The sequence below is a fragment of the Rana temporaria genome, chromosome 5, assembly GCF_905171775.1.
Source record: "Rana temporaria chromosome 5, aRanTem1.1, whole genome shotgun sequence".
Lineage (NCBI taxonomy): Eukaryota > Metazoa > Chordata > Amphibia > Anura > Ranidae > Rana > Rana temporaria.
Genome location: NC_053493.1, coordinates 100,882,770 through 101,026,948, shown reverse-complemented (window position 1 = coordinate 101,026,948; position 144,179 = coordinate 100,882,770). Strand labels below are relative to the sequence as shown.

Below are 144,179 nucleotides of genomic sequence, written 5' to 3'. Positions count from 1 at the left end.
CTTTGAATTAGGCGGGCTTACGCCAGAAAATTTACGTTACGCCGGCGCAACGTTGCGAGCGAGTGCTTTGTGAATACTGTTCTTGCCTCTCAATGTTACGTCGGCGTAGCGCATATGAGATGCGCTACGCCCCCACAAATATACATGAATCCGGGCCATCGTGGTTATATGAACTGCTTTCACGAAACACAAAATGTACCGTCTTGTTGTCTGCACTATTGATTGAATACTATAATGCTGCGTACACACGGTTGTTTTTTGTGATGAAAAAAAACTAAATTTTTAAAAACGTCATTTAAAATGACCGTGTGTGGGGAAAACGTCGTTTTATGTCTTCTGAAAAACGTCAAAAAAAAATTCGAACATGCTTCAATTTTTTATGTCGTTTTTCAAAACGTCGTTTTTTGTGTCATAAAAAACGACCGTGTGTACGCGGCATAAGAACACTGTATGGTGTATTGTGCACATTGCACTTTATTGCTACTTATTTTGGCATTTTATGGCAATTTTCTTAAAATATTTTGGATATTTTGACTGGTATTTTCTTTGGTATATAGATAGAGATTATTGCACTTTATATTTATATTTACATTGGATATTTATGATGTTCCCTTAGCGCTGCACTTATTTATTTTGTTACTTGTATTATAACATACTCAGGAAGTGTGGGGAGTGCCGGAAGATTTTTCCTGGATTGGTATAGCAGCTCGTTTGCATCATATGAAGGAAGGTATAGCCATATCCAGAAATAAATATTATCGTACCTGGAATTCTTAGTTTGCCTGCTGTGAGCGCAGTTTAATCGCAGAGATTACGATGTACCCTGCATTCTGGCCTTCCTACATGCAAGTCTTGACCAGAATCTCACACTTGGTACCCTGAAAGGGCAAATGTTTGTCTTATCCTTCCATTTTCAAAAGGCCTGTATCTTCACATTTCCTCATATGAACCTTTATTCAAGGTGTTTCTCTTATTAGGGCCCTTTCACACCGTTTTTGGATGAAATACGGACATACATGTATCCCTATGGGATAGCTGGTGTCAGCAGATGAACATTCGCTGACACCGATCTCATCGGTCCCCGCTATGGTCCGATTTTGCAGAAGGAGGATATCGTATTTTTCCATCCGTCTGCGGATCGGATCGGTTGAACACAGACAGACGGTCTGTGTTCATCCGATCCCCCCATAGGAGAGAGCGGAGATCTGACAGGACGGTCCCTGCACAGTGTGCAGGGACCACCCTGTCATCTGCCGGCTCAGCAGGGATCAACGGAGCGATCCCTGCTGAGCAAGTGGATGAGACATGTACGAATCCTCACGGGATCCGTTCATGTGAAAGGGGCCTTAAGCACATCTTGCAGCACCCTTTGTTCCCTGGGTCCTCAAAATGTTTGTAACCCTAAAAATTGATCCTGTTCTCTTAAACATAATTAAAGCCAAAACGTTTTATTTTAGTTTTGGATAGAGTGAAGAGGGATTAAGACACCTGTCCCCGTTAGGGAGGTTCACCCTCTCTTTTTCTCTTGTTTACCATTATCATTGAAAGTGAAAGTAAAACAAAATCCCTAATTTTGTGTTGTCCCCTGAAAAGTACCGTATATACTCGAGTATAAGCCAAGTTTTTCAGCACATTTTATATGCTGAAAAAGCCCCCCTCGACTTATACTGGAGTGAGGGTCTTCCGCTGTGTCATGCATCTTAACTGTTCGGCGGCGGTCCACTGTAACAAAGTCCCGCCTCCTCCTCATCCGTGATAGACGGAACACTGATAACAATGCTGGGAAACTGAATCAATGTTCCGTCTAACACGGACGAGGAGGAGGCGGGTCTTTGGACATTGTTGACCCTCTTTTCCACTTACAGTAGATTCTGCATTTCCCACCCTAGGCTTATACTCGAGTCAATACGTTTTCCCATTTTTTTGTGGTAAAATTAGGTGCCTCGGCTTATATTCGGGTCGACTTATACTCAAATATATATGGTAATAAAGGGCAAATCTTACACTATTTCTGGTGACCTGGGGGTCCCCAATGAATTCCCTTAATTTTCAGGGATTTCCTCTCACTTCCTGCTTGGCTATGGGACAGAAAGTGAGGGCAAATCTCCACAATGTGACACAGATGGCGAAAAAATTATCTTAGAGGTGTTTTAAAAAGTTTTAAAGTGTTGCCTATAGTTCTACTTTAAAGCATGTTACAAAGCACAGTGCCTGTGCTGTGTAATTTGGCCCCCTGTATAACCTAAAAAACCTGGCTGAACCTGCTTGGTTCTGCCCTCCCCCTGTAAACCGACCATGGTTTACCATGGTTGCTGAGCCCTGACACTATGGTCAGTTTACGTGCCTCTGTCATCCATAGCTCTCCTCTCCCCCTCCCTCCCTGCTTGTCAGCTGTGTGAGTGCCAATGTGCCCCCCTCCTGCTGCTATCAAACCGCAAGGATATTCCTTTGTCCTGCACTATATGATTAAGATGAGAGGAATTTTGACTTATCTATAAAATGGTTACAAAACAGAGGGCTTACAGAATGGGGTAGGGTTGTAGGGGAGATGTATTCTCAAGAGATTTCCAGTGCCAATCACCTGATGGTACAAAACTATAACCAATGGTGTATGCACATGTTGCATGTTTCCTGTACTGTACGCCATTATATGGAACTTACGGGAAAGTCAAAATTCCTCTTTTTCTCCCACTCTTGAAAAACAAGATTTTGTTTTATTATGTATGCATGCTTTCTATTGCAAAAAATTGTTTGCATTGTATAACGCTACTGCCAGGGACACCAAAGATAAGTAAAAATGTAGGCACAGAACCTCATACTGGTCTTTGAATGGAAAGCAAACATATGTTTTATTGCTGTTTGCTAATTTCTTTTCCAGTGTTTATCAATGTGTTAATTGGTGCTTGTTGGTACACATTTTGCTGCATCTTTTTTTTAAATCTGAAACCACTTTATATATATATATATATATATATATATATATATATATATATATATATATATATATATATATATATATATATATATATATATAATCATTTTTATAGAACTTTATATATGTTTCCTCTCCCCCCCCCCTGGTTCCCCCCACCCCCTCATTTTCCCTCCCCCTTTCCTTTCCCTTCCCTCCCCTTCTTTTTCTGCTCTGATTCTTAACAACCTTGTCTCTAATTTTAAATGTTTATATTTGTATCTCCTGAGGAAGCAAGCAGTCCCACGAAATGCGTAGAGAAATTTATCATATACATTTACACCTTGAACTGTCAGTTATACCTTGATTTATATAACTATGGAAACCCATGCATATGTGTATGTACTTATATCTAGCAGAATTATTTTTAATTGTATGTTGTATGTGTAAAAAATTGTGTATATTTTATACCCTGTGGTCTTTGTCTCACCAATTCCCTTGGCATCCTTCTTATATATATATATATATATATATATATATATATATATATATATATAGATATATATATATATAGATATAGATATAGATATATATATAGATATATATAAAAGGTGCAAACGTGAGCGGCCTAAGAATGCACTTCCGGCGCCAAGGAAACTAAATGGCTCAACCCGAGTGTATTGGAGGTGGAGATAAACAGATGTGTATAGTAAAAGCAAAGTATGCTGTGAAGAAGGTTATGCCAGAAGTGGTCAAATGGCACAGACTTTGTGAGCAGCTATTTTTAAAAAGGGGGGTAAAGCCCTTTCAAGTATATGACAAGTAGAATCAATAAGCGTGAACAGGTGTTCAAATTGATAAAAACAGCGCTAATAAGTGGATAATCATCCAAATAAATAAATAAAATGGTGAAACCTGAATGATACTGATGGTGTGGAAGGTGATCTATAGCTGGTATAAGTGCACCTGGCACCAGATAATGCACCAAAAATGTGGATAAATCCCAAAGATAATGGGATGTGTGCTTACCACAAAAGAACAAACCTTCAGATCAGACTGGTACTGTATGAGTTAATACTCAAGCAGGGTCATATGTGGAGACAAAAACAATAACATAATCATGTTATTGTTTTTGTCTCCACATATGACCCTGCTTGAGTATTAACCCATACAGTACCAGTCTGATCTGAAGGTTTGTTCTTTTGTGGTAAGCACACATCCCATTATCTTTGGGATTTATCCACATTTTTGGTGCATTATCTGGTGCCAGGTGCACTTATACCAGCTATAGATCACCTTCCACACCATCAGTATCATTCAGGTTTCACCATTTTATTTATTTATTTGGATGATTATCCACTTATTAGCGCTGTTTTTATCAATTTGAACACCTGTTCACGCTTATTGATTCTACTTGTCATAGATATAGATATATATACTTTATATATCTCACTCTCTAAACACCAATACAACCAATTTTGTTGAGCTATATGTTAAACGTTCATACAGATATTTCAGGCGTATATCGGTGTTCCATAAAAGTACCAAAAAGTAATGGCCTTAAGGTATAGCTATTGATCTTTGCCCTATTTGCTTTACAGTCTTGAGTTAATAACTATCAGTGCTTGACTATGTGAGCCCTAAGCATTGTGATTGTTGGGTGTTTCAATGACTGTTAAAAAGGTATCTATTCTGTGCATTATCCATTTAAAGATAAATAATTGATTCACATTCCACCAAGATGCTTTTAACATCACTGTCAAGACTGTGTGGAGATTGAAGGTAAATTAGGGTAACCTCATAAAGCACACATGTCACCCTGCCCAGTGCCTACCAATGTGTTCTGGAAACCTGCCAGATGATCACTCAGTTAATACCATCATTCATTTTTCAATGTCATGAGCTTGTTAAATTGGTAACAGTGAATTAGAGCAACTACAGTAAAGGAATTTCAAAATGCAAAGCTGCTCAGCTGTCAGGTGGTCCTCTAAGATTATATAAAAAAGTCACTTTCCTGCGCTCAAATGGTAAACTGAGAGGTGTAGGAATTCCTCCTTTGTGCTGGCGGCCTTGCTGCCCCCTCGTGACGATTGGTATCTATATGGACTGCAAAAACAACGAGAGAAGGGCACACTGACTTAGCGCATTACCACAATAATTTTTATTTCAAAACAAATACAACAATTGCTATACTCATAAACACATAGGGCTAGATTTAGTAAGAAGTTACGTCGGCGTATCTGTTGATACGCCGCGTAACTTCTATGATGCGCCGGCGTATCTTTTTTCTGTATTCAGAAAGCAAGATATGCCAGAATATTGCTAAGATACGACCGACGTAAGCCTCTTACGCCGTCGTATCTTAGGGTGCATATTTACGCTGGCCGCTAGGTGGCGCTTTTGTTGATTTCGGGGTAGAATATGCAAATGAGCAAGATACGCCAATTCAGAAACATACGTGCGCCCGGCGGATTTTTTTACGCAAGACTTTTTCCGGCGTAAGGTTACTCCTGCTATATGAGGCGTATCCAATGTTAAGTATGGACGTCGGGACAATGTCAAATTTTGCGTCGTTTACGTCGTTTCCGTAAGTCGTTTGCGAATAGGGCTTTGCGTAAATTACATTCACGTCGAAAGCATTGACTATTTGCGACGTTATTAGGAGCATGCGCACTGGGATACGTTCACGGACGTCGCATGCGCCGTTCGTTAGAGACGTCATTTACGTGGGGTCATGTTTTATTTACATAAAACACGCCCACCTCTCCACAATTTTAATTCGGCACGCTTACGCCGGCAGATTTACGCTACGCCGTCGTAACTTAGAGCGCAGGTTCTTTGTGAATCCAGCCCCTGCCTCACTAAGGGCCAGATTCACAAAGGAGATACGACGGAGTATCTCAGATACTCCGTCGTATCCCTCAGAGTATCTATGCGACTGATTCATAGAACCAGTTACGCATAGATATCCCTAAGGGTATGCAAATTAGGAGTTACGGCGATCCACGACGGATTTTCGCGTTCGCTACGTCGTCGGTAGTCTAGTTTCCCGTCGCAATTTTAGTCGTCTTTTTTGGTGCCCTAACCTTAGTCAGCAAACGTATTGCTGTCTAAAGTATGGCCGTCGTTCCCGCGTCGAAATTTTAAAATGAACGTCGTTTGCGTAAGCCGTCCGGGAATACGGAATTACGCTACGTGCGTCGCCGTTCGAAAAAATGACGTCACGGTGCGCAAAGCATGATGGGAATTGCGCAACTGAGCATGCGCAGTAGGTCCGGCGCGGGAGCGCGCCTAATTTAAATGGCACACGCCCATTTGAATTGTCCCGCCTTGCGCCGGAGGCCGCCGGCGTAGTTTTCATCGCAAGTGCTCTGTGAATCAGGCACTTGGGATGAAAACTTGCGGCGGGGGAAAACGTATCTAAGATACGTTATGCCGCCGCTCACCTACGTGAATCTGGCCCATAGTTACGGCGGCGTAGCGTATCTGAGATACGCTACGCCAGCACAAAGTTACGGCGGGCTATCCAAATCTAGCCCATAATATATGTCATAGCAAGTGGAACCAGTCACCTGCAATCAGGTCTACTGCAATTGTACAAATAGTGTGGGAAGAACAGGAGGCGTCTGTGGTGGCTGACGCATTTCAAAGGGGGGAACCCTCTTCATCAGAGCCAAAATTTATATCCAACAATCCATCTCAGTGCACACATTTACACATGTACAGCAATAGAGACTCCACCCCCCTCAGTTGATTAGGGGGTGGGGTCAAACTTGTATAAACACGATTCCTGCTGAACCGGTCGATTTTCAGCATGTGTGTACCCATCATAAGATGTATACATTGTGTGAAATACAAGCTGATTCACAGGCGCCACTGATCTTTACTGATTAAAGGAGTTGTAAAATCTCTAGGTTTTTCACCTTGAATGTCCCTAAGAAAGAGCGAGAGACACCCTATGATTTTGTTTGTGTGGGGAGACGCTTCGAAGATTGCCTCAGAGCCTGGAGTTGGGGCCGTCATATTTACAGCGATCGGGTCGTGCTGAAGTCGCCTGGAAGAAAAGACCAGGTGTTTTCAACCACCACGACCATTGCCGATGGCACCATCATTATTCTGCCAGACCCACGCTTTTATAAGTGAGCTGTATGTCTGCATTATTTGGCATGAACACTTTAAAGAAGTTCTGGACAAGGGTTTTTGCCCCCACTCATGTTGTTTCTCCAAGTTTCTCTTTTATTTTTCCTATACAGGTTGTTTTGGACCCACCTACTATCAACACTGCGGAGAATGGGCAGCATAGATAGGGTTGTGTATGTGTGTATTGTCATATGTTATTTAAATTGCTAATATTGTAACTTAATGTTTTAAATGATGTTCTTTTTCTTCTTTCCTACTTTTCTATCCTGTTTAGCAGGTATCAGGCCGGCATTCAGGCTTGAATGCCTTAGGACACTGGGGACAGTGTCATTTCAAGTGGGGGGAGTGTTTAGCACCCCCTTACTTTCAGTATGGGCACTACGCTAAAGTTAGTGGGAATGGGAGAGTTATTTTGCTCCCATTCATAATTTGTTAAATTTGGGCTGCTGTCATTCCTGAACTGTCCTGTAGGTCAGTCTGCGCTCCAGGGGTGCCGACCCCACCCCTGGGCGACAGTTGGCACTAGAGGGGTTCTGGCAGAGCCGCTTTTCCCCAGCAGCCAATGAGAGGAGTTTTCCCTCGTGGGGCATGCTGGGGGAGAGTATATCTGTGGCAGACGCCATTTTTGTTGGTTCTTCGCGGGTTCCAGGTGCGGCACCCACCTTTAGGGTGTGCGCATCCAACGGACCCCGGCGATATGGCCTACCAGGCCAGGGTCACATGCTACGCGGAGCTCCATGTTGCTGAAAGGGGCCCCAGTGACTCGCTGGGTCCCCGGCTCTATTGAAGAGATCCCGAACTATGTGCTGAACGGTGGGGGATTGGCTCAAGGAGAACCCAGAGACGGGTTATCTGAGGGGCTTGGATGAACCATCGGGGATCTGGTGACCGGGACATTGACAGGTATGCTTCAACTGTCACCCGGTGACCCTAATCCAATTTACTGGGAGGATTCGCTCAATCCATTTAGCTCATTCAAGTACTAGGCCTGTGGCAGAGGTCCCTAGAGCCAGGCCTGTAGCAGAGGTCTGTTCCTCCCAGGAATATATGTGTGTGTGTGTGTGTGTGTGTATATATATATATATATATATATATATATATATATATATATATATATATATATATATATATATATATATATATATATACACACACACATATAATAAAATATTTTTACAAACTTACAACACTGTAAACATTGGTAACATGCTCATAGTAGATAGATGATGGACAGGAAATGATAAACACAGACCCTGTAGCAGGGACAACTTTACCTTCCAAAATGATTTACTTGTTACCTAAACATCAGTTTTTGATGGCGTCTTTACCCAGCCTACAATTGAAACTTTTTAGTACATGCGGTAACATTTCTAGGAAAGCAGAACATGCCAGTACTTTTTGCACATTATTTCTATTTTAAGGGGAAAGATTTATCCTGGCTATTATACCATGGATATCAGTTGTAGACCCATGCAGAAATCACATAGCAGTTAATGATTGGCTCAGTAAATTTGCATCTTAGTATTGAGAGAGGTGGGCTACCCCCCAATAAAGACCATTAAAGCTTTTCGTATTGCATTAGTTCTGTGATTGCACATGTTTCTACTGTGCGTTATAGTATTTCTAATTTAAATGATCTTTGTATGTACTTAAGAGGAGCAATGCATTGGGTGACTTACTTTTATGAATTATCAGAGCTCCTCCCCATAGAGAAGTATTCCAAATTGAACAGTCTCCAGTTGACTAATCATGTTGGAATGTCAAGTTCCTCTTCTAAGTAGAGGATAACAGCTGAAGCTAATCCAGCTTCGTTTTGGTATTTTCCAGCGATCTACACACAGGGTTGCACATTATGTTGTTATTTATAATAGTATTTATTACATTCATAATCTTCTAACAAGTCCAAGTGGAAAATCGGCTTATAGCTGCTCAATCCACTAAGTATTGAATGGATGGACTTCTAATCACCTGGCTAAAGAATAAAAGCTAAAATTGGAGGTCTGTCCCTAACAACCAATAACACATCAGCTGCATTCTCTTTAATGTTAAGAAATAAAAGTTAATGTTAGATTGATTGCTATTGAGAATGGAGCCTCTTTTATCTTTGGGAACAAAAAGTGTTAGGAAACCTCTCGTGTCGGGATACAGACGGTATTAAGGCCCGTACACACGTCGGACTTTTTGCCAACAAACTTCAAAATGAGCAAGTTTTCAAAATAGTACGACCGTGTGTACGCTCCATCGGACAAACTTTTTCAGGTTTCATTGGACAAAAAGTTCGGTCTGCAAATGGACAAACTTTACGTCAACAAGAGTCTGATGGTGCCTAGTGCGACCGTGTGTACAGCAAGCAATAGGACTTTTGTACAAAGTACAAACGCGCATGTTCAGAAGCAAAGACCAGCCGGAAGCATTCTGTCCAGTACAACTAGCGTTCGTATTTGAAAGAGCACATTCGTGACGTGGCAAGTTCTGAAATCAAGAAAAGCAGCGCACATTCTCTTCTTCTTTATAATGTGATAATACTAAAAGCTGCTTTGCTGGTGGTACTGACGGAGTAAAAATAAATGTCTTTACTTTGGATTAGTGTATTTTAGTTATACGATTCAAACATATTTCTATATTTTTTTGTGGGTCAAGTTAGCACAACCCCATTGCGCAACAAGTCTGATTGACGAACGGAAATTCAGAAACGAACAAAATTGCAGGAAACTGAAAATCGCGAATGCACACAGACGAAACCTCTACTAACTCTGGATTAGCAGAAGGAGCCCATAGGGTGACGTCGGAGAATTGAACTTCCTGTCACGTACCTGGTTATAGAGCCCAACGTGCAGGGAGCGGCCTCTCGTAAGCCTCCGACCCAAGACCTACTGGTAGAATGGACAGAGGGTCAAGGGTCCGGAGGGACACAAGTGCCTGGTGGTAAAGCTGAGTAGTGGTCCAGGAATGGTAGCCGGTAGGTATGCTGGTTCAGGCAGGGCACTTAAACAGCAGACAAGACGGTAGTATGGCACTTGTAGGTACAGAGATCAGGCAGGTAAGTAAGCCGGTCGGGTCACCGGTAAGTGGTTCAGGTAACAAGGAAAGTCCAGAGAATCGTGGTAGTCCAAGCCGGGTCAGTAATACGGGCGGGCAGCGACAAGCCAGGGATTGAGCAGAGCCGTGGTCAGGAGAAGCCGGGGTCAAAGGCGGGTTGCAGACAAGGAAGGTCAAGGAAAGCCGGGTCAGGTAAACAGGTGAATCAATAGGTAGCAGATGCAGGTTCTCAGGTAAACGCTGTAGACTGGTCAGCAAGATGGTGAGGGACTGACCAGTTTAAATAGCGTTTCCTTGGCGCCAAACGCCGTCAGCGGGCGCGCGCACTCCCGCGCCGCGCGCACTCCCGCGCTGCGCGCCGCGCACACTGACGCTCGCATGCGCGCGCAAACGCGCGCCAATGCGCACGCGCTGGGGCTGAATTCCCCTGACATTGACAGGACTGCGGAATCTCCTTTCGTGACATTGCCCCCCCTCTACGGGCAGCCTCCGGATGCCCAACTGGGCCAATCTTCTTGGGTGTGCCCTTTTATAAGCTTGGATCAGTCTCTGGGCATGAATGTTGGCTTCTGGTTCCCAGGAATTTTCTTCCGGACCATAACCCTTCCATTTCACTAGGTATTGTACTAGGTTACGTCTCTTCCGACAATCTAGGATGGATTCCACCTCAAATTCCTCCTCGCCGTCGATAAGTACCGGCTCGGGGGGACCGACATTCCGGTCGGTGAAGGGATCCGGGATCGCAGGCTTGAGAAGTGCCACATGGAAAACTGGATGGATCCGGAAAGAAGCAGGTAGTTTTAACTCGTAGGCCACTTCGTTAATCCTCCTGAGAATCTGGAAAGGCCCCACAAACTTGGGACCAAGTTTCTTGGACGGGCAGGCTAGTTTTAGATTCAAAGTGGACAGCCAAACTTGGTCTCCTGGAGCCAGATCAAGTTCCCCCCTTCTCCTCCTGTCGAATACCTCTTTATTATGTTCTTGGGCCTTTGCCATTGTCTCTTGGAGTAATTTGTTATTAGTGGCGAAAAAATCCAAGGTTTCTTGGGCAGCTGGTACTGAGCATTCCGGGATAGTGTTGGATAGGAAGAGAGGGTGGAAGCCATAATTAGCAAAAAATGGAGATTGGTTGGTGGCCGAATGGACCGAGTTGTTGTAGGCGAACTCTGCCAGAGGCAATAGAGAGGCCCAATCGTCCTGTGAAAAACTGGAGAAGCATCGCAGATATTGCTCGAGCGTCTGATTGGTGCGCTCCGTTTGGCCATTGGTCTGCGGGTGGTACGCAGAAGAAAAGGAAAGGTCAATCTTCAATGCCCCGCACAGAGCCTTCCAAAACCTTGAGGTGAATTGCACCCCGCGGTCCGATACAATATTAGCAGGTATGCCATGAAGTCTCACAATCTCTCTTATGAAAATTTTTGCTGTTTCAGCCGCAGAAGGTGTCCCCAGCATTGGTAAGAAGTGCGCCATCTTTGAAAGCCTGTCCACCACCACAAAGATAGTGGTATATTCTTCCGAAGGGGGTAGCTCAACAATGAAGTCCATTGAAATCCTTCTCCACGGTTTCTCTGGAACAGGCAGTGGTTTGAGTAAACCCCAAGCTTTGGTTCTGCTACCCTTATGCTGAATACAGGTAATACAGGATTCCACGTAATTTTTACAGTCCTGAAGTAGTTGGGGCCACCAGAAGGTGCGCTGGAGGAGCTCAGCCGTCTTATGTATCCCAAAATGACCAGCTAGCTCATGGTCATGGCAGGACTTAAGAGCTGCTACCCGTAGCTGTTGAGGGACGAAAATCTTGTCCTTGTTCCAGAGTAAGCCGTCCCTTAACTGTAGAGTAGGATCTGGGGCTAAGGAACTTCCTGAAGAAGCCTGCTTGATTTGAGAGAGAAGGTCTCCTTGTAACATGAGAAAATTTCCAGGAGTAAGGATGGTGTCTGAAGATGAAGGGACTTCAAGACCACTGAACATCCGGGAGAGGGCGTCGGGCTTGGTGTTTTTCGACCCAGGTCTGTAGGTTATATGGAACGAAAAACGGGTGAAGAACAATGCCCACCTGGCCTGGCGTGGCTTCAGTCTTTTGGCAACCTTTAAATACTCTAAGTTTTTATGATCCGTGAAGATCAGAATAGGGTGTGCAGCACCCTCCAGAAGATAGCGCCATTCTTCGAGGGCTGCTTTGATTGCCAAAAGCTCCCTGTCCCCAACATCATAATTCCTCTCGGCTTCTGAAAGTTTGCGGGAAAAAAAAGCGACTGGATGTAGGAGAGATTTGGACCCCTGTCTCTGAGAGAGCACTGCCCCGACCGCCACTTCAAAAAGGCATCCACCTCAAATGTATAGGGTAGGACCGGATCAGGATGCTTCAGGATAGAGGCTGAAATAAACCGATCCTTCAAGGTGACAAAAGCAGCTTGTGCCTCGTGAGACCACTGAAAACGGGTGCCCTGTTTGGTTAGACTTGTGATAGGGGCGATTATTGAAGAGAAGCCCTTGATGAACTTACGATAAAAATTCGCAAATCCCACGAAGCGTTGGACTGCTTTTTTATCGGTGGGAGCAGGCCACTCTGTGATAGCAGTGACCTTTTGAGGATCCATCCTGACACCTTCGATTGAGATTATAAGACCCAGAAACTGAATACTTTCTTGTTCAAACTCGCATTTCTCGGCTTTAGCGTATAGGCTATGTTGACGGAGCCGAGCTAGAACTCTTTGGACATGCTTCCGATGATCTGGCAGGGAGGAAGAGAAGACCAGGATGTCGTCCAGATAGATAATGACGAATAGATCAAGGTAGTCTCTAAATATATCATTTACGAAATGTTGGAAGGTGGCTGGGGCGTTGCACAAACCGAAGGGCATAACTAAATATTCAAAGTGCCCGAATCTGGTGCGGAATGCTGTCTTCCACTCGTCTCCGTCTCTAATACGGACAAGGTTGTAGGCCCCGCGGAGATCGAGTTTGGTAAAGATGACGGCTGCTCCTAGTCTCTGGAATAATTCGGGGACAAGAGGAAGGGGATATCTGTTTTTAATTGTGATCTTGTTCAAATCCCGATAGTCTACGCAGGGGCGTAGAGAATGGTCTTTCTTCTCCACAAAGAATATGCCGGCTCCCGCGGGGGATGTGGAAGGGCGTATGAAGCCTTTTTCAAGGTTTTCGTCAATATAGGATCTTAACGTGCCCAATTCCAGTTCTGTCAAGGGGAATATCCTACCAAACGGGATTTCTGCACCAGGTAAAAGTTCAATTGGGCAGTCGTAGGACCTGTGTGGAGGTAAGGTTTCTGCCCCTTTTTTACTAAAAACATCCAGGAAACCATGATACGCCTCCGGAACCAGTTGACGGTTTCCAACTTCAGAGTCTAGACACATTAAGGGAGATGAGGAAGCTGCAGACTCCTGGAGGCAACGTTGGCGGCAGTAAGAGGAAAGGAAGTTGATCTCCCCGGACTCCCAGTCAATCTGGGGATTATGAGTCTTTAACCAGGGCATTCCCAAAATAACGGGAAAGATAGGTGACACAATGATATCAAAACAAAGAACTTCCCGATGGTTGTTAGCAATGAGCGTGTGTAAGGGGGCAGTTTCCTGAGTGACAGGGCCGGATCTGATGGCTGATCCGTCGGCTAAATGAACGGTGAGTTCCGAGCGTCTAGGTCGAAGAGGAACTCCATGTCGGGCGGCAAAGGAAGCATCCATGAAGCCGCTGCAAGCGCCGGAATCAATAATCACGGGTACTTGGACGTCCCCTCCTGGGAGCTGCAGAGAGATTAAAATTACCAGGTGAGTATCATTATTACATAAAGTGGATGAAAGGGTAGAAGGCAAGACTGAACACTTACGGAACTTGACAGGGCAGGTGTTTACATAGTGCCCGGATCCTCCGCAATACAGACAGAGATTATTGCGTCGGCGCCGCTGGCGCTCTTCCAGTGTTAGAGAGGGCCGCAGTAGGCCTAGTTGCATTGGTTCTGGGGCATCGGCAAAGGTCGATACAGCACTTGGAAGAGGTATATGCGGAGAGCTTGGTACCCGTGGCATCATCCATGTGGGTCGTGCGGGACCGGATGTACGTTCAGCACGCCGTTCCCTTAAACGTCTGTCGATTTGTACAGAGAGGAGGATGAGGGCGTCAAGCGTTGCGGGAATGCCCACTCGAGCCAGTTCGTCCTTTAATGAGTCCGAGAGGCCCGCACGGAACTGGTGACGCAGGGCAACATCGTTCCAGTTGGTGTCGGAACTCCACTGTCTGAATTCAGCTACATAGTCCTCTACTGCCCTGCGCCCCTGTTGGAGTACACATAACGCTGCTTCAGCAGTTGCCGCTAAATGAGTATCCTCATAAATAAGGTCCATGGCTTGAAAAAAGGCAACAAGATGGTTAAGGCATTCTTCCTTGCGTTCCAACAGGCGATGTGCCCAGGTTTGGGGTTCGCCGGATAACAGCGAGATGACGAAGCCCACTTTTGTAGCTTCGAGCGAAAAAGTTCTAGGTTGTAGCGCAAAGAAAAGTTTGCAGGCGTTGCGGAAGGCTCTGTATTTGCTGCGGTCACCAGAAAATCTTTCAGGTGTGGGCACACAGGGTTCCGGTGGCAACATCACTACAGAAGGGGTGGCTGAAGTTCCGGATGCCGCAGGAGCGGTTGTAGCCAAAGTTTGGACGCGCTCCTCCAAACGGGTATAACCCTCTTGTAGGTTCCTTACAGCCGTAGTAAGACCATCCAGATGGCGGCATAAGTCCTCCATAGGAGACGCTCCCTGCGTGGGCTTGGTCATGGCTGACCAGTACTGTCACGTACCTGGTTATAGAGCCCAACGTGCAGGGAGCGGCCTCTCGTAAGCCTCCGACCCAAGACCTACTGGTAGAATGGACAGAGGGTCAAGGGTCCGGAGGGACACAAGTGCCTGGTGGTAAAGCTGAGTAGTGGTCCAGGAATGGTAGCCGGTAGGTATGCTGGTTCAGGCAGGGCACTTAAACAGCAGACAAGACGGTAGTATGGCACTTGTAGGTACAGAGATCAGGCAGGTAAGTAAGCCGGTCGGGTCACCGGTAAGTGGTTCAGGTAACAAGGAAAGTCCAGAGAATCGTGGTAGTCCAAGCCGGGTCAGTAATACGGGCGGGCAGCGACAAGCCAGGGATTGAGCAGAGCCGTGGTCAGGAGAAGCCGGGGTCAAAGGCGGGTTGCAGACAAGGAAGGTCAAGGAAAGCCGGGTCAGGTAAACAGGTGAATCAATAGGTAGCAGATGCAGGTTCTCAGGTAAACGCTGTAGACTGGTCAGCAAGATGGTGAGGGACTGACCAGTTTAAATAGCGTTTCCTTGGCGCCAAACGCCGTCAGCGGGCGCGCGCACTCCTGCGACGCGCGACGCGCACACTGACGCGCGCATGCGCGCGCAAACGCGCGCCATTGCGCACGCGCTGGGGCTGAATTCCCCTGACATTGACAGGACTGCGGAATCTCCTTTCGTGACACTTCCTCTTTTAAACTCTAGTCAGTACGTTGAAACGTCACTATGTTCGTGTTTGTTGCCGAAAAAGTCTAGCGTGTGTATGCTATGAGTGTGACCGGAACAACCAAGGGAAAGTTGTGTACGAGGCTTTAGATTGCAAGAACTCAGATTAGGGTAAACTGACTGAAGTTTATGGGGCAAATCCACAAAGAAAGTACGCCGGCGTATCTATTGATACGCTGGCGTAATTTCAAAATTCCCGCGTCGTATCTTTGTTTTGAATCCTCAAAACAAGATACGACGGCATCTGGGTTAGATCCGACAGGCGTACGTCTTCGTACGCCTTCGGATCTTAGATGCAATTTTTCGGCGTCCGCTAGGTGGCGTTCCCGTCGTAATCCGCGTCGAGTATGCAAATGAGCTATTTCCGACGATCCACGAACGTACGAGCGGCCGTTGCATTTGTTTACGTCGTTTCCGTTTGGCTTTTTCCGGCATATAGTTAAAGCTGCTATCTGGTGGCGTACTCAATGTTAAGTATGGCCGTCGTTCCCGCGTATAATTTTGAAAATTTTACGTCATTTGCGTAAGTCGTCCATGAATGGGGCTGGACGCCATTTACGTTCACGTCGAAAACAATGACGTCCTTGCGACGTCATTTGGAGCAATGCACCCTGGGAGTTTTGACGGACGGGGCATGCGCAGTTCGTTCGGCGCGGTTACGCGCTTCATTTAAATGAAACATGCCCCCTACTCACCGCATTTGAATTCCACGCCCTTACGCCGCGAGAGATACACTACGCCGCTGTAACTTACGGCGCAAATTCTTTCAGGATTCAAAGAATAGCAAAGTAAGTTACAGCGGCGTAGCGTATGTGGATCTGCCCCTATGATTTTAGTACAGCTGAAGTTTGTTAGATGGCATTAGCTGATCACTGATTCTTTAAAAATACCTAAAACCCTTCCAAAATTTAAATACCAACATAATCTGGAAAAAAACCCCAATGAATATTACAAATTAAATCACTGTAACATAGTCCTGTATATAATACAATAATCATCATTCAAGCCCTTTAATGTTTTGCATTAACACAGTTATTCATGGTTCCCTGCATTAGTATTATAAAAAGGATATTTTATAAAGAATATTTATAATGAAACTTCACATGACTCTCTGTGCATGTATTTAAAGGCCCTTTGTTTAAAATGTGTTACTTAATGCTGACTCATGAATAGCATTCCCAGTTGCTTGGTTTTGGTTTTGGAAATTTTGCAGGAAAGCACTGTCCTTTTGTATTTTTTAATAATGTGATGTTGTCTAGTCCAGCTTATATTTAACTTCCCATTCTGTAATTCTTAGCCAGCGGTTTTTATGATTAAACAGAAATAGACCACACTGACTCATATCTGGTCCATTATAGAAAACCACTGTCTGCTTTCTGTAAAATAACTTTTTTAGCTTCTCATCAAAATACTTGCAGAATAAAAATGTCCATATGAACTCTACGGCCTCGTACACACGACAGAGTTTCTCGGCAGAATTCGGCGAGAAACTCGGTCAGAGCCTGATTCTGCCGAGAAACTCTGTCGTGTGTACACTTTCGGCCCGATGGAGCCGCCGAGGAACTCGTCGAGAAAATAGAGAACATGTTCTCTATTTTCTCGTTGTTCTATGGGAGCTCTTGGCCCGCGAGCTCCTCGGCGGCTTCAGGGCTGAACTGGCCGAGGAACTCGATGTGTTTGGCACGTCGAGTTCCTCGGCCGTGTGTACGGGACCTACTACCGGTAATTGTCACTTTCCCAGGCTGGCCAGAGTCAAGAAATATTGACATCTTATTGGGAGTCAGCAACCTGTTATCACGTTTGCAAATCAAGCCATTCTGAAATACAGCCAAATTGTTTGCAGCTTGGCGTGTGAAGATGGGCATGGATATTATTATCTTTGACCAGGCTGCAGTGATGTCGAAAATAATGCACCAAATAACAAAGCACTACAACATGCTGGGCTCGTATTGCACAATATTAGAATTTTTAGAACTGTAATATTTCAGCCAGATGCATAAGGAATTCTAAATCCATATAGAAATATTATTTACATAGCCCTACGTAGTCTGAGCGTGTAATTAGTCCTGTCACTTTTCTAACGTATCAGTTTTTTTCTGCATTAAAAAAGGTAAGTATAATTTTTCCCCTCTGGTGGATGTAACTTTCACTATGTTCCTAAGTTACAGAGGCTGCTAAAATTTCCCCAATCTGATACTTGATACTTCCAGGTGTGTCAGATGCCTCTGTGGCTCACCGCTGCCCATTGTTTTTGCTTCCCCAACTACTACATTACTAGCGTGTCCGTGCAGCTCTCATGCTGTGCTGGGATCTTCAAAGGTACACTAGTTTTTTTTTTGTTTTGTTTTTTAAAAGCCTATGGCGTGTGAACACACCCAAAAAACTCCACCCAGTGCAGAAAACATTTGCACACACATAAAGAGTGTTCACAAAAACGTGCAGACGGGTGCAACGTCAAGTGGTCCTCCTGTGAAGAAAGGACCCAAAACCCTGATCCCCGGGGCGTTAGGCTCCATACGGGGACTGAGGTACTGTGGTCCGAGCAACCGAAGCCGACACGGACCCAACTTCCTCGGAGGGACTGCCGAAACAGAACCCTCCCAGTACTAGGTGGGGCTCCCCCGAAGAGAGACCCCATGAGAGCAGGCGAACTAAGCCAGAAGGCCATGTCCACCTACTCCCAAGACGTTCAGGGCTGGCCCGAGGACCGGCACCCTACTGATCACACAGTGTCACAAAACGTGCACAACAAAAAAAGACAAAAAGTGACAAACATAGGCCATAAATAAAATAAAGTGGGGGAAGGGATAGTGGAGAGGAGAGTGAAAGAAGTGGCCATTGTGATGAAACAATGACCAGGCCCTCCGGCCAGGAATAAAAAAATTCCTCCGGTCCTAGCCAAAAGGCCCGACCCAGGAGGCAGGTGCTAAAAAAAGCGTGTATCTGGTGCAGTGACCGTGGTATCTTAAATCAATGTGTCCCTCACACACAGTGATCTTCAGATACCCCTGGACTGCCACTCCAGGGGCACATGCACCATAGGCTTTTCGTTCCATATCCGACCCCCCGACCGGCCAGTGCAGCCCTCCACCCCTGCCAGCTAGAGAGCCCTTCAAGGTTTTCTTGGGGAGGACTGCCGCTCAGGTAGCAGCCTCCACCAATACTAGCCCCTCCAGACCCTCCGTCAACCCGGCGGATTTGCATGGTCCTGCCCCGTCCTACCACAGGGCATTACCAGCTCCTCCAACCGGATCGCTGACAGAGATAGCACTTACACCAGCCAGCCAGAAGGCCAGACTAGAACTCGGCAAAAAGACCAAGACCAAGCGCAGCACCCATCCTCACCAGGAGCACTCTTCCAGATGGCTCAGACTCAACCATGGGCCGGCCCCCAGTATCTGTCGGGCAGCACAGCGTAGTCCCTGCTGAAACCATCCTTCCAGGTGCAATGACGTCATTGGATTGCATCCACCCTCCCCATGTAGGAGGTGCTTCAGCGCTCCGCTGACAACTGATAAGAACAGATACCACACCTAGTCCTAGCCAAAAGGCCGAGAAGCGACAGGGAAGACACCACGATCAGCACGGCCTAGAGTGCAATGGCCGAGCCTCGCCCTGGGAGAACCACCTTCATGATCATGGTGTCTCCCCTGCCAGGTAAGTATTCAAAGGTACACTAGTATTGTGGTGGCTGGTGTGGGGCATCAGTGGGAAGAGGAAAAACAAAAAGTATATATACCCTGGTTGCCTAACATCTCCCATCCCTCACCTTAAAGTGATTGTAAGTTTTTTTTTTTAAATAACAAACATGTCATACTTACCTCCACTGTGCAGCTTGTTTTGCACAGAGTGGCCCCGAACGCTGTCTTCTGGGGTCCCTCCGCGGCTCTCGCGGCTCCTCCCTGCATCAGATAACCCCCTTAGGAGAAGCGTTCTCCCTGGGGGTTACCTTGCTGGCGCGCTCCCAAATGCAGCATTTGGATCTATAGACAGGAATGCCAGATTTGGCCCCCGCCCCCTGGTGCTTGCGTCATTGGATTTGATTGACAGCAGCGGGAGCCAATGGCTGCGCTGCTATCAATCTATCCAATCAAGAGCTGGGACCCTGTGTAGAGAGGACAAGCGTGTCTCCGCCGACAGAAATACGGGGCTCAGGTAAGTAAAACGAGAGGCTGGGGGGTTTACAACCCCTTTAACTAAAGCTGGCCTTACACCTTTAGAATTTTGTTCAAATGATAAAGTAGGAAAATCACTTAGCTGACCATTCGATGGTGCCTTCATAGACTCAACTAATTTCTGTTTCAATATTTTTATCAAAGTATTTTCACAAAAGAGAATACAAAAGTTACGACAAAGAATGCAAATCTTCCATATGTAAAATACATACAGAATGGGTAGTAGTCTGGACTTGACTAATTTCATCTTTTATTTGAGTTGCTCTTTTCAATGGGACATGAAGCACAGGGGATCTTCTCCGGCCACCATCTTGGTTACTGGCGTGCCCTTACAATAAGACTAGTTTTTATTTTAATAGTTTCATTTTTCTCATCCAGGAGTCAATTCAGTGATTAGAAATTAGTTTGTTCCCATTATAGTAAACACAGATTTTCTGTCCTTTGATTTTTTTTTTACTTGCTGAGGTTGAAACCGATTGTCAAATCGTCCCTTTTAACACTTAGATAACCAAACAAACATTCTGGGGCAGATCCAAAAAAGGATTACGCCGGTGTATCTATTGATACGCCGGCGTAATTTTAAATTTCCCGCATCATATCTTTGTTTTGTATCCACAAAACAAGATACAACGGCATCTGGGATCGATCCGACAGGCATACGTCTTAGTACGCCGTTGGAGCTTAGATGCAATTTTTCGGCAGCCGCTAGGTGGTGTTTCCGTCGAAATCCGTGTCAAGTATGCAAATTAGCTATTTACGGTGATCCACGAACGTACGTCCGGCCGACGCATTTTTTTACGTCGTTTTCGTTCGGCTTTTTCCGGCGTATAGTTAAAGGTGCTGTTATGAGGCGTACTCAATGTTAAGTATGGCCGTCGTTCCCGCGTACAATTTAAATTTTTTTACGTCGTTTGCGTAAGTCGTTCGCGAATAGGGATTTGCGTAGAATGACGTCACCATCGTAAACATTGGCTTGTTCCGGTTTAATTTCAAGCATGCGCACTGGGATACCCCCACGGATGGCGCATGCGCAGTTAAAAAAAAACGTTGTTTACGTCGGGTCACGACGTATTAACATAAAACACGCCCCCATTACATCCATTTGAATTCCGCGCCCTTACGCCGCCAGAGATGCACTACGCCGCCGTAAGTTACGGCGCGAATTCTTTGTGGATTCGAAAAAGTTGCGGCGGCATAGTGTATCTTAGATACGATGCGCCCAGCATATTAATGCGCCCAGGTACGTGGATCTACCCCTCTGAATACAAACTTCTACAGGGGTAAGGCCAGCTTCTCTGTCCAGATGAATGCTTACTGACCTCTTGCAGCTGCAGTCAGCCTGGATCTTTTTCCTGTTGTCTGCCACTGCTTAGTAGTTCCCCATAAATGTGTCCACATTTTTACAAAAATCAGACAACCGTCATACCAGATTGCATGTCTAAGGCCCCTTTCACACACATATGTCCATTTTCACGGACTTCGGTTGCTCAGTGGAGATCCCTCCTTTGATCCCCGAAGAGCCGGCTGATGACAGGTCTATCTCTGCTCACTGTGCAGGGACGGAACTGTCAGAGCTCCCCCCTCCTCTATGAGGGATCGGATAAAAACAGATCCGCCTGTCCGTTTTCATCCGAACCGCCAGGCGGATGGAAAATATGATTTCCACCCATTTGGATTCAGCGGATCGGATGTCAGTGGACATGTCACGGCTGACATCTGTCACTTCATAGACCTGCATGCAGGGCCGTTTGAAGGAATTTGGGGGCCCCAAGCAAATTGGACATGGAGGCCCCCCAACCCTCCCCGCACGCAAAGCCTACAAGAACCACAGCATAGATACTAAGCGGTCACAAATATGTCATCTGCCTGCTCTTCTCTGGACCAATGTGAAAGGGGCTTAAGGCTTCATTCACATGTGCCTTAAGCCCCCTGGTAAAGCCAGGCCCTTGAGCCTGCTAGTCTGTCCGCTCAGAGCTGTACCAATGCCATGGCAAAAATTAAATAGCATGTCACATTAGGTGGGCGTTACCAACCAATGCAAGTCTAAGGGGGAGTGCCGCAACTGCCCCACAACCGAATGCAATGCATGTGATTGCAGCACACTAGTGCGGCATTTACGGGGTTAAATCAAGCAGTGAGAAAGTGACATAACACCTCGTCACCTGCCAAATGCACTATGAAGTATGATTCAAAGTGGATTGCTTTTCACGGGATACTGCACATGCGAATGAGCCCCTAGAGGGGAATTTCCCTTACTTTATGAGTTCCTTTCACTTCCTGTTGCATCCTTGTGACAGGAAGTAAATGGAAATGTTCCCAACAGTACACAGACTAAGGATGAGCTCTGGCGTGTTCGCATTGAACACGCACAGAGCCCGCTAGGAAGTGTGCACGGCGCTGCTCTAATAACAGCCAGGAAGACATTTCACGATCCCTGCAGCCGAGCATTGGGACAATGTCTCCCTGGCTGTGATAAGCGCAGCGCCGTGCACACTTCCTGGCGGGCTCTGCACGTGTTCTATGCGAACACGCCGGAGCTCATCCTTAACACAGACATATCCTGTCTATAGCCAATTGTACTTGCGCTCTGCACATGTGCCTATCAGCCCCATAACATAACCAGCACTGTGTCCTAATGTTCTGCCATAGAGACAGAGACCAGCGCTGTCAATTACAGGGGTAGGACCGAAACCCTGATTGTTCAGCCATTGGTGAAAAGTGGGAGAATTCTCCCATCCACTTGGAGGGAACTGGATCATATATATATTTTTACTGGTGTACTGATTAAAAAAAAAAAAAAAAAATCAAAACAACAAGTATTTGCTGCATAAAAGTTCTAAATGGAACAACAAGGGGGGTGATAGATAGAGGAGGGAAGGAGATAGGGACAGTTCACTAAACAAAGTGTAAATGTGTAAATGCAGAGTGTAAAGTACAGTTCACTGAACAAAGTGTAAATGCCAGTGTAAAGTGTAAATGCAGAGCTCACTCATTGGATGGACGAGGCTGGAAGCTGGTGGCTCAGACATCATACACACAGCTTGGAATGTGTAGCAGTCAGGTCTCTGCAGTTCTTCATATCTCCCGCGCACATCTCCCCCTCTCTCTCCTGCACACAGCTGTACATCGTGATAGGTGAGACAGGAGGAGAAAGGAGGAGACAGGAGGAGGAGGAGCTGTGGTGTCTCATGTTCAATGCAGGGAGGGGGGGAGTGAACTCGCTGGGCTGTGTGAGAGGAATGTCAGAGACACTCACTCCACTCAGCTGCAGCCACTGGCCCGTAATGTGCAGACTGATTCTCCTGTCCTGCGGATGGGAGAATCAGTCTGTTCTCTCGATCTGTCAGTGACCGGTGACTTGTCCTGAATGTTCCCCTATGGGGGAAGTTCCTCCACTGACTGCGCAGGCGCAAACTTCCCGACGGAAATCCCCGAACCTCGCCCGGCATCCAGGCTCAATCTTTAACATCCCCGTGGATTGGAGGATGTTAAAAAAAGAGCCAGGAGGCCGAGCGAGCGAAGCGAGCCGTCCGAGCGCAGCGAGGACGTGAGGCCGACTGGCCACTTACCTCACTATCCACGTCGCCCTGGATGCCGGCCGCCGTTCGGGGATTTCCGTCAGCAAGTTTGCACCTGCGCAGTGCTTGAAGGAACTTTCCCGATGGCTGGAACCATCTCAGCGCATCAGTTCGCGCATGCGCTGGAACTTCCACGATAGCTGGAACCAGCATGTCAGATCACCGGACTTCCCCGACCCTGCAAAGTGGGGACAAACTTCCTCCGGGGACGTCTGGTCAGCCTAACGCTACAGGCTGCAGCACTTATAGCAAGTGGCTGCTGGGGGCCCCTGGCCAGCTCGGGGGCCCCCAGCAGTTGCTTGCTTTGCCTGTCCTGTTCCGACGGGCCTGCCTGCATGGAGCGTCTGTTCAGGTTCACCTAAAAAACTGATGGGGCCTTAAGCCGCGTACACACAACCGTTTTTCATGACGTGAAAAATTATATTTTTTTAAATGGTCATTAAAAATGATTGTGTGTGGGCTCCAGAGCATTTTTCATGACGTAAAAAATGGGCATTAAAAATTTAGAACGGTTGTGTGTAGGCTTTAACGACGTGAAAAAAAACGTGCATGCTCAGAAGCAAGTTATGAGACGGGAGCGCTCGTTCTGGTAAAACTAGCGTTCGTAATGGAGATAGCACATTCGTCACGCTGTAATAGACTGAAAAGCACGAAGACTGAAAAGCGCAAATTGTCTCTCACCAAACGTTTACTAACACAAAATCAGCAAAAGCAGCCCCAAGGGTGGCGCCATCCGAATGGAACTTCCCCTTTATCGTGCTGTCGTACGTGTTGTACATCACCGCGCTTTGCTCAAGCATTTATTTTTCACGATCGTGTGTAGGCAAGGTAGGCTTGACAAGAATCACATCGAAAAAAACGTTGTTTTTTCTAGACCATTAAAAATGGTCATGTGTACGCAGCATTAGACTTAGCTTTCAATTTCTGCAGTCATAGTTGTATTGCTAATGTCAATTTAAACGTATTAATTATTGTACACGGACCTGCTGAATCACATAAAGGTCTCTGATCAGCCCTAATTTCTGTACCTTTACACCTCAGCACAAATACATGCACCCTTAACCACTTAACCCCCGGACCATATTGCTGCCCAAAGACCAGAGCACTTTTTGCGTTTCGGGACTGTGCCGCTTTAACTGACAATTGCGCGGTCGTGCGACGTGGCTCCCAAACAAAATTGGCGTCCTTTTTTTCCCACAAATAGAGCTTTCTTTTGGTGGTATTTGATCACCTCTGCGGTTTTTATTTTTTGCGCTATAAACAAAAAAAGAGCGAAATTTTGAAAAAAATGAATATTTTTTACTTTTTGCTGTAATAAATATCCCCCAAAAATATATAAAAAAACAATTTTTTTCCTCAGTTTAGGCCGATACGTATTCTTCTACATATTTTTCGTAAAAAAAAATCCCAATAAGCGTTTATTGATTGGTTTGCGCAAAAGTTATAGCGTTTACAAAATAGGGGGTATTTTTATGGCATTTTTATTAATATATTTTTTTTTACTAGTAATGGCGGCGATCAGCGATTTTTTTTTTTGGTACTGCGACTTTATGGCGGACACTTCAAACACTTTTGACACATTTTTGGGACCATTGGCATTTTTATAGCGATCAGTGCTATAAAAATGCATTGGATTAATATAAAAATGCCACTGGCAGTGAAGGGGTTAACATTAGGGGGCGGGGAAGGGGTTAAGTATGTCCCTGGGTGTGTTCTTACTGTGGGGGGGGGGGGTGGCCTCACTAGGGGAAACACTTATCCTCTGTTCATACATGTTCATACATTGAACCGAAGATCAGCATTTCCCCCGCTGACAGGACCGAGAGCTGTGTGTTTACACACACAGCTCCCGGTTCCCGCTCTGTAACGAGCGATCGCGGGTGCCCGGCGGCACACGCACGGGAGTCGGGAGCCGCCGTATAGCTACGGGCTCTCGCCCAGGAGAGCCGACCTGCCGCCGTATAATGGTGGCTGGTCGGCTAGTAGTTAAAGGAGTTGTGAAGGCAGAAGTTTTTTTATCTTAATGCATTCTGTGCATTCTGCAGTGGTGAGAAAATTCAAAGTATTTTTTTCGAACGTATGAATTTCTAATGGCGTATGTTGTTTTTGTTCCCTAAAGTCCATTCATTCCAAAATTAAATGTTATTAGCAAAATAAATCTTTAACTACTTTTGAACAACATTTGAATGTACTGAGGATATTTGCGCAAATTTTCATAAGAATTCATAAGTACATATAAACGCAGCTCTAACACACACTTTTACCAACCCCCCAACCACAAGCCTTCATGTTCTGCTGTGCAAAACTGTCCATATCCCTTTAGAAGCATTTAACCCTTAGGAAGAATCTCATCAAAAATGTATTTTATGTTGCAGAGGATGCCTAAAATCTGACTTATCTTAATGCAGACTTCTTGGAAATTCAGTGAGCCAATCGCACAAGCAGGAAATGACCAACGGTGTACAAAATGTCTCCAGGCTGCCATATTGCATTGAATTTAAAGAAAATTACAGAGCTTTGTAGATTGGAGCGGAAAGGTCTTTTTTGCTAACATTAAATTGAATTGTAGATTTTATATGCTATATTTTTTCCCCACAAAAGTAATGTTACCCTTTAAGGCTGATGACACACAGGCAACAAATCACCAGCAGCAGGTTTGCTAAAAAGGCTGCCTGTGTGTCCTGATTCAGTTGCTACTTCTGTAGTCACACAGTGAGATATTTATCTGTCACTGTGGAGAACGCTACTGAATCCCGATTGCTTTTCATGGGAGCGATCAGCTACATCAGCTAGAGAGGGAGTCATTCCATAGGAACAAAACAAGTGTCATCTTAGGCCCCGTTCACACTAAGACCCCTTTCACACTGAGGCGGCTTTCAGGCGTTTTAGTGCTAGAAATAGCGCCTGAAATCCGCCTCCAATTCATTTCAGTGTGACTTTTCACACTGGGGTGGTGCACTTGCGGGAAAAGTCCTGCAAGCAGCATCTTTCGGCGGTCTGGGAGCATTGTATACAGTGCTCCCAATACGCCCTGTCCATTGAAATGAATGGGTAACGCTTCCGAAGCACCTGAAAAGCTCTTTGGAAGCGCTGTAACACAGGCACTTTTAACCCTTTGACAGGGTTTAAAGCTCCTCGCTAGCAGTCGAAAGTGCCGCTTAAACAGTGGTCTGCTTCCTGATGACGTAATCCCTTACCAAACGTACGTCGAGGCGCACACTGGTCACGCTGACGCACGCTACTTCCGGGTCCTGCTGGTGAAGTTGGAACGCACGCTAACAAGGAGACACACAGAGACCCGCTCTCTGTATTCGTTACCACGCGCAGTAGCCTCAGTGCCGGGACTTTGGCACCTGATCAAGTAAGGAGCCATTTGGCTGTCCTGTTATTTTATTGCTTTTAATAAACGGTGTTATACTATTGCGTCTTTTCTTTTACATTTTCGATGGGATGTGAGATCCGATACCAGGCTTATGATCGCTGATTGGGACCTCTTTATCTGCACACACCATGGTTACCTTGTGTAACAAAGCTGATTTGACCTCTTTTTAGTTAAAGGGTCCACTCTAGTTGGTAAGGAGCCAATTTATTTACTCACGTCGGGTGAATGTCATTTATCTGGTGGAGGCTTCACTGCTTATTCAAGATACAGATCTTTCTTCACAAGAACTATTTATACAAAAGGACTTTTTGATCACTTTTCTATTCTAAAAATTAGCACATGATTGGACTATTTTATTGCTTCATATATGTACATAGCAACCTAAATTAATATTTTGTATATTGTATTATATATATTCACTAGGTCTAGCGCCCCCTCCCTCACCATTTTCATATATTCTTCAGTCACCTGAATTTGGGGAGCAGCTCATTTTATTTTATTCATTTATATATATATTTTTCACATTTACTGGTTCCACTTTGAGGAATTCCAGCCGTGGCGCATAGATTTTTTCCATACCACTAGCTTAAAGGAACCAATTTAGAAAATAAAAGACAAACCTTTACAACCCCTTTAATTTCATCAAACACTGCCCCCCAGTATAACACCACCGAGGGGCATTCCCACATATGCACATAGGTACCAGGGTGGAGACTACAATGGGGACAGAAGGGATCGCAGCCCGGGAACATTCGATATTATTAATTAAGTTTAATTGAACAAGCACCCGATTTTGCACTCTCCAAATCAACCCACTGCGTTATAGTGTGAACATGACACACCAAAAACTATTAGGGCTCTTTCACACGTCCGTTCAGTTTTTCAGATCAGTTTTTTTTTCATCAGTTGATCCGTTTTTCCATCAGTTTTTCGTCAGTTTTTCGTCAGTTTTTCATCAGTTTTTGCATCAGTTTTTGCATCAGTTTTTCCATCCGTTTTTTCATCCGTTTTATTTTTTTATTTTTTGGGGCTTTTTACATAGAAAAACGGATGTTAGCGGAACGGATGATAAACGGATCATCCGTTAACGTCCGTTTTTCGTCCGTTCCGTTTTTTAGACGGAAGAAAAATAGTGTTTTCTTCCGTCCAAAAACGGAACTGAACGCAGACGGATGCTAACGGACGTTAGCAGATGCTCATCCGCTAACGGACGCTAGCCCATAGGGAAGCATTGCGGTCCGTTAACGGACGTCCAAAAAACGGACGAACGGAACGGACGTGTGAAAGAGCCCTTATTTTCTGTGTGTCAATGCAGTTACCTGCGTTTTTCCATGAGGAAAATTCACGATACTGCACATAGTGTGAATGGGCCCTTAGTGATCCTACCGCTGAGGATTTTGACAAATTGTCAGTCACAGGATCGCTAATGGCAGAGTTGCCCGTGTCTCATCTGCCTCTAACAAGAGTTTTATATGAAAGATAAATATTTATCACAGAGGGAAATGGTTGCTTTGTATCACCTAGAGGTGACAGCCTGAGGTAAAAATATATGAATGTAATAGTCAGTGGAAAGGGTCCCCTTTCTGAGCCATAACTCAATACACCAGCAGGCTTTTCACACAGCCTGAGTTAAATATATCAGTGAGGAGCAGGTTGAGGGAAAGCTGTGTGCAGACATTCCTCCCTATGGACACACACACAGGAGGGTCACACTGACAGGCTGTGAAAGAAGGGAAGGAACGAAGGAGGACACAAACTGCACAATCCTGATCTACACTGTATAAGAGAAGTAAACACAATCCAGAGAAGACACACTGATAGGCTCAAGGTGGCAGACACACAAGCCTGTAGTCTGATACACACCCACTGGCTGGGTGGAGGAAGCAGGGTGCATACAGACACTGGCACACACACACATACAGATTCCACTCAGCCTGAGCTCACTTTCTACACAAGGGGCTTTTTCCTGCAGGGGCTGCCAGCATGGTTGCAGTCAGACTAATTGCAATTGGATTATACCTCCAGCTTTTTTTCTGTTATGTCCTCTCCCAGACTTCCTTCATGGACAGTATCTTCCCAATACCTGCAGGTAATTAACACTTTGGATATATTTTCCCAAGCATCCCATTCATAGGTATTTGATTTGCCATTTCAGCTGCAGGCTGCATGCATGTGATATATCTGCAGTCATCTTTTCATTGACTCTTCATACATATTGTCCTGTTACTCAGTTCTGTAGATTGTTCTTGACCTGCAGCTTATTTGTCTGCATGCTGACTTCTATTTCGGTCTGGGATAACCGGTGTAGAATTGAGGCAAGGGCAAGAAAGGCACTGACCACCGTATGTAGGAATAGAGACATTACCAGTCTCCTTTTAGCTTGTGCAGTGAAATATTCATAAGGTCGTTGATTTTGTAACTTCTAAACCTGCAAAGCACCATGCATGAGGATGCTTGTCATGCTATATCAGCTGGAAAACAGATGTGCTTTCTAATAAATCATTTAAGAATGTAGCTTCAAACTCCAGAGCTCTATATTGCATTAGGACAGATTTTTTTTTTTTTTTACCATGGGGGAACCTTTGACATTTTGTTTCAGGTCCCATACGTGGTGCATTAGTGTGATCAGGAGGTTGTAGAGATTAATGTACTGAATGATTAGCAATGATCTGAAAAGAACATTTTAATGATCCCTTACATTAGTGATTACTATAGACATGACCTCTTACACTGGTAGTCAGTGTAGAAGGGAACCCCTTAAATTGTTGGCTAGGGTAAAAGTCACACTGTACACTGGTGGTTGGTGTAGAAGTGACCCTTTGAATTGGTGGTTGGAGTAAAAGTAGCACCTTATATTGGTGGTCAGTGTAAAAATGATCCCCTACATTAGTGGTCGGTGTAGATGTGACCCCCTTGGATTGGTGGTTAGTAAAGAAGTGTCCCTTTACATTAGTGGTCATTGTAGAAGTGACCCCTTACATTGGTGGCCAGTGTAGACATGACCCCCTACAATGGTAATCCATGTAGAAGTAACCCCATTAGATCGGTGGTTCGTGTTGAAGTCACCCCTTATATTGGTGATTGGTTTAAAAGCGACCCCTTAGATTTGGGATCAGTGTAGATTAATCAGTAAAGGATTGACCCCTTACATTGGTGGTCCATGTAGAAGTGAGCACTTACATTGGTGGTATGGGGATGTGACACCTTACATTGGTGGTCCGTGTAGAAGTGAGCTCTTACATTGGTGGTCTGGGGATGTGACACCTTACAATGGTGGTCGGTGTAGAAGTGAGCTCTTACAATGGTGGTCTGGGGATGTGACACCTTACATTGGTGGTCCGTGTAGAAGTGAGCTCTTACATTGGTGGTCTGGGGATGTGACACCTTACATTGGTGGTCCGTGTAGAAGTGAACTCTTACATTGGTGGTCTGGGGATGTGACACCTTACATTGGTGGTCCGTGTAGGCAGGAGATGACTCTGCCACAGCTCTCTTCACAAGAAACCCTTAGCAACCTCTGGAAGAACCCCTGAGAGGTTTCGCCAAATCACTAAACCCTGGTTGAGAAAAGCTGCATTAGGACCTGCACAGCATGTATGCATTTGATAATATATCAGGTTGTAAAACCTACTAAATTGTATTATTTTCAACATTGCAATATAGCTTTCAAGATCTTGTTATTTTGCATGATTTTATATATTACTCTATGAATATGCTTTATATAATATTTAATAGATAGCCTTTTCATTTAACTGATATACAGTAGGGGTTAAAACACAATACAAAGCATTATTTGTCCATTTTGATGCACGTTATACAGTACTAACCTTCTATTCCATATTGCATTTACAAAGGGCTAATTCAAAGTAATGTTTGCTCTGTACATAAAAAGAATGCAAGGAATTTCCTAGTCTGGGGCACTTGCCTTTTTGTAAAAAGAAAGGGAAAAGTGAGGAAAATGTTATCAATATGGTAAACGTAGAGGAGATTGTATATTACAAAATTCATTTTCTGTGTAAAAAAAATAGCTTTTAGTTCTCTGTGTGTTGATCTTTTTCACTCCTTGGAATGTAAAGGTGAGTATCCTTTGATAAAAACAGAGTCAATTTTAAAAAGCGACAAATACACAAAGCAAAACACAAAATAATACATTGAAATGTGAGTAATGCTTCCTCTTGCTCCCCATCATTTAAGAGAATTTTTTAAATGTACAGGGATATTGAAGGAAACAAGAGGAGGCTCACTTATCTTGTGGAAATGATATCCGTTTTGGTACATTAGTCTCACATTTTCTGTATACAGTATTATCTTATAAAGGTTGTATCATTTATTTTTTCATATACTTTAAAACTGCCAGACCCACTCCATTTGTTGTGCTCGATTACACAACCAAAAAATCAATAATGCAGTAAAATGACATTACATACCACAGTGATTGAATAGAAGGTATTCAGTTTAATGACATGAACAAATGTATCATTGATGATATGTATCACTTACTATCCAAGTCTTATAACAACATGTTGCTTTAAAAACAGCGCTGGAATATAAATTGACTTAAGTCATGTTGTTATAAGACTTGGATAGTAAGTGATACATATCATCAATAATACATTTGTTCATTTCATTAAACTAAATACCTTATATATTTAGGTTTATTTTTGCTTTAATGCAACCATAAATTAACATCTATATGAAATGATTTCACCTTTGTACCTGCAGGGATTATATTTTGTAACCTCCATCTCCTTTAGAGTGATCCTTTTTCCTGCATTTAAAGCATTAAAATACAGTGGAGAGGTAATTTAAAGATCCTGGCTTGATAATGTAACTCTTCTTGGTTTTCTGTGGATAACATTTAATTGTAAAGGATAAAACTAACATGTTCCTCTGCAAAATCTCTAAAATCTGCAGTGACCTGTGTGTGAATGAGTAAAATCCTGCCAAGAGCAGCAGTAAAGGGATTGAAATCTAGAATTGTACTGCATTGGAAGTCCGTGCCAGATACTTTGGCCCTGAGTGCTAAGATTTTCTTGTCCTGAGTCTGAAGCCTCGTACACAAGACCGAGTTTCTCGGCAAAAACCAGAAGGAAACTTGCTGGGAGATATTTTTTTGCCGAGGAAACCGGTCGTGTGTACATTTTCGTCGAGGAAACTGTCGAGAAACTCGACAAGCCAAAAAGAGAGCATGTTCTCTATTTCCTTGACGGGAATGGAGAAAATTGGCTTGTCGAGTTTCTCGACAGCCTAACAACAAACTCGACGAGGAAAACTATGTGTTTCGCCCGTCGAGTTCCTCGGTCGTGTGTACGAGGCTTAATACACATCTTAATGAGAATGACTTTTGAAAGTGGGTCTAGGAAGGGAAAGTGAGGATTTGATTCACATTCTTAGGCGTTAACTATCAATATACTGTATATTCATATTTAACTGGACTTGTTCCGTAATGTTAAAGACTTTTCCTAGCTTCTCAAATTCAAACATAGAAACATAGAAGGGTGGTGGCAGAAAAAAAGACCAAGTGGTCCATGGAGTCCACCCCGTTGTTTTAGAAATGTACATATATAATTTATTTTTATTTTATATACTTGTCTTTTTGAGTATACAGTACGTCTATGTTTGACCACTTCTCCAAAGCGGACCTTCAGTCATTTTTTTCAACTTTCCATCTATTGAATCTTCTGCCCATTTTTTTTTTCTGCCAGTAAAAACCTTCCTTTTTCTTGTCTGGTAAAAAGCCTAGGCTTATGACACCTTGCACAGCTCTCCCTCTCGCTCTCGTGATAGTTTGCCAGGAAGGGAGAGCGGGGATGAGTCATAAGAGGGACAGTGAGAGCTGCAGAGCTAGAGGTGTGCCTCTGTGTAAATCCAGGTAGTGAACCGGCAGCAGCCTCAGCTGCCCACAGTTAAAATGGTTGCAGCCAAATTCAGTGGAGGGAGATTTCTGCAGCATATTTGGCAAGTACAGAATCACAGTATATATAAAATAATATTCAAAGTGGCTGGAGGGATTGCATCCGGTCGGTCACTACCATTTCGATCCCCATGACTGTGGAGGTATGTTTGTTACTTTTGGTTGAACCCCTAGCTACGACTAGGGCTATAAGGACTCTTCTCATTCTTGTGCTCTTCTATGCTAAGAAAATAATTATTCTTTCTTGTAAAAGTTCCTCTGCTCCGACGGTGACAGCCTGGAAGGTATTAGTCAACAAAGCCATCCCATTCTACAAAGCCACATACTTGAGTAGAGGGGCATTGACCAAGTTCGATAAGGTATGGGGGGGTTGGATGGCCTCCACAGATACGGTGTCAGACTAAGCTACTTTGATGGCGGAGTTTAGTGTCTAGCAGCTACAGTGGTCAGGCAATCCTGTAGGAGGGAATTGTGGAGAAATATGATCTACACGCATAGGGGTGACTGTTCAATTTTGTGGAGGATCTTGTGGTAATCTATTGTTATGGATGGGCTCCTTAAGAGGAAATGGGGCCATACGTCATTTGGTTTAGCACTGGAGCTGGGTGTAGGCGGAAGAGTCTTATGTATATTGTGTGGGGGGGATCGGTTGTGCTCTGACCCCCATCTCATTTCTATTCATCCTAGTCTGTTCAGCGAACGTTGACGGTGTTTAATGCGAGCATTTCTGTCCCCCCATTCCTTCCCCCCCTTTTTTTTTTACGTTTTGTCATGTTCTGGTTTTGTACACCAGTCTCTGTGTTTTAACCGGTCAATGTTGGTCACGTATGTGGCCTGTTATTGTATACGTGTTTTGAAAATTCAATACAAATAATTTTACAAAAAAAAAAGTGGCTGGAGGGAAGCTTCAGATGTTTTTATTACAAATTATGTGAGCAGACTTCGGTTCCTCTTTAATTACCCCGCAGCAGACAAAATAAAAAAAACTGCTGAAACTGGATTGTTTGCATAGTCAGCGCATGCATTTTTTCCTATAATAATTTAATTGGTTGCATTGTTGTTATCACACACAATCCTTTTCTATAATTTAAATTCACCAAGGTGTATATTACCTGTAGTGCTACCCCTGAAGGAGCTGCTGGTTTATTTTGGGCGACATGTTACCTCTATTTCTCCGCCGTACTGGATGAGAGCTGAAACAAAGTCAATGTCCACACGTTGCGTTCCTTTTTCTCTGCTTTATTTACCGAACGTGGTAAAAGAACGAACAATAGATTGAAGAGGTGAAATAGGGTATAGGTAGTGGGCCCAGGTATAGAATTTGATCAGAAGCACTCCTGCTTCCAGACATAAACTCTCGTTGCCACTCTAGCCAGAGTGGGTAGTGTGCCCCTGGATAGGTCTCTCTCACTAGTCCTAGCAGCCAGGGCGCCACACGGAACTTTGGTACAGTCTCTGCCACTGACCTTCCCAAAGGTGGAGATATGTATGTCTTCTTAAAGTAATTACTTGTAAAATCAGGAAACTGACAAGCGACCACTGCTCAGCCTTTCAGTATTAGTGTGTCCTTAAATGAAGTTCAGGCCTCCCTGAGTGTACCAGCCTCGTGCTTGGTGCTCTCAAGAATAGGTACTTAATTCGGTGGCTTCCTCCCTCTAGGACGGATAGCGCAGGACAACTTTGTCAATGCAGACCCATTCTGACTACTGGGCCTGCCCGGCAAAAAACGACTCCAGACCAACGTGGTCCCTGAGCCAGGAACTCTGAACACGCACCCCTGGCCAGGAGGGCCACACACAGGGGTGGTGGGACGACTGCCCAGGGTGGATGACGACGACCCAGAACCCGAGACGTCTGTCCCTTAAATACTCTCCCCCAGCATGCACAGCGAGGCGATCAACCCCCACTGATTGGCCGCTGAGAAAGAACACCCAATACACCTTGATCTGACTGCTGCCACCCTTGGCCTGGGGTGGAACCGACACCACAGACAACAACAGTAACCACCTGCAGCACAGCACGGCTGGAACAGAGGCCCAAATTTTAAAACAAATAGGTCAGAGGTAACTATTCCTCTGACTACCCTCTAAATTTAAAGCAGGGCCAGCAGAGAAAAACAGCTGCCCGCTACATACCTATATTTGCTAGTACAACATTTTTTCCACATCAAACCGTACTCACATTTTGTGGCCTTTTTATTATGTGAAAGGTATTATTTTTCTCATTATAATATATATTGTTTTCCGCGATTAGGTGTAAATGTGGCTGCTGCCTCCCCCGAGAACTCCACAAGGTGAAGTAAAGTAAGTGTGTAAATATATTGGGGTGGGTGGCGCTGCCAAAAACTCAAAGGTGCAGTCACTACAATCAATCAAAGCAAGAATCCTCCTATATGTTCATGTGCATGAATCTTCATATAAATCATGTGCTGACAAAAAAAAGAGCTTTAGTGTGCCACAAAAATAACAAATTAGTTCATAAATAAAGTGCAATGCAAAAAAAATATATATTTTTTGCTGCCGCTATATATATATATTTTGCATAGCACTTTATTTATGAACTAATTCATTGTTTTTGTGGCACACACAAGTGCTTTTCGACTTTTTTGTCAGCACATGATTTATATGAAGGTTCATGCACATGAACATATAGGAGGATTCTTGCTTTGTATTCATTGTAGTCACTGCACCTTTGAGTTTTTGGCAGCGCCACCCACCCCTATATACTTACACTCTTCTTTCTCCTTTTGCTAAGTAAATTATGACTGATCTGAGCAGAAGCTCCTTCAAATCTCATGTAACAGAAGCACTTAGCACTCAGAATGCTACATTTTAATAAATTGGGGCCGTTGATTTAAATGGGCTGTGACATATGTGGCTTATGGGACAGGTTGGCGTTTGGTGTGTTGCGTGTTGTTTGCAGCATTTGCCACTCGTTTTTTCACATGGCAAAATGTGTGTTTGCTTCTGTGTTTGGTATTGTTAACAATTAATGGCACTGAAAGCGCAACTAGTAATTTTAGGTGTATAAAGGTGGCCATACACTATGCAATGCCTGCCTGATTGGATATGGAGTGATTGGCTAGATAGGTGTTTCCTCCTATTATATAAATTTGATAAATCTAAAGGAGATTGTACAATCAGATTGTTCAGTGTATGGCCACCTTTATACACCTAAAATTACTAATTGCGCTTTCAGTGCCATTAATTGTTAACAACACACCAAACACAGAAGCAAACACACATTTTGCCATGTTAAAAAAAAACAAGTGGCAAATGCTGCAAAACACACAGTAAAAAATATGCAACCCACAATATGCCAAAATGTCCCATAAGCCACATATAGCACAGCCCATTGAAATCAACGGGCTGCCCTATGCGTGCCACAGCAAAAACGAGCCACAAAACATTCGCTCCCTCTATGCTAGATGTGAATAGGGCCTGAAAGTGAAATTGTTGCGATAACACAAGAACAATGAGGCTCCATTCACATTGGTGCGTTTCCTTGCATTTCAGAAATTCACCACTCCACAAATCGCAATAAAAAAATGCACTAATCTCCACTCCGAAAAAAAGTTCTGAAGCTTCTTTGGGGCGATTTCTGTGTGTAGGGCAGCCCATTCAGGTGGATGAGCTGCCCTATGTGGGATGAGTGAAAATGCTCTAAAACACCTCCCCACCCTCGCTTAAATAAATAAAATGCATGTGGGAATGCGAGTTCCCGCTATGCAGAGTTATGAACGGCGGCTTGACAGCTGAGTGTTTCTGTCCACGCCCTCCTATGTACTTGTATAAAGATGGTCATACACTATGCAATCTGATTGTATATTGTGTATTTAGTGAGAAGGGTGATCACTGATTGATTGCATCTCATTTAAAAAAACATGCAGCTGGGAGTGGGAGGGTCGATAATGGGTGTGTGCTAATGAGATCAGCTGGTCAACTGCTTCCTGTGTCATGACCTAAAGTAAGTAAGGGAGTAAGACAGAAGCAATAGATATGTTTGGAAACATGGATGGAGGACAGTAAGGTACGTGTCTGTAGATTTTATGGAAAGCGTTGATATTTTTGCAAAAAATGTACATGAATGCTATATGGGTACATAGGGGAGCTGGAATTTAGAAAAAGAAAAAAGGTGAACAAAGGTGAACTTATCCTTTTAATTCTCTCAAACTCCAGCCCTGCTATACACCGACTGCAAAGGGCTGATATTAAGTGAAATTCAGTTACTTACACTACTTGCAAAAAGACATTTAGCCTAGGTTCACACTGACGTGCGGGGTGAAATCAGGCGAGTTCAGCTGAGTCAGTCCCCCCTTCGGGGGCGATTTCAGAGACATCTGTGTGGGTTTCTGAACCGATGTCTATTGCAATCGCCCCCGAAGTCGCCAAAAGTACTTTTGTGAATCAGTGCGGCGCCGCAAATGCGGCTGGTGCCATTGCTGGCAATAGCCGGCGATTTGACATGCCAAATCGCTGCAATGTGAACCAGGGCTTAATGATGCATAAATGATTACAGAGCTGCCTAGAGTACAGCTTTAAAGCTGACTCTGGTCAGCTTACAAAAATCACATTTTGCTAACCCAGTCCCCTGATCGGAGTTCAGATTTAAATTTGAGCAAAACATCCAGGGCACTATTATTTTCCAAAGAGAAGGTCAGAAATGGCAGCTTCCATATCTCCTTTCAGTATAGATTTCCTCTAAAGAAATCGCTAACATGAAACACTCAATCTGAAAGCCCTATTCACAGGATGCTTGACACTGGGATTTCCAGTATATTAAAACTTGAGCTTAGTGTCACATGAGATTGTTGCTCAAAAAGTACATGAGCTTCTTCTAGGCCAGAGTCTCGTGTTTGGCCCCCGATACACTTCAATTGGTGCGATTGGAAAGGGGTGTAATGCATTTTTTATTTGTTTTTTCGCCTAGTAACTTATTTCCATTGGCAAAAACAGAAACAAGCCTGAAATGCCTGTAAAAATGCTCATAAATTGCCAGAAAAAAAGACCAAAGATGCTCAGCCCAAGTGTGAATGGGGCCACAAATTCTGATGTTTTAGCTTGTCACATTTATGAGCTTGTTTACATTACAAGCATATCTTTGTCCTAGCACTTTTTTATTTTAGACTATAAAAAAATATTTGCAAAACAGTCACAAAGTACTAAGATGCTCATTATAGGTCTTTTTTGTGCCTCAAACCTCAGCAATGTGCTTCAAAATACAAAATGTGAAACTCTTGTAAAACACTAAGAGCCGGTTCACACTGGGGCGACTCGTCAGGTGACTCAGCCGCCTGACAAGTCGCGCCCCATTCTATTCAATAGAACCGTTCTAATAGGGGCGTCGCAAGTCGCTCCGACTTAGAAAAAGGTTCTTGTACGACTTTGGGGGCGACTTGGGGCGACTTGCATTGACAAAAGTCATTTTGCAATTCGCCTCTGAAGTCGTCTTCAGGACGCCTTGCCGAGTCACCCCCGAAGTCGTGCCGCCCCAGTGTGAACCGGCTCTAACAAGCACGTTGTAGATTTTCCTCACTATGAATCGCGTTGTTTTTTTCCCTGCAGTTTTCCTATGGGAAACACTGCAAGGGAGCATACACACGGCCAGTTTTCCCGACCAAAGTTCTCCTGGCAGTTTTCCTGTCGGGAAAGCCAGCCGTGTGTACAGGGGAAAAGAAACCAAGCTGGTTCCCGGTTTTTCACTTGGTTTAACTGATCGTGTATACTAGGCATTAGTCTTGATTAGAGGTCGACCGATATGGGTTTTTCTCTGGCCGATGCCGATATTTAGAAATTGGGGCGGCCGATGGCCGATATTTTAGGCCGATTTTTTTTTTCATCATCTCAAAAAATCTTTGGTGGGGAGGAGCTTGTTGTTTAGGGTGGAGAGGTGGAGTGCAATCTATCCCCTATTTTGTAGGCGCTATTACTTTTGCGCAAACCAATCAATATACGCTTATTGCGATTTTTTTTAACAAATATATGTAGAAGAATACGTTTTGGCCTAAACCGAGGAAAAAAATATAAAAAAATAAATAAAATTGGGATATTATTATAACAAAAAGTAAAAAAATTGGGGTTTTTTTTCAAAATTTTTCTTTTTTTGTAAATAGCGCAAAAAATAAAAACTGCAGAGGTGATCAAATACCACCAAAAGAAATCTCTATTTGTGGGAAAAAAAACGATAAAAATATAATTTGGGTAGAGTGTTGTATGGCCGCGCAATTGTCATTCAAAAAGCGTCAGTGCTGAAAGCAGAAAATTGGTCTGGGCACGAAGGGGGTTTAAGTGCCCAGTAATGAAGTGGTTAAATTGCTGCATTTGTACATTTTAAAAGCCAGTATAAAGGAATAGTAGTGGTAAAAAAAAAAAGCCCTTGTGGATTTAATTAACCTTTTTTTTTGGTTAATTCTCCTTTAAGAGGGTGTGGCAGGGGGCATGTCCAATGCCGACATACATTTCCTAGTAGGTGTCCCTCATTCACATCGCAAAATGTTGGGAGGAATGGTGTTGTCACTGTAGGCTGCTCCCTCCTCATTACGTTCGGCTACATAACACCTGCTCCTCTCCTAATCTCCAAACATTCAGGGAGGGGGGGATTCTGTAAATTCAGATACTGAACAAACTGGGCAGGGCTGATAATAGTGCTTTGGATTTCACTGTGCTGTCAGCTCACTGCAAGAAGGTAAATGTTTATTTCTGGCAGGATTACTGGGTATCCTTGCACTTATTAAAAAATAAAACAGACCAAAAGGGAGCAAATAAGAAAAATCCATTGTTAGGTTTTTATCCCGAAAAAATGCATTTTTGTGCTTAACTTTGATCCCTTCTGTATTGAATTGTATTGTAACTGTACTGTCTTCCCTGATGTTGTAAAGCACTGCGCAAACTGTTGGCGCTATATAAATCCTGTATAATAATAATAATAATAATAATAATAACTATAAATACACTTAAAGCGGTGGTTCCCCTAAAAATAAAATTTTAACAGTGCTTTTCCCAAATAAATTACGATTAGAATCGGCCGGTTTTATAAAAAAAAAAGGTCCGTACATACCGTTTGTTATTTTCGTTCCCACCGCCACTTCCGGGTACGATGCTGGCGGTGGGCGTTCCTAATTGATGGACAGGCATCCGACCGACGCATACATCGCGTCACGAGATGCCGAAAGAAGCCGAACGTCGGTGTGGCTCTATACGGCACACGACCCCCTAATTTTACTTTTTTTTTAAGATTTTTTGCCTGTACTCACCGTATAAGACGACCCCCCTTCCAAGGCTTCCGACGCTTCATATTTCTTCCTTCTGGAGCCTAATTCTTCTTCATTCTTGCTGGAGCCAATCATGACAAGCGATGTATTCTATTAATGAATAAAAAGCCTGCTTGGATTGTAACATCATCAGCCCACGCTCGGATTGGCAGAGGTTGTTACTTCAATCCGAGCAGGCTCTGTATTCATTTAAATACATCGCTCAAAGGGATTGGCTAAGTGGTATATACTGTATGTAGCTGAAGCTACATAGAGTATTACTGCACATGCAGCAGGCTTCCGAGCAGCTGACCTGGCGTATAGGACGACCCCTGCTTTTTGGCCAGTTTTTTTAAGTGTAAAAGGTAGTCTTATACGCCAGCAAATACAGTACCTACAATGCTCAGTTTACCAATCCGCTCAAATTTTATATTTGCCCACTAATGTCAATTACTGGGTTCATAAATTACAATGAGTATAATACATTAGCTTCAGAAATATATCACATTAGAGAAGGCTACTCTGTAGCATTGGTAGAATACATGGAAACATACCTGATAATTTCATCCTACATTTGTGGCAGCAACCACTATGCTAGGTAATAGACATCTGCATGAACAGACACAGTACAGCGCCTCTCTGTTTGTCAAACAAGCAATTTTGTGGAGTCATTAAAATCATTTACCCAGTGGAAGCAGTATTATGAAGGCTAACAATATTACAAATTAAGATAGCAAAAGTGAGAGGATGAAGAAGCAAGAGAAAATACAAAGATCATCTCTTTTATTGCACTATGCTACATGCTGAGATGGAAAGTAGTATTTCTAGGCATTGCTTTAAAGTGAACAGTAAAAAAGCCTACCTAGGAGCAGACACCACAACAACAAAAAATCACTAGTCTTTATCTCTGTGGAGCAGGTTTCTCCTGAGGCCTCATCACACACGTCCGAGAATCTCATCAGGAAAAACCCGTCATTTTCCCTGACGAGATTCTTGGCAAGAAACTCTTGCCGCTGGAGTGTACTGTCTTTCATTTCAAAAGAACCGTGGTTCTCTTGAAAGAAAAGAATGCGGTGACGTCATCGCGTATGACGAGCATGCGCTCGTCACATTCGATGCCGTCGCTGCAATCTTGATTCACCCTACCTATGCCGTGGAAGCTACAGCGCATGCGTCAAAGTCATTTCGAGCATGCGCGGGTTTCCACGGCGACGGTTGAGTATACACACTCTTGGGTTTCTCGTCGGGAAACAGGCCGACAAAAATCTCGACGAGAAAAAAGAGAGCAGGTTCTCCTCTTTTCTCGTCGAGATTCTGGCCAGATTTCCAGACGAGAAACCTGAATGCCTCGTACACACGAACGGGAATCTCGGCAAGAATCAGTTTTCTTGCTGGAAACCCGGTCGTGTGTATGAGGCCTTACACTAGAAGCTCCACTTCCCACACCTAAGGAAGAATTTCAGGTGTTGGTGCAGGATGGAGGAGCTCAGCAAAGAAGCTCCTGCAGTGAGAGATGTGAGGGAGAAGCAGAGTGCTTTGCACAAGTGATAAATGGAATATGCTAGATGTTCCTGTATAGTGTTTATCCTGTGCCCCCCCCCCCCCCCTTTTATTACCAGTCACTGTAATGCCCTCCATATTGCTGTCCTTCTAACAGTGTGAATGTAAGAGTCCTTTCACACTGGCAGCACCGCCACGTTAGCGGCGCTTTACAGTCATTTTAGAGGCACTTTTCGGTCGCAAGCGGGGCGCTTTTAACCCCTGCTAGCGGCTGAATAAAGGGATAAAAGAGCCCACTGCCGAAGTGCTTTGCAGGCGCTGTTTATTGATTTCACCGCTCCTAAAGCTCCCCAAAGATCCTGCTTGCAGGACTTTTTTAACATCCTGCCAGCGCACCACTCCAATGTGGAAGCACTCAGGCTCTGCCCCCCTGACATGTTTTTACTGCATCCCCATATCAGACAGGCTAGATTTGGCTCTGACTCTTTAAACCGTTTAAAAAGCGTTTGTTAACTCAAACAAAATTAAATAAAGATCCTGTTTCCTGAAAGCATGTTATACAGCACAGAGCTTGTGCTATGTCATTTGGACCACCTTATAACCCAAAATACCTGGCTATACCCTCCCCTCTGCAAACTGACCACGATAATAATTGCTGCTGAGCCCTGACACTGTGGTCAGTTTGCGTGATTCCGGCAGTCGCAGCCCTGCTATCTGTCTCCTGTGTCATTCTCCCCTCTCTGCCTGTCTCTGCTCGTACCAGTGCAGCAGGGATCAGAAGGCACAAAGAGACAAGGGGAGAGCCAAGGGGGAACAGAGGGCACAGAAAGACAGGGGAGAGCAGTGAGCACATGGAGGCACACTTGAGGGGAGAAGATCGATTGCTGAGCAATCAGTGGAGAGGATAGTGACAGGCAAAAGCCCACTGCTGGCAGTGGTGGTGAAAGGGGTGAGCGTCCATCACATTTAAATGAATAGCTATAACCACAGCTATTTAATTAATCTAGTGCACACTTCTGTTACATTGTTTATGAACCCTATAGCAGAAGGGCATGCAAAGGACATACAGCTTACTAAGCCATACATCCTTGGCTGCGAACAGATAGGTAAGAGTAGGTAAAGGTTTTCAAACCTCTCAAGTTATAATTGTTCTCTGTATCCCCACTGGGGAGAGTTACCCGCTCAATTTGACCTAGTAACTAGGGATGCACCAATCCCAAGCATTTGTGCGAGAATCAATATGTTCTCATATGCTCCTGAAACCAATACTTAGCAGTGCTATTTGTATCAATACAAAAATGAATGGGTGAAATAGCACTACCTAGAATTGCATGCAATTTGAACAGGAAGGCGGTGCGATTCCTGTCTGAATCGCATGCGTTTCCATCACTGCTCCTGTTTGTGTGTGTGCGTGTGTATAGAAAGGCATTAAAGCGCCATTTAGTGGGCAGTTTAAAAAATGTTAGAACTCACTGCTCTGATTTGCAGTCATCGGCGGACCGGGACATCTCTGTATGTTATTTTGCGCGTGTGGCCACTGGCCAGATATGTACTGTGAGTTCTAACATTTTTTAAACTGCCCACTAGATGGCACTTTTACATTTTATACACACAATTGCGCCAATTTTTCTTTTGTATTCACGCAAGGTATCAGCGAGTCTTGACCGAAAGTATCTGTACTCATACTCGGTGTAACCCTACTAGTAACCATTGTCCCTAAAACTGAAAGTAAGAAAAATCCCCATATTTTCTGTTACCAAAACAGGAATAGAAAGAAAGTCTTTCAATGGGTAAATTTCTAGCTGTGATAATTGTCTAAAGCTGGCTATGCATTGATTGAAATTTGGCTGGTTTAGCAGGGAGGTTGTACAGAAGTAGATCTACTGATGGACTTCTGTACAACCGCCCTGTTGGATTTTCCCTGCTCAATCAGTGCTGCGGGCAATGGCCTACAAAAGCTGATCAGTGCAATCTGATGGCAAGTAAGTCTCCCCGCTGTCAGAATACAGTAGCTTAGCGGAGAGGATCAATGTTGATGGGGGGAATCAAGTAAGTTGAGTGGTTGAACAAAAAAAAAAATGGACTCATCATCAATGGGTTGCCTAATGCCCCGTACACACAATCGGAATTTCCGATGGAAAAAGTCAGACGGACTTTTTCCATCGGAAATTCCGACCGTGTGTATGCCCATCTGAGTTTTTCCATCGGATATTCCGAGGAATTCCATCAGAGTTTACATAGAGAACATGTTCTCTTTTCCTCCGATGGAATTCCTTCAGAATTCCGATGTGAGTTTGGTCGAGCTAAAGCCTGATCATGTGTATGGGGCATAAGAGAGAATTGGCCTAACTTTAAAGAGAATTCTTCTCATTTCCTGTTGTGCCTACAGGACAGGAGATGGAATTTATCTAATTGGGCAAAGATAGAAAAAAAAAACCTTCTCTATTCTATCCAAACTAAACCTTTGATATGTTTTCATTTCCGACTTTTGTTTTGTTGCTTTTCTTTTTATAACTAGCATCCTTTTGAGTTCTGAAGCATCTATGCTTCTGCATTATTGCCCTTTATTTTGGTCAGCTGTCCCTCTGTAAAACAAGTAACACATCTGTCAAAAGTAAACACATCTTGTAAAGCATTTATCCATTCAAATCTAATAATGAGACCATTCTTGAGTGATGACTTCTTTTTCCATGTTGCAAAAATACATTTGGATTATCTCCAATAATGCTTGAAAATCGGTGGCCTCAGAACACCTTTTATTTATGTCATCACATGTCTTTCCATGGCAACATATGTATACAAATATTGTATAGGTGTTACAGGGTCACAAGACAGTAACCAGGAACTACGGATAAACATCTCAGGGAAATAGTCTCATGTATTTCAAATATTTCACTGCATGTGACTGAGCTAAGTGACTGACCGGAGGCGATAGGATTTCTTACGAGGCACATGTTTCATTTCATTTTACTCAACAAAATTGTGTTTTTAGTCCAAACAATATACTAGCAGAAAACTGCAACATTACCTTTTGTCAAGAGTATTCTGAATTTTAATTATTCTACACAAAATAGAAACTTTATAATAATTATTATAATATACAAATTCATATAGACCCTATACCTTGAAGTCTGACTCAGGACCCCAATATATATACTTTGTCAAATAGCTGTTGGGATCCTCCTTTTTTGGAACAAAAGCATAACGACAAATTGATTAATGGAGCTCCACTAGAAACAATTAGAAATCGCTCACATAGACTATAGAGAAGCCAAAGCTAATATTAGCACAAGAAAAATATGTTTTAATATTTTATCCTTGTTTCCAAATTCAAGGCCAGGATGTAGTATTTAGTGATTCCCCTGATTTATTACTATTTATTAATACAATGATCACTGCAGTCTTCCAAGTCCCATGATGTCACAATGCTGTCTCTCTATCTCATCCAATCAGAGAACGCTTTTCATTCATTCAGAAAAATGCAAGGTGTTCCTTGGGTGATAGTCATGCATTCCTATGCAGTAGGACAGCTGTTTAGCACAGGACCTGAAAGACCATGGCCATCACTGTGGTAATGGCCACTACTGTAGTGATTCATTGCTTTAACAGCGGCCCCACAGGCATGAAATATGTATACTCCAAACTGAAGCAGTGTAACTATGCATTAAAACCATACACAGAGTTCAGATTTAAAGGGGTTCTATGGTCACAGCATACACTTTAATTCTACAACATCAGCATTGTAATAATAATACAAACAATATTTATTATCGACAGTCCAACTTAAAGCGAAGGTTCACCCAAATAACATTTTTATCAGAGCAATTTCTTTAGACTTGTAACATGTACAGTCCGCAATTTGTTATACCTTTTTGGCTGTACATACCGTATAATGTATATTTCCAATCTGGCTTCCGTGTACTTCTCCCCGCGGGAGTAGGCGTTTCTATTCTGAGGAGGCATGTCATCTGGGAGGTCGCCCAGATGATTGACGTCTTTCAGGAAAAAGTTCCCCCCGGCGGTTAAGGCCCCGCCCCCCGTATTGCGTAGGCGCGTCCGAGTCACGGCGTTTCCGAAAGAAGCCGAACATGCAGAGCTGCTAGTCGGCTCTATACTAGCAGCTCTGCATGTTCGGCTTCTTTCGGAAACGCTGTGACTCGGATGCACCTACGCAATACGGGGGGCGGGGCCTTAACCGCCGGGGGTAACTTTTTCCTGAAAGACGTCAATCATCTGGGCGACCTCCCAGATGACATACCTCCTCAGAATAGAAACGCCTACTCCCGCAGGGAGAAGTACCCGGAAGCCAGATTGGAAATATACATTATACGGTATGTACAGCCTAAAAAGAATAAAAAATTGCGGACTGTACATGTTACAAGTCTAAAGAAGTTGCTCTGATAAAAATGTTATTTGGGTGAACCTCCGCTTTAAGCTTACTTGATTGATCTCCTTTCATGTTGAGAGTGCTTACTATCTCTTTCCACAACTTCCTGGATTACCTGCATGCTTTGCTGCCTAAAGTACCCTCAACGGGCCATGTTTGCAGGTTTTCCTTTATCTTGCACAGGTGCTTTTTTTTTGGATAGCTAGTTTATCTAAGAGAAATTCCCAAAACATAGCCTGTTGGGAGTATTTGAAGACTAAGGTTGAGAACCACTGGTCTAGGCTGTTTACTTTCAGGACTATATATCCCACGGTACCTTGCTACCTGCAAGAAATCCTGTATCGACTCCACACATACAGTGCCCTGAAAAATTATTCATATCCCTTTGAAATTTTCCACATTTTGTCATGTTACAACTAAAAAGGTAAATGTATTTCATTGGGATTTTGGTGTCCGTTTATGAAGCAGTGAAGAGCGGTGATCCCAAGGATCACCACTGATCACAGCCTATAAACAGTTTATGAAACAGAGATAATCGGGGGGAGAAGTGTTTGAATTTGTTCTCCTGACGATTATCTCTACACACAGTGAAGTCTCATAGACTGACACAGTAACGGCCAGTTTATGAAGCTGTGATCTGAGCTCTTCACTGGTGATCTGAGTCAGAATTCACCCTCCCCGATTCACTATCTCAGAGCTGGTGAAGCGGGGAGTGAAGAGGGAATCCCGGGGGTTCTGAGGAGGAAGGAGAAAGATTTTTAACTTCCTTCTACCTCGTTCAGACCCCCCAACACTGTAACCATGTCCCCCTGTAATATTTATGTGTATACATATATATACATACATATATATAATGTGTACATGTACATATATATAATGTGTGTGTATATACATGTATATACAATGTGTGTGTGTGTGTGCATACATATATATATTATGCAGGGGGACTCATTATTTTAATTACATTAACCACGCCGTCTTTCAGTGAACTGAGCGGTGATAATTTATCACTGCTCAATAAACTGACATCTCCGTATTTCTGTGAATTTCTGGTCCGTTCTCCACTGTTTGAAGCGTTGGTAGATCACTTCACTCCTCCAAGGGTGAAGCGATCTTCTCCGCTTCATAAACAGGCACACAGAGGAGAAAAATCTTCACTGTGAATGCCGGAGAAAGAAGCAGTGAATAGATTTCACTGCTTCATAAACGGACACCTAAATGTGATAGACCAAGACAAAGTGGCACATAATTGGCTTTCAATTTTTTTTTTTTACAATTACAGCTGAATGTCTCTACCAGTTTTGCACATCTAGAGAGTGAAAGTTTTGCCCATTCTTCTTTGCAAAATAGCTCAAGCTCCGTCAGATTGGATGGAGAGCATCTGGGAACAGCAATTTTTAAGTCTTGCCACAGATTCTCAATTGGATTTAGTCTGTACTTTGACTGGGCCATTCTAACACATGAACATGCTTTGAACTAAACCATTCCATTGTAGCTCTGGCTGAATCTCTGCCCCAGTATTGATACTGATAAAGACTTGAGTCTTTTGCAGAGTTTTTCTTCTAAGATTGCCCTGTTTTAGGTTTTATCCATCTTCCCATCAACTCTGACCAGCTTCCATGTCCCTGCTGAAGAAAAGCATCCCCACAACATGATGTTGCCACCACCATGTTTCACAGTGGGGATGGTGTGTTCAGGGTGATGTGCAGTGTTAGTTTTTCATCACACATATCGTTTTGATTTTAGGCCAACAAGTTACATTTTTGGTCTCTGACTAGAGCACCTTCTTCCACATGTTTTCTGTGTCCTCCACATGGCTTCTCCCAAACTGCAAACAGAACTTTTTATGGCTTTCTTCTTGCCACTCTTCCATAAAGGACAGATTTGTGGAGTGCACAACTAATAGTTCTCCTGGAGACAGATTCTCCCACCTGAGCTGTGGATCTCTACAGCTCCTCCAGAGTTACCATGGGCCTCTTGGCTGCTTCTCTGATTAATGCTTTTCTTGCCCGGAAGTTTAGGTTGACAGCCATGTCTTGGTAGGTTTGCAGTTGTACCATTTTCAGATTATGGATTGAACAGTGCTCCGTGAGATGGTCAAATCTTGGGATATTTTTTTATAACCTAAACCTGCTTTAAACTTCTCCACAACTTTATCCCTGACCTGTCTGATGTGTTACTTGGCATTTGAGATGCTGTTTGTTCAATAAGGTTCTCTAACAAACCTCAGAGGGCTTCACAGAACAGCTGTATGTATACTGAGATTAAATTACACACAGGTGAACTCTATTTACTAATTAGGTGACTTCTGGAGGCAATTGGTTCCACTAGATTTTAGTTAGGGGTATCAGAGTAGAGGGGGCTGAATACAAAGGCATGCCACACTTTTCAGATATTTATTTGTAAAAAATCTACCACTTTGTGTTGGTCTATCACATAAAATCCTAATAAAATACATGTACGTTTTTGGTTGTAATATGACAAAATGTGGAACATTTCAAGGGGTATGAATACTTTTTCAAGGCACTGTGAGGCCTCGTACACACGACCAGTTTCCTCGGTAGAATTCAGCTTCCGACCGAGTTTCTGGCTGAATTCTGCCGAGAAACCCGGCCGTGTGTACACTTTCGGCCGAGGAAGCCGACGAGGAGCTCGGCGAGGAAATAGAGAACATGTTCTCTATTTCCTCGTTCTATGGGAGCTCTCGTCCCGCCGAGGTCCTCGGCGGCTTCAGGGCTGAACTGGCCGAGGAACTCGATGTGTTTGGCACGTCGAGTTCCTCGGCCGTGTGTACGAGGCTTAAGTATGCTTTCTGCTCGTTTACTATCCTTTCAACAGGCAGGTGTGTTTTTAACCAAGTTATGCTGCGACTGCAGTGGAGGTCATAAATGTGGCAGTGCTGTTGGCAGGGGTTCATGGATCAAAAGACAGTGGCTACACAGAATTACGAACATTTTATCATATGTGTATTTCAACTGGCTAGTTAGATGCTTGCTTGGGGTCCAGCTTTAAAAATCCTATTGGAGGCTGTGAACTGTGAATTTTTTTTACCCTTCAGTACTCTTCAGTTCCAGGTATTTTATTATAAGATTTTATGTGGTATTTTTAATCACTAGAGGGAATAGAACTGCATGAGTTTAGAAATGTTGTTATCACAAATTAATACTTTTTCCTTGGTATAGTGGAAATTATGAGGATGTTTACTACTAGTAATGTATTTGATTATATTCACTTATCTGCTTATTTAATATGTATTCAGCTTCATTTTTGCCTCTTTTATGATCATGTCCACCTTTTGCATTAATCTCCAGCTGGGTTTTTTTGTACACTTTTAAACAAATGGCTGTAAATGTAATTAATTGTTTTGACTCCCTAAATCAGCATTACTAAAATTCATCCTCCCCTTTCCCTGTAATTAAGAATTGAAAATGAGTGTCTTGAATTACAAACCCAAAAAGCTGCATAGAAGCTTCAAACGTGATTGACACTCCCCTGTGCCTGCAAATAATTATGTATTTTGTATTGTACCACACTGTAAACTTTAATCTAGACATTGACAGACTTGACTAATATGTGTTATGTTATCTATTTAGAAAATTGTTGCATTTCCAAGTTTGTATGTGCCATTTGCTGCAAAATTATGAAGCTAGAGTGGCCTGAGGCAATGAAGAATCCCTTTTTTAAATGTGCAATGTTCTTGGTGGGTAATCAACAATAGTAAATGAAGCCTCGTACACACGGCCGAGAAACTCGACGGGCAAAACACATCGTTTTGCTCGTTGAGTTCCTTGTGAAGCCGCCGAGGATCTCGGCGAGCCAAATTTTCCCATTCCCATCGGGGAAAAAGAAGACATGCTTTCTTTTTGGCCCGACGAGATCCTCGTCGGTTTCCTCTGCGAAAAGTGTACACACGACCGGTTTCCTCGGCAAAAAAAACAAAACAGCAAGCTTCTTGCTGGTTTTTTCCGAGGAACGGCCGTGTGTACGAGGCATGATTGATATTAGGCATAGGCTAGATTTTGAGAGAAATGTTTCTCCGTATTTTTAATTGCTGTACGTCCGATGGCTGTTAATAGAATGACCTGACATTTCCTCATGTTCATGGTATGAACTACATTTAAGAATGCCAGGAATCTTAATTATAAATGTTATAAATTAGAAATGAACTTGTGCTCAGAAAACATGTAACTCACAGGACGTTGCCCTAGTTCTTTTTTTTTTTTTGTAACAGCTTCAAAAACTGGTGACAAGATTTTCAGATTTCTTTTTAGTACATATAAAATGTAGTTACTGAAGTTATATTATAATGTGAAATGATGTCATCCTTCATGGCTCCAATAAATTATTATGAAATTACTGACACAAAAAAATTGTTTTTAATTGGAACAGTTATTTATTTTTATGTATTTATTATTTAAATACATTTTTTTTGGACAATGATATTTTTTATGGAATTGACACATTGCTTGGCAATAAATCTTTAAATAAAAGAACCCACATTATAATCCAGACATTATGAAATGGGACCTTTTCTTTCTCCTAAACTTCCAAGGTGCTTGTCAGAACTAACAGTATATTAGGCTATTCCAAACAAATTAAAAACACGCTAACAACTGAAAGATGCACAAATTACATATAATTTTTTGTTTTGCTATATTAAAAAAACCTTTTAATCGACATATGCTTAAAAAAAATGAAAACCGTTTAAAAGTAATACTTAAAACAATGTTACAGTACATCACCATGCTCTCTAGGAAGCTTCATATCTAATCAGATCCTAATTCTGTCTGGACTAATTTTACATAGCAAGTACATTCATAAATAATATGAGATTGGGTATCTATGTACTGTTACTGTATGTTGTTATGGATGCAAGAAAACAACAATGTATTATGGCATTCAAAGAAAAACAGATTTGCTATCACAAAATTGAATAAAATAATTATAGCATTCATGACCTCTTAGGCAAGGAAAAAATAATATTTCAGGACTGTTCCTTGTTGATGGCAATAGCTACTTTAATAGTAGAAAATACTGTCCAATTGTATGTTGGTATACAGTTGTCATCTGTATTAATGTTTTATGTATGATTCTGATCTGTAAGGCAATATACCCCAATGCTAGTAATAAGTAGACAGTCCAAGAGTTTTATTTGCAATTTGTAGGGTAACCTATTCATCTTGTATATCAAACTTGATGGGATAGTTGTAAGAGGGGGAAGGCGTTATCCCTAAGCAACAACACTGATTTACAAAAGGAATCACGTATGTTCATCTATCTTAGTAAAAGTCCAGTCAGGGGACCTTTTGCTTTTTCTGACTTTTTCCTTGGATGTGGCACTGTATACCTTAAAAGTCCAGTCAGGGGACCTTTTGTTTTTTCTGATCTATCTTAGTAAATACAGTAAAACCTTGGTTTGAGAGTAACTTGGTTTGAGAGCGTTTTGCAAGACAAGCAAAATGTTTTAATAAATTTTGCCTTGATATACAAGCGATGTCTTGATATAAGAGTAGCGTCATGTCACAACTGAGTATAAAAAAAGAGAGGAGCCTCTAAGTGTAGCAATATGGTTACATTCAATGAAGGCACAACATTTAGCAACTTATTGCTACACTTAGAGATGCTTCTCTTCTCTTTTATACCCTGTAAAAAAATGCTTTGATATACAAGTGCTTTGGATTACAAGCATGTTTCTGGAATGAATTATGCTCGCAAACCAAGGTTTTACTGTAAGGTGAAATTGTGTTTACTTCAATCGTACAATCATGTAAAGCCAACAGTTCTGTCTTTCTTATTTCCTTAACATACAAGTATTCTAAATGAATACTTTAAAGACCTTGTTTAATAAGCTAAATGAACATTCAATATTAGTAAATCAATCCCGCTTTCTAAATTATGTATTTGTGTGCACTAATTTTGATTTTTTGTGGTTTAAAGGGAAAACTGTAGACTTTTGAATATTAGCATTGTTATAAATAATTGTGTATCGCTGACAGTTTTGTTGTGCAACTGCCGTTGCTGAAGCCAAGGAGTAGATCATTTTCAGGGAAAATTACACTTGTATTGATAATATATTCAGTCTGTTATGGGAAATTCACAATCTAGAGATTACTTTCAAATAAATCAGGATTTTGCTACTTGCATAATTTATTTTAATTTTTTTACTATATACTGATAAATAATTGTAAAAAAAAAAAAGTATAAAATAGTAAGGGTGAATTAACAGTGCTATGCTATAGTTTTAGGTCATAGACATCAAAAAAATATATCACTGAAGAAAGCATAACTTGACATAGAGCAATGCACAAAATAAATCAAAAAGAAAAAAAAATTATGATAGCGTCAGGAATGTTATTGTCTAGATTAATAACAGTTTAATAATAATTTTATTCTGATTCCTAAAGTCATTCTGTGCAAGGATTAGACACAAAGATGCAAGGACCTAGTACATATATTCAGGTCGATGATCTGCCATAGAGACCAAAGTTTAAATAAAAGGTGCCAACCTGTTGATTTTAAATATACTCTCCAATGAGGCTGGGATTAAAAAAGTAAAACATATTAGCGCATTGACTCTCAACTGCCATACAGTGCCGTGAGCTTTCTCTACAGATTCAATTAAAACTAAAAAAGACCAGTAATGTATTGTGTGTGTGTGTGTATATATATATATATATATATATATATCTATATACCGGTGTTCACCAAACAAAATAAAAGATATAAATATACTTTTTTGCCCCCAGACCGCACATGTTTTACTGGAATAGCTGATTTCATAAAAAAAAAAAAAAAATCAGTATCCAGTCTAGAATAAATAATGGTTCTTTTGGTCAAATCAGAACGTGTATCCTCATTTCACTGAGCCGGACTGCATAATTTTATATATTCTAGCAGATTTACCAATACATCAGCACCAATATGTGGTTCGAATTACACTAGTAAAATTTTTGGTGTAAAAATATGCCTCATGCCACTTAATAAAGGCACATGAATGCCATGTAATTCCTCATACTGTATCATTCAGAGAATGTGCTATTTTGCACGTTTTGCACAGAGCAGCTGCTGGCAAATGCTATTTAGTATTCATACAAAATTAAGGAAATTCCATTTGTAATAGAACATTAAGTAATATTGTCCAAATTATTCTGAATAATTCCAGTTGGAAACGCAGAACTGCTCAGCAGCTTTGGATTTATAGTTTGGATTATCTACCTAATGAGTTGGTTAACTAAGGCTGCTTACACACAAATGTGTCTCGCCCCTGTGTGTCAAATCCTGTTTTTTTAGTGCACCCAGGAGGCACAGGGGCAGCATGCAGTCTCACTGTCTGCAGTCTGTCATATTCTGTTGACAAAGGGGATGAATGGCCGGAATGAAGAATACCTCCGTTTGGGGCTTTCAGCTCTGAACACAAAGGGCCATGAACATGAATTTCACTCAATACAATGTTCAGCCCCATCCAGCTGCAACATATTTCAGCCTGTCATAGACTTTGACAGGCTGTAGGCAGTTGAGCTGGATACTGCCCCTGTGCCTCTTAAGCACAAGGCTGGGTTCACAGATATGCGGCCATGGTTTCATTCTTGGGGGGTGCTGTGTGTCCTTATTCACTGGTTCTGGTACGAATCAGGTCGGAATGTTTGCCCGCTGAAATACAGACAGGCATTTAGCATCTGACACCCCACTGCCACTCTCTATAGAATGCCTTTACTGTCATATGGAGATCAGTCTACCTGATAATACAGTCTTTATTTCAGTGTCAGGTCCTGAAACGCACAGAGGGTTTCAGCGCCCGCCACCCTGCTTCTGCTATACAAAGTTCACAGGTGCCTAACAGATGGCAGCCCAGGGCATGAGATCACATACTCACACCACACAAAGACCGGAGGGTTATTTGCAGACTGCAAGCCATGTGTTGCGTACAACTGAATAACAGTTCACTGTTGAACAACATGTTTATTATCAATGGCCCCTTGCATTGGGCTAGTGCAGTGTTTCTCAATTCCAGTCCTCAGGCCCCCCCCCCCCTCCCAACAGGTCAGGTTTTCAGGATTTCCCTCAGATGAAAAGGCTGTGGTGATTACTAAGGCAGTGAAACTGATCAAATCACCTGTGCAAAATAATGGAAATCCTGAAAACCTGACCTGTTGGGGGGGCCTGAGGACTGGAATTGAGAAACACTGGGCTAGTGACTGGTTTCTAGTTGCTTTCTAGATTGTAAACGGGTCATTCTAGAAGATATCTTTATAATCTTTATAGACAAAATGAGTAGGTGTGCTGCCGCTCATTAAAACTGTTATTAGTTATATTCATGTGAAAGAATTGTTAATATTTTTTTTCCAAATTTAATTAGAGGTGGGGCAAATTGTTTGCAGAAATAGAACAGTTGTCAGTGGAACTGGGAACACTCACTGCATTGACTAATAGGAAACTATAATGATTTTGTGCCAATTTGATCTTCTACACACACAACCAACTCCTGTGCAGATCAGAAATTAACGCACAAATCAGGTTAATTATTAGAAGCAATTAATACTTTTTCATACATGAGGTCCAATGTCCTTGGGGGTTTGTGGCTAACATTTTTTATTAGGGCATGTTTGTTAATCCAAATAATATTACGGCTATATATAATTTTCAGAACAGAAAAAACTCCTGCATGACCAAGACTGTTACATAAGTGACTACATTTATATCTCTAGAGCTCATTTTCCCGTCACTGTTTCATTTTTTACAACCATTTATCTGGATCCCTCTTTCAGTAAATAGTCTGCTAACCTTACCCTGGACTGGTTACAAGTATAGCTTAAGGCCTCGTACACACGACCGGTTTCCTCGGCAGAATCCATCACGAAACTTGGTGGGAGATTTTTTTGCCGAGGAAACCGATCGTGTGTACATTTTTCAGCGAGGAAACTGTCGAGGAACTCGACAAGCCAAAAAGAGAGCATGTTCTCTTTTTCCTTGACGGGAATGGAGAAAATTGGCTTGTCGAGTTCCTCGACAAGCCTAACAAGAACTCGACGAGGAAAACGATGTGTTTCGCCCACCGAGTTCCTCGGTCGTGTGTACGAGGCCTGAGGCTTATGGTAGCTTAACCCCTATCAGAACATTAAGTCCCAGATTTTTATGGCCTGGGAATTTCATACAGCAAAACGAGTGAGAGAAGTTATACTGAGTGTAGATGTTCTATGTACATTTTAGAATAAATGAAATATTACATAAGAATTGCCATGGTTTGGCAGTTCAGGTAACCTCTCCGTGTTTCTTTATCTGTTTTTGTTTTTTATATTAATATGTTCATGTTTAAAGTCGAGGTTCACCCAAAAACCTTTTTTTTTAACATTAGATTGAGGCTCGTTTTGTCAAGGGGAATCGGGTGTTTTTTTTACAATCGAAGCAGTAGCTCGTTTTGTCAAGGGGAATCGGGTGTTTTTTTTACAATCGAAGCAGTTCTCCGCCGCTTCCGGGTATGGGCTGTGGGACTGGGTGTTCCTACTTGATTGACAGGCTTCCGACGGTCGCATACATCACGTCGCGATTTTCCGAAAGTAGCCGAACATCGGTGGGCAGGCGCCGTATAGAGCCGTACCGACTTTCAGCTTCTTTCGGCTACTCGTGACGCAATGTATGCGACCATCGGAAGCCTGACGGAAGCCTGTCAATCAAATAGGAACGCCCAGACCCGAAGACCATACCCGGAAGCGGCGGAGAAGATCGCTCTCTAAAACAGTAAGTACTGCTTCGATTTTAAAAAAACTACCAGATTCCCCTTGACAAAATGAGCATCCATCTAATGTTAAAAAAAAAAATTCGGGTGAACTCCCGCTTTAAGCCATTATTGAACCCAAGAACAAAAATGTAATATATTGCAGCTTACCAATTTTTAGATGTTTTGGTTGCATTAGCCTTTTCTTTTTCTTTTTTTTCTTTATTTTTCACCTGTGATCCAGCCAGTAGGTTTGCTATTTGTCGACTTCCTTTAAGAAAATAAGCTGTCCAGCAAAAGTGGCAGTTAGAGGTTTGACACAAACTGTTTAACACTAACAGGTGTTTAGAAATTAAAAGGTAAGGTATATATCTGTGCTGTGGTGGGGAGGCAGCTGACACTTAATAATTAAATATAATTAATGATAATTGATATACCAAACTTGTGTAGCGGCAAAAAAAAAATGAACGGCAATGAAATGGGAATACTGTGTTATAAATTTGACAGCACATTGAAATAAAGTAAAAAAAAGTGTTAAAGTGAAAAAATGCCAGTGCAACAATATATATATATATATATATATATATATATATATATATATATATACATATACAGTGATGAAAATAAGTATTTGAACACCCTGCTATTTTGCAAGTTCTCTCACTTGGAAATCATGGAGGGGTCTGAAATTGTTATCGTAGGTGCATGTCCACTGTGAGAGACATAATCAAAAAAAAGAAATCCAGAAATCACTATGTATGATTTTTTTAACTATTTATTTGTATGATACAGCTGCAAATAAGTATTTGAACACCTGAGAAAATCAATGTTAATATTTGGTACAGTAGCCTTTGTTTGCAATTACAGAGGTCAAACGTTTCTTGTAGTTTTTCACCAGGTTTGCACACACTGGAGGAGGGATTTTGGCCCACTCCTCCACACAGATCTTCTCTAGATCAGTCAGGTTTCTGGGCTGTCGCTGAGAAACACAGAGTTTGAGCTCCCTCCAAAGATTCTCTATTGGGTTTAGGTCTGGAGACTGGCTAGGCCACGCCAGAACCTTGATATGCTTCTTACAGAGCCACTCCTTGGTTATCCTGGCTGTGTGCTTCGGGTCATTGTCATGTTGGAAGACCCAGCCTCGACCCATCTTCAAAGCTCTAACTGAGGGAAGGAGGTTGTTGCCCAAAATCTCGCAATACATGGCCCCCGGTCATCCTCTCCTTAATACAGTGCAGTCGTCCTGTCCCATGTGCAGAAAAACACCCCCAAAGCATGATGCTACCACCCCCATGCTTCACAGTAGGGATTGTGTTCTTGGGATGGTACTCATCATTCTTCCTCCAAACACGGTTAGTGGAATTATGACCAAAAAGTTCTATTTTGGTCTCATCTGACCACATGACTTTCTCCCATGACTCCTCTGGATCATCCAAATGGTCATTGGCAAATTTAAGACGGGCCTTGACATGTGCTGGTTTAAGCAGGGGAACCTTCCGTGCCATGCATGATTTCAAACCATGACGTCTTAGTGTATTACCAACAGTAACCTTGGAAACGGTGGTCCCAGCTCTTTTCAGGTCATTGACCAGCTCCTCCCGTGTAGTCCTGGGCTGATTTCTCACCTTTCTTAGGATCATTGAGACCCCACAAGGTGAGATTTTGCATGGAGCCCCAGTCCGAGGGAGATTGACAGTCACGTTTAGCTTCTTCCATTTTCTAATGATTGCTCCAACAGTGGACCTTTTTTCACCAAGCTGCTTGGCAATTTCCCCGTAGCCCTTTCCAGCCTTGTGGAGGTGTACAATTTTGTCTCTAGTGTCTTTGGACAGCTCTTTGGTCTTGGCCATGTTAGTAGTTGGATTCTTACTGATTGTATGGGGTGGACAGGTGTCTTTATGCAGCTAATGACCTCAAACAGGTGCATCTAATTTAGGATAATAAATGGAGTGGAGGTGGACATTTTAAAGGCAGACTAACAGGTCTTTGAGGGTCAGAATTCTAGCTGATAGACAGGTGTTCAAATACTTATTTGCAGCTGTATCATACAAATAAATAGTTAAAAAATCATAAATTGTGATTTCTGGAATTTTTTTTTTTGATTATGTCTCTCACAGTGGACATGCACCTACGATGACAATTTCAGACCCCTCCATGATTTCCAAGTGGGAGAACTTGCAAAATAGCAGGGTGTTCAAATACTTATTTTCCTCACTGTATATTAGGGCTGTGGAAATTAAAGATTAATTCCTCGATTAATCTCCTTTCCCCTGCTGCCTGCTTCCTCCCATGTGTCCCCCTTCCCATTCGCTGCACTGCTGGCTTCCCTCCTCTCCCACCAGTGGCTGTTGTGGGCATACAGGGGGATGTTTCAGGATGGAGAGCAGGAGAAGGGACTGGTAAATATGTCACCCGATCACTTACTATGGTCATTCATAACTGAAGCGTAGTAAACTGCATTTACAATGCTTCAGTTTGTGAATGAACAAGAAGACGCTTAGCACAGAGCACTTCCCATATATTCACTGTCCTCTGTCCCTTTCTCTGTGTCAATAGTAAGACATCAGAGGTCTGTTTAAAAATAATTGTAAAAAAAAAATAATAATAATATTGAAAAACATACCGTATTTGCCGGCGTATAAGACGACCTTTTATACTTAAAAATATGGCTCAGAAATTGGGGGTTGTCTTATACGCCGGATGCAGACTGCCTGTGTCCATTCTTTAAAAGCTACGCCTCCTCCTCATGCTGTTCCGTGATAGGCGGAACACTCAGTTTCCCAGCAGAGCCTGTGTTCAGTGTTCTGCCTATCACGCACGTCGTCTCGTCCTCGGCCTCATGGATGGATGCCCACAGTCTGACTCACTCTGCCAGGCATAAAGAGATGAAGATCAGCGAAGTGAGGTGAGGCAATGGCACGGTGAGGCAATGGCACAGTGAGGTGAGGCAAAGGTAAAGTGAGGGGGAAAGGGGGTCATCTTATACGGCGAGTATATCCCAAAACCAACATTTTAGCTGGAAAATTAGGGAGTCGTCTTATACACCCAGTAGCCTTATACGCTGGTAAATACCGTATATAAAAAAATGTCATTGTAGAAAATAATAAATAATAATAAAAAAAATTCTGACACCAATCTCTGCCCTACTGACACTGTCCATTGCTCTACTGAACACCGTCCTCTGTCCTACCAACAAAGTCAACTTCCCTACTGACACTATCCACTGCTCTAGTGACTGCCTCTATCCACTGTCTTACTGACACCATCCACTGCTCTATTGACTCACACCAACCTCTGCTCTACTGACACTGTCCATGTTTTAATACATTTGTTTACATTAATTTATAAGAGTGTGTGTGTGTATACACATGTGTGTTTAAGCTATTGGATACACAACCTAATGTAATAAAATGCACAAACCTATACCCCAAATATTATATGTTTTTTGAAAGTGAAGCCCCAGGAGAATAAAATAGTGGCTGTTGAAATTTTTATGTCACACCAAAATATTAGCGCAGCCGTTTATCTAATGGTAAAATATAAAAGATGATTTTGCATTGAGTAAATAGATAGCAAACATATCAACACTCAAAACTGCATACGCCCATGAAAATGCAACACCTATGGTATCTAAAATTTTAATGAAAAAATAAAGCCTTTACAAGTTATTAGTGAAGAGTTAATCATGAATGATGGATAGATATAGAATTATTTCTCTCGTGTGGTGCAATTGCTGTTTGCATACACATGGAGGACCTAAGAGCATTTTTTTTTACTTGACACTGACAGCAGTGTGCAGCAGCATAGATGATGATGACATCTCACCGACATGACACGCCCCCTCCTGAGTCACAGTGACAGTCTCTCTCCACGCCATGTATTCCGTTCAGTCCACCCCAGTCCAAACAGCACTGACAGGCCCCGTACACACGACCAGTTTCCTCGGCAGAATTCAGCTTCCGACCGAGTTTCTGCCTGAATTCTGCCGAGAAACCCGGCCGTGTGTACAATTTCGGCCGAGGAAGCCGATGAGGACCTCGGCGAGGAAATAGAGAACATGTTCTCTATTTCCTCGTTGTTCTATGGGAGCTCTCGGCCCGCCGAGCTCCTCGGCGGCTTCAGGGCTGAACTGGTCGAGGAACTCGATGTGTTTGGCACGTCAAGTTCCTCGGCCGTGTGTACGGGGCCACAGTCTCCTCCTGGCTTGCCTTGCTCATGTCCCGCAGACCCACACACAAGGCTCCATCCACTCCACTTGGCTTCCTTGCACCATGACATCACACAATACGCTCAGACACGTTACCCTGCCGGTGCCACCCGAACACACTGTAACAGGCACGTAGATGGTCTCGGCAGTCACAGCCATTTTTTACTGGCAACCTTTTCCTGTCACTGACATTTACTTGCAGGAGAAAAGTGCCAGTTTTGTCCTCATAGGACTTTTGCTCTTTTACGCCCGTAAAGCAATATTACTAAAATGGAAACAATCAGATGCGCCCTCTCTGAACTCTATTAAAGCCTTGGTCAATTCTACAATACCATTATATAAAGCCACATATGACTTCTATGGGTGTATTGCTAAATTTGACAAAATTTGGAAACTATGGCGTGACTTTGCCTCCACTAATGCTGCTTAAGAATAGACGGTTTATCTGATACACGTTAACTACTCCTTCCGTGCTAACACCTGCTAAGACCCTCCTGATGCCCCTATAGTTGACCCTTAGTATTCTAGGCCTAGTGCCAGAGCTCCCTATTGGGAAACCTCTTCTCTATCAAACGATTAGAAAATTATCCTTTCATAATTTCTCCGAATGGAGTGGCTAAGCAGTGATGTTTTATTGTTTAAACCTTGTTTTTGTTCTTTGTTTTTTGGTTTGTTTTATTGTTGCTTACAGCACTGTTTAGGCAGATGAACTGTTATGCCGCGTACACACGATCATTTTTCGGCATGAAAAAAACTTTGTTTTTAAAAAATGTAATTTAAAATGATCGTGTGTGGGCTTCACATAATTTTTCTGGTTCTGAAAAACGACAATTTTTTTTTCCGAACATGCTGCATTTTTTTACAAGGTTTTAAACACTGTCGTTTAAAAGGATCGAAATCCACGCCGAAATCCCCTCGCGATGACGTGTCGCGCCGTCGCCGCGATGATGACGCGGCGACGCTGTCATATAAGGAATTCCACGCATGCGTCGAATCATTACGACACATGCGGGGGATCCCTTCGGACGGATTGATCCGGTGAGTCTGTACAGACCAGCGGATCAATCCGTTGGGATCGATTCAAGCGGATAGATTTGTAGACATGTCTACAAATTTTTATCTGCTGGAATCGTGAAATTTAGGCGGATAAATATCCGCAGGAATGTACACACCATAGAATCTATCCGCTGAAACCGATCCGCTGAGATTTTTCAGCGGATGGATTCTATCATGTGTACGGGGCCTAACAGACAGAAAAGCGCGAATCGTCTTTTACTAACAGGAATTCAGATAAAGCAGCCCAAAGGGTGGCGTCATCCGCATGGAACTTCCCCTTTATAGTGCTGTTGTATGTGTTGTACGTCACTGCGCTTTTCTAGAGCATTTTTTAAAAACGACCATGTGTGGGCAACGTAATTTTAATGATGAAGTTGGGAAAACTTTGTTTTTTCTACATGCCGAAAAACTTTGTTTTTTTTTAATGCCGAAAAATTATCTTGTGTACCAATTTACTTGGTACTTTTCGAGCCGGGGAATGCCCCAAGTTTCTGTTTTTGTAAATTTATAAAAAATCAATAAAGAGAATAAAAAAAAGTGCCAGTTTTGTAGTGGCTGTCAGTAAAAATACTGACGGTTGGCAATACTGATTCCAGGTTCATTAGCTACAGAGGAGATCGGAGAATGGATGTTCCTCGATATTCTTTCTTGCTGGCTTTCCAGGCCATTTACAGAATGGAAGTGCCCCAGAATCACTGTGGGAGGGACGACGACGACCACAGTGAAAGTGATCAGGTGGCTGAAAAGGCTACATGTGAAAAATACCTCTAACCTTTCTGTGACTGTCATGTGTAGGTAATAGGTATGTGATAGCAGCCAAGGAAAAAATGCACAAGGCCTCTTGCAAATGGGAACCTGATGCGTATTTCCTCTTCCTGGGAAGCCCAGGTGCTGCATACTGTACATTAACACAAGTATAGAGTGGGAGCATATTATAAGAATAGGAAATATACACATTTTTTCATACTGTATGACTGTATGCTATACATGTATTTATGTGAGCCTTGTACAAGTGAGTACAGCTGTGCATAGCTATTATATGTATGGGTGGCTGTACGCAGCACCTGGGCTTTCTAGGTGGGGAAAATGCATTGGAATTTATGTTGCATTCTTTTTATTGCAGTCAATAATATCAAAGAATTCGTCTTTTGTGCATAATTAAAGCAAGCAGTAGAAATTAAAGTAAGAGAGTTGTAATGAATGAATGAAAGTCCTTAAGTATACGTAATGCGTATCGCCCAGTTTGTTTATTATTAGTTTTGATCCGTTCCCAAGTAGGAAAGACACCTGTGATGTTATGTCAGCAACTGCTTCTCGGCATGGCTTGGCCAGTCAATCAATGTTTAGATAAGCCAATGAGTCACTTGAACTGAGGACAAGCCTTCGGGACAGCTGGTACAGGAACACAAGTCTGCAACTGTTTCATGGAAATAACTGTAAAAAGTATCAGACTTTTGCTATAAGAGCAATTAATGCAAAAATAAAATGATAAAGAAACTAGAATCTGACAAGTTGCAGGGCTGAAGTTAGTGTGAAACGCGTCAGCTGTCCTAGGTTTCGTTGCTGTGACTTGTGACTTGTAGTGCCTGTTTCCAGTTTTCGACATTAAAGTCACGTTGGATTGGAGTGCGGCTGTCCTGATCATCTTTTGTTCTAAGTTGCAGGGCTAAAGCAGAAACAAACCTACCTTGTAAAAAACTTCAAGTTCTTTTTTTGTGAAGATACATGTTATGTCTCTTCTGAAATAACACACACTTACCTGCTCGCTAGCATTTGTCTATTGAATATACACTGGGCATGCACAGCTCAGCATGCAATCCCAGTGCACGTCTGCTGTGTCAGAATGATTTATTCCTGGGCTCATGTGTGGGATAATGTCATCCTCCACCGGATACTCAAGAATCCAAAAAACCTGGCACTCGGGAGTAGTCCCAGGAAAAGGTGGTAGTGGGGTGGGGTAGTCTCTGGTATGGGCATCCCTTGATCCCTTTTTGTTGACCTTATCTGTGCCTCCTCGTAGCTCCTTATTCCACTACAGCTGGCGCTCAAATCAGTGATGTCAGCTACATAAGGAGCAGTGATATCACTCCTATGGTTATCCAGTGGCGGTGCGTCCATAAAGGGCGCACGGGCGCTGCCCCCTCTCTCCTGCCGTCCCTTTATCACCATAGATAGATTGATGGTGCTAGGCCTTTTTTCGGGCGTCGGGCACCTGAATTACAGCGGCGGGGTATTTTTTGGAAGCACCTGATTAGAGCCATAGGCTCTAATAGGCGTCCAAAAAGGTGAACAGCGGGCGCAATGCTGGGTGCTCGCTGTTCATTCAGCTTTGTGTTATGAATGCGAACATTTAGCTTTCCTAACACTGAACCGCCTCTCAGCCAATCAGGTGCTCGGGTTTGTTACCTGTCACCTGATTGGCTGAAACGACAGGCGCTGTGATTGGATGCCTATATCAGCTGTCCAATCATAGCAGAGGATGGGAGAAGACATCGAGGAGTGTGGAGGACACCGCCGTGACCCGCTGCCTCAGGTAAGTGCCGGGCCCGAGCGGGGGATGCACACTGGCAGCATTTGATTAGCACAGTAGCGGCATATGATGGGCACACTGGCAGCAACTGATGAGCACAGTAGCGGCAATTATTGAGCACACTGGCAGAAATTTATGGGCACAGAAGCAGCAATTGATGGGCACACTGGCAGCAATTGATGGGTACAGTAGCTGCGATTGATGGCACAGTGGCTGCATTTGATGGCACAGTGGCTGCATTTGATGGGCACAGTGGCTGCGTTTGATGGGCACAGTGGCTGCATTTAATGGGCACAGTGGCGGCAACTGATGGGCATAGTAGCTGCGTTTGATTAGCACAGTGGCTGCAATTGATGGGTTTTTTTTTCAGTTTATTTGCGTCCCCCCAAAAATGTTGAGCACCAGCCACCACTGGATCAGACCTATTGATTGGCTGCTAGGCCTTGGCACTGTCACAAGGGAACAGGTCACATGCTCCCCCATACTCAGAAGTACTGGGTATTATCGCCTGCTACAAAGGAGCCATTAGTTGCAAAATAATTGTGAGTATAGGGGGTTCAGGGGGACCCCTTTGAAGACATTGGTACTTCATTTCTGCAGACTAAATGTACCTGCCAGTAAACTCTGATTTCAGCGGCCTTTAAGACTGATCTCAAATGCTAACAGAGTGCACCTTGAAAGCAAGTTGTATTTGCCCATTAACACATGCCCTTATACATTGTTTTATGAGATTGTGTGGAGCATGTTGTTCTTTTAAACATTTTGTGAAAAAATGTATTTGAGTTAATTTGGTTTATTGTACAAATTAGCAATGGCAGATATTCCAGTTAAGCATTTAAATGCTAGGTGGAAATGAAAGCCTAGCCTGTCTGCAATGTAATCTGTCATTCTCAGAATCAGGCATAGGATACCATTCTAATGTTAATGATATTCCCAAAGTGTTTTTTTAAATTATCCCCTGAACCTCCACGCTGTACACAGTACAACATCAACAGAGTCCTATTTACATGACGACAAATGGAGCTATTAGGGGAAGTAGGGGCACATATTAAGCACAACTAACATAAAGGAAATTACTTGTTGACATTTTCTATTTTAATACATGTTCGCTAGGAAACAATTTTGTTATCCTAATCGTACCGTACAGGACACAGGACTTGCATTCATAGATCATGGGTTATATGCAGGGAATTTTCAGATGATTGGATAATGAAAGGACACACCCCTATAACATTGCCCATCTGTGAGACCCCAGTTTGTTGCTAGTATCCTTAGGTGATGAGCCTGTTCTTTGGAGAAGCTTTTTTTTTTTTTTTAAGCTTCTATGAAGTTCAGTCTTTTGAATGCTCTAGGCTATCTAGCAGTTTTTGGATCTGTGTATAGCTTGAGGTACATACACTATATTACCAAAAGTATTGGGACACCTGCCTTTATATACACACACATGAACTTTAATGACGTCCCAGTCTTCGTCCGTAGGGTTCAATGTTGAGTAAGCCCACCCTTTGCATCTATAACAGCTTCAACTGTTCTGGGAAGGCTGTCCACAAGGTTTAGGAGTGTGTCTATGGGAATGTTTGACCATTCTTCCAGAAGCGCATTTGTGAGGTCAGGCACTGATTTTTACGAGAAGGCATGGCTCGCAGTTTCCTTTCTAATTCATCCCACAGGTGTTCTATCAGGTTGAGGTCAGGACACCCCAAACTCGCTCATCCATGTTTTTATGGACCTTGCTTTGTGCACCGGTCCAAATAATTTGGTGGAGGGGGGATTATGGTGTGGGGTTTTTTTCAGGGGTTGGGCTTAGCCCCTTAGTTCTAGTGAAGGAAACTCTTAAGACTTCAGCATACCAAGACATTTTGGTCAATTTCATGCTACCAACTTTGTGGGAACAGTTTGGGGGTAGGCCCTTCTTGCTCCAACATGACTGTGCACCAGTGCACAAAGCAAGATTTTGATGTATCTATTATAGATATGGAGACATTTTGTGGAGTTATTTGTATATAGAAAAAATGTCCTCCCTTGTGGGGATTTTTTTTTCCTTTTTCAAGCAGGGGTTAGGTTGTCAAATTTTCTTTAGACATTTAATAATTTTTTTATAATTTTTTCGTAGTGTGATGATATATACAGTATATATATTTTTTTAACCACTTACGGACCGTCCACCGTCATTATACATCGCTACTTTGAAGAGGAATACCGTTGTTATGGTAGCAGCTAGCTACCATAACTCCGGTACCCTGGTACCCTCTTCAAGGGCGGGCAGTCCTCTTTCAGATAAAAGTGGTCTCTGAAGCGTGCATCTTTGAAGCGTGACATTGGTATCAATTTACTCAGCAATGCAGAAGAGCAGAAGGCTGCTTCCATAACACCACATGGTCTTCCATAACACCTTAGCAGTGCCACAGGCTGATAGCTTCCATGCCATGCCGCATTGAGGCTGTAATATGCATGCTTATACTTTTCAGAGGTCCGATATTGTTCTATGTACAATCCTTGTTTTATTGATTGCATGTAATATTCTAATTTTCTGAGATTGTGGATTTGGGGTTTTCATGAGCTGTAAGCCATAATTATCACAATTATGACAAATCACGGCTTGAACTATCTCATATATTAGTTTCACCTTTTAAGTTGCATTAGTGAAATAAATGAACTTTTGCACGATATTCAAATCTTTCGAGTTTCACCTGTATATCCATTGGACAAGTTTCTGAGTTGGCAGTTCCTTCTTGTAAAAGAGTGCTTGATGCCGCGTACACATGACCGTTATTCATGTCATGCAAAAAAACAACGTTTTTCTCTACGTGATTTGTCGTGATTCCTCTCAAGCCTGCCTTGCATACAGACGTTTGTGAAAAAAATTCTTGAGCAAAGCGCGGTGACGTACAACACGTACAATGTCACTATAAAGAGGAAGTTCCATTCGAATGGCGCCACCCTTTGGGCTGCTTTTGCTAATTTCCTTGTCTCATAACTTGCTTCTGAGCATGCGCGTTGTTTCCCCCTTGTTAAAGCATACACACGACCGTTTTTCACAACGTGAAAAAGAACGACGTGAAAAACAACGAGAAAAAACAGAGCAGGTTCTAAAAAAAATTCAGGCATTTTTTTCGTCAAGAAAAATGCTCTGGAGCATACACACGACCATTTTTCACGACCAATTAAAAAAATTGCATTTTTCTCGTCATGAAAAATGGTCGTGTGTACGCGGCATCATTGCTTTGCGAACAAGACATTTTTTTAAGCTAAGATGTCCCTTCTTTCCACCTCAATGAGGATATAGTCCTGTCTTGCCTTAGACCCCCTTTCACACTGAAGGCGGTCTTCAGGCATATCAACTGTAAAGTGCCTAACAACCGCCTCCCATGCCTCCACAGTGTGAAAGCCTGAGTGCTTTCACACTATGGGCGGTGCGCATGCGGGACATTAGAAAAAGTCCTGCAAGCAGCATTAAAAAGGCCTCTGCCCATTTGAATGCATGGGCAGCACTTCCAAAGCGCCTGAAAAGCGATTTGGAAGCGCCGCAACACAGGTGGTTTTAACCCTTTCTTAGGCCGCTAGCAGGGGTTAAAGCGCCACTAAAACAGAAAGTAAAAGCACCACTAAAACAACAGTAAAGGGCGTTAAAGCGAGCAATGCTTTACCACTAACACAGCAGCACTATATTGTGAAAGTAGCCTTTCTCTTGCCCCAAATCATGACAATGAGATTGCCCTACACTTCTTGAATGTGGTCAGGGCTGTCAGGCAGCTACAGCCACTCCTACAAGATTCCCTTTTTGTTCTGCATGTACACCACTATAGAGGGTATCCTGATTCCCACTGCACCATTGCCATATAGATCAATCAGCTCTTCTACAGGGCCTTACGCCCTTAGGGACAGAGTTCCGCCTTTCCCTATAAGAGTTCATTCTACCAGGACTGTTGGGGTCTCAGGGGCTTTTCAGCATCAAGCATCTGATTCCCAAATTTGCAAGGCTGCCACCAAGTTTCACCAGGTGGATTTTCAGGCCTCAGCTGTGGCAAGTTGGTACTACAAGCTGTTATCTACATGTTTTTTTTTTTTTTGCATTCTTTAATCCTTCTTTTTTTTGTGGGCCTGTTGGCAATTTTTGTTTGCTCTGTGGTTGCCCACCCCTCAGTTTATTGCATGGTTATGTCTGTCAGCATGACCTATGTGTACAAGTCCTGTATCCTTTACTGTTTAATTGAAGCGCTCCTTCACCCTGAAAACAAATAAATTAAAATTCAGATACAAATACTGTAGCTGCTGACTTTTAATAATGGAACATTTACCTGTTTGGGAATCCAGCAACGTCCTCACCTGAGTCGGCTCTTTGAGTTGGCTGTCTTTGAGTCAAAATGCTGGCATGTTTACTCTTGGAAGCCGGCTGTGAGTGCTTGTGGCTTTACAGCCGGTTTCCCACTGTGAAGGCTGTGCTGTGCTTTGTGAATGGTCCCGCAGCTTTCACAGGTCCCAGAAGACTGTGGGGGAAGTACAAAAACTAGGTACCAACTCACCCCCTCTAAAAAAGAAGTGTCAAAACTGGTTGGGGGGAGGCAGACAAACAGAGTTTCCCCTTTTGTTTGAAGTTCCGCTATATGATAAAATTTAATTTGACTTACTGCATTTTTCCACAGTGAATAAACACTAGTCACTCAATTATTTTCGGTGTCCTTTTCACAACACAATGCTTGTGTGATGTGTGGTGCAGTGTGGAAAAAGGCAGCATGTTGTCCGTAGCGCACTTGATTGCACGGCATGTTACCACACTGTGTACTTGAGTAGGAATGGCTACTGTGAAGAGTAAGGCCCAGATTTACAAAGGAGATGCAACGGCGTATCTCCAGATACGCCATCGTATCTCTGAGCCTGAGCCGTCGTATCTATGCGCCTGATTCATAGAATCAGTTACGCATAGATTTCTATTAGATCTGACCGGCGTAAGTCTCTTATGCCGTCGGATCTTAAAGCGGGGGTTCACCCTTAGAGGGCACTTTTCCCCCTTAGATTCCTTCTCGTTTTCTCTAGGGGAATCGGCTATTTATTTTAAAATATGTGCAGTACTTACCCGTTTACGAGATGCATCCTCTCCGTCGCTTCCGGATATGGGCTTCGGGAATGGGCGTTCCTTCTTGATTGACAGGCTTCCGAGAGGCTTCCGACGGTCGCATCCATCGCGTCACGATTTTCCGAAAGAAGCCGAACGTCGGTGCGCAGGCGCAGTATAGTGCCGCACCACGTTCGGCTTCTTTCGGCTACGAGTGACGCGATGGATGCGACCGTCGGAAGCCTCTCGGAAGGCTGTCAATCAAGAAGGAACGCCCGCTCCCGAAGACCCATACCCGGAAGCGACGGAAGAAGATGCAGCTCGAAAACGGGTAAGTACTGCTCATATTTTAATACAAATAGCCGATTCCCCTAGACCGAACGAGCAGGAAGCTAAGGGGGGAAATTTTTTTTTTTTACAAATGGGTGAACTCCCGCTTTAACTGCATATTTACACTGGCTGCTAGGGGCGTGTACGCTGATTTACGCCTAGAAATATGTAAATCAGCTAGATACGCGAATTCACGAACGAACGCCTGGCCGACGCAGTTACAGATACGCCGTTTACGTTAGGCTTTTCCCGGCGCAAAGTTACCCCTGCTATATGAGGCGTACATGCAGCGTACCAATGTTAAGTATGGACGTCGTTCCAGCATCGAAATTTGAACATTTTACGTTGTTTTGCGTAAGTCGTCCGTGAATGGGGCTGGACGTCATTTACGTTCACGTCGAAACCAATACATCCTTGCAGCGTACTTTGGAGCAATGCACACTGGGATATTCCACGGACGGCGCATGAAAAACGTCAATCACGTCGGGTCACATAACATTTGCATAAAACACGCCCCCCTGTTCCACATTTGAATTAGGCGGGCTTACGCTGGCCTATTTACGCTACGCCGCCGCAACTTACGGAGCAAGTGCTTTGAGAATACAGCACTTGCCCGTCTAAGTTGCAGAGGCATAGCGTAAATAGGATACGCTACGCCGGAACAAAGATACGCCGATCTACAGATACGCCGATCTACGAGAATCTGGCCCTTAGGCTATAGAGATCAGAGTTTATAAGTTTTAATGAGTTAACTGGCTGAGGGATAGGAATTCCAGGAAACACTCTCATCTCACACAAAAGTATTTTTGACATGTCCTTATACCAGAGAAACAATGAAATGCAACCCAGTATTGTTAGTCACATTTAACTGGACTTGTTCTATAATGTCAGATATCCCATGTTGCATAACTTTTTTGATTGAATAAAGTTACTGTCCAAGCCACACTCCCACAACCGCCCAGTGCAAAGCTATAGGCCACACCCCTTTGAAATCAAAAAGGAAAGTTAAGCACTCTGAAGTTGGGAATTTGTTAGGTGGATGTTGATGTATTTTATATTTTATTATTTTCTACTTAGATTACAGAATGATGCCTTTTGTTTTTTAAATAATATTTTTTATTCAATATTTCTGTTTTCATTTGTGTGATGCTTCCACTGCAATAGTGCTTTACTTTGTAAGTGCAATTCTACTTTTTAATCAAATTAAATGACATGGAGGACACTAGGCCTTGTGTTTTCTCTCTATTTCTACATTCACGCTTTTTGTACCTGATGATGGGATGTGCGTATGCGCGGTGATATTAAGTATAAAGCACGATACAGTACCAGGAGTCACATTCTCTGGGGGGAACAAAGTGCTTTATGACCTTACTGTTACTGATAATGCAGGGGTCGTATTTATGAGGTGAGTGGCCGTTGTTCATTGGTGGTGGAGAAATAACAATGCCACACTTATTTATGCATTTGTTAACATTTTCAATAAAAAATACCAAACACATATAAAATAACTCATGAATCATAGTAATTTGAGATAATTGTTATCAGGCTGCTCCAATCCAGCAAACTAAAATGCTTTATCTTATGTTAGAAGTTAGTTTACTTGAAATAAATGGATGTGTGGGAGGACAGTGAAGACAAGATGTCTGCTCCATCTCATCCTTGACATATTTGCCTATTACTACCAAGGTAAAACTGCAAGAATGAGATTAAACACAAAGTTTGTTTGTTTAGAAATTATGGTGTGCGTGTCACAGTACATAACTTTACACTGTATTTTTTTTCTCAGATATTAAACTGTGAACCAGTTGGTGTCATCAGGTCCTCTGTGTAGTATTCAATTTCTCAAGTTAGTAGTAGATGTCAATGTAATCGAACAACATGGGTATGAGTATGTGGATGCAGGAATAGGCAAGAAAGTTGTTGTAATTATCTCACTGGAGTAGATTTCATGTAGTATTATACCTATTCTATAATATGTGAGGTTAATCTGGTCTTTGTTTGGGCATTTCAACATTGCTCTTCTCTGTCTGTCATTTGTCTTTGTCCTACCATCTTCTCACCTGTACCTTGTTCCAGCAATCTGAAGGCTTTTAAGGACAACTTTTCTCTACACAGATCCCTGGGGGATTCAATGGAGCTTTTCTAGATCACGTCCCATGGGCCTTGTGCTTGTTGTGATTCACCTTTTAGCCTTCCAGTAATACCTCTTTCCTGAACTGTTTCCAGTGTCATCTCATGCTTTCCTTGAGCAGTCAACGAATCTTAACATCTTGCATCCTTGACATTGTCTTTTTCCGCTGCTTCCTCTGTCTCTTGCCTTGTGCATTTGCTTTGACCTCCAGGCTTGTCTGCTTGTTTCCCTTGTCTCCTAGCCTCTTGTCCCTACTTTGCTTGATTGTCTTGCCTTAGTCATATTTGTCCATCTGTGTGTTTCCTTTACTAATGTCTCAGACCTTTTACTTTATTTGTAGTTCTGTAGTCTGCAATTGCCCAAGTAGCATTGTTTCATCATGCTAAGGCTGGCCATACACAGTTTGAATCTTGACCGGTTCAGCAGGAAGTGGTCAAGATTTGAACCGTAAATGGGCAGGCTAAATGTACCAAATTGATCAACTTGGGTACAACCAGCATGCCGGATTAACTTCCAATTATCGCAAGCGGCTGCCACAGCCGCTAAAAATAATCACTGTCTTCTCCCGGGTGAGACGGATCTTCCCCTGCTCGCCCCCCCCCCCCCAGGAAAGGCCAGCAGGAGGGAGTCCCATGTCAGCACTGTGTGTGTTGATAAGGGAATCGTGGTTGCAGCAAAGAAATTCTCACCGTGTATGGCCGCCCTATGTCCTGGAGGCATTGCTGGAGTTCATGGTAAACATGGTTTTTGCTCGTGCCTGTCCAGGGTTAGACCAGCATAGGAAAGGGGATGGACAAACACCCTCACTCTCCATCGCCGGTCCTTCCACCAATAGCAGAAATATCTCAAAGGAGTCAAGTGGTATAGGACCGTGCCATAGTAGCATCACGGTTATGGTTTTTGATTTAAGGGAAATATATTAATATATCCTGACTACATACATACACATTGCAAAAAGTGCGTAATGACTTCAACTTTAGCACACGTGGTAGATCCTCTCCCCACTTCCCTAGCATTAATCTGTAAATGGCCAAAAAGTTCTGCTTAAGTGAGTGTGCAACTGTATTTTATTGATGTTTCCAGCTCCTCTGTAAATTAAAATGCATTGACTACATGTTTTTAATCCATATATAGAGACCTTGATTAAATGTATATGGACAGCATCCAATGGACAAAATCCCCCTTGCCAGGATAATACATGAAATGTACAGTATATTAGAGCACCTAGGGAGCTTTGTATGAAAAACATGGTCAATGTTGATTCAGATTGTTGAAGCTTTAGCTGCTTTACATGTAGCTTCTTCAGAATATCAGACCTTGTACACACAACTTGCTGGGTTTTTTTTTGCCGAGGAAACCGGTCGTGTGTACATTTTTCGACGAGAAAACTGTCGAGGAACTCGACGAGCCAAAAAGAGAGCATGTTCTCTTTTTCCTCGACGGGAATGGAGAAAATTGGCACGTCGAGTTCCTCGACAGCCTAACAAGGAACTCGACAAGCAAAACGATGTGTTTCGCCCATCGAGTTCCTCGGTCGTGTGTACGAGGCCTTACAGTTTCCTGGCAGAGTCTGGCTTCAATATTTGAGTATCTGACCTCGAACAAGTAAAAACAAAAGGAGTCAGAAAAAATGCCCTTAAAAAAATTCAGGTTAGTGACCCAAGCTATTAAAATTAGTATGATAACCAGGCAGCCTGCATTTGAAGTCAAGACTGGCATCCTCTATATTTCTGGAGAAAGGCTTCCTTTAACCAGGTAAAATCGAAAGGATTCAGGGTTAAGTGAGCAACACTTTTACTAACTGTTCAGTCTCCACCAATGTGTTTATTATCATTGACTTTACAGTTTCCGCACACCCTAATAACCTGACTTATAATTAACAGGTAGGAATGTACTTAGTCTAGTGTTTTACGCAGTTACTGAGAGTTACTTTTTATAGGACTGACCCGCTATGGACCTGAATGACACCACACAAGTGTTGCAATAACAGTGTCAGTGTGTCTATTTTGATCACAAGTGTTATACAGTTGCTGCACCAGCCATTGTGTGGTAAAATAACACAGGGATTGGATGTCAAGTCATACAAGTACAAGGCATGTGTCCTTAAGTTTGTATCATAATCATGTGATCATTATTTTTTGAGTTTTAATTGTTTTTAATCTGGTAGTGTCACCAGAGAATTATAACAATTAAAGTGGTGTTATGGACAACATATTAAATGATAATATATTATATATGCTGTGACTAATATCAACTGAAGTTTTTGCTGGAGTCTCCCACGTATCCCAGTTTTATTACCTGTTGATCCTGCCAGTAAATCTGTAACTTTTCCACTTTCACTTCCTTCAAAAGGATGACAATACTGTTAATTCTGCATTGAAATCCCACAGCACAGGACAGGGTAGCCTTATGCCCTGTACACACGACCGGGATTCCCGACGGCAAAGGGTCTGTCGGAAATCCTGAGGGAAAAACCGAGACCCTGCTCTCTACTTTTTCCCCCATACACACGTTTGGTTTTCCCGTTGGGAAAACTCAGATGAGAGCTTTTCCTCGGGAATCCCGACCGTGTGTATGCTCCATTTGACTTTTTCCCCACAGGAAAACAGCCAAAAAATGCAGTTCTCCGCCGGAAATCCCGACGGAAAAAAAGAGAGCTGGTTCTCTTTTTTTTTTTGCTGGCCGATTATGGCAGTTTTCCCGTCTGAAAAACTGCGATGGAGCATACACATGGCCGGGATTCCTGGCCAAAAGCTCTCCTCGCAGTTTTCCCGTCTGAAAAGCCGGTCGTGTGTACAGGGCATTAGTCTGCAAGCTGAACAAAAAACATTAACTGATTCCTCCATTCACTCTATACAGCACAAATGAACGAATCTCCTGCTGTGTCTATTGTATTTTGATCATTTGCCTAGCTGTCTCGAACAGTACCTGTATCAGAATGCATGCAGTCACTGTTTGGCTGAAAAATTTCCAGCAGGCTCCTTCAACAAAATATGATCGAACAATCGACTTTTGTCAAATGGTTCTGGGCTAGCAGGGTCCAAGGAAGCAACTAAAATGTACACAGTGTATAGCCAGCTTTAGGTGGACATGTCGCTTGCATGAACTTAAAGCGGTAGTTCACCCTCACTGGCTTGATTTTACCATCGAGACAGGCATTGTAGCCCGAGCTACAGTATGCCTGTCCCGATTTTTTTAACCCCGGACTCACCTTGTAATCGGACATCGTAGATTTCGGCTCCCGCGGGGAATGGGCGTGCCTATGGAGAGGGAGGATGATTGACGGCCGGCCCTGGCACGTCACTCTCCCCGAAGACAGCCGGAGTAGGTCTCGGCTCTTCACGGCGCCTGCGCACAGGCTATGCGCAGGCGTCGTGAAGAGCCAAGCCTATTTCGGCTATTTCCGGAGAAGCGTGACGCGCCAGAGCCGGCCGTCAATCATCCTCCGTCTCCATAGGCACGCCCATTCCCCGGTATCTTCGATCTACGCGTACAAGGTGAGTACGGGGGTAAAAAATTCGGGAAAGGCATACTGTAGCTCGCGCTACAATGCCTGTCTCGATGGTAAAAGAAAAAAAAAAAGTGGTATTAAAGCATCATTTTACATGTTATACTTACCTGCTGTGTGCAATGGTTTTGCACAGAGCAGCTCTGATCCTCTTCTTTTTGGGTCCCCCCGCTGACGCTCCTTTAGAACCACTTTAACTCCTTTTTTTAAAGCGGTAGTAAAGCCGTTTTTTATTTTTTTCATCCGTGAAAAGCAAAAGCCATAATGAGCTAGTATGCACCGCATACTAGCTCATTATGAAATACTTACCTTGGAAAGAGGTTAGGGGAACTTACCTGGTCCACGCCAAGGGAGATGTCATCTTGCCTCTGCGTGTCTTCTGGGTATCGCCGCTCCGGCGCTGTGATTGGCTGGAGTGGCGATGACGCATGCGTGTGGGAGACTTCTTGGCCAGCAAGGTCTGGCGGCTGCCTGGCCTTTAGCCGAAGATCCCCCTGCGCATGCGCCGCTGCAGTCAACGGCGCATTGCGAGGGGAATATCTCCTAAACCGTACAGGTTTAGGAGATATTCTTTATACTTACAGGTAAATTTATTTTGTTATAGTATACCTTTTAAAATATTACACAGTAAGACCACAATTTTCATAAAGATAGATGCTGAGGATTATAGTTTAGTTTACACACTGAAATCAAAATTAGTTTCCTGTGGTCAAATTCATTAGCTAAAAAAAGGCTCTTGAAAAACTGAAAACACAACTTTCACTTTCACTGATTTTATTATGTGTGTGTAAAGGCTTGGTTCACATGTCTTCATGTCGGGAAAATGCGCAAAATCGCGCATGCTACCATCACGCAGAGAAAATGCTGCTCTTTAGAAATTTTGGATTAATTCTTAATGGCACACACATCAGCAAAGTGCACACACTTTCGCACGCACCAAACTGCGTGGTGCAACAGATCCATGCAGTTCGGTGCTGCGCAATTTTCCTAAATGGTTCGGGCTCTCTATCCCAGTATCGAGAGAAAACACTTAAAGTGCAACTAAAGGCAAAACTTTATTTTTTCCATTTTAGAAAGGAAGGGTTATAACACTTGTCATTTTCTTTAATTTTCTGAGTTTTATTGGGGAGCATTTTCTGTATTTTAACTGGAAAAAATATGATTTGTCTCGTTCATTTGACAATTCATTTTTCCTAGACTCTTTCCTAATTTGTTTAAAGTGGTTCTAAAACCTTAACATTTTTTACCTTAATGCATTCCTTGCATTAAAGTGATACTAAAGTCTCATTTTTTTTTTATATATAGAATCAACAAACATGTTATATTTACTCATGGCACAGGCCCTTTAGAAGCGGCACGTGCCCTTTCTTCAGTGTGCATGCGCCAATGATGTTGGCGCAATCGTATATGGTAAATATCTCCTAAACCATGCAGGTTTAGGAGATATTTCCAGTACCTACAGGTAAGCCTTATTATAGGCTTACCTGTAGGTAAAAGTGGTGTAACTAGGTTTACAACCACTTTAAGAGTAAGAACCTCTGCTATCTCCCCAAATAGCATTACTCAATTTCCCAATCCCTGGGACCCCCAAACTTGAAACTAAATTAACAATTGCTAGAGCTTAGAAACAACCTTATGTTTCATTCATCTTGGTGAAAAGGAATATCTCCTGGATTATGGCCCAGGAAAAAAAGATTTGTACTTTGCTGGACACTACTAAGAAATATGAAGCTATTTGGGAACCATGCACCAAATATATGCAACTGAAGACCACCTTCCGACTCGGCCCATGCACGATGTGAAAGGGTGAGACTCATTGGGTCGCTAAGTCTCCTTTCCTGGTCCCCATTTCCCACTTTCCTTTCTCTTTCCACTTCTCCTTATTACTCTTGACTCCATAGATCTATCCTACCGAGGGATTCTCATACTGCGAAGCAATGGCTTTATGTGTAAAACTTTAAAGTTAGTGGTATCTATACAAAGTAATTGGTTTAGATCCATGGAAATGGCTTCCATAAACGTCCGTACGTTTTAACTACTATGACGCAACTCAGTGTTATGGAAGCTTTTATATTATGAACAAATGAGGCTCTCACTATCTAGCCCCTCCCTTTCCTGGAAACTATATGGTACCACACGCATATATTCACACTCACTATAATTTCAAGCAGTAGTCTAAAAATATGTCCCCCGCTACTAGTTACACTGATTCCTTGAGTTAGTACATGTTCATACTGAATGCTGACATCTTCATATATACAGTTATCAATACCATATGAGTTTGTAGAATATAACCCGTGGGTTGGGTGTGCCTCCATGACACAGTTGGTACACATTTGCGGTATCTGGAAGTGGGGGACATTTCCCCTCCTTCGAATAGGAAGTTGATACTGTACCCACTAGCCAACTGCGTATATGACTATCACTTTGCTAAATGGTATTCTATATGTTACCTTACTATGGATTTACTCTTATAATGTATAACAGAATGTACCAATGTTTCTTTATTCTCTCTGAAAAAGTTCAATGAAAACTATGTTATGTTTTTGTCTTTGTGTCCCTTATTAACAGAAACGGACAGAATGAAAATACATTATTGGGAAGTATGGGAAAGGCTTTCAAACCTCATTAATATTGATAGATTTCCCCTAACGTGCTTTGCTTTGTTTCTTCCATTCAAAAAAAACATATTTACTTTACCATACAGGTAAATCACCACTTACATCTTTCAAACCTTTTTTCTGTCAGCTTTTCCTTCCCTAGAACAGAAGAAACGAAGCAGTAATGGAGGATGCTGTCTCTTAACTCCTCCACCTCCACCAATCTTTCCACCCCCGCCATTCTTCAGGGATCGCAGACACACAGTGAGTATCCATGTTGGAAGACGTCTATCTATATGTAGAAAGCCAGACTACATGGGAATGTCCCAGATATCACTTTCTTTCACACAATATACTGGTGTCTAAAATGCAAAAATATTGGCAGTATGTAACGCTTGAAATACCTGTCCTATTTCATACACATATATCACTATACGTATGGGTTGATTTGATGTTATACAAGTGATTAGTGAACTCTTAGTAACCAGAGAAGAAATTGCTAAATTATGTATCTGGCAACTGTCTTTATCAAAAACATCAGCATGTGCCGTAGGAGGGTGTGAGTTGAGTGACCTCGTGAAATCCGGCACCTCATCTCTTGTATTGGTAGAATGCAGAAAATGGATTTTGAGTAGGGATTATACCAGTCGCCCAAATATATATAAAATACAATTATTACTTAAAAGATATACATTTAATTACATGAATATGCAACAACAAACATAGATGTGGTGCATAAAAAAAAAATAAGCAGAGTAACTATGCAGACATTAGTACTGGCCAAAGTATCAATATACATGGAATGGTCATGATGAATGTCAAGTCCCTACATGTTTCACTAAACAATGGCTTCTTCAGGGAATTATATAGTCACAAGTGTTCAACAGTGGCTCTAATAATGATAAATACATAATCAGGATTACAATAATCAAAGAACAAAAATCGAAAAAAGAAAATATAATGTACTATAGCAAAAAATGAAATCAGGTGTCATGGCTCATAGACTCTCCCACCCCACAGGTCCCACCCAACTTACCAAAGGGGCACAAGGTGCCTACAACTGGGCGGTCAAACAACCATGACCAAAGGGGGTTCTGTTCGTGTGACCACAGGGGGCATACAGGGGCCAGGTTATATAGAATTCAAGGAAAAGGAGAAGAAAGTATAGTATGGCCTCAGTTATACTTACATATACTCTGCTATAGAAAGGTATGGGTACCTCTGTGGTCACACGAACAGAACCCCCCTTTGTCGTGGTTGTTGCACCGCCCAGTTGTATGCACCCTGTGGGGGGCGATTTGGTACGTTGGGTGGGACCTGTGGGGTGGGAAAGCCTATGAGGGGCACCTTGTGAACAAAAGTTGGGTAGAACCTGTGGGGTGGGAGAGTCTATGAGCCATGATACTCTATTTGATTTTTGCTATAGTACATTATATTTTCTTTTTTCGATTATTGTTCTTTGATTATTGTAATGCTGATTATGTATTTATAAGGGCTGTTACTGATTAAAATTTTCGTGTTCGATTAATCGTTTTTTTTTTTTTTAATCAACTAATTTCGATTAATTATAACGCACATACAGACCCAACTACTTTTAGCTGATCTTCTTGCATTGCAACTCTGCATTAGTCAGTGGTAAATGTGGTATACACTATATACAATCACTTGACACTAGTTAGTTTCCACAATCCATGACTTAACTTCACAGTTCACACAAATACGTTTTAAATTCAAACTGTAGCACTGATGCAAGTAATTTTTTCGTATTAAACTTTAAGAAAGTTAGTTTAACTTTAATTATAAAAAGTATCTAGTATATTGACTGTCAGTCATTTTATAGTAGGCAAGTAGGCATCACTTTAGCCAGTCACACAGACATACCAGAGTGTTTACATTTTCTGGAAGCAGACATGATCACATTTTATTGACAATAAACCCTGAAGAACTGAACAGTCTTTCGCACGGAACAGATGTTGCCGATACACAAAGAGTTGTCTGCACAAAACTGCTTAGGACAGGAAAACAATGGCTATTTTTGCCCCCTTCCCCTGATGGAGCCTGATGCATCCTCCTGCTTCACAGATGCAAAGGTACCTTAATCCAATGGGCGCAGTTTGCTCGCATTCAGCAGGTTAAGTCTCACTGTCCAGGCTGTCCGGTGACGTCAAGAAATTTGATCGATCAAAAGAATTTTGATCGATCAAAAAAATAAAAATTAATCGAGGAAATAATCTTTAATTTCTCCAGCCCTAGTATTTATCATTATTAGAGCCATTGTTGAACACTGGTGACTATATAATCCCCTGAAGAAGCCATTGTTTGGTGAAACATTTGTTGCAGCATTAGCATCTTAGTGTTACATATAAGAACTACCTGAATTTGTTGCACCCATTGGAAGATAACTATTGCATGACTTTTATAAATTTGGCACAGAACTATTTACGTTCTTTATTGAAATGATCAGGGTGTTAACAGTTTCCATTTATATTTATTCCAAGCATCACATTTACTTAAAATGTACTTAAAATAAAGCTTTTAAAAAGAAAGGGGATTATCAGTATTGTTTTGGGACTACTAACTTCAAAGGTTTAAAAAGAGTGCTGGTAACCAGTACTGTTTATACACTAATTCAAGACCACGTTGCAAAAATGAATAGACCCCAATAAATGTCCTTAGGCGCAAAGCTAAATTTTACACAACAAAATCCGAAATGACAAGAATTGAATTACAGGTAAGTCAAGTTTTTCATTAAACAGGTATCAAGCAGACAGTTGATTATAAAAGGGTGTCACTTAACAAAAAAAACTCCTTCCAATTTTATGCTGTCAGCAATGGCACCACATTGAAGAGAAGTGTCACAAAACCTAATGCCGCGTACACACGATCATTTTTCGACATGAAAAAAACGACATTTTAAAAAAATGTCATTTAAAATGATCGTGTGTGGGCTTCACATCATTTTTCGGGTTCTGAAAAACGACAATTTTTTTTTCCGAACATGCTGCATTTTTTAACGATGTTTTAAACTATGTAGTTTTTTTCGGGTTGTAGAAAATGATTGTGTGTGTGGGCTAAAACGACGTTAAAAACCCGCGCATGCTCAGAAGCAAGTTATGAGACGGGAGCGCTCGTTCTGGTAAAACTACTATTAGTAATGGAGTAAGCACATTCATCACGCTGTAACAGACAGAAAAGCGCGAATCGTCTTTTACTAACGGGAAATCAGCTAAAGCAGCCCCACGAAAAATTATTGTGTGTACGCGGCATAATGCCTCGTACACACGATCGGGTTTCCCGGCGGACTTTTTACAGCTGGCAAACCCGGGGGGAAAGCCGAGAACCGTCTCGTCAGCTTTTTCCCCTCCACACGGCCGGTTTTCCTGGCAGGAAAACTGCCATGAGAGCTTTGGCTAGGGAAACCCGGCCGTGTGTATGCTCCCCCGCAGGCTTTCCCCATAGGAAAACTGCTGGGTTAAAAACTACCGGGGATCCCGGCGGGAAAAAGGGAAACATGTTCGAATTTTTCCCTGCGGTTTTCCTGTCGGGAAAACTGCCATGGAGCATACACAAGCATACACACGCCCAGTTTTCCCAGTTTTTCAACATGACAATGATCCAAAACACACATCTGAGGCCACTGTTGCATTTCTGAAGAACAGGGTGGACATGATTCAATGGCCAAGTATGTCTCCTGATCTGAGCCCAATCGAACACCTATGGGGAATTCTGAAGAAACAAGTTGAGAATCACATGCCATTCAGCATCCAGGCTCTAAAAGAGGACACTCTTGAAAAATGGAAAAAGATAATGTTGCAATATGTCGCCAACTTGTTAATTCCATGCCTAGAAGACTTGGTGCTGTCCTTAAAAATCAAGGTCATACAAAATACTAGATGTAGTAGTTTTTGTTGTGGTATGTATTCATTTTTGCATCAAATTATTTGAGCAAAACTGAAGATTTTGTAATCTAAGTTATATTATTAACCTTACTTTCATGTAATGCGTTAAACAAATGTTCTCTGAGGCCCCATACACACGGGAGGATTTATCCGCGGATACGGTCCAGCGGACCGTTTCCGCGGATAAATCCTCTCGAGGATTTCAGCAGATTTTAATGCGATGGAGTGTACTCACCATCGCATTGAAATCCGCGCCTAAATCCTCTGGCGATGACGTGTCGCGCCGTCGCCGCGATTATGACGCGGCGACGGGCGCGACGCTGTCATATAAGGAATTCCACGCATGCGTTGAATCATTGCGACGCATGCGGGGGATCCCTTCGGACGGATGGATTCGGTGAGTCTGTACAGACCAGCGGATCCATCCGTTGGGATGGACTTCAGCAGATGGATATGTTGTGCATGTCAGCAAATATCCATCTGCTGGAAATCCATGCCAGGGGAGATTTATCCGCGGAAAAAGATCCGCTGGCGTGTACACACCATAGGATCTATCCGCTGAAACCCATTTGCTGGTATTTATCTGCGGATGGATTCTATGGTGTGTATGGGGCCTCAGACTCAGTTTTGTCGGAATTTGGGAATTTGGGCCTTCAGCCGCTTGATTGTTCCCCCCTCCTGCCGCCCTCCAGTGCTTTTACCGACTCGCCCGTGTTGTCTGTGAGCCAGTGAATGAATCGGCCAATGGCAGCCGTTTACCATAAAGCTGACCGAGGACCAGATGGTTAGGATGTCACTTCCGGCTTGGGCAGATGTAAACATTGCCCTTTTTTCTGCTGGATAGCCGAGGTCGTTTTTTTTTTTCTGATGTCAGGCTTTCCAGCCTAGAGGCAAGATCTGGGGACTTATAGACCCCAGATCTCACTCTAAAGAGGACCTGTAATGCCCTAGTCCTAATACAAAGAATGTTTACATTCCTTGTAATAGAAATAAAAGTGATCAGCAGATTTTTATCAAGAATGTCTTGGTATATTTTTCCATTCATCCTTCCTACAATCCCATGAAGTTTGCCAGTACCGTATGCTGAAAAACAGCCCCACACCATGTTGTACCCACCTCCAAACTTCACTGTTGGTATGGTGTTTTTGGGGTGATGTGCAGTGCCATTTGACCTCCAAACATGGTGTGTATTATGGCATCCAAAGAGTTATCTGTACAGACTATATTCTCCAGTATTCCACAGGCTTGTCTAAATGTTGTGCAGAAAACTTTAAACAAGGTTCAACATTCTCAGAAATGGAGTCTTGCATGGTGAGCATACATGCCATGGTGGTTGAGTGCATTACTTATTGTTTTCTTTGAAACAACTATTCCTGTTAATTCCAGGTCTTTCTGAAGCTCTCCCCAAGTGGTCCATGGTTCTTGGACAACTCTTCTGATAATTCTTTTTACTCCTCTGTTAGAAATCTTGCTGGGAGCAGCTGGTCATGTCAGGTTTATGGTGAAATTATGTTCTTTCCACTTCCTAATTATGGCCCCATCAGTGCTCACTGGAACATTCAAAAGTTTAGAAATCCTTCTGTAACCAATGTCATCAGTATGTTTTGCAACAATAAGGTTGTGAAGGTCTTGAGAGAGCTTTTACCCATCATGAGATGTTTCTTGAATGACACCTTGGTAATGAGACACCTTTTTACAGGCCAACAGTTGAGACTGAACCAACTGATATTCATTTGAACTGACAAGGGAAAGGATTGCATTCTAATTACTGATAGATTCCAGCTGGTATCATGGCTTTACATGCTTTTTCCCTGTCGCATTCCACTTTATTACACATATATATATATATATATATATATATATATATTCTGTGTATGTGTGTGTGTGTGTATGTATGTATGTATGTATGTATGTATGTATATATATATATATAAAATATACACACAATTTATTTATTATATTCTCAGGTTTGCAGACTTTTTGGCATTGCTTTTCAAGATGAATAATAACCCACAAATTACCAGATTTGTAGGGAGATTTGATATTTGCAGGAAATGTTGTATTGGAATCATTGAACAGATATTCTTTCCCCTATGATTTCTAATACTTCTTCTCTAAAAGGATTTCCTTTCTGTCCTTGAAAACAATTGCTCAGCAGAAATCTGTCACTGAAGGTTGAAACCAATCTAGCTTATAGAACCTGGTGGATTTTATTAACTGTACGTGCAGTCTTTACTGATTGCTCCAAAAGCCGATATTCCATATGGAGGTTACAGAAAAATTAAACTACTCTCCAGGGTTGATTGAATTTTTAGCTTTAGTATTTACCAGCAGAATGTAGTCTTGTGTTGTCATTTCACTGATAGGCAATACATCATTCATATGACAACATTGCAGAAACCCATCAACCGTTGTACAAGCACCCTCTTTCTGTATTTAAAATATACAAAACCAATGGAAAAAAATATAAGGTATGCTGTATATCTTGTTACATGTTTGACAGATAACCATACAGTGATATAAATTCTTATATAGACTAACCCACTATAGTATATAACAAGAAGACTGCTGATCAGAAAGGCTGAAGCTGTTATAGCTCCAAAGAGTGGGCCAATTCAATATTGAACCCTACGGACTAGGACTGAGTGGGATGCCAATAAAGGTCATGTGCGTGTAAAGGCAGGTGTCCCAATACTTTTGGTAATATACTGTATATCTGAATGTAACTATTGTAAGATGTAAATATATTGTTTTTATTTTCTCAAAAGATGCATGACCTGGACTACACAAACTCACCTCTAGAACAAAACCCAACAATACCTTTATGTGTACCAGGCCCACCGGGACCAGAAGGCCCTCCAGGCCCACAGGTTAGTAGAATATGGTGGTAAAAACTAAATGTCATAACTTTGGCAAAAAAAGTTTAATTGTTCATTTGTTTTCAGTTTCTTAATGTTTGTCAGCATAAAAAGAGCTGCATAAGATGCAACCTGGCATGATCTTGTGTCGAAGTACAGGAAAAGCAGGATATAAAAATTCAGTAAATTAATACATTTATTTATCTGCAACTAAATTGACTATTGCGAAAGCTTGGAAAACCCCTCACTCTCAGCTTCGAAGCTGTTAAAAATCGTCTGAACGATATTATGGTCAATGAGAAATTGACAGCCATATTATCAGATACCCATAAAAACTGTATTTGGGTTTGGCAACTTTGGATTGTTTACTCTCGATTCGACAATACTCTTCTGTCGATCTAGTGATCCCCCATCGCGGACTCCCTGGGATTCCTTTTCTTCTTCCCCCTCTTTCTATTCTTTCCTTTTTCTGCCTCCCTTTTTCCGCTACTCCTGCCTTCTTATTTCTGGTTAACTTACATTATCTGGGTGCCAGGCATTGCCCTGATTGGACGGTTGCAACTTGTGTATTTACTGTTTATGCTTATAGAACAAGTCTTTGGTAATATTAATATTTGATTGTTTGATGTCTATGTGTATCCCGACACAAGGTCAGATATTTCTGCAATACCAAATCTTATACATTGTCTTGGTTCTGAAATTTTTCTACTTTTTATTTTTCCTTCTTTTTTTTTATTATATATACTGTAAGACTTTGTGCCTTGGTTATGCAAGCCTTTCCAGTCTGTGCATGATTAGTTTGCATTGTAATTGTCCAATTATTGGCTGTTTGTTTGACTGAACATTAATAAAAGAAGACATTTATTTATACACTCAATGTATATGTTAGCTATAATTTTCTGATAATTGTAGCTTGTTTGCCTTCACATCACTTTGAACCTAATCAATAACTTAGTCAGAGAGCCTAAAACTCATATTTGGTTATTCTGATATTGAATTTAAAGTGTAAGTTCACCTTTACAGAAAATCTGTAAGGTGAACTTACACTGGACCCTCTCCCCATCCCCTCTGGTCCCGCTGATATTGAGTGTCGTGATCTCCCGCTGTGGCACATCGTATAGGCGCTTTACCGGTCTGGGGATTTGAAATCACAGCAGATTTCTCTCCTCTTCTCCCCCACTGACAGGACGAGCTATGCAGGTTCTGATTGGTTGGCGCCGACCAATTAGAATGCCTCCTATAGGTACATTTATAAAGTACGTTTAGAAGATTAGGCCATGGGGATTTCATATCCCTGAACCGGTAAAGCGGCTATACAATGTACCCCATAGCCATTCACATAGGGGGGGTGGGATCTGGGGGCCCCCTTGTCAAAGGAGGCTTCCATATTCCGATAAACCCCCCACCCACAGACCCCGAAAACCACTGGCCAGGGTTGTTGGGAAGTGGCCCTTGTCCCCATCAACACTGGGACAAGGTGCTTTGGGGTGGGGGCGCAGAGCACCCATTACCCCATGTTGAGGGCATGTGGTCTGGTATGGTTCAGGAGGGGGGGTGCTTGCTTGTCCCCTCCCCTTCCTGACCTCCTGGGCTGCATGCTTGCATAAGGGTCTGGTATGGATTTAAGGGGGGGACCCCACGCCATTTTTTTTATTTTGGCATGGGGATGTCATCTCCAAATCCAAATCCAAATCCATACCAGACCGTTTTTTCGTGAATTTTTTTAGCTGGCAATTTTTTTTTTTACATTCAGCTATCAGGGGGAAGCCCCCTGACAGCTGATGACTTATCCGGTGCTAAGGATGTGATTTTTGACTTCCCAACCCGCTCCTTAGCAACCAGCTATACAGGGAGTGCAGAATTATTAGGCAAGTTGTATTTTTGAGGATTAATTTTATTATTGAACAACAACCATGTTCTCAATGAACCCAAAAAACTCATTAATATCAAAGCTGAATATTTTTGGAAGTAGTTTTTAGTTTTCGCTATTTTAGGGGGATATCTGTGTGTGCAGGTGACTATTACTGTGCATAATTATTAGGCAACTTAACAAAAAAAAATATATACCCATTTCAATTATTTATTTTTACCAGTGAAACCAATATAACATCTCAAGATTCACAAATATACATTTCTGACATTCAAAAACAAAACAAAAACAAATCAGTGACCAATATAGACACCTTTCTTTGCAAGGACACTCAAAAGCCTGCCATCCATGGATTCTGTCAGTGTTTTGATCTGTTCACCATCAACATTGCGTGCAGCAGCAACCGCAGCCTCCCAGACACTGTTCAGAGAGGTGTACTGTTTTCCCTCCTTGTAAATCTCACATTTGATGATGGACCACAGGTTCTCAATTGGGTTCAGATCAGGTGAACAAGGAGGCCATGTCATTAGTTTTTCTTCTTTTATACCCTTTCTTGCCAGCCACGCTGTGGAGTACTTGGACGCGTGTGATGGAGCATTGTCCTGCATGAAAATCATGTTTTTCTTGAAGGATGCAGACTTCTTCCTGTACCACTGCTTGAAGAAGGTGTCTTCCAGAAACTGGCAGTAGGACTGGGAGTTGAGCTTGACTCCATCCTCAACCCGAAAAGGCCCCACAAGCTCATCTTTGATGATACCAGCCCAAACCAGTACTCCACCTCCACCTTGCTGGCGTCTGAGTCGGACTGGAGCTCTCTGCCCTTTACCAATCCAGCCACGGGCCCATCCATCTGGCCCATCAAGACTCACTCTCATTTCAGCAGTCCATAAAACCTTAGAAAAATCATTCTTGAGATATTTCTTGGCCCAGTCTTGACGTTTCAGCGTGTGTGTCTTGTTCAGTGGTGGTCGTCTTTCAGCCTTTCTTACCTTGGCCATGTCTCTGAGTATTGCACACCTTGTGCTTTTGGGCACTCCAGTGATGTTGCAGCTCTGAAATATGGCCAAACTGGTGGCAAGTGGCATCTTGGCAGCTGCACGCTTGACTTTTCTCAGTTCATGGGCAGTTATTTTGCGCCTTGGTTTTTCCACACGCTTCTTGCGACCCTGTTGACTATTTTGAATGAAACGCTTGACTGTTCGATGATCACGCTTCAGAAGCTTTGCAATTTTAAGAGTGCTGCATCCCTCTGCAAGATATCTCACTATTTTTGACTTTTTTGAGCCTGTCAAGTCCTTCTTTTGACCCATTTTGCCAAAGGAAAGGAAGTTGACTAATAATTATGCACACCGGATATAGGGTGTTGATGTCATTAGACCACACACCTTCTCATTACAGAGATGTACATCACCTAATATGCTTAATTGGTAGTAGGCTTTCGAGCCTATACAGCTTGGAGTAAGACAACATGCATAAAGAGGATGATGTGGTCAAAATACTAGATTGCCTAATAATTCTGCACTCCCTGTATACAGTGAATGTAAAAATAAAAATGCAAAATGCAAATTGTGACAAAATCACGTTAAAATCGTTCCATAGGAAAAAAATTCACAGCATTTCTGCAAAATGCAAAAAGTATCAAAAACCGCATTAATGTGAATCAAGCCTTAGAAGTGCTTTCACTTGTGTTGGAAAGATATCCAGGCTCTCACTTCCTGTTGAGTCAACAGGACAGGAAATCCCCCTAATGAGACACGTATGTCTGACTCCAAGAGAATGAAAACGGATAAAACTCAGCACTATTTTATCCAAAATTAAATTAGTTTGGCTTCAGATATACAGTACTTTAATGAAACAGTTCCCACTACTGACCATAGAGTTTTGATTTATTTTTATGCTACTAATATTTATTGTTTTATTTTCATCTTCAGGGCCCACAAGGTTTGCCTGGAACAGTTGGACCAAAAGGAGAAAAAGTATGTTTAATTTTGAGCATATCTGATGTCTATGAATAGGGATGCTAAATTATTTATTCATTCTACTTAGGGATGCTTGATAACATCTTTCTTTCATGTGTGATGATTGAAGTCTTTAAAGCATTAATAAACCCAAAAACAAACATTTGTTATATTGCAGCTTACCAATTCTTAGATGTGGTGACTACATTTGTTTTCTTTTTTAGGCTCTTCTGCATTAGTTATCACTGACAGGGATGCTTGCAATGATCAGCGAGAATAAAACAGTTTTCTGTGTAACTGCTTATAAAGTGTTAGCTGGCTTCAATTTATTAGTGTATTTAAATCTGCTAGTATATCTAACACGCCCCTCCCCCAGACTTACAATGCTGCTTTGCAAATGTGTAAAGTCATGATTTTTTGGTAAATATGCCTTAAGCCGCGTAGTGGATGCCCGCTAACAGTCGCTGCCATGGATCTGAAATTACAGATGCTCTTTAAATGTAAGGACTCATTCTTACTGGTAGTTAGAATCTTTAATATTTGCAAACAAAATGAAGGTTTCCTGTTTAGAATAATAAACTGTCAGGTTAGTAAATCAGCGATACCAGAACCAATTTAATCATACCGTTTGTACTGTACATAGTTTTGCAAAACAATGGGATAAAGGAATATACCTGAACTTTGTTTTATCTCATGGTTACTGTGAAATTGTGTGATTGCATCAATGCATTCATGTTTTCTCAGCTTGCAGAGTTTGGCTTCATTGAATGAGTTTACCAAAACTGTAAATATTGCAGAATATACATAACTAAGCTCTATTTCATGCTGAATAAACAAAATTATTAACGTATCTTCAATAGAAAACTATCTTTAGATAGATTATTTTCCAAAAAAAACATTTTATTAAAATAAATGTAATAAAAAAAATGATTTAAATAAAAATAATCAGATTTAAATGTTAAAAATCTGTTTTTTTTTATTGTTTTTTTAAAAAAAATCATTGATTTTTATCCACCCTGCATTACCATGTACTTGGCTCCACCCATCTTCCCATCAACTCTGACCAGCTTCCCTGTCCCTGATGAAGAAAAGCATCCCCACAACAAGATGCTGTCACCACCATGTTTCACAGTGGAGATGGTGTGTTCAGGGTGATGTGCAGTGTTAGATTTCCGCCACACATAGCTATTTGCTTTTAGGCCAAAACGTTCCATTTTGGTCTCATCGCACCTTTTTTCACATGTTTGCTGTGTCCCCCACATGGCTTCTCGCAAACTACAAACGGGACTTCTTATGGCTTTCTTTCAACAATGACTTTCTTCTTGCCACTCTTCCATAAAGGCCAGATTTGTGGAGAGCACAACCAATAGTTGTCCTGTGGACAGATTCTCCCATCTGAGCTGTGGATCTCTGCAGCTCCTCCAGAGTTACCATGGGCCTCTTGGCTACTTCTCTGATTAATGCTCTCCTTGTCCGGCCTGTCAGTTTAGGTGGACGGCCATGTCTTGGTAGGTTTTCAGTTGTGCCATACCCTTTCCATTTTCAGATGGTGGATTGAACAGTGCCTCCGTGAGATGTTCAAAGCTTGGGATATTTTTTTATAACCTAACCCTGCTTTAAACTTCTCCACAACTTTATCCCTGACCTGTCTGGTGTGTTCCTTGGCCTTCATGATGCTGTTTGTTCACTAAGATTCTCTAACAAACCCCTGAAGGCTTCCGGTGTCCGTCAGCTCAGCGGGGGTCCTCCGTAAAAATTATCCGCTGAGCCGTCGGCTGACAGGGCGGTCCCCGCACACTGTGCAGGGACCGCCCTGTCTTTTCTACGCTCTCCCCTATGGGGGATCGGATGAACACGGACCATGTGTCTATGTTCATCCAATCTGATCCGCAGACGGAAGAAAAAATAGGATTTTCTTCCGTCCGCAAAATCGGATCTTTACAGAGGCGGGTGATTACGGGTGTCAGCGGATGTTCATCCGCTGACACCCGCAATCACATATGGACCAATTTATGTCCCTTTTTTATCCGCAAACAGATGGATGAAAATGCGGACATACGGTCCGCACGTGTGAAAGGGGCCTTAGGGGTGTCAGAGTAAAGGGGACTGAATACAAATGCATGCAACACTTTTCAGATATTTCTTTGTAAAAGACTTAGAAAACCATTTATAATTTTTCTTCCACTTCACAATTATGTACCATTTTGCGTTGGTCTATCACATAAAATCCCAATAAAACACATTTACTTTTTTTTGGTTGTAACATGACACAATGTGGAACATTTCAAGGGGTATAATTACTTTTTTAAGGCGCTGTAGCTTTATTGATGATTGTATAGCAAACAGTAGACGGTGAATTAAAATGTTTAAATTCAAGACAACACTTGCCATAGGGCAGTAGGGTAAACTGGCAGCACTTAAGTGAGCCAGTCAAGTAGCATTTTGTTAAATAGGAAGTCCAGTCAAAGCTCTTTTTTCATCAAGTAAGGGAAGGCTAGAAACATGTCAGCTTTATATTGCTGTTTGCTACCCTGTTGATTTTTCCCCATTTCCTGTCTAGTAAAACCTTTGTCACTAAGACAAAGTGAGGAATGCCTCTCTGATGGAGCCCTGAATAGAAGTAAAACCCCAACAGAGTTTCTAATCCTTCCAACTTTATCCAACTTTATTAAGTAGTAATGAAAGTGATTGACTAGACAATTAACTTAAACCTTCTTGGACTGCACAGTTTCTGAAAGTGCAAAGAGATCTACAAATCAATAAATGTGTTAGTGTCTTCTTGTGTATAGATGTTTTTTTCCCTTGATTATTGCTTACAATATAATTATTTAAAAGGAAAATTATGCTGCTGGATTGCATAACTTGTGAGGGAGAATAATACAAATCATAAAGAATGTTGTCTATATATTGTGATTGGTACGTTGATACTTTAGGTCCCAGACACACTGGGCAGTTAGCCCCATGCATGGGGCTGCAGCATTTAGTTTCGGGTGGAGAGCACAGATGTACCATCAAGCCCTGCTGCCAACAGCCTGTTACATTCTATAAGAGGCTGAGAGCTGCTGTGGATGGATGAAGCACCTAGTGGTATAAAACGTTTGGGGCAGTGAGCACACAGGGACGAATGCCCAAAATGCAAACTTATTGGGGCAGATTCAGATAGAGATACGACGGCGTATCTTCTGATATGCCGTCGTATCTCTGAGATCCGACGGTCAGATCTATGCGACTGATTCATAAGAATCAGTTACGCATAGATCTCCCTTAGATCCGACAGATGTAAGTGACTTACACCGTCGGATCTTAGGCTGCAATCTCCCGCCGGCCGCTAGGTGGCGCTTCCATTTGTATACGCGACGAATATGCAAATGAGGAGATCCGCCGATTCAGAAACGAACACCCACCCGTCGCTTTTTTTTTTACGTCGTTTGCGTTCGACTTTTTCTGGCGGATAGTTACCCCTGCTATATGCGGCGTATCCTATGTTAAGTATGGCCGTCGTTCCCGCGCCGAGTTTTGAATTTTTACGTTGTTTGCGTAAGTCGGTCGCGAATACGGATGGACGTAATTTACATTCACAACGTCATTGGGAGCAATGCACGCGGGGAAAATTTGCGGACGGCGCATGCGCAGTTAAATCGGCACGGGGACGCGCCTGATTTAAATACTACACTCCCCGTAGCCGCGCAAGTTTCGAGGTAAGTGCTTTCTGAATACTGCACTAGCCTCTCAAATTTGCGCCGGCGGATCGTAAATCAGATAGATTGCGCGGATCTAAAGATCTGCTAATCTATCTGAATCTACACCAATGTGTTCTGTGCATTCATTCTGGGCAGATACTGCCCTTAATATTCATACCGCTAGGTCCCCTGTTTAGTACCATCCACCTGTCAGCCTCTCATAGAGTTTGACAGACTGCTGGCAGCGGGGCTGAACGAGACATCTTTGCCCTCTGGCTAAACCTAAATGCCAGAGCCCCATGCAAGTTTGAGGAGGTCTTAAAGCGGAGGTTCCATTAAAAAAAATAAAAAATTAAAAGTCAGCAGCTACACTGGAGCTGCTGACTTTTAATAAGGACACTCACCTGTCCTAGCCGCCAGCGATGTCAGCCCCCGCCGAGGCCGATCCTCGATCCTGGCAGGTCCAAGCGCCGCCGTCCACAGTAAGGGAAACAGGCAGTGAAGCGGTACGGCTTCACAGCCCGTTTCCTACTGCGCATGGGCGAGCAGTGCTGCGCTTTGTGAATGGGCCGACCTGCTTTCTGGGACACACACAGTTCCCAGAATGCAGCGCGCCCCATTCACAAGAAGAAACCGAGTGTAGGAGGAGGAAGAGAATCCACCGCGGACGATGAAGAGGCAGATTCAGCACTTCAGCATAGCAACAGCTATTTAGGGTGAGTAAAATCTTTTTTTTTTTTTTTGGTGAAATATTTTTTTTTTTAGGCGGAAACTCCACTTTAATTGTAAAAATATGCTACATTGCTAACAAAACTTTAGTGTGCTTAGCATGTTTAAATTTAGAACATATTTCTGTTTACATTTGAATTTAGTATAGTTGTTTTCTTTTGTTTCTTTGCAGGGTGAAATTGGCAGGCCGGGCAGAAAGGTATAATCTAATATTTCTTTCACAAGTTAAATAAGAACTATCATTCACCAGAAAAAAAAACACTAATGCCGCATACACACGATCGGTTAACTTGTTTTAAAATTAACTGATGGATTCCTAACCGAAAGGACAAAACCGATCGTTAGTATGCACAACCATCGGTTAAAAATCCACGCATGCTCAGAATCAAGTCGACGCATTCTTGGAAGCATTGAGCTTCGTTTTTTTCAGCACGTCGTTGTGTTTTATGTCACCGCGTTCTGACACGATCGTTTTTTTAACTGATGGTGTGTAGGCGTGACGGACCATCATTCAGCTTCATCGGTTAACCGATGAAAACGGTCCATCGGTCCGTTCTCATCGGATGGACTGATCGTGTGTACGCGGCATTAGACATGTTGCAGCTCACTCGACGGCACTAGAAAAGGGAAGTTCAATACCAGTCGTGTTAGTAGAAGTTTGGTGAGAGACGATTCGCGCTTTTCAGCCTCGTGCTTTTCAGTCCGTTACAGCGCGACGAATGTGCCATCTCCATTACGAACGCTAGTTTTACCAGACCGAACACTTCCGTCTCGTACTTGATTCAGAGCATGCATGGAACTTTGTGCGTCGGAATTGTCCACACACGATCGGAATTTACGAGAACAGATTTTGTTTTTCGGAAAATTTGAGAACCAGCTCTCAAATTTTTGTTGTCGGAAATTCCAACAACAAATGTCCGGAAGGGCCTACACACGGTTGGAATTTCCGACCATAAGCTCCCATCGAACATTTGTTGTCGGAAATTCTGAGCGTGTGTACGCGGCATTAGTCTGTAGGATTCGATGTTGAGTTGGCCCACCCTTTGTCTTGGAATGCTGACACGTTAAGACTTTCCTTCACAAGAACTAAGGGGCCAGGCCCAACCCCTGCCAAAAAAAACACATCATAATACCCCCTCCATCAAATGATTTGGACCAGTGTACAAAGCAAGGTTCATAAAGACATGGATGATCGAGTTCTGACCTCATCCCGATAGAACACCGTTGGGATGAATTAGAGCGCAGACTGCGAGCCAGGCCTTCTCGTCTTCATCATGTCCTGACCTCATAAATGCGCTTCTGAAAGAATGGTCAAACATTCCCATAGACACACTCCTAAACCTTGTGGACAGCATTCCCAGAAGAATCGAAGCTGTTATCGCTGCAAAGGTTGGGCCAACTCAATATTGAATTTTACAGACTAAGACTGGGATGCCATTAAAGTCCATGTGCATGTAAAGGCAGGTGCCCCAATACTTTTGGTAATATAGGTTACATTTCAAAGCAGGAAAACTCTTTTGCAAACTAGGGGAGCCTTGAGGGTTTTTCTGGTCCACATATTGATAACAGCCCATATACCCTAAAAAAATTGGTGCTCCAGCAGGTGCAGAGCTCCTAAAGTCAGTGCTCTAGGAGGTGATTGGAATGTGATCTGTCAAAGCCCTATGAGTAACTGTTCTCCAGTCATGGAGTGTTCTTTGCTGCATTAACTGAGAAATCTGTACAACACTGCAGTCTCCTCACCGCAGCCTGTGTTTCAAGAATAGGACAAACAAGCAGAGCCGTGGTGTGGACAAACATTGCAGTGTGTAGCAGAGAGCAGATGGAAAATTCCCCCCTCTGTTATAAATGGAGACCAGAATAGTTATTTGTTTGAATGGCAGCTAGTTCTACCCAGGTCCCCCTGATGCTAACAATTACATCATGTCCAAGACAGTGTGGCACCACTAAAGACCATGTCATTTGTTTTCTATGCACCATAAAAATACTTTGTACAGACTCTGCAAGTCTGAATTCTAGACATTCACTTGGTAAATCCCATACTGGTCAGCTACAAATAGCATGGGACCCTCTCTCATGCTATGCAGCGTCACACACATCCTCTTGCCGTCGGAAGTGATCAGATTTAGAAGCTGGGGAAGATGAAGTTATTAATAAACCATCCTGTGATAGCTCTAACAGCACAGAGAATTACTGCATGGTTCAAGGCAGCCAAGTCTTTCCTCAGATCTAGACATCTAAGAAGATATTGTTACATTAGTGAATCCATGTTGCTTTTCAGTTTTTACAAAACAGTGATTGTCTATAGTGTAGATGCCTTTTTATCTGTTTACCCAATATTGAAGTCAGATGACATACATATTTTCAAAAATAAATAGTATTTAGGGATTCATATGGTTTATAAATGGATTTGGTTAATAGATGTTAACCTAAAACATGAGGTATTTTCCATCATATGAAGGTATTCCTCTGTAACTCTGTATTATCTGAATATTTACAGTGAATATTCATGTTTTATTCCTGTGAAATTGCTCATTTCTGCATTTCCCTTTTAGGGTAGGACTGGTCCACCTGGTGTTCCGGGAATGCCAGGTCCTATAGGACCACTAGGACCAATGGGACTGAAGGTAGGCATTCTCTAAATGTCATTGTGTACATAATATTGATAAATCTCAAAATATTCTAGTCTTATGAATAACAAAATCCACTCTGATATCCTATCTTGTCATATTTACTGTCCATAGGAAACCGATCGCTATAAGAAATTTTATTTTCAGTAGATTCTTCATAAACAAATGTACAATGGCAACTGATTTAGACAAAATAAATTATTATTAACATTGCATCATCATTACTGCTGTGGCAGTTTCAATCTCCTCTTCCTGTCACATTCACACTAAACAATAAAGAATTGTAGGATTTCTCTACTAATTTGTTCAATCTGAACTTGAAACCTTTAACGGTAAAAAAAAACCGAAAAGGTTTCAATTCTAACTATGTTGGTTCCAAAGCTGCAGATATAATAATGCCCTGTAGTATAATATACAATGGGCCAGATTCACAAAAGGGATACGACGGAGTATCTCCTGATACGCCGTCGTATCCCTGTTTCTATCTATGCGACTGATTCATGGAATCAGTTACGCATAGATATCCCTAAGATCCGACAGGTGTAATAGTTTTACACTGTCAGATCTTAGGATGCAGTACCGCGGCCGCCGCTGGGGGGAGTTTGCGTCGTAAACCAGCGTCAGGTATGTGATTATTACATACCACCAAAAGAAAGCGCTATATGTTCCATATGCGTCGGGTATGCAAATTAGGAGTTACGGCGGATCCCCGACGGATTTTCACGTTCGCTACGTCGCCGCTAGTCTAGTTTCCCATCGCAAAGTTAGTCGTCGTTTTAGGTGCCCTAACTTTAGTCAGCAATCGCATTGCTGTCTAAAGTATGACCGTCGTTTCCGCGTCGAAATTTTAAATTTAACATCGTTTGCGTAACACGTCCGGGAATACGGAAGTACGCTACGCGCGTCGCCGTTCGGAAAAATGACGTCACGGCACGCAAAGCACGGCGGGAGTTAGGAAACGGAGCATGCGCAGTAGGTCCGGCGCGGGAGCGCGCCTAATTTAAATGGCACACGCCTATTTGAATTGGCCCGCCTTGCGCCGGAGGCCGCGGGCGTAGTTTTCATCGCAAGTACTTTGTGAATCAGGCACTTGCGATGAAAACTTGCGGCGGTGTAACGTATCTACGATACGCTACGCCGCCGCGATTCTACGTGAATCTGGCCCAATATACCTTAATATAAGTTTGTTTAGCTTAAAGCCCAACTCCAAGAATTTAAAAAAAAAAATCTGCCTTTACAGCAGTGTTAATTTCCTCATCTAAAATATTTTCGTTGACTTAATTAGCACTATTTTAGTAGACTAAAATACGACTAAAACAATTCAGATGACTAAAGTACGACTAAAACTAAAATGGCATTTTAGTCATAAGACTAAAATAAGACTAATGCCCTGTACACATCGGAATTCCATCGGAGGAAAAGAGAACATGTTCTCTATGTAAACTCAGATGGAATTCCTCTGAATATCCAATGGAAAAACTCAGCCTAAAAAACTCATAAGCCTAAAATACGACTAAATCTAAAGACTATGACTAAAAATAAAATTGACAATTAACGTCAAAATTAACACTACTCTGCTGGCCATTTCTAAATCGGCAACACAATTCCATCCAGAGCCTGTAATAATAGCACATTAAAGTTTAAACATGTATTGCACTATTCCCCTACCACATAAGGATACATTAGGGGCATCTACTGCTGAAAGAGAAAAAAATAAGAAAAAAGCTTTTCTTATATTTTTTCTTAATATTTAATGTTGGTAATATATTCAGGTAATATGTGCAATGGCATTAAAGCCAAAAGAGTTTATAGTTTTTTTGTATTTAAAGATTTGTTAGTTTTATTTATAAAATTGTTCTATAGCACAGCGGCTAAATCTTTGTCTGGAGTGCATGTTTAAACCCTAATAATACCATAAATAATAACATATTATTCGATTTTTTTTTACTCCAGGAGTATAAAATTAGTTTGGAAATTCTAGAAAACTGTTTACATAATACATTACAATTTAACTAAACCCATTAGATTTTAGTCAACTAAAATGTATGAGATTTTAGTTGACTAAATGTACTGGAGATTTTAGTTTACTAAAATTCGACTAAAACTAAAATGGCATTTTAGTCAAAAGACTTTGAACAAAACTAAATCGAAATTTGCTGCCAAAATGAACACAGGAGAAAGGACATAAGGAGAAATACCGACTTTATTCTGCATTTCCTGTACCCCCTAGACTCACTACAAGTATAGCATTTTCTTATTCCTAGAGTTGGGTTTTTGAAACATATTTTACATTTTGCCAGTTTTTAGTTTTGTATTATAACATAGGTTTCCTTATAAAGTAGGACTTTAGCCAGACTTTTATATTTTGGTCAAATATTTTTATAATTATTTAAGTTGAACTTTTCGAGGTACAGACATACATAAGTGTACAATCCTGGGAACAGCTATGAATACAAGTATTTGGATACATAAGCCACCAGATAGAATCTCATAAATACAAAGGTATAGGGTGGTGGGGAATTAGACGGAAGTGAGAGCTAGGAAAAAAGGAATGGGAGATCTGAAGATGCTCGAAGAAGCCTAAAAAAAATTAACCAATTAATCTTGAAGTATGGATGAATCACTATAGGCCAGCACTTCATCATGGTGTGAACTTCCTAAGTATCGGGGCTATCTTTCACCACCAACCACGATTCTGTTGAGTATCTGGGTCCATTACAAGAGGTGGGGGGGGGGGAAGTGAATTTCCAATAAAGAGATATGGCTAGCCAGGCCACTAGTAGGCAGTGCCATTGGATGCTTTTTTTAAGTTTGGAGATGGACCCAGGGTTTATCGAAAGCAGGGCCACAGCAGGGGTTGGCTGGACATTGGAAATACACAGGGAGTTGTAGGAAATTAACCCATACTATGTAAATTTGAATGTTTACACATTCTTATCAAAGTCTTTACAATCACTTTAAAGCATATTTAATGCTTGTTACAATTATATAAATATTCGAATGTCCATAACCCAGCCACAGTTCTACTTTTAGGAAAGTATACAACCTACATTTTGAGTCAGAGTTTATCAAACTCAGGTTTGTAACTGAGCAGCGGATTAACATATACGGTAAGGCCCCGTACACACGGCCGAGGAACTCCTCCGAAGAACTTCTCCCATAGAACAACGAGGAAATAGAGAACATGTTCTCTATTTCCTCGCCGAGGTCCTCGTCGGCTTCCTCGGCCGAAAGTGTACACACAGCCGGGTTTCTCGGCAGAATTCAGCTCTGAACCGAGTTTCTGGCTGAATTCTGCAGAGAAACTCGGTCGTGTGTACGGGGCTTAATTATGAGTTTTATTTGCTACATTTAACACATTTTATTGCTTTGATCTAAAGGGTGAAAAGGGAGATTCTACATCATTTGGCACGCCTGGCTCAAGAGGACCAACAGGCCCCAAGGTTTGTTAAACAGTATATGCATATATACACAAGTTGTTCCTGACATTCAGCTCTAGTCACGTTGCTGATAAGAAAATTATTCTGCTTATCACTGGAAATGGAGTACTGACATAATTAATTATAGAAAGCCAATATAATTTCTGGCAGAATTTTATTAGAGCTACATCTTTGAAAAAGACATACTGAGAACATACACTGAACTGTGTAGAACCGTTATGGAGAATATCATGATACTTAAGACTCCTAGAGCCAAGCAAGGTGGATTTCACCAAGTGTGTATTTCCTCTTTCTTTGTGTATTTACCAGCAGCATGTTTGATATTCTGTTTCTGTTGCACATTTAGATAATTTGTCTGCCATTTCTTTAAGGGTTTTCCTGGCATTAAAGGAGAAAAGGTCAGTGCTTATGCCTAAGTACTAACCCGAGTCTGTCCTGAATGTAAAAAAAAAAAGAATCCTGTAGATTGCAGGATTCTCTAACAATCTACTGTTGTTTAGCTTTTATGCTATTTGAACTGCTTCTGATAATCTGTTCTGCCATACTGTAACTGGTGGATACATTATATGTGCACAAAGCAGGACATACAGGTATTGAGGATAAATATGTCAATGGGCATTGCGCTATATGACCCATATATTTCTTGTTAACTCTGATATATTTTCTTCTTTTAATGAAAAAAAAATAGATTTTTTATTTATTTTTATATAACTGTATGATAAAGTTGCATCTGCTACAATGTAAATAGACTTATCACAGTGGGAGATGCAAAATGTTTATAATACAAACAAAAAGTTCGGCTGTATCCATGCACTGTTGCCAGGTATACATTAAGGTGGAGTTTCACTCAAAGGGGGAAGCTCTGCTTGTTTGTTTCCTCTCCCCCTCCGGTGCCACATTTGACAGGTACCTGTCCCCACTTCTGGGAGACCTGGCTGCAGCAAGGTATCCTGGAAGTTTGGCCCCCCTCTTCTTTCCTCCACCGCCGGGCAAGTTAGAAAGTGTAGCACGCTTCACGTATGCACAGTAGGTAACCGGCCGTGAAGCCGAAGGGCTTCACAGTCGTTTCCCATAACACGAATAGCGGCGGCAGCACACAAGAGCCAATCGGAAAATCAGCTGGGGTGCCGACGTCGCAGGATCCCTGGACAGGTGAGTGTCCTAATATGAAAAAATCAGCAGCTACAGTATTTGTAGCGGCTGACTTTTAATTTTTGGATGGGGGCTGGAGCTTCGCTTTAAGATGCACAGTAATAACAGTATGAAGGGAGGGTCGTGAAAAAGTTCACGCTGTATGAGAGGATCTGTGTGCCCTCATACACTATATGCCCTCATACACTATATGCCAAAGGCGACCCTGAAATTATCAGTTGCTGATTTTAGAAAAACAATGGGTTTTTCCACAAGGGACTCAATGGTCCATAAACTCTCCTTGTACCAGTATAGCTTATCTTAAACGTAGCATTATGCTGTGGTGAAAAGGTTTATTTTGTAAAACTGTGCAAAAGTTTTAGGCAGGTGTGAAAATCCTAATGCCCCGTACACACCATCACTTTATGTGATGAAAAAAAACGACGTTTTTAAAAACGTCACTTTAATTGACCGTGTGTGGGGGAAAACGTCGTTTTATGTCTTGTAAAAAACGACCAAAAAAAATTGAAGCATGCTTCAATTTTATGTGTCGTTTTTTACTTCACAGAAATTGACCGTTTGTAGCAAAAAACGTCGTTTAAAAAGACGTTTTTACACCCGCGCATGCCCAGAAGCTACTTATGAAGCAAGCTTCAATGGAAAAACGTGGTGGAACGTAACCTCGCTTTGCTAGAACATTGTGAGAAAAACGATGGTGTGTAGGCAACTTCGTCTTTGAAAATTGAAGTTTCAAAAAGGTAATTTTTTACTTCACAGAAAATGTAATTTTTTTCATCACATAAAGTGATGGTGTGTACGGGGCATAATAGTTTATTAATGCCCACGTATAAGGCGGCTGGGCATATACGACGACCCCCTAATTTAACATTTCAAATGGTGGTATTGTGCTATACTCACCATATAAGACGACCCCCTGGCAGCCTGCAGGATGTGTGGTAATGCTGTCTCACAGTATGCATGCAGTGTACCGCGCTGGGCCAGTTGTTGAGTGCAGGGCCTGCTCGGATTGGCAGAGGCTGTGACATCATCAGCCCCCGCCTCTGACTGTCACAGCCAATCCGAGCGGGCTACTGTATTTAGCCTTTAGGCTCTGTATTCATTGGTGGAGTGCATCGCTTGCCGGGATTGGCTCGGCGGTGTATGCTGTGTTACCGCACACTCGGCAAGAATCCGGAATGCTGAATACCCAACGAGCGGTCGACTGGCGTATAAGATGACCCCCGCTTTATACCCGGCATATAAGATGACCCCCACTTTTTGCCCTTTTTTTTGTGTGTATACGCCAGAAAATACAGTATCTATTAACAAAATGGAAAATAAATGCATAGAAGAGAAATCCAAATCAAATCAATATTTAGTGTGACCACCCATTGCCTTCAAAACAGCATAAATTCTTCTGGGTACACTTGCACACTGTTTTTGAAAGGAACTCGGGAGGTAGGTTATCCCAAACATCTTGGAAAACTAACCACAGGCCTTCTGTGGGTGTAGACTGCCTCAAATCATTCTGTCTTTTCCTGTAATCCCATATACACTCTATGTTGATATCAAGGCTCTGAGGGGGCCAAATCATCACTTCCAGGACCCTGTGTTCTTCTTTATGATGAAGATGACATTTGCCATATGTTTAAAGAGGAGTTCAACCCAAAAATGGAACTTCCTCTTAACCCACTCCTCTCCCCCTTACATGCCACATTTGGCATGTAATTTTTTTGGGGGGGGAGTGGGGGCTTCAGGAGAAGGGGACTTCCTGTCCCACTTCCTCCTTCCGCCGAGGGGCTGCTAAGGCGATACGTTATATCGCCTTTTGGCAGCCCCTCCCTGTAGGCGATCACCTGGGACACGTGACAGGTCCCAGGCGATCGCCTGTCCAATCAAACAGCGCAGCGCCGGGCCGCGCGCGCATGCGCAGTGCCGCTCGCACATGCGCAGTGGGTGCCCGGCCGTGAAGCCGAAAGCTGTCACGGTCGGGTGCCCACAGTGACAATGAAGACGCCGGCCGGGGAGGGGGGGAGAGGAGCGGACCCCCGGCCGGCGCGTCGCTGGATCACTGGAGCAGGTAAGTGTCAGTTTATTAAAAGCCAACAGCTACACTTTTTGTAGCTGCTGACTTTTAATAAACTTAAAAAATGGGTGGAAAACCCCTTTAAGGTCATTGTCCTGCAGCAGAATAAATTTAGGGCCAATCACACGCCTCTATGATGGTATTGCATGATGGATAAGTATCTGCCTGTATTTATCAGCATTGAGGACACCCGATATCCTGACCAAATCTCCAATCTCATTTGCAGAAATGCAGCCCCAAACTTCCAAGGAACCTCCACCATGCTTCACTGTTGCCTGAAGACACTCGTTTATTGTACCACTCTGCAGCCCTTCTGTAAACAAATTGCCTCCTATTACAGCCAAATATTTAAACATTTTATTTGTTAGTCCAGAGCATGTGCTGCCATTTTTCTGCACCCCAGGTCCTCTGTACTCTGTTCTCATGCATAGTCGAGTCACTTAGCCTTGTTTCCACATCAGAGGTATGTCTTTTTGGCCACAATTCTTCCATGAAGGCCACTCCTGGCCAGACATCTCCAGACAGTCGCACTGGTTTCCACCAGTTCTGTGCTGATGGCACTGCTGGATATCTTCTGATGTCAATGGGAAGTAAGGCCTCATTCACACTTGGCCGTTCGGGTCCGTCTGTCGGCGGACCTGAACGGCCGCTCCATGCATCGCTATGGAGCGTCGGATGTCAGCGGAGACATGTCCGCTGACATCCGACCCGATCCGACCCGCTAAAAACAGACGTATGGGGGCCACGTCCCCATCCGTCCATGCTGATCAGATCGGGTAAGATCTGATGAAAACGGACATGCTGTCCGTTTTCATCAGATCGCTCCATAGGGACACAGCGGTGCCCGACAAGCCCCTCCCCGCTCAGTGAGCAGAGAGGAGCTTGTCATTGTCGGCTCAGCGTAGATCTGCGGACTGATCTCCCGCTGAGCCGACGGGAGCAGGCGGACTCCGTAGCGACGGAGTCCGCCAAGTGTGAATGAGGCCTAAGCATGATGTGTCTTTCATCTTCTGCATTGGGTTTCCTTGGCAGACCACTGCATCTACAGTCCTCAACATTGCCTGTTTCTTTGAGCTTCTTTAAAAGAGCTTGAACAGCACATCTTAAAACCCCAGTCTGCTTTGAAATCTTTGCCTGGGAGAGACCTTGCTGATGCAGTATAACTATTTTGGGTCTTGTTGCTGTGCTCAGTCTTGCTATAGTGTATGACCTGTGACATGAAACTGTCTTCCACAACCTCACCTTGGTAGCAGGGTTTGGCTGTTTTAACTTACATATGAAATTGATGATTATTAGCACCTGCTTTGTATAATTGGTTAATCGTACACCTGATTCTAATCCTACAAAATCCTTTGTAGACTAGTTCAAGTGTACAAAGTATGCAAGTGTAAAAAGTGATGACGTTTTTTAGACAAAGGGTAGTCACACCAAATATTGATTTGATTTCAATTTTTCTTCTGTTTGCTCACTTTGAATTTTGTAAATTGGTAAAAATAAACAATTAAAATAAATATTGATTAATAATCATGCAATCACTAAGGTTATTACTGCTATGTTGTAGATAGCTTGTGTTGTGAATAAATCTGAATTGCAGAGTATCAGATCACATTCACAGTTAAATGATTCAGAGTAGGGTTATCCTGCTAGTAGTGTTTGAACCATCTTGGTTTTCAATCTGTAGAAGCAGTCAACGTGCATAAAGAGTGCTGTACTTTCTTATTGGAAACCATGTATGTTTATTTGTACAATTAAGATTTTAAATTTACAGTGAAAAATTATATACAAAACTTTTTGATGTTGCTACATCTGGACATATTAGATAGATAGGTTGACAATGTTATATGCAATAGGGCCATGCAGATTTCTAGCAGATGGATGCTGTTAGGGTGGATACTTATCAGATGGGTTAGAAAACCTGTATTTTATTCCACATATCCTCTCCACTTTCCCCTTCCTCTTCCTTCCCTCTCTGTCTCCTCCCTCTTCCCTCCATATTAAATTTCCTCTATTTTTCAAAAGGTCTTATTTCCAAAGATAAATTACTGTGCTATATTGTTCTTTCTAATCAGCAATATTCAGGTATACGTTTTTAACTTGCACCCGGTATTTTAACTTATATATTTACATTTCTACCATAGTCCTACATGTGCATACATTACCCTCTTAGCCATTGTCATACGTTTTTTCATGCCCACCATTCACTGATACTTCATACATGGTCATGGAATATTCTGCTAATGCAGCTTACACATACTGTATATTAAAATAACTGGCCTGGATACCACATTTGGTCTAGTTCACTTTAGTTTTTTGACAAGGAAATGTTGTTTATTAAAGGTAGCTCAACAGATAGCTTAACACTGATGTTTGACTTCTTATCTGTGTTACTTCCAGGGTGTAAAAGGAGATACAGGAGAACTGGGCCTCAAAGGCGAACAGGTAGGAAAATGAATGTACATAGGTGAAGCTAGCCACAAGATAGTCTGTGCCTCAGAAAGGGGAATGCCTGTTGTGTATACAACTTCCTTTGTGCCATTTATTATCATTTTTTTCCCTTAGTGACAGTCTTTTATGAACCAGAATACACTCCTAATGACTTCATGGAGTAAAACTCCTTTTTCCAGTAGGCCACTTACCACAATATATGTAGGCGGAGCTGGTATAGGGGGGCTGCCCCTGACGTCTGTAGGATGTGAGGTGGGGGAGCGCTGTCAGGAGACTTTCTGAGACCATCAGCCGACAGGAGTAGCGACGCGACATCACCACCTCTGTTGGCTCCGTTTTGCATGATATATGCCAAATCTGGAGAGGAGGAGAGAGTGGGCTGTGCCCTCTCCCCCTCTCCAGCTTCACACTCCCATCACTGCAGAGCTCCTCAATCGGGACAGTCAAATTGTGACCACATAATCTGCCCCCATCTCCTCCCAGAAAACAACATGGGTAAGATGCGGGCAAGCATACTCTGTATAGTCCCAAGACCACATCCAGTGATGGCTTCCCCCGAAAGGCTATCCCATTTACTTCAGCAGCGGCATTCTCTCCAACTCCTGAGTCCTACTAGCTGTCTGTGCAGAGGTTTAGAAATTGGTCCTCCTCCTCAGCTTTGACATGTCAAGATGGAGGAGCCTCAGAATTAGAGCATCACAGAGCGATGGGCCGCACTGTATCTGAGGTCTGTGTGCTTGAGGAAAGCTGCAGCCAAGCCGAGGGGAGGAAGAACTGCACTGGGGACACCAGGGAGGGAGGGGGGAGAGAATTTGCACTAGAAGGGGTAGGAAGAAGATGATTACTTATAGGTGGGATTAATATGGGGGAGGGGGGGTACCCTAGCTAGTATGGCGGATGGGGGGTATTTGGGAAAAAATCCTGGGCGGAGGATCTGGACTAGGAGGGGAGACCAACAGGGGTAAGACCTGATCGAGCAGAGAAAGGGAAATTTGGGGGATGTGCCAGGAGGGGTGAACTGGGGGGTCTGTGCTAGGGGTAAGAGGATTTGCGACAGGAGGGGAGACCTGTGCCAAAAGGATGAGGACCCGCGCCAGGTGGGGGGAACTTGAGATAGGAGATCTGCGTGCAAGGATGAGGATTTGTGCTAGAAGGGTGATCTGTGCTGGGAGATGGGGGGGGGGGAATCTGCGCCAGGAGGGGGGATCTGGGGGGGTTGTGCTGAAAGACATGATTGGGATTGGGGATTAGTGCCAGGACAGGAAAGTATGGGGCAGTTAGAAAGGGGGATTGGGGAGAAGATCCATGCTTGTAGGGATGATGGGGGGTAGGGGGGAATATCCATGCTTGTAGGGATGATGGGGGGTATTTGTGCTAGGAAAGAAACTTGGGGGGGGACTTGCACCAGGAGGGGTAACCCAGGGGGGTGACGGAAGTAAGATCTGCCCCAGGAGGGGGACCTCTGCTAGGAGGGGGGATTTTTTTTTTTTTCCACCTCAGACATAACCATTTACGGAGGAAGGTCGCGAGTTTAACCCGCCTTTCATTTGCCCGCCATATCTCCTTCCTGGTTTCGCATCATATGTGGAATTTTTTTTTTTTTAGAAGTTGAATTTTTTTTTAACTTCTATCGTGTGTATTTTATCATGTTTTTAAACATTTTACCTTTAATTCTTGTCACTCTTATCCCTCCGTTTTCCACCTCCCCCCCACCCCATCCCCTGGGACTCCAGTTGCCTCTCTGACTTCTTTTTTTTTTTTTTTTTAAGTCCGAAGATATTTTATCGGGTATTATGGCCTATGCACCCATAAGCTCCGCGAATGTCATGGAATTTTTAAACTCCATCCACTTAGACCATATCTTTTCAAATTCCTCTAAACTATCTGAATCACTTAGCCTTAGAAATTCTAAGTTTTGAATATAATTCATTTTGTTGCACCATTCTTTAATGGGAGGACTTTCCCTTTCTTGCCAATGACTGGCTATCATATTTTTAGCTGCCGTTAACATGTGGGGTAAGAGACTTTTCTGGTATTGTTTCGTGGGTAATCTTATCCTCTGATGCAAACATCCCCAGGGGTCATCTGGAATCTCTATATTCGTAATTTCCGTAATTAATTGTCTAATTCTTCTCCAATACACTTTGATCTTTGGACACTGCCACCATATATGGGCCATGTTTCCGATCTGCCCACATCCGCGCCAGCACATCTCTGAGGCTTCTTTCTTATATTTGTGGGCCTTGTCTGGTGTGATGTACCATCGGATTAGGCATTTATAGTTTAACTCAGTTGTTTTACTATTTACTGATGTAGTGTGCACTCTTCTCCATATTTGTTTTAATTCTTGAATATTTAACGAATATCCCAATTCCTCCTCCCACTTTTTAATACATGGTGGAGTGTCCAAACAATCAACTTCTATGAAATTCTTATAGATCTTGGAGATAACTCCTTTCCCTGTTTGTCCTTGACTAATTCTCTCGAGTGGGCGTAAGTTTTCTGCTGATCTATGCGGCTGTGGGAGAGCCTCAAAAAAATGTTTTAACTGGGCATACCGCCATTCGTTTATCTCTATTATCTCTCCTTTTTCCTTCAATTCTTCATAGGTATTTAATTTGTCTCTCGTCATGACGTCCTTCAGCTGAGCATTCTTTTTTTTTATCCAATTACCGGATATCTTTTCTAACCCCGGTGTAAAATAATATGAATCTTTTATTGGCATTAGTGGAGAATTAAAATCCCATTTTTCCCTCTTGTGAACTTTATCCCATATTTTTATAGCATGACGAGTGATGCTATGTGATTGTCTACCTAACTCCCTATATTTATCTGGGATCCAGATGATGCTCCCTAAAAGGGCATTGCTCATCTGAAATTCCATGCTTACCCACCTTTTTTGTTTAGTGTCCCTAATCCAATCCATCACTCTTGTGAGAATTACTGCTTCATAGTAACCTCTTATATCTGGTGCTCCCCATCCCCCTTGTGTCTTATTTTTTTTCAGCGTTGCCCAACTAATACGAGCTTTTTTACCCTGCCAAACAAAATTTAATAAGATCGTTTGTAAAGTCTTAAAGTACTTCTGGGGTAGAGCGATCGGTAGCATCTGTATCTTATACATGATTTTGGGCAGGATCACCATCTTAAAAATATTCATTCTCCCACCCCAGGATATCTGTCCTGTAGTGAGTCTACTAAGTTCTGTTTTGATATCTTCCAACATAGAAACAAAATTTACTTTATATATCCTCTCTTTAGAGATTGCTATTTTTACCCCTAAATATTTTATTTCTTTTTTCCCCCACACAAAAGGGAACTCTTTTTGGTAAGCTATTTGGTCTTTCTTAACTATGTTAATACATAAGGTTTCGGACTTGAATGGATTCATTTTGTAGTTGGAGAGCTCTCCGTATTGTTTCAATAGTTTTATTAAATTTGGTAACGTTGTTCTCGGGGATGTTAAGTAGAACAAGATATCATCCGCATATGCCGCAAGTTTATGTTCCTCCCGTCCGACTTCTATGCCCTTAATATCAGGATTCTTCCTTATTTTCCTTAACAATGGTTCTAATGCTAGGATAAATAATAATGGGGAAAGGGGGCAACCCTGTCTTGTACCGTTGTGTAGTTCAAAGTCTCCTGAAAGGGTCCCGTTAATTTTTACTCTTGCCCTGGGTTTATTATATAATACCTTAATCCAGGACATCATCTTTTGGCCTAATCCAATTCTTTCTAAAGTCTTATATATGAAGCTCCAGTCTACTCGATCAAACGCTTTTTCCGCATCTACTGATAAGAGTAGACCTGGAGCTCCACTATCGCTGATTTTCTGAATGGCTAGCAGTGTTCTGATCCCATTATCTCTCCCCTCCCGTCCTGGTACAAAACCAACCTGGTCGGGGTGGATCAGATCCTTCATCATTCCCTTCATCCGCTCTGCTATTATTTTAGAAAAAATCTTGGTATCGCAGTTCAAAAGAGAGATCGGTCTATAATTCGAGCAAAGTGTACTATCCTTCCCCTCTTTCAAAATTAAAGTAATGGTAGCTTCAATGGCTTCTTTACCCATGTTCCACTTCTCGCCTAGGCCATTCATATACGAGCACATTTTCGGGGCCAAAATATCTATAAACTTTTTATAATAAAGAACAGTTAGGCCATCCGGTCCTGGACTTTTACCGTTTGGGGCATTTTTGATTGTTTCTCTAATTTCATTTTCTGAGATCGGGGCTTCGAGCTTATTAAAATTCTCCTCTGATATTACCTCCCATTCTATTTCCTTTAAAAATGTGTATATATTTTTTTCCCTTAATCCTAGTTCTTCCATTGTCTCCTGATTCTTGATTGAATATAGTTTTTCATAATATTCTTTAAAACTCTCTAGTATTTCACTAGTTTTGTGAACTACTTCCCCTCGACTTGTTTGTATTTTCTCTATATAGTTTAGGCTTTTTTTTTTTTTTAATAAATTTGCTAAGTGTTTATTGTCCCAGAGATACCTCTCTTTCTTCACTTGATTAAACGTACTTCTTGTTTCTTGTTCTATTTGCTCTCTTAACTCCTCTCTTTTGATATTTAAATTTAATAACATTTCTTTAGTTCTTTCATGTTTATGTTGTTGTTCTAGCTTATGAATTTCTTTTATGAGTGTTGTTCTGATATCCTTATCCTTCCTTTTTTTTTCCGCCCCCATCTTAATTAATACTCCGCGCATAAACGCCTTGTGAGTCTCCCAGACTATGGCTTCCGAGACATCTCCTGTTGAGTTTATTTCGAAAAACTCCTCCAGTTCTGTTTTTAATCTAATTTCTATTTCTTTATCATGCAGGAGTTCTTCATTGAGCCTCCACTTCCTATTATTTTCCTGTCTCTCCCCTATTTTTAGTTGCAGTGAGACTGGCGCGTGGTCAGAGAAGGTTACTATTCCTATGCTAGAGTTATTTATTTTTTCTAAATACCTATGCTCCACTAAAAAAAAATCGATCCTTGAGTAGGTCTCGTGTACAGGGGAGCGGAATGTATAATCCCGCTGTTTGTTATGTTGTATCCTCCATACATCTACTAATTGAGACTGATGAAGTTTTTTTTTCAATTTGTTTCTCCAGGCCATTCCAGTCCCCTGTGCACGAGACGTACTATCCGTATCCGGATCCATATGGAAATTAAAGTCCCCTCCTATTATAGCTATTCCCCGTTTGAACTCCATAAAATCTGTTATCATTTTTATTACATAGCGGATGGGGTTCTTATTTGGGCAGTATATATTTGCAAATGAGATTTCCGTTCCATTCAATTTTCCTCTAAGGAACAAATATCTACCCTCTGGATCTACCTTTTTATCCTCTACTATAAACTTGATCTCTTTGGCAAAGCCTATAGCGACCCCTTTCGCTCGACTTATTGGAGAGTCCCCAAAATACCATAACGGGTGAAATTGCGTCATATTTTTGCGGTTTGTCTCTACGGTGAGATGAGTCTCCTGTAGCATAATCACATCACTCTTTAATAAGCTAAGCTCCTTCATTACATTTGCGCGCTTTATGGGTGCATTTAGGCCCCTAACATTATAAGATATTATGTTTATCATAGGCATTTTTTTATGAGTATCCTTCTAAATATATTAGCGGCCTTCTGGAGTCCCCCCTTCCTTTCTACTATTCCCTCCCCCTCCCTATCTTCTCTACCCCCCTCTATCTCCTTCCCACCCCCCCTACCCCCCCTCCCTTCCCTCTCCCCTATCCCTTGGAGGAAATACTGGCCTCTCTGAGGCCCTTGGCTGTGGCCCTCCTTTCCTTTTCCCGGCCCCCAGCTCATCCTCCTTGAGGTTGAGCTCTGATAGGATACAGAGATCGAGTGATCTGTCCACCCGTATTCACCCCATCCAGCTCTATCCCCCCCCGAATCTCCCCTCATGTCCGTCCCCCCACCTTTCTCATCACTAACCGGGTGCAATATTCTTTCATCCCCTTTTTTTTTTTTTTTTTTTTTTTTTTTTTTTTTCTTTTTACAATTTCTTTGTCCCTTTCCTCCCTCTAGTTCATTTCTCTCTTTTACCAACCTCCCACTTCTCTTATATACCTCCCCCTCTTTCGGTCTCTCTACCATTTCTTTCTTCCCGGTGGTCTTTTCCAAACCGGTTGCCAAGCCTGAGCTTCTTCTGGACTATCTATTTGCTCTAATCTCTCCCACCATCCTGGGATCTCGATTAGGTCTATGTCCAGTCTTCTACAGAAATTTGGGGTCTCCTCTGGGAATCTTAGTGTTGCTGCGCGGCCATCTTTGCGGCCTGTCAAACAAGCCGGGAAACCCCATGTGTACTGGATATTTTGTGATTTAAGTACATCCAGTAGTGGTTTTAAAGTTCTTCTCCGAGATAACGTTTCCCCTGATAGATCTGGAAAGACCTGTAAACTAGTCTCTCTATATTTGGGCGGTTGGTTAGCTTTCATATATCTATTTATCAATTCCTTGTCTTGATAGTTATGAAATCTAGCTATAACGTCTCTTGGAACCTCTGCCCCTACTTCTGGTGGTTTTCTAATCCGGTGTATCCTTTCAAACTTGATTTTGTCTGTGACATCTTTTGTACCCAACATATGACCAAAGATCTCGTCCATTTGTTCTTGTAGGTTGTCTTCCCCTGATTGTTCCGGTAGGCCTCTAATCCTTATGTTCTTTCTTCTATTCCTATTCTCCTGGTCCTCCATTTTGTACCTCATGTATCTCTGTTCTCTAGATATTTCTTCCACTTGTTTCTTTAAACCTTTTAATTCTAAACTATGGCAATCCATTCTTTCTTCTACTTCCTCCACTCTTTGCAGCATGTGTTTCATGTCCTCCCTCAGGATATTTATTTCTCCTTTTATAGAGGACTCTAGTCTTAGTTCCATGCTTGCTAGCATCTCTGCTAAGTCCCCTTTCGTTAGTTGTTGCTTTTTTTGTCTAGTTTCCATTTCTCCTTCTTCCTCTAGTTCTTCTCTCAGTAGGCTGGTAGAGTCAGAATTTGTTTTAGTACTCGCTTTATTAATAGGGCTGGCTTTTCCTCCTTCCTGTATTATATATTTTCTTATGGATCCGGGACTTGCGCTTACTCTTGGAATGTTTGCGATCGCTCCTCTCCCTGATCTACCCTTCATCTTTGAGTTCATGGAGAGCGGCTCCCTATATGTGCTCCTTCCTGGGGGACCTGAGGTACAGCCGAGGGTGTGCTTACTTAGCAGGTAGTATTAATGTTGAGCTAAATCAATCCTGGATGCTGAGGGAATGGGGGGAGAGAATCTGTGCTAGGAGGGGGGGGGATTTGTGCTGTGGGGCGGGAGGAAAAGGATCTGTGCCTGGAGGGGGGATTTGTGCCATGGGGATGGGTGGAAAGAGAATTTGCACCAGGAGGGGGTACCCGGGGGGGGGTTATGCTAGGATAGGAAATATTAAGGCTATTAGAAATTGGAATTGGGGGAGAATTTGTTCCAGGATTGGGAACCTGGGGGATGACAGGTGTAAAATTTGCGCTAGGAGGGAAAATTTGAGGGGTTAGTGTTGGGGGAAGAGGATTTGTGCTAAGAGGGGAACCTGTTTAAGGAGGATACATTGTTTCTTGAGGGGGTTGGGGGACAGGATTTGCGCTAGGAGGGATGATTAATGGGTATTTGCATTAGGAGGGGGAGAATTTATGCTAGTAGGGATGACTGGGGGGTATTTGTGCTAGGAGTGGACACCTGAGGGAGGGGAGGATTTGCATCAGGAGGGTGGGATCTGGAGAGGGGGAGGACTTGCGCTCGGAGGGGAGGTTTGAGGGGTGAGAATGTGTGCTAACAGGCCAGGTGCTTTTTTGGGGAGGGATTGTTGTGCTAGCAGGGAACATTTGGGAAGAGAGAGGATTTGAGCTTAGAAAGAGGATGGGGGAAAGATTGGTGCTGAGAGAGGGGACCTCAGTGGGGAGAGATCTGTACTGGGAGGAGGTGGAATTTTTGTTTGGGGAGAATTTTGGCTTGAAAAGGGAATTTATGCTTAGGGCTAAGCGTGCCGATTAGTGCGCAGTTATTTTATTTTTTGGATTGGAGGGGAATTTTTGCTAACACATGATGTTCCACATCTTGGGGGGAACATGCAGTTTGGCATCTTTACCCTGAGTGCTAGATGACCTTGTCCCGGCACAATATTTTTGCCAGAACTTTTCCCCTTAGAAAATACTCTATTATGCAGGACTGGGTTTGGCAGTATCTAGTGGCTTCCCCAGCCACCGACATCTTCTGTCTTTTCATTTCTTGGAACGTAAAAAAAGCACAAAGTATTAAGGTCATGACTTTATGTCAAGATATAATAAATAATGCTGTTTTTACATTTTCTTTTTCTTTTCACAGGGCTTTATGGGTCTACCAGGAATGCTGGGACAAAAAGTAAGCACATATACATTTTATTCATTTGTATGCAAACATCACATTTAGAGTTTTTCTTTTTTTTTTTTTTTTAGATACATAGAAAATAATGTATGTGGATAAATTGCATAAATAATAATACTAGGAGTAGGTGGTCTAGACCAGTGGTCTCAACCTCAGTCCTCAAGTACCCCCAAACAAGCCATGTTTTCATGTTTTCCTTTATCTTGCACATGTGATTTAAATCAGAGTCAATGGCTTGGTATTTTGGACAGCTATTTTATCTTAGGCCCCTTTCACACGGACGTGTCCGTGTACGGGCTCCGCTTTGTTCAGCAGGGATCGCTTTGTTGATCCCTGCTGAGCAGGCAGATGACAGGTCGGTCTCTGCACACTGTGCAGGGACCGACCTGTCAGAGCGCCGCTCTCCTCTATGGGGGATCGGATGAAGACGGACCGTAGAGTCCGTTGTCATCCAATCCGGCAGACGGACGGAAAATAGGGTTTCCATCCGTCAGACTTTTGCGGATCGGATTGGATTTTCAGTGTAGTGCTAATCTTCCGGAGGTCAAGTGGGTAATATATTAGATCAGGAGTCTGCATATTTACTAAACAAATGTTTCACTGTCCTTCAGACTTTGAGGGGGCCGGACTGTGGCCAGTGTGAGTAGAAAATGCCCCTACATCAATGGGAGTAAGCAATGCCCCATCACTGGTATTAGTGGGCAGAGTAGTGCTGTGTCATTGGTGTCAGTGGAAGGAATAGTGCCCCATTGTTGGTATCAGTGGCAGCAATTATGCCCCACTGTTGGTGTCAGTGGAAGGAATAGTGCCCCATTGTTGGTATCAGTGGCAGCAATTATACCCCACTGTTGGTGTCAGTGGAAGGAATAGTGCCTTGTATCTGTGGGAAAAAGTGTCCCAGGGGCTGGATAAAGGCAAGCAAAGGGCTGCAGCTTGGAGACCACTATATTCGATCAAACAGTCTATGTTGCTTCATGTAGGGTGTTTTCAACACTCTTTCATCAGTAGCGTAATTGTAGCGTTTGTGGATGGAAATGGGTCGAACAATACAGCAGAGTCATTGCATTATGTACAGTATGTACTGAAATGTATCCTGGAGTACCAATTTCTACTGGTCTATGACCACACGAAAACAAAGAGTATTCAACAGCACTGGGATTCATCTAATTAGATTGGAAGATATGTTAATATGGATTTAAATTAGTCGTTTAACATAAATAAGTAATGGATACAGCCGACCACAAAGAAGAAACGCAATAAACAATATATTTGTAGCGCTATGGAACTTCATTTAGCTTCTATGTTACATTTTTTTAAACTTTTTCTTTCTGAGCTTGTCACCTCGATGCCTGTGTTATGTGCACTGCAGACTGCACTGTATTTGTATTATCTGCATTATCATTCTTAATAAACCAGCTAAATATAGCACTCCTTACTGGCAGCAACTGTGTTATCTGTGATAATCATATAATTTCTAAATAAGGACCATGTCAAGGAAATCTATTTTGTTCTCTTAACTTGTGGATGAACCCACTAAGGGGAAAAATGATTTAATGAATGTAATTTAGTCTGGAAGTACAAATTAAATTGTATTCCTGTTGGCTATTGGGAAAACATGAAAAGATAAAGCTGGGTAAACCATAAGCAAAGCACAATTTAAAAAGGAGTATATTTGGTATACGCCTCATATTTTATTATTTATTTCTTAATTTTAAGTTTCTGGTGGGAAGAGTAGAAAATGGCACGTGGACATTCTACAGAGGGTATAAAAGCGTAGCCAAAAACAAACAGTGAGATGATAGTTTCCCCCTTTTAGAGAAATTTTGATTTTATTTTTTACTACGGCACTTCCTCCAGATTTATAAACAAGCCATTACAGTATATGTAAAGGGAAAATTTAGTATTTTAGTTTTAGGTAGATCCTTGCTGGAGATATTCACCCTGACTCTTGGTCCTGATCACCACCACCAGGACCTATAAAAAAAAAAAAAAAAAGTTGCATACACAAAGTTGTTGCCAAGACAGGAATAGAGAAAAAAATCTTCTAAAAGGGACGGACACCTGTTCCAGTGAAAACTGACTAAGAATCGATCCCTCCTCACTTATAGAGATGTTCTTTAACTTCCTGCTATTTATATCGAAAAGTAGAAAAAAGTTTTTGGTTTACAAATTATTTAAATGAAATGTGATGAAAGCCGTTTATAACAGGTATGTTCTGACATGTATAGTACACTTATTGCATACCCTGTATTTGTTTTTCCCAACATAACTTTTTGCATGCGTACATAATTATTTTTAATTGAATAAAGATTAAATATTTATAAAATATTTTAGTAGTTAAGCTCTAGATTACAGATAAAATTCAAACTACCATCGATCCGTTTAAAGTGGATGTCCGCTAAAAAAAAAATATTAAAAGCCAGCAGCTACAAATACTGCAGATGCTGGCTTTTAATATTTGGACACTTACCTGTCCTGGAGTCCAGCGCCGTCTGCAGCAGAGGACGAGCGATCGCTCGTCACTCTGCTGCCCCCCCCCCCCCCCGCCATCCTCGTGAGGGAACCCAAATGTTAATAAATTTATTGGAGAATCCCCTGGCCTTATAGGTCAATTTGTAAAATTGGAATAGCTTGAAAAAGCTTACTACAGTTCGGGAGAGTATCATCATCAATATATCTATATATCTGAAGAGACAGCACACGGGATTGGTTGGCATGTTGCCATTGTTAAGAGTTAGAGCTGCCACAAGAATTTACAGCATTCAGCACTATCGGGTCCACTATTAGACCTTGATTGCCTGGTGCCTGTCAGTACTAAGCTAGTGCTTGGAGATGGAAGACCCTTTTTTATGGATCCTGTCCTTGAAGAACCTGCCCACAGCTGAAAAGCATAATGGCATGTCTTGTTTGCCCATGCTTAATATTCATTAAACTGTGAAATCAAAAAAGAAAATAATAATTATCTAATGATCAATAGATGTGAAACTGTTGTTTTGCACTGTAGAAGTATACCAGGCCACTTGTTGATACATTAGCCATGTTTTTAGGGCATCTTAGAGACATACTGACAATAAAGAAAAAATGTGTGATAATCTAGATTATTTGTTTGTTTTCATAATGTAGACTATATTGCCCACACTAATACAAAATTATTTGATTGATTATTATTTACTCAATTCCAAAGGGGGAAATGGGCCCAAAAGGAGAGCCGGGGATTCCTGGAAATAGAGGGCCTACAGGGAGACCTGGCAAACGAGGAAAACAGGTACTGTCGGCTCTAATTAGTTGTTTTCTTTTGACTAGTCTTTCTTTTTATCTATGAGACTATATATATATATGGCATTTGAACTAATGTACTTTGGTTGACAAAACAGTTGGCAGTATTAACCCAATGTTTTAATTCATAAATCCTGACAGCAGTGTAGAGATGGCTATACCTTAGTCAGTAGATGGCTAAAAAATATTTTGTTTTTAGAACACATATGACTATTTCCATCCAGTGCTTTAACCACTTTTATAGACTTGTTGATAGCTTTTTTAGGCAAATTACCTATGGATTATAATTGCTTTTTTTTTTTTTTTGTTTAACTGGGTATTTGTAGGATAAGGGATAGAACTCAATGGCCAACTGTGACATTAAATCATTTGCAACAATCATAAAATTAGCATAGCTTAAGTTGTTATGATATTTTGATATATTGTCTATTCCAAGCTGGTACATACTGTATGTCCGGGTGTAATATTCAACGAATTTTGTCTTCTATTTAAAAAATAACACCATAATTTGGCTAATAAGAATACACATTTATATATTAGTTACACAGTCGCAAAGTGTTTTTTCATCTATTTAAAGGTTACATTTTCAAGCCTATGATTATACATGCAGCTGAGAAAAAGGTTAACAAAAGGGCAGAAATTTCTAGAAGAGTTTTTTGGGTGGGGGTTGACCCTATTTGAGATCATTAAAAATTATTTAGGGCCATTTAAAACTGAAAGGTTATGGCTGCTTTTGGGAATATTAAAGTGGATGTAAACCCAGTTAAGTGAACAGCCTCAGATGATAAACAGAGATTAACCAAATCTCCCTACATAGGTTTTATATGTATATCTGCTGTGTTCACATTTATATACCGTTTAGAAAGTTGAGATCGTGTTAGGAGAATTTCTCTTCCTGTTTAACACTGAGTGTGATGTCTGGGCATACAGCCAAGATAGCTGACATTGCTCATTGGAGGAAAGGCACACACCTGTCTTCATAGGCAGAGACTCTCAGAGCTGTTTTGTAAAAGGGGCTGCTCTCTGCTACTCTATTTTAGCAACCTCCTTTGATAAAAGATTCAGGCTGCTTTTGTCTAAAAAGTAAAAAAATACTGTATGTCAGTATTGTCAGTTCTCAGGCTGATAACAGAGAAACCGTTTAGAAGAGAGCTATAAGACTTAGCTAATTGAAAAGAGATAACAAAATACTGCAGATATATGTGCCCAGCCTAAATTTCATGAATCGGGTTTACATCCACTTTAAAGGGATATAAACATAATATTCAAAATATTTTAGAAGAACCATGAATTAATAGTGTCTGTTAAAGCGGAACTTTACCCATAACAACTTGATAAAAAATAATGTTCTTTGCCGCAGGATTCGGCCGCTAGCGGTGTGGTATTAACCCCCGCTAGCGGCCAAAAAAGGGTTAATACCGCCCGCAATGCGCCTCTGCAGAGGCGCATTGCGGGTGGTATTGCCGCGGTTCCCATTGTTTTTAATGGGAAGGAGCGGTATACATGCCGCTCCTCTCACCGCTCCAAAGATGCTGCTGACAGGAATTTTTTTTGTCTCCCGCCAGCGCATCGACTCAGTGTGAAAGCCCTCTGGCTTTCACATTGAGTATGTAGTGCAGGAGTTTTTCAGGCGGTATAGCAGCGATATTTTTAGCGCTGTACTGCCTGAAAAACTCCTCAGTGTGAAAGGGGCCTTATGCTCCTGATTACAGGCAATTAATTTAGAGAGTTTATTAAAAAAGTAAACATTTTGCTTCCATTGCTTTTAATAACCTTCTTCTGGTACTAACATTCAAATGTTACAAAACCAAAGTTTGCCAGTGGTCGAGACACTCTGAAGTGTAATATGATTAATTTGATCCACAAAAAATATGTATAATCATGAACACTGCAACGTTCTCTGCTGATGATCCCAACTAAAGATATAGGGCCAGATTCAGGTACGAGTTACGACGGCGTATCTTCAGATATGCCGTCGTAACTCTGAGTGTGCGGGGTCGTATCTATGCGCCTGATTCTTAGAATCAGTTACGCATAGATTTCCCTAAGATCCGTCGTATCTTAGTTGCATATTTATGCTGGACGCTAGGTGGCGCTTCCGTATATTTACGCGTAGAATATGTAAATTAGGTAGATACGCCGATTCAGAAACGTACATGCGCCCGGCGCATTTTTTTACGTCGTTTACGTAAAGCTTTTTCCGGCGTATAGTTACCCCTGCTATATGAGGCGTACGCAATGTTAAGTATGGACGTCGGGCCAGCGTCGAACTTTTTACATTTTACGTCGTTTGCGTATGTCGTTCGCGAATAGGGTTTTGCGTAAGTTATGTTCACGTCGAAAGCATTGACTATTTGCGGCGTAATTTGGAGCATGCGCACTGGGATACTTTCACGGACGGCGCATGCACCGTTCGTTAAAAACGTCAAAGACGTGGGGTCACGATTAGTTAGCATACAACACGCCCCCTACCAGCCAGTTTTGAATTAGGCGGGCTTATGCCGGCCCATATACGCTACACCGCTGTAACTTCGGGCGTAAAATTGTTTCTGAATACAGGACTTGCCTGTCAAAGTTACGGTGGCGTAGAGTATATCAGATACGCTACGCCATCCTAAATAGGCATTTGTATCTGAATCCGGCCCATAGATGTCAAGTGATTTATCTAGACATCTGTGTGCTAATTCAGCACAAAGTACTGTGAGATGTTATAGGTTTGGGGTTATATTTTAAGTTGATGATTATTTAGGTATTTTCATTCTAGTTTAGTAACTCAGCAGTTCACAAAAACTTCTTCCTACCCGCTCAAGTTAGTTATTAAGTCAAGTATGATGATCCAAACAAAACAAAACAATACAGTACGTAGTAAACCCGTTTTTATGCTTCCCCTTTGAGCTACAGTAACCAGTAGTGTATGCTAAAAGTTACTATTATACAGTATGTATTTGTTTAGCATAAATAGAGCAGCCCAGTTAAAAGGAAAATAATTTCAGATCAGGCTGTTTTGAGTATACAGTGGGAAAAATAATTATTTTCCCCACTGTATATATGTAAAAAAAACAGCTGTAATGTTGGCTTTAATATTGTTTGTAGCTGCTGTCTTTGACTAATGAAGAGCCATCTGGTAAGTAAACTATGTCCCAATATATACACTAGTATATACCAAACTATATAAATATCACTCCTAAATCTGCTGTAAATCAAGAAGGCGTTACATCCTACAACCTATTTTAGAAAATTCCTCCCTCAGTTCATTTATATGATGTCTAACTTCTAAACTCTCATTATGTCGTTTTTTTATTTATTATGTGTTTATTTATTTATTTACCAGATAATATAGTAAATGGTCAAAGGCATCATTGATTACAATTGGTAGTTTGCTATGTTTTTTATGACTCATTTAGCTGACATAAGAGTTACTCACATCTCTTACATTTGTGTTCTGTATTATGGCTATGGTTACTTGTGTATCTGGGTTTTAATTCCAATCCAGTTTGTTAAATTAAATCAAAATTAAGCAGGCTTACAAATGAAAAAAAAAAATTCTCGCTGAAATACTTACCTCCTCTTCAGCATTTTCTACCAAAGCCCCATGGGAGTTATTTACTAAACCTGGAGAGTGCAAAATCTGGTGCAGCTCTGCATAGTAGACAATCAGCTTCTAACTTCATATTGTTCAATTAAAGGGTCACTAAAGGAAAACATTTTTTTAGCTAAATAGCTTCCTTTACCTTACTGCAGTCCTGGTTTCATGTCCTCATTGTTCGTTTTTGCTTTGATGTTGCTGTAATTCCTCTCTGTTCTGGACACTTCCTGGTTGTCTGTTTCCTGATAACCACAGTACTGGGAGATTTCTCTCTGTGGTGACTAATCAAGGAGGTGTGATTACTGTGTGTAAAACGAAACTGGATTGGTGCTGAGGAGTTTTAGACAAAGTATCACTGCCCTCTATTGGCTCTCTGCCCTCTATTGGCTTTCTGTACATCAGAGACCCAGGAAACAACAGCAAAAACGAAGCTAAACTGCAGGCACATTATATGATTGTTTTTTATCTATTTTTAATCATTTTTAAAAGGAATCAGTTAACTATTGTGTCTCTATACCTTGTAAACAGTAATTTCAGCTAAAAAAATTGTTTCCTTTAGTGACCCTTTAAGCCTTGACAATGAAACCTGGAAGCTAATGTGTTTCTATGCAGAGCATATCCAGATTTTGCACTCTCCAGTTTTAGTAAATTAACCCCAGGATGTCCAGCACTGGTCTTCTCCCAGGTTGAATGATGGCTAGTATCATTCAAATCATTTATTGTAATCCCATGCTGTCATGAACCCCCCCCCCCCCCCTTGGGGCTGTCTCAACCAACGCTGGCGTGAGCTCACATTAGAATACTTTAGAGGGCGGCACTGAAGTTGTAGTATTGTATTGCTGCTCTGTGCAGTATGGAAGATTTCCCACCACTGACAATCAAAGGAACAAGAGGACCCAAGACATCATGTTGACAACTAAAAGACTCCTTTATTGAAGGTATGTATAAGGGAAAGTTGAAAAAATAGGTGCAAGAGAGGTACATGGTTAGAGTTTTACTAGTAACATCTATATATGGATTTATCAAAACAAGTTAAAAAATGTTTGTTTTTATCTTGCTTTTGTAAGAAGAAAAACTCAATATTTTAAATAGTACTATATTATGGTTGTTTTTCTTACAGTGTTTATATTGCATCTTTTTTTTTGCATGATAGTGCTGGTGTTATTTTACTCATTTGTTTATGTGTTTGTTTACAGGGAGACAAGGGTGTCACTGGTGCTATGGGAGTCATGGGCCCTCCTGGTAGACCTGGTGCTATTGGCCCAGCTGGACCCCCAGGACCAGGTGAAAAGGATACATATAAAAAACCTATACATATATATTTTTTTACATATAAAAACCTTTCTAGAGGAAGTTAACCGCACTGTATAGTTAATTATAAAAAAAAGAAGATTATACAGTCAGGCTAAAGTCTGAAGGTGAAGGAATATAAGAGTGTTGTCAGTAATTTTTTGTGTTTCAACATATCTATAAAATATGGCATTCAGATTCTAGGCACCTCCTCCAGTTTTTGCATTTGTTAATAATTAAGTCTTTATATAATGTAATACGTCAAGGTGAATTTGTAAAGATGTTTAAGAAAGTGAACAACCCAAAGATGCCTGCGCATACCTTCTTGGAGCGCTGAAACCCAGTGCATTTTATAATGCTAATACAGACATCAAGTACGAAGTCAGCTTTTTGACCCACCTTCCCTCCTGCATTTTTCTAGAAATCTTTGCAGAAGGCAAGCCAAGGCATCAACTTCCCAGCTGGAGTCCAGCTTTTTTAAATGTATTTTTTGTATTAGCGCACAACAGGGACTTCAGAATGCTCTAGAATAGTTTTTCGCACAACAATTTCTAGCACTGTATTATCCCACTTGTAATGGGGTTGACTACCACTATTGGTAAATGTCCCACACGCTGGGAATCATTGCTGCAGTAACTAACTAGAGGTATGTACCAGCACCCCTGGGTGATTGCACTTGTGATACGTTAGTTTGCATACTTTAACTTCCAGCACTGGATAGAGTAAGGGAGGGGTAAGACCCTCTGCCAAGTGTTTATTGTCATCTGTTTCTAAGATGGGGAGATTCACCCTTCTATTTGTCCTGGAGACCATTGTAACCCAGACAGGACATAAGGGCCTGAATTTGAAAGCTCAACTCCAGGTATGAGCTTTATTGCTTTGGTCCTGTCTTGCACAATGTAAGTATGCATATTTTATATCTTTTGGACTGCTGGGGAAGACGTTTTTTGAACAGCAGCAGTGCCAAGTGAGGTACCTCGCCAGTGTGATGAGGGGCGGGGGGGGGGCAATGCACGGGACTCGGAAGATTGTGGCCCATGGGGTATAAGATATACATCCATACATTGATCCAAGCTGGGCTAATGTGAATATGCAATACAGATCATACCTGGAGTTCAGCTTTAAGTTGATAGCACGAACTGAAGGTAAATCTTCTAATGGGAACAAATGTTCTGGTGACAACTGTCTAAGGCCCCGTACACACAAGGAGACATGTCCGCTGAAACTGGTCCGCAGACCAGTTTCCGCGGACATGTCCAACCGGATGTATGGCCTAGCGGACAGGTTTCCAGCGGACAAAAGTTTCTTAGCATGCTTAGAAACTTGTCCGCTGGAAACATGTCCGTCGGACATGTCCGATGGTTAGTACACCTAATCGGACATGTCCGCTGGTTATTACGTCTAACCAGCGGACCGAAATCCCGCGCATGCGTCGAATTGATTTGACGCATGCGTGGAAGCATTGAACTTCCTGATTTGCGCACGTCACCGCATTCTCTGTCCACAGGGATTTTGGTCTGATGGTGTGTACACACATCAGACCAAAATATCCCAGGAGACATGTCCGATGAAAACGGTCCACGGACCGATTTCATCGGACATGTCTTCTCGTGTGCACGGGGCCTAAGAAGAGACTTCCCTTTACCTTAAGAACATCCGTTCATGTCCACTCCTCTTATGACTGACAACAGGCAGTGGGCGAATTCCTTAGCCAATAGGAAGCCTGTTTTTGAATATAGGTTCCGCCCACTGCCTGCTATCAGTCACAAGGACAGAGAGAACTTGATGGGGAACTAGTCTCTCAGCATCCCCAACAGGCTCTGCCCACTGTCTGCATCACTGAATAATAGTACTCTGTCTTTATATGCCAACTTGGAGCTGGCCTTAACTACATCCAGTTTTGTTATCTATGAATTAAAGGCAATTCTTTTTGAATTTAGTATAGCCACTTTGTAAAACAGGTGCTATTAAGAACTACCTTTTTGGTAGTTACTGAATGGCACAGCGAATTTTAAAGGGCGACAGAAAAATGTCATAAGTGTTTTGTTTTGTTTTACTGACTGTCATTATTACTATTTCAGCTCAGCTAATTGTTGGACCAAAAGGAGAGAGAGGAGTTCCTGGTCCTCCAGGAAGGTGTCACTGCAAACACCCCCAGTCTGTGGTTCACCCTCCCAATGAGGAGTCGTTTAATGGAAACAGTTTTGCCAAGGTAACCTGGCCACTTCGACATCTAATTTATCTCAAAATTATCACAGTCCACTGAGTACAGTGAGAAGTGCCGGAATCGAAAATAGCAAACATACAGTACATAATCACCGGCCTGCTGCAGCTGTCTCAAGCCCCCCCCCCACCCCCAGGTCTAAGCTTGAAAACTGAGTTATCACATGACCGCTGATCACTCAGTTCTCTGTTTTCCAGGAGCAGAGAGCTGTGACTGGGGCACTGGGCTGGAAAGGTGCTAGTGCGGCTAGCTCAGGCTCCCCATGGTGTGCTGAGAAGCTAAGCCAGCTGCTGGTCAGGTCAGGCATCTAGGTGAATCCTGACATTATTGTCAGGATCCTTCCAGAGCCTTGAACTGTTCTGTGCTGTCAGCTGACAGTAGGCTTCAGCTTTTTCTGGGTCACAGGAAAGCACAAGTAAGTGCAATCCTGTGACCACAAGAGAAGCATGGCTAAAGTTTTGCCCATACTTCTCTTTAACTGCTTGCCAAATGACAGCAGCTATTGTTCTGGCCGGGCGTCATATGACGTCCTCGGCTTCTCGGCCCTCTAGGGGGCGTGCTGCGTCACTCGGGTGCAGATTTTTGTGCCCGGCTCCTGCGATGTCAACCGGGCATCCGTGATTGCCTGTGAACACAGCAGGACCATGGATCTGTGTGTAAACACACAGATCCATGTCCAGTCAGGTGAGAGGAGACCGATGGTGTGTTCCCAGTACAGAGAAACACCGATCGGTCTCCTCCCCTTGTGAGTCCCCTCCCCCTACAGTTAGAATCAATCACTAGGACACACATTTAACCCCTTGATCACCTCCTAGTGTTAACCCCTTCCCAGTAATCAATGGGTATTTTTAGCTCTGATCGCTGTATAAATTTGAATGGTCCCAAAATAAGTGTCAAAGGTGTCCGATATGTCCGCCGCAATATCGCAGTCATGATAAAAATCACAGATCACTGCCATTACTACTAAAAAATATATATTAATAAAAATGCCACAATGCTACCCTTTATTTTGTAGACACTATGGGCCTGATTCCAAAAAGAGATACGCAGGCGGAACTGCTGTTCAGTCTGTGCCTAACTTTGGAAACGATCCTCAAAAGGCTTTTTCCAAAGTTAGGCAGAAAATCTGACATGTGTAAGACACTTACACGGTCAGATCTTAGGATGCAGTACCGCATCCGCCGCTGGGGGCATTTCTCATTGAAATGCAGCTTTGAGTATGCAAATGAGGACTTAAGCAGATCCACAATGCTTTTCAGCACTGTGATTTCTGCGTAAGTTCCGATTTGCTTGCGCAAAATTAGGGCTGGTTTTACAATGTGGAAAATTAGTCACACCTTGTAAAGGCCCATTCAAGCGACGGCATTTGGTATGCATTCCTGAGGGAGAACTCCACGGCAATTTTTAAATTCAAAACCGGCATGGGTTCCCCCCCCAGGAGCATACCAGGCCCTTAGGTCTGGTATGGGTTGTAAGGAGACCCCCCCTACGCCGAAAATTCGACATAGGGGGTCCCCCTACAATCCATACCAGACCCGTATCCAAAGCACGCTACCCGGCCGGTCAGGAAAGGGAGTGGGGACGAGCGAGCGCCCCCCCCCTCCTGAGCCGTGGTGGGTGCCTACCCACGTGCACCCACCACGTGGGTACCTACCGGAGCATGATGGGACGGTGATGCCTATATAAATGGGATGCAAGGCGCGCTTCCATCATTGCAGTGAGAAGAGGCGACGTGTCAACATCGGAAGAAGGGAGAAGAAGAACCTGACGTCACAGAAGACCGCGCTGGCTGCCTGTTAGTAATTGAGCTAACACACGAAGATAGCAGGCAGCCAGCGCTGAAGAAGAAGGCACCGGACAGCTGCAGAAGAACCGGGGTGCGCCGAGTCAACAGCGGAGAGCGGCGAAGATAAAAGAAGACCCCCGGAGAGCGGAGAAGACCCCCGGAGAGCGGAGAAGACCCCCCCCCGGAGAGCGGAAGAAGAAACCCCCCCCGGAGAGCGGAGAAGACCCCCGGAGAGTGGAAGAAGAAGCCCCCCCTGGTATTAGAGCTAATAAAGAAGACAGGGGGGGCCTCCGGAGCAGACTAATAAATTATTTTAAAAACCCTTGTGTTGTGTGTTTAATAACTTTTACTTTTTGCCTCCAGGTGAATGGGTAGGGGTACGATGTACCCCATATCCATTCACTTAGGGTGGGGGGCCGGTATCTGGGGGCCCCCTTATTTGAGGGGACTCCCAGATTCCGATAAGCCCCCGCCCGCAGACCCCGACAACCAACGGCAAGGGTTGTCGGGAAGAGGTCCTGTCCTCATCAACATGGGGACAGGGTGCTCTGGGGTGGGGGGGCCCGCAGTGCGCCCCCCTGCCCCAGAGCACCCAACCCCCCCATGTTGAGGGCATGCGGCCTGGCACGGCTCAGGAGGGGGGGGCGCTCGCTCGTCCCCACTCCTTTTCCTGACCGGCCGGGTAGCGTGCTTTGGATACGGGTCTGGTATGGATTGTAGGGGGACCCCCTACATCGAATTTTCGGCGTAGGGGGGGTCTCCTTACAACCCATACCAGACCTAAGGGCCTGGTATGCTCCTGGGGGGGGAACCCATGCCGGTTTTTTCTTTGAAAATTGGCATGGAGTTCCCCCTCTCAGGAATGAATGCCGAGCGACGCTGACAATTTTTCTTTTTTGTTTTTGTTTTCCCGGCGCTTTTTTTTTTTTCACCCGTCGCAACTTTAGTGTCCCGTCGCAATCCACAAAGCCCGCCGTAAATTACGTTCGCGCGCTGCATGTCGGGAAAATTACGTCACACGCATGCGCAGTACGGCCGGCGCGGGAGCGCGCCTGATTTAAATTTTAAACGCCCCCCGGAGAGGAGGACCGCCTTGCGACGGAGGCACTTAAGTTACACGGCGTGTAATTTCTAGGTAAGTGCTTTGTGGATCAGGCACTTAGGTAGAAATTTTAAGTCAGTGTAACTTAACTGCTGAAAGTTAAGTTAGGCAGCTTTTTTGGGAATCAGGCCCTATAACTTTTGCGCAAAACCAATCAATGTGCGCTTGTGATTTTTTTACCAAAAAATATGTACAAGAATACATATCGGCCTAAACTGAGGAAAAATATGTTTTTAAAAGAAAAAAAAAATGGATATTTATTATAGCAAAAAGTAAAAAATATTGTTTTTTTTTCAAACTTGTCACTCTTCTTTTGTTTATAGTGCAAAACATAAAAACCGCAGAGGTGATCAAATACCACCAAAAGAAACCTCTATTTGTGGGGGGGGGAAATATAAAAATGTATTTTGGGTACAGTGTTGCATGACCGCGCAATTGTCATTCAAATGCAACAGCGCTGAAAGCTGAAAAATTGCTTGGGCAGGAAGGGGGTTTAAGTGTCCTGTATTGAGGTGGTTAATGTTACTTTTTCACATGCAGACTGAAAAAAACATTCAATATTTCTAATGAAAACAGAACAATTGAGAATAGTAACAAAATATTTTATTTTTTTAATCCAAAAGGGTTGTTATTAGTATTGAAATGGGCTGACAAAGCATGCACCTACGTTGTATATATTCAGTAAAAAGAATAGATAAGGCAATGTCTTTGCAATGTAGCATACACAGAAGGACGGTATTACATAGACAGTTGGTAAGTTATCAAACTGCTGTAAACCTAAATTAAAGACCTATTCACAGACTGTACACAGGAATAAGTGCAAAATAATATGCTAAGACCATATAATTAGAGTTTAATTTGTTAACAGACTGAAAACCTAAACAAAAAGTCTCATGTGCCTTCTCAAATATATAGGATAGTTGGAACTCCTTAGTAACGCCTTAGAACATTGGATCTAAATGCATACTAGTCACTGTTCAAAATCAAGTAGTAAATACGCCTAATGAACAGTAGAAGGTTCTGCCTGCCACAAACCCCAGATTTTGTGAAATTGTGGCTTTTTTGTTTTTTTATTAACCCCCTTCTTTTGATCAATACACAGCATTCTTTATTTAGCTGTTCTATCATTGATATGCTAGCAGATATAATGCAGTAAGGCCTCGTACACACGGCCGAGGAACTCGACGTGCCAAACACATCGAGTTCCTCGGCCAGTTCAGCACTGAAGCCGCCGAGGAGCTCGGCGGGGCGAGAGCTCCCATAGAACAACGAGGAAATAGAGAACCTGTTCTCTATTTCCTCGCCGAGCTCCTCGTCGGCTTCCTCGGCCGAAAGTGTACACACGGCCGGGTTTCTCGGCAGAATTCAGCCAGAAACTCGGTCGGAAGCTGAATTCTGCCGAGGAAACTGGTCGTGTGTACGGGGCCTCACTGTCTGCACTATGCAGTGAAGTGTACATGCTTCTGTTAGATTTTTATTGCAGTCTCGAAAGTTTCTTCCTCTCTATTACTCCTGGTGTCCATTTCCTCCGGTACAGAAAGTGATTGGAAATCCAAACTATTTAGAGTCACAAAAATGAGATACAACTATTCTATTAGCAACTGTGCAAGATGAAATTTCCCCTGCTTTATAGAAATTTGCTCTTAAAGGGGTGTTCCAGCCTTTTTTTAAGTTTATTAAAAGTCAGCAGCTACAAAAAGTGTAGCGGCTGGCTTTTAATAAACAGACACTAACCTGCTCCACGGCGTCTTCATTCCTAGTGTGGGCACCTGGCCGTGACAGCTTTCGGCTTCACGGCTGGGCACCCACTGCGCATGCGCGAGCGGCACTGCACATGCGCGAGCGGCGCGGCGCCGTCCGATTGGACAGTCGCTCGCCTACAGGGAGGGGCTGCAATAAGGTGATTAAGCAAATCGCCTTACCAGCCCCTCGGCGGAAAGAGGAAGTGGAACAGGAAGTCCCACTTCTTCTGAAGCCCCCACTACCCCCCCAAAAAATTACATGCCAAATGTGGCATGTAAAGGGGGCAAGGAGTGGGTTAAGCGGAAGTTCCATTTTTAGGTGGAACTCCGCTTTAAGCAGGCAATCACTGGTGTTAATGGGGGAATCCCTCCCACCAAGCTATTGTGTTCTCCCAGCAAGGAATGCAGGGTGCTGTCCCTGCTGGGAGAACACAGTGATTATTGCTGGCAGCTGTATCTGCTGACAATAATCGCAGGGTTAAAATCCAACATGCTGGTTGTGATCAAATCAAACGATGGATCAACTTGAGCGTAGTCTGAAACTTTGCTTACTCTAGTCACAACCTTAAAAAAGGTTTTCACTTCATGTGCACTTTAACAAAGCTGCTTCTGGCTCTTACTGATTGTAATAGAAGAATGTTTGTTTATGATTATGTAATATTTTTTGACAATTATAAAGTTACTTCTCTTTCTACCCAAGATATTTGTGGTTAACACACAAGAGGAGCTGGACAGCTTGGATATTGAAAATGCTTTGGCGTTTCGTAAGGACCTCAGATCCCTTTATTTTAGAGACTCAAATGGGTGGTTGCCTATTCAGGTATGACATTTAAATTTGTATGTTAAATATAGCATACACTAAAGATGTGTATTGCTTTACAGTATTTACACTTTGTAGCATGCCAATCATTTTGTATATGGTATTTTAAACCAATTACCCAATGTGCTCTAGCATAAACAAAAATGTAATATATTGCAGCTTACCAGTCCTTGGATGTGGTGGCTGCATTAGTTGAGGATAAGTACATATGTAAGCTAGTACAGAAAACACATGTAGATCTTGCTTGAAACCAAGTGAATGTGTTACTACCTCCGAGCTGGAAAAAAGTACAAATGTCATTGTCTTCCTTGTGTAAACTTCTAGTCCCATCAGCCCACAATGATCAGGACTGCCAACCCCCTACAACTTTCCAAAGCACAGAAAACTTACTGACAGAATGTATATTTTACTGACAATCTAGAGTATGACAGAAACGCCTATTACAAAGAGAATTGATATTTAAACAATATAAACAGAACAAGTAATCTGCCTGGCTTTACAATTAAAATGTCAAAACAGAGTGACAAAATGTGAGCATGACAAGGATTCTGAAAGACCAGGGGAACACTGGGATCAAGAGGAAAAAAAAAGTCCTGTGATACGCGCAGTGCACGTGGCAAATGGTGGTCACGGTCAGGTTGCATCTAACAGCGAGAGAGGGATGGTTAAACATGAGCCACAGCCCTTGTACCCACAAAATACTCCTAATTACTGATCTACAAATGGCAGCCTCACAGACACACATAAACCTAAGAACACAGAATCATTAAAAATAAAACAGATTCAAATACATATGTTTTTCTGCACACAAAATTATATCACTTTATCTTTGTCTGTCGTAATAAAAACATTTTGGTCAGGACTATGTAACATACAACATTGTGTAAAGGGTGTAAGGGTTAGCAGTATGTAATATACAACACAGCATATTGAATGCTGCGGTCAGGATGGGGTGAAGGGAGAGATAGAGAGGGAATGAGAGGTGGGGCACAGAGAAAAAGGGAAGGAGAGTTTGAAAGAGACGGAGCGGAATGGGGGGAGGGGATAAGGAGGAAAAGGAAAGAGGTGGGAAAGAGAGAGAGGTGGTGGAGAGGGAGAGGAGGTGGAAGAAGGGGTGAAAGTGGGGTAGAGTTGAACTTCACTGAGAGCTAATTTTACAGGGTTGATTTGCTAAAGGCAAATAGGCTGTTCACTTTGTAAGAAAAGTTGCTCTTTGCAGGTAAATTTTTCCCAGAGTTATAAACATGCAAGAATAAGTTGGACAAAGCTGTCTAAAGGCTGTGGAGGCATTGGCCTCGCTGATATACAGCATTACTACTGGGTGCTTCATCTCGTACAAATCATTGACTGGAAAGTGCATATCCGATGTAAAGATTGTGTTTACCTAGAAAATCTAGTCTCGAATTCTGAGTTACGCTATGTCCCTTGGATTCCGAAGGATCGTATGCCTTCCTCGGCATTGACACATCCCCTTATCGGACACACTCTTCACGCATTTAGTAGGGCTTGTTCCACACACACAGTTTCTGCAAAATATTACCCCCTTACCCCAGTCAAGAACAACCCGGATTTTCCCCCGGTTCTAGCCGGAGCCCTTGTGAAGACAGAATCACCATATACGGAGATGCTTGCCAAACACTTTTTCCGTAGAGGCCACTTTATGCGCCAAACCGAACTTGCGGAACTTTCCAATACAGGCTTGTTTTCGTTTTGGCCCTATAACCAACTTAAACACTTTTTAGATGACCCATCACACAGAGAAGGCTTTACCATGACCCCCACAGTATTGGAATCACTATGCTCTAGCGCAACCCCTCAGAAACATGTTATCTCAGCACTCTACGCTTCATTGTTTGGGAAAACCCCAACAATCTTACACTCTGACCACGCCTATTGGAAATCTGTACTGGGAACAGAGATAGATGAGAGGTTGGGACCGTATCAATTTCTATATTCACATATTCACAGGGTGAGGAGGCAGTTCTCTGCAGTCACTTGCAATTCAGCATACAAACTATTGAAAATATATTTCATAAATTCAGGAGGAGAGGGACTTTTACAGCTGGCACGTTTCATGTTACTGTAACCATGTGTGTTATTGAGAGATTTTGCAGTGCTCACACTGTAAAATAGTAATCATGAGGTCATTGGAATTCTTTCAGACCACCGCTTTTTTGGCTGATGGCAGTGGCACCTGTGGAGATGGAATAGTCCAGCATGGAGAAGAATGTGATGATGGCAACAAAATTGTCACTGACAACTGTATAAGTATGTCTAACCTTCTTTCAGGGGTAAACTCAGAGTAGCAATTTTGTATCAAGATCAAACTTTATATCAAGCTAAATTCTGCATACCTTTATAAATATCAGAAGGTAAACATAACTGAAACACTGTACATGTTGTTTAGTAACAGGAACTGTACAGCTATAGTAACATTGCCCCTAATACATGTGGATGCCTGGGAAGACATTCAGCTTGTGGTACATCACAATACAAGTAACATTGATTGCAGCATTTAATGTACTGCTATTGCTTCTTCATTTCTTTATGATATTACAAGATAAAGAAACATGCCTTCCTCTAGCTCAGCGGTCTCCAAACTGCGGCTCGGGGGCCAGATGCAGCCCTTTGCTTACTTTTATCTGGCCCTTGGGGCAATATTTTATCTACTGATATCAACAATCGGACATAATCCCCCCCACTGACACTAATGAGGGGGCACAATTCCTCCTAGTACACCAACAATGGTGCCCAATAACACCAACAATGAGGCACAATTCTTTTCCTTGACACCAAAGATGGGGCATTCTTTTTTCCCACTGACCTTTCCTATTCTTAATAGCCACAGTCTAGCCCCCCTAAAGTCTGAAGGACAGTAAACTGGCCCTGTGCTTAAAAAGTTTGGAGACCCCTGCTCTAGATTAAACTTTAATTTAAACTTTTGAGAGAAAAAATAGCACTGTAAGATGTCAAAAGGGCTTAAAGGTCATCTTAGATCATTTAGTGTTTGGATTATCCTGGGGGTTGGGCTTATACTATGCCAATAGAGTATATTGTATGGGATCATATTAGGCTATTAGTGTACATTTTGAGTTAAGATCATATTAGGCTGTTAGTGTTTGTTGGGAGTTGGGATTATTCTATGCTATTAGTGTAATTTGGGAGTTACAATCAGTTAGTGTATGTTGGGATCAACTTTTTGTAGTTGGGATTATATTAGGCTATTAGTGTATGTTTGGAGTTTGAATCATATTAGACCATGAGTGTATGTTGGGAGTTGAAATCACATTGGGTCATTAGTGTATGCTTTGAGATGGGATCATACTATACCAATAATGTATGTTGTGAGTTGGGTTCATACTACGCAATTAGTGTATGCTGGGAAATGGGATTATAATAGGCCATTACTGTATGTTTGGAATCATATTAGGTCAGTAGTCTATATTGTTTATTTCGATCACAGTAGGATATTAGTGTATCTTGGGGGGTTGGAATGTGATATAACAAAGTTTAGTGAATGTCACTTTCTTTCATGTCAAACTCATAACTTGACTATACAAACTCCTAGAATGCAAGCGTGCCTATTGTGGAGATGGCTACCGACAAGAGGGAGTAGAGGAATGTGATGGTAAAGATTTTGGCTACCAGTCCTGCAGAACATATCTACCAGGGTATGTATAATCAAAAGTATCCTTACCTGCTAATACATACTGTATGTCAGTGTCACAACCATAAGGATAAATTGTGTCCTTAAAAATACAATAATTTACAGCAAAGTGACAGTGACTGTAAAGCTCACCTCACTAACTGGTTTATACTGATCTCTCCAGCACCCTCACTCACTCCTTCCTCCATCATAGCCACCACTAAAATAACTGGCTGGTGTCAGACTTAGAGATAGAAGTGATGTCACCACCTCTTTTATGTGACAATGGTTGGACCTAGTGATTGCCCACTAGGCCTGACCACAGTTTTGGAGGAGGCCACATGCTGCTCCCCCCCACATTGGGTATTTAAATTGGCACAATGTTGGTCAATAAACTGTTCTTTTATACCCTAAAACCCACCTTTTCTCTCAACACTAGATTTCACATTTGCATGTTCAACGCAATCAAAATCCTGGATGAATTCCAGCATTATCTTGCAAAACCTGCAGCTGCTGAAACATCTCTAAGACCTCGTGCACACAAGGCATGTGCTTTGCTCCTCTGAACACCGAACTCCTGTTAAGATAAAAGCTACTTAAAAATACTATTAAAGCGTGCACATATGCTTAGGCACATCAAGCGTTTGAACCTGAAAGTGTAAAGCCTCGTACACACGACCGTTTTCCTCGGCAAAAACCATCAAGAAAAATGCTGGCAGAGCTTTTTTGCCGAGAAAAACGGTCGTGTGTATCTATTTCGTCGAGACTACTGTTGTGGATCTCGACGAGAAAAAAAGAGAACATGCTCTCTTTTTTCTCGTCGGACGTCTCAATTTTTTCGTTGTGGTTCTCGTCAGGCTGGTTTATGATGAGAAACACGTTCGTGTGTATGCTTAGAAACCGGCGCATGCTCAGAATAAAGTATGAGACGGGAGCGCACCTTTGGTAAAAGTAGCGTTCGTAATGGAGATAGCACATTCGTCGCGCTGTAACTGAAAAGCGCGAATCGTCTCTCACCAAACTTTTACTTAACACGCGGTAACATGAGATTAGCAAAAGCAGCCCCAAGGGTGGCGCCAGTGGAATCGAACTTCCCCTTTATAGTGCCGTCGTACGTGTTGTACGTCACCGCATTTGAGAAAAACTAGATTTTGTCTCGACAGTGTTTATGCAAGGAAAGCTTGATAAGAATCTCGTTGAGGAAAAGTATGTTTCTTTTATGACGAGATACTCGGTCGTGTGTACGAGGCATAACTAGAGGCAAAACTTTTTTTTCTTTTTGGAAAGAGTAAGGGATTGTTATAACCTCGTTTTTTTTTTTGTTTTGTTTTTCTCTCCTGGACGCTCTTTTGATGGATTTTTTTTCTTCATCCTATAAGTCCTATAAATAATCCTATTCTAATTCGCCTATGTGTGCATATGTGCTTCTACAGACTGAAAAAAAGTGACTGTAAAAGCGGTATTTTAGAAACCCAGTGTGAATGAGTTTAAACTGATACTTAAATCCTTAAACAAAGGACTTTCCTTCCAAAAATTAGTGCTGGGCAGCAGGCTATGTTTGGAGCTAATGTAATATTAATGGAAATTCTTAATTTTTTAAGAACTGAAATACGCAAGTGTTTTGCCCCTGATGGCTTTCAGCCTTGTTTTACAAAAAAATTATTGATGTTGTAGTTCTGTATTATACCAACTGGTTACACCAACTCAAATAGGATGGCCAACTAACCCCTGCTATGCTGAAATAATATACAGTGCATCTGAAAAGTCTTCACAACGCTTTACTTTTTCCACATTTTGTTATGTTGCAGCCTTATTTCAAATGGATTCAATTCATTATTTTCCTTAAGGCCCCTTTCACACTGGGCAGGGGAGGTGCGTTGGCGGTATAGCGGTGCGATCTTTAGAGCCGATATACCATCGTATTTACCACGATATTCGGCTGATAGCGGTTTTAACCCCCGCTAGCAGGCGTTATGTATGTGCTATTTCTAGCGCTAAAACGCCTGAAATACGCCTCAGTGTGAAAGGGGCCTTAGATTCTACAAACAATACCCCATAATGACAACTTACAAATGACAAAGAAGTTTGAAATCTTTGCAAATTTATTAAAAATACAAAACTTAGTAAGTATTTCCAGCATTTGCCATGAAACTCAAAATAGAGCTCAGGTGCATCCTGTTTCCACTGATCATCCTTGAAAGGTTTCTACAACTTGATTGGAGTCCACCTGTGGAAAATTCAGTTGATTGGACATGATTTAGAAACACACACACGTCCCACAGTTAACAGTGCATGTCAGAGCACAAACCAAGCCATGAAGTCCAAGGAATTGTCTGTAGACCTCTGAGAAATCTTAAAATCTAAATTTCTTTATGTTCTCATGAAATATATTTTTGTCTTTTCCTAATGGTATATTAAAGCAATAGAAAATGTAATAGGTGAAAGAATAGGAAAAACAGGGAAACAAAACACGAAGAGGGCTTTTGTATAAATTAGTGACACCAACCTTCACTGTAAGTGTACCTTCCCGTTGATTGTATTTCATAATTACAATGAACGATTTACCACCAGGGAATGTTTTGGTGCATGTCACATTTATTGGTTTATAATTTTGCCTTTAAATAAACCCCAAATCTAATTTTACAGTATGTTGTTATTGACAGGACCCTCGGGCAGGAAACTGCAACAAATTTGCTTAAGAAAACTATGCAGTGTGGCATTACGGAAACATAGATTTAGGTTCAGTTCACACTGCCACAACCTGCCAGGTCACTTCCTGGTGACTTGAGAACTACTTCGATAGAAGTACAGAATAGTAGTCGCCTTGAAGTAGTACAGGAACCTTTTCTGAAGTCGGAGTGACTTCAGTAGTGCTAATTAAGACAGCTCTCATTGACTAATATGGGATTACACATGTCATGTGACTTGAGGTCTCACCAGTCGGATCCCAAGTCGTGGCAGTGTGAACCGAGCCTTATGCCGCGTACAGACGATCGGACATTCTGACAACAAAACTGTGGATTTTTTTTCCGACGGATGTTGGCTCAAACTTGTCTTGCATACACACGGTCGCACAAATGCTGGCAGAAGTTCCGAACACCAAGAACACGGTTACGTACAACACGTACAATGGCACTATTAAAGGGAAGTTCAATACCAGTCGTGTTAGTAGAAGTTTGGTGAGAGACGATTCGCGCTTTTCAGCCTCGTGCTTTTCAGTCTTGTGCTTTTCAGTCTGTTACAGCGTGACAAATGTGCTATCTCCATTACGAATGCTAGTTTTACCAGACCGAGCGCTTCTGTCTCGTATGTGATTCAGAGTATGCATGGAATTGTGTGCGTCGGAATTGTCTAAACACGCTCGGAATATACGAGAACGGAATTTTGTTGTCGGAAAATTTGAGAACCAGCTCTCAAATTTTTGTTGTCGGAAATTCCGACAGAAAATGTCCGATGGGGCCTACACACAGTCAGAATTTACGACCTAAAGCTCCCATCGAACATTTGTTGTCGGAAATTCCGAGCGTGTGTATGTGCCATTAGGGTTAACAAAGACTTTGATACAACACTCATCATAGTATCCAAAAAAAGCAGGTTAGGTGGTAGTGTGTGTCTCACTCAGGAAGAAACACAAAAGGTTATATGTGGTAGTATCAAATAAAAATCCAGTTGATAACATGTTGTATTCTTTTTCAACAGATCTTATGGACAGTTGCGTTGCACATCTTATTGCTACATTGACTCCACACAGTGCCGATACTTTACATGAAGAACCAGTGGAAAGAAACAGAATCAACTTTGATGTCACGCAAACACTGGGTGCTAGCATAAAATAAATTAAACATGACTGGGTAATAGACTAACCCTCCAATATAAGTGAAAGAGAAAAACCTGCTGCCGATGGCTTATTGAGAATTGTCATAAATATGTCTGACTGGAAGAAATAAGGACCACTGCATCCTGTCTTAATAAAACATGCCAATCAATACTTGCCAGCAAGAATTGTTCCTAACTTACCTTTATAATAAGAACTCTTAACAGGGCGAATGCATATGGCTGGAACAGTAAATCTCACTCTACAGGAATATTATATTGAGAAGACAACATGACAACATTACCTCGACTTAGCGCTGTTAACTCTGCATAATGAACTTGTATGTTTTTTTTCCTCTGTCGACTGTTATGAAATGAGCACCAAGCATACCCTGACTTGTGGCATTTTCAGAAGAACATTTAATCTCTGAATAATAATGTGAATGTGGATTGTACTATACTTCCTATGTTACTTATAAAGTTAGTGTTTAGTCTCGAGTTCCACTTGTGAATCGTATTGGTCTGGTGCACTGAGATAAGCAGGAAATTAAATAAGATGAAGAAGACAAAGAAAGGGATTTCTGGGAAACAGACGTCACGTAGAGTCATTCGTGGTTAAAGTGGACAGTAATGCTGTGTAGACCAAGCACTCAAGGTTGCTCCAGCAAGAAAAATAACATTGTGGACAATTCCTTGTGTTATCAATGTCAGTGCATGAAGCAGTATTCAGGGTTTAGTAGAGTTGGCGTAGCAGCAAACCAAAAACACCCAATTAGCTTGCACGTCCTTTGGTCTAAAACAGGGTCAATGGATGCTGTGCTGTGTCATAGTACCTACGCCATTAACAACGATAACACCTATTTTACAATCAAATATAATAATATTACATTTAAATAAAAAAGGAAAAATAATAGATAGCTGTATATAGTTCTAGTAAGATCAGATGTAATGTACTGCTGTTTAAAGCACTCTTAAGTGTAAAGTGTCATACTTTGTTCTATAAATTAGTCCATCTTCTTATTTAATTTCCACCTTTTTTTTTGTAGACCTTGTAATTTATTTTTATTATTGTACATTTCTGTATACCTTTGCTGTTTTTCGCTGCTCTAATAATGTCATGCATAATTTTGCAGAATTGTTTTCTTATTTTTTACTCAGATATCATATTAGACATCCATGTGCGTCACTGTCCTGTTTTGTCATATGTTGTATAGTATTGCGTACTCTTGGTCCCATGTCTGTTTGGCAGGTTCCAAATGTCTACCTATTATGCATATGCTGTCTGCATTCTATGGGATTTCATGCTGCCTGTTAGGTGTACATAGACTTGTACAGTATATGAATACTACAAAGTTTAAGTGGACTGAAAAAGGTCTGGAATGTTATTAAAGCAAGCTAATATGCATATTTGTCTATGTTGGCTAATCCCCATTGAAAAGCCCCATGGGCCAGTTTACAATGATGAGGTAACATAACACAATTACTGTTTGAATTTTGGCACAAGCAAAGCAAATGAAGGCTTGGCATGCATGTGTTCCAGGTTATGGCGACAGCATTGCATTGTTGTCAGTGAGCTGCAGTATGAGCATCAAAATATTGTAATGCCATAAAAATGTGCCAATGTATGTAGTGTTTGTATCCGTTTTGTCAGTATAATCACATGGGTCTCTTATCTCTGCATGCCCTTGATCATGGAACTCACCAGTGAAAATAAAACAATCTCCTGTCTCAAATCTGTCTCCAATCCTTACACATCCAGAAAGCATGGCACTGATTATGGATAAGATTTGGTGCGAACAGATCCACAATTTCAGGGCTATATATTTTTTTTTTTTTAACAGTAAAACAGGGCTATATATTTAATGGTTCGCTAATAGTAAGGGTAAATCCAACCAAAACTGATATTTTAGTTTCTGATAGACACGGGATTATGAAAGCATGAGTCCAATTAAAGTGGATGTAAACCCACATTTTTTTTTTGCTGGCACAATTTAGAGCTTTCCTATAATCTGTGCCCAGTCTTGCCACACAGAGTTAATCCAGCTCTGAGCAATCCTCTTTTATTGTTCAGTGAGATAAATCTTGACAAACAGAGAAAAACTTTGTCAAATCCTCCCCCTTGCTTTGAGTGACAGGTTACTGTATTTACATATCTCATGCACTAGCTTAAGACAGGCATTATATTTTAATTCCCACCCCCACTCCTTTTCTGAAGTCATGGGGTTACTTTTCTGGATTTTGACTGGATGTTAGTGATCATAGCAGAATTCAGTGTAAGGAATACACAAGAGAAAATGCACGTTGACAAGGGGAGTGTAGAGGTGGGCGGGGAGTCTACTGACATTACGACTCCACCCACCGAGCTCCAGACAACAGACCCACCCATAGAAACTGCTGTTTTTTCAGTTCTTATAACAGACAGAGGGTAGACATTTGACAGGTAAGGATACATGCAGGAGGCATGTATATCCTTATAGATCAGCACTATGGCAGTAGTTTAGAAAGAATGAGAGTGGGTTTACATCCACTTTAAACCTTTTTTATAGAGTTGTGGGTAGAGTGTGGTAAGGGTTAAATTCTCTGCCAGATTTATGGATGGCCAATACACAGAAAGGGGGCCATTCTAGGATTAATATTGAAAGGTTTACAACCAGGGGTAAATAATAAAAAAAAAAAAAAACTTAAATGACTATTGAACATAAAAACTGTTATACAACACAACTTAAAGGGGAGTTCCAGGCATTTGTAATGTTTATTAAAAGTCATCAGCTACAAAAAGTGTAGCTGCTGGCTTTTTAATAAACATGCACTCACCTGCTCCACGTTCCAGCGACGCACCAGCCGGAGCTCCGCTCCTCTCCCCCCCTCTCCGGCCGGCGTCCTCATTGTTACTGTGGGCACCCGGCCGTGACAGCTTTCGGCTTCACGGCCGGGCACTCACTGTGCATGTGCGAGCGGCGCTGCGCTATCTGATTGGACAGGCGATCGCCTGGAACCTTGTCACGTGTCCCAGGCGATCGCCTACAGGGAGGGGCCACCAAAAGGTGATATGACATATCGCCTTAGCGGCCCCTCTGCAGAAGGAGGAAGTGGGACAGGATGTCCCACTCCTCCTGAAGCCCCCACTCCACCCCCCCCAAAAAATGACATGCCAAATGTGGCATGTAAGGGGGCGAGGAGTGGATTAAGCGGAAGTTCCACTTTTGGGTGGAACTCCGCTTTAACAAGTTGCAAAGGCCCTTTATTATTATCTGGCTAGATATAAGCTATATGTCTCTAGTAGTTTAATCTAATATTTGTATACCGTGATGATGCTGCAGCACTCATTTTTACAGATTTCATAAGAGGTCCGTACATTCACCTCACATTTCCTGCTCTGCAACTGGAACTGAAAATGCCGGATCAAGTCATGAACCCCTCATAAGAATTATAAATAGAAAGAAGCTGCGCCAAAATTTAAACTAAATTACTTAAAGTGGAAGTAAACCCTCCTATCGTTTTCAGCCAAGGAAGCGCCCATCTTGACCTCTGTTTAATCTGCAACTGCCATGATGCTGTACATGTGACCTGTTATGAAACCAGCCATTGGATGGTTTGGCAGTTTGGTTGAGAGCACAAACAAATGTGACAGCGACCATTCCGGCATGCCAGGAATGTTGACTGTTTTTGTAACTATGAAATTGAAGGGTTTACTTCCACTTTAACAAGCATAAGAGGATAAATGCACTGGATATATTCCTAGCAGAGCAAAAAAACTGTTCATTTCACATGCTGGTCTTCTAGATATTGATTAGACAACACCGCAGTGACTCCAAAAGCTATCCGTCAATGAGTGAGAAGCCCACCACCGAATGTAATGGCCGCTTACCAGAGGGCAAGCCCAGTATGACAGCCGGCTATAACCGGCCTTTAACCTCCGGGAAAGATAGGACACCAAGCTGGATTGACACAGGGTAGAAATTCCAGGACTCCCGACTTCATCCATACTCATGAGATCATTAGGTCAGTTGTAACAAAGAGACGGGAGACCAATGCTATTCCCATTGACAACGTCTGCTGATGACGAAACGCGTATGGGAGGACGCACAGTGAAGTCACCATGCTGAAGTGAGGAGGAAGGGTTCTGTGTATGCCGGCCGGCAACTTTTAGATGCTGTTTTTACTTTGGAATTTTTTGTAAGTACGATTCTTTTTTTAATAAATGTTACTATCGCAGAGTTGTGCTATGGTCTCCCTTCTCTTTGTTACAACTGACCTAATGATCTCATGAGTATGAGGAATTTATACCCTGTGTCAATCCATCTTGGTGTCCTATATTTCCCGGAGGTTAAAGGCCGCGGCTGGGTTATAGCCGGCTGTCATACTGGGCTTGCCCTCTGGTAAGCAGCTATTATATTCGGTGGTGGGCTTCTCACTCATTGACGGATAGCTTATGGAGTCACTGCGGTGTTGTCTAATCAATATCTAGAAGACCAGCATGTGAAATTAACAGTTTTTTTGCTCTGCTAGAAGTATACCCAGTGCATTTATCCTCTTATGCTTGTTAAGTAATTTAGTTTAAATTATTGCGCAGCTTCTTTGTATTTATTGTTGTTTTGTGCTTATCCCACTTAAAGCGGGGGTTCACCCAAAAATACATTTTTAACATTACATTCAGCCGAGTTGTCCTAAAAAATGCTTCACAGAGCACTGCAAACCACCTCAGACCAAATTACTGCTAATCTCACTAAAGAGATTAGGGAGCTAGGAAGCCGCACAGAAGCCCTGGAAACTAAGGTGGAGGAAATTGAAATATATACACAAGAATGTCTGACAGAAATTGACACTCTTAAGGAGGAAAATTTAACACTGCAGAATAGATTGGAAGATTTTGAAAACAGAGCCAGGAGGTCTAATCTAAGGTTCAGAGGCATACCAGAATCAGTCATAGACTTGCGTGCCACTACACTGGCATTATGCCAAGTCCACAGAGCTCTAACTCCTAGAAAAGCTGATGGTCCTCCCAGGGACATTATAGCCAAGTTCCACTTCTATAAAACAAAAGAACAACTACTGGAGGCTGCCAGAGATAAGAAAAACGTATCCTTTCAAGGGTATGATTATCAGATCTTTGCTGACATATCTCAACTGACAATAAACAAGAGAAGGGCCATGAAACCTCTCCTGCTGGAACTGCAGCACCGCCAAAAAAATATCAATGGGGTTTCCCCTTCTCCTTGCGGTTCACATACCAGGGAACTAAAATTGTCTGCAGAACACCAGATCAGCTTCACCAAGCCCTACTAGATTTCAAGATAATAGAAAGACCACCAACAGCGAATGCTGCTCGCAGGAGATCAGCATCTACCTCCTCTCACAACAATTCACCCCATCAGGAGCACAACAACGGCATACAACAGATGCACAAACGAGGCAGATTTGTGGATTAATCACAGGATCAAGAAGACACAATGGACTGACTCTTTTGTGCACGTTTCTCCTAACTTTCTTTCTGCCAACAGCCACGAATTTAACCTGAGTTGACTTTACACCTTAAAATAGAAGTACATTGGTTTTTCTTCCTTTCTCCACTTTTGCCTTATGTCCCCAAAACGGAGGTCACAAATGCACCTCCAATTTCTCTCAATACCACATCATTTCTTTAGCATGAAATTAGATCTTTTCTCCTCCCCACCTTTGGACCAGCTAGTCCAGGTATCGGGACAGTTATTAAGCACACCAACCCTATGCTAGGATATTTCATCCTGACCCACTCTCCTCCAGCGCCTTAGCTTTAGAATCCCATCCTAACACTAATCACCTTTGCTCTCTGAGTTAAAGTTTTCACTACCTCAGCTCCCCTCGTTAGGAATTTTCCACCGTTCTCTCTCTCTTCTCATAGTTACAGATTTTTATGCGAAACCAGTTCACTCTTTTCATCTTAAAGGTTATTAACGACAATACGCATTTAGGCCCAGATTCTCATACATTACGTTGCTCCTGGGCAGCGTAATGTATGGGATTTACGTTACACCGCCGCAGGTTTACAGGTTTACAGCCTGATTCTCAGAACACTTACCTGTAAATTTGCGGCGGTGTATCGTTAAATCGCTCGGCGCAAGCTCGCCCAATTCAAATGGGGCGGGCACCATTTAAATTAGGCGCGCTCCCGCGCCGAGCGTAATGCGCGTGCTCTGTCGGGTAAATTACCCGACGTGCATTGCGCTAAATGACGTCGCCCCGACGTCATTTGCTTAGACTTTTACGTAAATGGCGTCCAGCGCCATTCACGGACGTCTTACGCAAACGACGTAATTTTTTTTAAATTTGACGCGGGAACGACGGCCATACTTAACATTGGTTGCCCCTCCTAATAGCAGGGGCAACCTTACGCATTGCGTACGCTACGGAAACAACGTAAATTCTCAGCGTCGACCGCGCGTATGTTCGGGAATCTCGCGTAATTACCTCATTTGCATAGACGACTGGGAAAACGACGATGCGACACCTTGCTTTTAAGATCTGACAGCGTAACAGCCTTACGCCTGTCAGATCTAATGGGTATCTATGCGTAACTGATTCTAAGAATCAGTCGCATAGATACCCGGGGCCAGATGAGGAGTTACGACGGCGCAAATGGTGTTGCGCCGTCGTAACGCCTTTGAGAATCTGGGCCTTAGTATCCATAAGGGATACATAGAGCACTTTTCAGTATGCGGGCCTCCAATGCACGGAAAATACATGCGCCGCATTAGGCTCCCCTCTGGTCCTCGCAACAAAATGCGGGGATTAGACAAGGGCCCCTTTTCCCCTGACCGGGTTCTACTCCCCCGGTCACGGGCCAGATTTGAACACTTAATGAGATCTCTGATGCTTATTTGTTCTTTTTTCAGTAATGTTTCATATTCTCTTTTGAAGGTTATTTTTTTTTAAAACTCACCTCCTCCTCCTCCCCCCTTGTCTGCACGGATTGGACGGGGAAATCGCTGCACAGGGAAGCACGGTAAGAGGTACATGATGGTTTGGCTACCATGGCTCTGTTGAATTTAATGTCACTAAATGTACAAGGCTTAAATTTACTACAAAAGTGTACAAAGACATTTAGGTACTTCCAGGCCAAGAAAGCGCACATAATCTGCCTACAAGAAACCCACTTCACTCCCAATGCCACCCCTAAATATTTTAGCGCATCATACCCGCAGGTGTACACAGCATCTGCATCGACCAAAAAAATAGGTACCCTTATAGCCTTCCACAGATCCACACCATTTACTTTGAAGTCGGAAATTAAAGACCCAGAAGGCCGTTATATTATATTAACAGGTTACATTATGGAGACGGCAGTGACAGTTGTGTCCTATTATGCGCCTAATCTTAACCCACTACCGTTCATGTCACATCTCTTTCAAGTTGTCAATATGCACAAAATTGGATCCATCTTCATTTGCGGGGATTCCAATCAGGTCCTCCTCCCTTTCTTGGACAAAACTATATACACCCCTCCGAAACATCATGTTGAATGGTCCCTTCCCAATCTATTATCCAAATATAGTCTAGTGGACTCATGGAGAGAATCTAACCCTACAAAGCGCAACTACACATATTTCTCCAATCACCATCAATCATCTAGTCGCATGGACCATATATTTTTAACAATCGGAATGTTGCCGGAAGTGCTTGATTCCAGCATCATTCCCATTCCTTGGTCAGATCACAACGCAGTTTTCACCACTATTGCATCTGCAATCCCTAAAAATCACGACCCAACCTGGTACTTACCCGACATAATTCTCAAACACCCATCCTACTGCGCAGCAATTGAACAGAACTTAAAAGAATACCTGGAATTAAATACAACTCCAGAAATCTCCCCACTTACACTCTGGGAAGCCCACAAGCCAGTGCTGAGAGGAACACTACAAAGACAATTTGGGAACCTTAAAAGGGAACGCAAGCAACTAGCAAATAAACAAGAAACAGAACATAATCTAGCTTTCCTGGCCTTTCAACATAATCACTCGCCTAAGACTAAAGCACGCTTAGAATACGATTTATTCCTCACAGACTCTGCAAACAAAACATTACTTAGGTCCAAACATTCCTTCTATAAAAACGCCAACAAACCAGGGACTTACTTAGCAAGGTCACTTAACTCAATCAATAAGATATATAAACCTATAAAAATAAAAATAAAAATAGCGAATAACAACATTTCTAGTAATCCTATCAAAATAGTGCAGAAATTCAGCACTCACCTAAGAAAACTCTATTCGGAAACAAACACATTTAATAATCTGGGAGCTGACTCCTTTTTCTCACAGTTACAATTGCCACAAATGAAAGAAACCCAGAGAACACAATTAGACAAGCCAATAACACAAGAGGACGTTATGGCAGCCATCAAGGAACTTAAAATAAATAAAAGACCTGGTCCAGACGGGTTCTCAGCCCGATACTACAGAACATTTAAGGATTTAATTTCCCCCACGATGGCAGAAGCCTTTAACGACCTATTAAATCAGAAATCCTTCAGACAAGAAAACGGCCACGATTTGTATGATTCCCAAATCACACTCTGACTCTACCCTCAGCGAAAACTACCGCCCAATATCTATGTTGAACACAGATATTAAATAACTTGGTAAAATACTAGCTAACCGTCTAAACAAGATTATCGGATCATTGATTCATCGGGATCAAGTGGGTTTCATGTCCAACAGACAGGCAGGAGATAATATACGGAGGGCAAGCTTACTAGCATGCATCGCAAAGAAGAGAAGAATTCCAGCATGTTTCATATCCTTGGATATTAAGCAGGCCTTTGATTCTGTATCTTGGTCATACCTGGAATACACTTTGCAGAAAT

General features: G+C 42.3%; 1 protein-coding gene and 1 pseudogene across 5 annotated transcripts; one reads left to right on the top strand and one right to left on the bottom strand.

Annotated features, from left to right (window-relative positions):
- Window positions 1-19,096: 19,096 nt before the first annotated feature.
- On the bottom strand, window positions 19,097-19,274 carry LOC120942150 (annotated as a pseudogene).
- A 9,133-nt stretch (window positions 19,275-28,407) lies between these two features.
- COLQ (collagen like tail subunit of asymmetric acetylcholinesterase) lies at window positions 28,408-137,067 on the top strand. 5 transcript variants are annotated; one of them, XM_040352940.1, is made up of 17 exons: window positions 28,413-28,833; window positions 77,070-77,185; window positions 83,589-83,690; window positions 87,480-87,524; window positions 92,088-92,114; window positions 94,471-94,542; window positions 97,926-97,988; window positions 98,357-98,383; window positions 103,597-103,641; window positions 112,011-112,046; window positions 115,234-115,314; window positions 120,108-120,195; window positions 122,283-122,413; window positions 127,756-127,875; window positions 130,038-130,143; window positions 131,444-131,546; window positions 135,221-137,067. In XM_040352940.1, the coding sequence occupies exons 1-17, from the start codon at window positions 28,728-28,730 to the stop codon at window positions 135,288-135,290; spliced, it is 1,338 nt and encodes a 445-aa protein (XP_040208874.1). In that variant the 5' UTR covers window positions 28,413-28,727; the 3' UTR covers window positions 135,291-137,067. The 5 variants fall into 5 exon arrangements, 4 of the variants coding, with proteins under 4 accessions (XP_040208876.1, XP_040208874.1, XP_040208875.1 ...); XR_005749406.1 differs by lacking the exon at window positions 130,038-130,143 and having other exon boundaries at window positions 28,408-28,833; XM_040352942.1 differs by lacking the exon at window positions 94,471-94,542 and having other exon boundaries at window positions 28,412-28,833.
- Window positions 137,068-144,179: the final 7,112 nt, after the last annotated feature.

Excerpts from the sequence above, each read along its gene's own strand:
- COLQ (XM_040352940.1), top strand. The coding sequence starts at position 28,728 with ATGGTTGCAGTCAGACTAATTGCAATTGGATTATACCTCCAGCTTTTT. Across the intron at positions 28,834-77,069 it reads TATCTTCCCAATACCTGCAG|CTTTTCCTTCCCTAGAACAG; the intron begins GTAATTAACACT and ends TTTTTCTGTCAG. Across the intron at positions 122,414-127,755 it reads ATGGAAACAGTTTTGCCAAG|ATATTTGTGGTTAACACACA; the intron begins GTAACCTGGCCA and ends TTTCTACCCAAG.